The sequence below is a fragment of the Amblyraja radiata genome, chromosome 2 (assembly GCF_010909765.2).
Source record: "Amblyraja radiata isolate CabotCenter1 chromosome 2, sAmbRad1.1.pri, whole genome shotgun sequence".
Taxonomy (NCBI): domain Eukaryota; kingdom Metazoa; phylum Chordata; class Chondrichthyes; order Rajiformes; family Rajidae; genus Amblyraja; species Amblyraja radiata.
This window is the reverse complement of record NC_045957.1, coordinates 99479303-99591582: the sequence shown is the minus strand read 5'-3', so window position 1 is coordinate 99591582 and position 112280 is coordinate 99479303. Positions and strand designations below refer to the sequence as shown.

At 42.2% G+C, this 112280-nt stretch overlaps 1 protein-coding gene across 4 annotated transcripts; it reads right to left on the bottom strand.

Annotated features, from left to right (window-relative positions):
- Window positions 1–17152: 17152 nt before the first annotated feature.
- Window positions 17153–97726, bottom strand: kat2b (lysine acetyltransferase 2B). 4 transcript variants are annotated; one of them, XM_033012146.1, is made up of 18 exons: window positions 97296–97726; window positions 96121–96247; window positions 80157–80302; window positions 61911–62000; window positions 59957–60138; window positions 49798–49989; window positions 46327–46430; window positions 44376–44537; window positions 42197–42333; window positions 39517–39725; window positions 38341–38467; window positions 35457–35567; window positions 31335–31478; window positions 28132–28264; window positions 27977–28013; window positions 23241–23304; window positions 23052–23136; window positions 17153–20226 (listed from the first exon to the last, which is right to left on the bottom strand). In XM_033012146.1, exons 1-18 carry the CDS (start codon window positions 97614–97616, stop codon window positions 20033–20035), a joined length of 2565 nt encoding a protein of 854 aa, XP_032868037.1. In that variant the 5' UTR covers window positions 97617–97726; the 3' UTR covers window positions 17153–20032. The 4 variants fall into 4 exon arrangements, with proteins under 4 accessions (XP_032868037.1, XP_032868045.1, XP_032868052.1 ...); XM_033012154.1 differs by having other exon boundaries at window positions 28150–28264; XM_033012161.1 differs by having other exon boundaries at window positions 44376–44513.
- Window positions 97727–112280: the final 14554 nt, after the last annotated feature.

Here is a 112280-nt window from a genome sequence, read left to right as displayed (position 1 = left end):
CTGTCGGGTCTCCGATGTCATTGGGCCTAACATCGTGGAGCCGGCGGCGGCCTCTGGCCGGGACCAACCTGAGGGCTCCAGTCGCGGAGCCTGCGGACCTGACATCGTGGAGCTGCCCGTCTTTGGAGCGGAAAGAGCTGTGGTGGCGCACGGCTGCGTCCCGAATTCGGAACTTCGGAGGCTCCGGCTGCAGGCCCGGTGGACAGGAACATCGGGAGCTCGCAGGTCCCTGGTGGGAGACCGCTTTTCGGAGCTCCCGCAACGGCAACCTCTCCCGCTGGAATCACGGGGTTTAAAGAACTCTGAGCGGGGCCTAACATAGCCCAGCGCGGCTTAAACGGCAACAGTACTTACCATCGCCCGCCAGGGGCTTTAACATCGGTAGCCCCAGCTCGCCTGGACGCTGTAGTTGGACTGCTGGACCACGGGAGAAGAACAAAGGGAAGAGATAAGACTTTTACCTACCAACACAGTGAGGAGGTGTTGGAGATTCACTGTGATGGATGTTTGTGTAAACTGTTAAGTGTGGGTCTTGGGTTTTTTTGTAATGTAAGACTGTAGAAAATGCAATTTTGTTCAAACCAAGCTGTTTGAATGACAATAAAAGATATTCTATTCTAGTAAGGCAGATAAATGTTCTTCTTCTTCTTCGAGTCCGTTGCAATCTCAGATGTCGTTCTGCCAGTATCTGGCGCAGGTCACAGCTGGTCGGCATAAATGTTGGCATTGATGGAAATGTGATATTTTTGCTATTAGAGAGATATGTTTGAAAGATGGGTGGGACTGGCATCTGAACATGAAGTATATGATGGTGCGGAGGAGGTATTGGAATATTGATTAAGGCGTCTATTTCTATGGTAATGGAGAATATCCTCAAAAGCTGTTCAAATGAGGCCATATTGGGGATGAGCACTTTGCTGGGGCCATACCAGAGGTTTGTAATAGTCAGGAGGAAATAGGACCAGATATGTAGGCAAATCACAGACAGAGGTAAGAATAAGAGTGTAATAGCTGTGGAGGATTTCAAGTTCCCTGTATTAACCGGGACATAACACAGGGTGGCGCCACCGTTGTGGCAGCCTCGCCAACAGTCTGTGTGTCCTTTGCTGTTTCTTAAAATTATTTTAAGTGTGTTCTAAAAGTCTGTTTCAATGTTTCTTGGTTAGTTTATGTGGGGGGGGGGGAAATAGGGGGAAACTTTTTTTCAGTCACTTACCTCGACGGAGATACGATTTTCTTCGTGTCCCCACCCCCTTTGCGGCCTAACAATGTGGAGTGGCGTGCCCTTTCCTGGAGACCGGCCAGGAGCTTCAAGCCGCAGGCGTGGCGCGGACTCACAGAGCCAAGGATCCTTTGCCGAGGATCGCCAGAAGAAGAGCTCCGACCGTGGGACCTATGGACTTTAACTCGCGGTCTCCGTTAAGAAGTGGCCAACTTGGGAGCTCCATGTTCCAATCCGTCCCGACACCGGAGTTTTGATCATTCCGACGAGAGGGCTTGGCATTGGACCGTCAGCAATGGCAAGTGCGGAGGGTGCAAGGCCCCGACCACGGGTGAACAAAGAGGAAGTTGACTGAACTTTATTGCCTTCCATCACAGTGAGGAATGTTGATTCCACTGTGGTGGATGTTTATGTTAAATGTATTTTATGTGCCATGGTTGGTTAAGTGACAATAAACGTGAACTTGAGCTTGATCGCTTTAATGTGAATGGATTAGAGGGGGTGAGAATTTTAAATTGTGAACAAATACGTACAAATTGGGCCAGTATGTAGACAATCCTACTTTAGATGGGTACATTTTTGAGCTCATCTTAAGAATACTGCTGAGGGGTCAATGGGAAAATATTGTATAGTGATCATAGCCTGAGGGGGTGGAAGGGAGGGAGTACGAGGCTTTAAGGCTCCCCAGGTCCTAATGATGAGATGCGTGCTAGGAGACAATTGGAGGCAAGGGACATTACTGGGGCTGTGCCTCATGAATGACTGCTCGACAAGGAAGAGTAAACCTGGAAAGAGCACTTCATGTTGGGTTCTTTAGCAGCCTGGCTCGTTGCATTACTGCCTTAAAACTTTCCATAATTAAATCGATCCCAATGCACTGTAGCAACTGAGGCATCGCAGGATCTGAAGTTCAACTCTGGGTCAACAAAACCACATTCACTGCAGATCATGTTCTGGAGCAGCAGCCGCACCTTCTCCCCACAACAGTTGTACCACTTTGACAGTGCTTGCATTAGAAAATGAATGTTTCTCTTCCTTGTCCTCCTCCGCCTCATAAAAATGGCTGCTGGCGCTCAACACTCCACTCGAACCAGAAGCTGGAATACCCGGGCGGCTGGGGAGGCGGGGGCGCAGAGGGAGGATGCGGTGGAAGCGGCACCACCCCACCTCGGGCTGGTCCAACGCCGGATCAGGGAGCAACGGTGAAGAAGAGGCGGCAGCAAAAACAACAACTGGTTCAGCCTCCGCCCCTGCCAGCGCAACTACCCAAGAAGGCAGCGTCCAGCCAGCAAGCAGAGGCGCGGCATCTCGTTGTCCGCGCTGTCGGTTGTTTACACTCGTGATCGCATGGCTGACTAGGAGCTGCAGTTCGCTGCCTTTGCCCAGCTTCATGAGAGAGTATCGTACCGCATATCGCTAGCCTGGGAAAATATAAAAATTCCAAGTACGGTTTCTACTGAATGTGTATCACTAGTGCACCATCATAAAGTCGAAATATTGGAAGTTGAAGCATCTGTAAAATAATTATGGGCCTGTCCCACTTAGGCGACTGCAGGAGACATTTTAGTCGCCACATTTTCGCGGGTGGTTGCCGGGGAGTCGCCTTCATGGTCGTGAGGAGTTCCCTCATTCTGGGAACTAGTCGCGGCCTCACTATGGTTGCTGAGAATTTTTAAATGTTGAAAAATTAGCGGCGACTTGAATGAAGCCGCCATGGAGAGTAGCGAGAATTCTCAAGCCGTAGGTGGGTCGCAAGGAGGTCCTAGTGGGCTGCCAGGAGGTTGGAGGTTCTCGTAGGTTGTAGCTGGTGCTGACCGGTGAATTTCATTGGGCCATTGGGGGAAAAAAACGCAAGCAGTAGTTTTCAGAACCAAGGATAACCGACCGGTAATGTTAAATGTCCGCCGAACTTCACAGTGTATCTCTGGCTTCTTAAATGTTGTCAGGCTTCTTAACAGTTGTCTCCACTCCTTCTTCCCCCCCCCCCCCCTCTTTTAAAGGACTTAACGTGCACTGTGCACGCCAACCTTCCTGTTCATCGCGGTGTGTGTCTATCACCTTGGCTTTGCACCGTGCGAATTTCAGACAGCACTCTCCCCGCTTGCCCTGGCCCCCGCCTTTGCGATGTGCTTGTGTGTGTGTTCCACTCTGACAGTCGCCGTTCCAGTTGCTGGTTTTCCAGGCTACTGCCGGCAACTTGACAGTCGCCGGCAGACGCCCAAAAAATCGCCTAAGTGGAACAGGCCCATTAGTGATTGTGTGTACGACCCTCCACATTTAGAATTCTCTTGAGCATCGTTAATCGCTTGTGCAAATCTTAATAAATTATTTCCTGTTGTTAAACAAACTTTCCTGTCACGCATTGTTTTTGCCCTATCATTTTGTCTGTTTCTTTTGAATGGACTGACTATATTCTGCAGATATCAATTAGTGGTTTAGGTGGATGAGGTGGTGAAGGTGTTTGGCCTTCGTTGGAAAGGGTAATAAGTACAAAAGTTGGGACTTTCTGGTACATCTGCTCAGAGCACACTTGCAGTACTGTGTGCCCAGTTATAAGAAGGATGTCATTGAGTTGGAGGGTGTGGAAGAGATTAGCCAGGATGTCGCTTAGATTAAGTGGTTGAGTTGTAGGGAGAAGCCGGATAGGGGAGTTGCACATAAGGTCATCGGGTCAATAGGCATGACGCACGGAGCAGCTCAATCCTTATGGAGTACATGGCAGTTTCCGGCATACACTGGTAACACACGGAACACTTATTTTCTTACCTGGTAAAAAAACGGTAAAATGGTCAATTTTTTGCATTGTGGGAAAAGGGGTAACCGTGAGAGACATTCCATAAGTGAGGAGAAATTATGGTAGAGAGAAGCAAGAGCTGAAGGGACCACAACAGCTAAAGTGGTTGGCGAACATTGTTCGTGCGGATATCAAGATTGAAAATATTGGGAATTATCGCATTTGCTCACTGCATTTCATCAACAGTAAGGCATTCTTGTATTGTATTGTATTGTATTCAAATTTATTGTCATTGTCTCAGTTAGAGGCAACGAAATGAATTTCCCTTACAGGCAGTATCATAAAAATAAAAATAAATAAATAATAATAAATAATAAAACATATTAAAAATAAAAAAAGCACAAACACTGAAAGTCCACGACACAACATAACACAGTGGCACCAAGGTGAGGAAGGCACCATAGTCCAGCCAGCCTCCCCTCCGTTCTTCCCAGATGTTCACTCGTGGTCGAGGCCTTCCTAGCACCCGCAGTCGCCGACCCGGGTGGCCCGATGTTCAGGCCCTCACGCCGGGCTGGTGGAACGCCGACGCCGAACCCCGACGGTGAACATCCTCCTCAGCGGCCCGGACCTCCCGATCAGCCGCCTCCCACAGCCGGAGTCCGCAGCTCCCGAGTCCGCAGCTCCCGTGTCCGCAGCTCCCGAGTCCGCAGCGGCCGAGCCGGGCAGAGTCGCAGGACCCCGCGCTGTCCATCAGCGCCGCCCGCGTTGGGAGCTCCACAAACCGCAGCTCCATGATGTTGGTGCCGCAGGTCCAGCACTCCGTGCTCCAGACGGCGATCCCCGGTAAGGCATCGCCAACCCCGCGATGTTACAGCGCTGTCCCGCCGCTGCTGGAGCTCTGGTCGATCCCGGCAGGAAAGGCCACGCCAATCCAGTAGGTAGGCCGCTGGGGGGGGGGGGGGGGGGGGGGGGGCGAGGACGCGACTCGAATAATAATCGCGTCTTCACCAGGAAGCGGCTGAAGGACGGTATCCCCCGCACCGTACCCTCTTCCCCCACATCAAAATACAAAAAAACCACAAAAAAAACACACTTTTACATAACTAAATAAACAAAAAAACAAAAAGATACCGGGCTGTAGGTGGAGGCTGCTGGCACCAGCGCCACCGGAAGTACAACATTCTTTATCTGCAGCATGGGGGGGGGGGGGGGGGGGGGCAGAGGCACAGATAAAACAATTACACTTTCATCTAACTTTTTTGACAACCTGCTCCCTGGAGATGTCATTTTAGCTGCGCAGTTTTGACATAGAAGATGATGCCGGATTTTACAGTTGTGAAGCAGAAATCAAAGGTTCAAGTTCAAGTCCAAGTGAGTTTATTGTCATGTGTCCCTGTATAGGACAATGAAATTCTTGCTTTGCTTCAGCACACAGAACATAGTAAGCATTTACTACAAAACATAAGTGTGTCCATATACCATAATATAAATGTATACACACATGAATAAATAAACTGATGAAGTGCAAATAACAGAAAATGGGTTATTAATAATCAGAGTTTTGTCCGAGCCAGGTTTAATAGCCTGATGGCTGTGGGGAAGTAGCTATTCCTGAACCTGGTTGTTGCAGTCTTCAGGCTCCTGTACCTTCTACCTGAAGGTAGCAGGGAGATGAGTGTGTGGCCAGGATGGTGTGGGTCTTTGATGATACTGCCAGCCTTTTTGAGGCAGCGACTGCGATAAATCCCCTCGATGGAAGGAAGGTCAGAGCCGATGATGGACTGGGCAGTGTTTACTACTTTTTGTAGTCTTTTCCTCTCCAGGGCGCTCAAATTGCCAAACCAAGCCACGATGCAACCAGTCAGCATGCTCTCTACTGTGCACCTGTAGAAGTAAGAGAGAGTCTTCCTTGACAAACCGACTCTCTGTAATCTTCTCAGGAAGTAGAGGCGCTGATGAGCTTTCTTGATAATTGCATTAGTGTTCTCGGACCAGGAAAGATCTTCAGAGATGTGCACGCCCAGGAATTTGAAGCTCTGGACCCATTCAACCATCGACCCGTTGATATAAATGGGGCTGTGGGTCCCCTTCCTACTCCTTCCAAAGTCCCCAATCAGTTCCTTGGTTTTGCTGGTGTTGAGGGCCAGGTTATTGCGCTGGCACCATATGGACAGTTGCTCGATCTCTCTTCTATACTCTTGACTCATCCCCATCAGTGATACGCCCCACAACTTGATGATGGAGTTCGCACTGTGACTGGCTACGCAGTCATGAGTATAGAGTGAGTCCAGCAGGGGGCTGAGCACGCAGCCTTGAGGTGATTGTTACCAAGGCTGACACATTTCCACCAATACGAACAGACTGTGGTCTGCGAATGAGGAAGGCGAGGATCCAATTGCAGAGGGATGTGCAGAGACCCAGTTCTGCGAGTTTGGTAACCAGCTTGGAGGGGATGATTGTGTTAAATGCCGAGCTGTAATCGATGAATAACAGCCTGACATATGAGTTTTTGTTGTCTAAGTGGTCCAGAACGGAGTGGAGGGCCAGCAAGATCGCATCTACCGTTGATCTGTTGTGGCGGTAAGCGAACTGCAGTGGATCCAGATTTTTGTCGAGGTAGGAGTTGATTTGCTCCATGATCAACCTCTCTAAGCACTTCATCACCACCGGCGTTAGTGCCACTGGTCGATAGGCACGTCACCTTACTCTTCTTGGGCACTGGTATAATTGATGCCCTTTTAAAGCAGGTGGGGACCTCAGACCTCAGAAGTGAGAGGTTGAAAATGTCCGTAAAAACTCCAGCCAGTTGGTCCGCACAGGTTTTTTGAACACGATCGGGTATACACTCAGGTCCAGGCGCTTTTCGGGGGTTCAGCCCTCTGAAGGATTTCCTGACGTCGGCCTCTGTGACTGAGACTGAAATGCCATCACAGCGAATGGGGGATCGGGAAGGCACATCAGTATTCTCCCTATCAAAGCGTGCGTAAAACGCATTGAACTCGTCAGGGAGTGATGTTTCGCCGACATTCGAGCTCCCTCCTGGTTTCGCCTTGTAGGAGGTGATTGCATTCAGGCCACGCCACAGCTGCCGAACATCTATCTCATCCTCCAGTTTGGAGCAGAAGTCCCTTTTGGCCTTTTTGATGGCCTTACCAAGGTCGTATCTGGAGTTCATGTAGGCCACTGTATCATCGGAAGTGAATGCCCTGTGTCTGGACTTCAGAAGCATGCGCTCAAAGGTTAATTTGTCACATACACCAATTGGTGTTGTGAAATTCGAGTTACCATTGCAGCACATTAATAAGAATACAACATAACATTATATAGGAATTTAACATTAAACATAAAAACATCCCCCCACAATGGTTCCCATTGTGAGGGAAGGCACAAAGTCCAGTCCCCATCCCCTTGTCCACCCGTACGGCGGCCCGATGTTTCAGACCCTTCTCGCCGGGTGATGGTGCTCCGACGTCGGAAGAACCCTCTCAGCGACTTGGGATACCTGGAACGGCCGCTTCCTTATCGGAGACCGCAGCTTCTGAAGCCAACAGGCCGCGCTGGACGGTGCTCCACCACTGGCGATCTCGGCGAGAGATCCCAGGCTCCGCAGTGTTAAAGTCAGCACCGCTACACAGACCTGCAGCTCTGCGATGTTCTATCGGCGGACCCAGCATACCGGCTCCAGCGCGGCGACCCGGGCAAGGCATCAGCCGCTCCGCGATAGCGCTCCAGCGCTGAGCCGCCACCGAAGCCGTGGTTCTGGCCAGTCCCCTCAGAAAAAGCCACTCCAGACCCGATGGTAGGCCGCGAGGACGGGTCAAAGATGCTGCTCGGAGGAAAGCCGCCTCTCCGACCAGGTAGGGACTAGGAAAAGGAGTTTCCCCCTCCCCACCCCACCCCCCACATAAAAAGGCTAGACCTCCAAAACAAAACACTTTTAACATACTAAAAATTTAAAAAAGTGAAAAGATGGACAGCTGCAGGCAGTGCAGCCATACCCAACTGGACGGCGCCCCGGATTTTCGTGGATTCCAGCATTTACAAGAGAAAGCACAACTATCTGCACTGGATGTGGAAAAAAAACTCTTGATTTAGCACATTTACGCATTCATGTAGAGTGTGATTGGTGGTGTCAGGCAAAAATACCTAATTCAGACTATACCACTGGAGTACATGATGACCAACTTTGAAAGTCAAGTACCCAAAATTGATTAAATTGCAAGGATCTGTTGTGCACTTTTCAATTTAAATGAATCCATAATCTCACAGTAATGCAGATAGTTGTGCTTTCGTAATAAAAACGTTCAAAAAAGTTACTTGGCTCATTAGCATTTATTATGGATGAAATTGCAAGTAATTGGCAAATCTTTGAATAACAAACACAGAAGTTAAAGTGCACTTCAAAATCATGAAAAAGACGTGTTAAAATGACCACAATGTCCTATTATGTGGTTTTATGCAGTACAAGGCTAACGTGGTAATACAAAAGCTAGACTTGGTATTTATGAGAAACATGTTCAGCACAACACTTGCAGTTCATTTCTTTTTGGGAACTTTTCTTTTTCATTTTGGAAGGAGCCTACAATCTGGGCAAAACCATTTTTTTCGCTAGATTGTAAGCATACCTCAACAATGGGACAGAAGACAGGTCCGCTGCACTGGAACCCATAGTAAGTGTTTACCCCTTGTACTCCAGAAGGCTTTGCTTGGCAACAGTACCGGTCACTGGTCATGATCTCGACTGCCATGCTACCTCCCTATAGGCTTAGACTCTTTTTTCTTTGGAGCTGAAGGGTGACCTTATTGAAATGTTAAAAAAATCAGTTGGTGTGTATAAAGTGAATGCCCAGTCTTTGTCCCAGGGGTAGAGAATTCTAAAGCTAGAACGTATGGCCTTGTGAGAGGTAAAAGTTCACTTGGAGGGTAATCTGTATCAGAAATGAGCTGCCAGCGGAAGTTATAGAAGCACATACAATTATGACTTACAAAAGACATTTTGACAAATATATGGAGTGAAAGGGTTTAGAGGGATATGGGCCAAATGCAGGCAAATAGGACTAGCCCAGAATGCCATTTTGGTTGGCAAGATGTTGGACCTAAGGGTCTGTTTCTTTGCACTGACACTATCTCAATGTCTCCCCAAACAACAGGAAGTGGCAAGATATTTCTCAGAAAATGTTTAACCTGTGGGTAACAAGAGAGCCAAACAATATTGTTTACTTTAAAACACCACCTTCACGCCTAGGCTGAGGATTACTATTCTGGTTCTAAGGGAAACCCTAAAATTCTCCTCTCTCTCCTCCGCCTAGCAAAGCTGGTCCTTACCCTCAACAACTTCTCCTTTGACTCCTCCCATTTCCTCCAAATCCAGGACATAGCTATGGGCCCTAGCTATGCCTGCCGCTTTGTAGGGTACATCAAGCAATCCCTGTTCCAGGCATACACTGGCCCAATCCCCGAACTCTACCTCCACTACATTGATGATTGCATTGGTGCTACCTCCTGCACCCATGCAGAACTCACCGACTTCATCCACTTCACCACTAATTTCCATCCGGCACTAAAATTCACCTGGACAATTTCCGACATCTCCCTACTATTTCTAGATCTCACCGTCTCCATTGCAGGTTACTGACTATTGACCAACATCTACTACAAACTTACTGACTCCCATAGCTATCTTGACTTCACTTCTTCCCACCCTGCTTCCTGTAAAGACCCTATCCCTTACTCCCAATTCCTCCGTCTACACCACATCTGCGCCCAGGATGAGGTGTTCCATACTAGGGCATCGGAGATGTCCTCATTTATTAGGAAACGGGGGTTTCCCTCTTCCATTATAGATGAGGCTCTTCTCTATATCCCGCAGCTCCGTTCTTACTCCCCCTCCCCCTATTCGTAACAAGGACAGAATCCCGCTTGTCCTCACCTTCCACCCCATCAGCCGTCGCATACGGCATATAATCCTCTGACATTTTCGGCACCTCCAACGGGATCCCACTACTGGCCACATCTTCCCATCTCCACCCTTTTCTGCTTTCCGCAGAGACCGTTCCCTCCGTAACTCCCTGGTTAATTCATCCTTTCCCACCCAAACCACCCCTTCCCCGGGTACTTTCCCCTGCAACCGCATGAGATGCTGTACATGTCCCTTTACCTCCTCCCTCGACTCCATCCAAGGACCCAATCAGTCTTTCCAGGTGAGGCAGAGGATCACTTGCACTTCCTCCAACCTTAGCTATTGCAACCGCTGTTCCAGGTGTCAACTTCTCTACCTCGGCGAGACCAAGAGCAGGCTCGGCGATTGTTTTGCTGAACACCTCCGTTCAGTCCGTCGTAACAATCAAGAGAGAGAATTATGTTATAAAAAACAATTGTCAATAAGGAAAAAGAGGATTAGAGCATAGAGTTTCTGATGCAGTAATAGTCACTCCCACCCCCCCCCCCCCCCCCCCCCAAGCATTTTCAAAAACATAACATTTTTTAATACCTATGTTTACTTTTGTTACTGCACCTAAAGGCTTTGTTACATTGTTAAGAGAGTATTATTGCACTAGTTGTCAATGGAAGCATTAAAACCAATCGGAAATGAGGTATCTTAATAATAATAATATTTTATTGTCATTGCACATAAGTGCAACGAGATTTGGGTTTGCAGCTTCCATCCGATGTCATACTTAAATAACTAATACAATTTAGATTTAGATACCCCGAGAAACATGGTTTGTAAAAATAACATTACAACAGTAAAACAGATCAAACAGACTAAAGTGCAGATGTGTCTGTGCGACATGACCATCCGAGGGAGACAGTCCATGGGGGTTTGAGGGGGACCTCAGCAGGGCCGGTTCAGAGCCGCTATAGCTCTGGGAATGAAGCTGTTCCTGAGTCTGGAGGTTCGGGCGTAGAAGGCCTTGTAACGTCTGCCGGAGGGACGTAGTTCGAACAGTCCATTACAAGGGTGTGAGGAGTCTATGGATGCTGACGGCCTTCCTGAGGCACCGTGTGTGGTAGATGCCCTCCAAGGCTGGTAGCGGTGTCCCAATTATCTTCTGCGCTCTGTGGACGACGCGCTGAAGAGCTCTCCTCTCCGCCTCCGTGCAGCTGAGATACCACACAGAGATGCCATACGTTAATATGCTCTCTGTGGTGCAGCGGTAGAAGGTTGTCAGCAGCTGTTGGGGCAGACCAGTCTTTTTTAATGTTCTATGCTCTCTGTGGTGCAGCGGTAGAAGGTTGTCAGCAGCTGTTGGGACAGACCAGTCTTTTTTAATGTTCTCAGGAAGAACAGTCGTTACTGTGCCTTTTTGACCAGCGCAGCGGTGTTGGTGGACCATGTGAGGTCCTCTGAAATGTGAGTGCCCAGAAACTTAAAGCTGGACACTCTCTCCACACTGTCCCCGTAGATGGAGATTGGGGCGTATTCTCCATTATGTGATCTCCTGAAGTCAATAATCAGTTTCTTGGTCTTGGAGGTGTTTAGTGACAAGTTGTTACGTGCACACCAGTCCGCCAGGTTCTGCACCTCCGCTCTATTTAGTTTCATCACCGTTGGTGAAGCTGCTTCATATGGGCACAAGTATTAACAATTCCCATAATGCATGTATTGGATCAAACCAGGAGTTCTGCCATACCTAGTTGTGAATGGTGGTAGCTAATTAAAACAATTAACAAAAGGGCTCTGAGAACATTTCATTCTCTGATGGCACAGGAGTATAAGGGTAAAGAGCCTGTCCCACTTGGGGGACCTAATCGGTGAGTTAAAAAATGTCTTTGACATTCCAGTCCGAGGGCACTCGCCTGGAAAGCCTCGAGCTGGATCGACTGTCCGCATTGAAACCACGAGCTGCATCGACCGACCGCACACACACACACACAAACATTGTGAAGGTGGGGGCCAGGGAAAGCGGAGGAGCGCTGTCTGTATGATTAAGGTAAAACGGCTGCACAGTAATGGTAAGTCCTTTAGAGAGCGCGGAGGGGTGGGGGGGGTGGGGGGAAGAGAACGAGTGGAGACACTTTTAAAAAGTTTAATAAAGTTTAGCAGGCATTTAGGTCTTCCTTGGTCCTGAAACTCCAATGAGCCAATCAAAATGCCCGGTCAGCGAAGGAGGCTGCCCTCGAGTGCCTGTAAGTAAATAGCCACCCCACTCCATTGCACTCCACTGTACTGAGTTAAAAAGACCCATCCTGACCAAATTTTACTTGCGGAAAATGTTTCAAGATGCTGAAAATATTTCCGTGACCTAGCTGAGGCCGCAAGTATTCGGGAACTTCCCTCAAGCATGAAGGAGATTTCCAGTGACCTCATAGGACCTCGTGTCGACCATGCTGCGAGTTTGAGTCAAGGGCAAACTCTTCGAAACTCGCAGATTAGGTCGCCCAAGTGGGACAGGCCCTTAAAACATTTTGCAGTCCTGTTCACTCAGTCAACAGTGCAAACAAGATATTGATGCAAAAACAAAGTCCATGGTAGTTCAAGAGTCCATGTTGCCAAGGTAGGATTAGGGTGATGCCAATTGATTTAAGAACCTGAGTCATAGGAAAGTAGTTTTTGCTGAATCTGGTGGAATGGAACTTCATACTTCTGTACTTGCTACCTAACAGCAACAGTGAGAAGAAGGCCTTACCCAGATGGTGAGATCCACGTTTCAGCCTTGAGCCAGTGCCTCATGTAAATGATTTTGATGGTGGGAATGGCTGTGCCCATGACAGACCATGCCTTGTCCACTCTCTTCTGTTCCTGTGCATTTGAATTGTAGTGCCAGGCCATGATGCAACCTGTCGGAATACTTTTTACATGCATCTGTAAAAGTTTGTTAAAGTATTCAGTGTTATACAAAATCTCTTTAAACATCTAAGAAAATAGAGAGGAGAGTTAGTCTGAAAAATGGTCTTGACCCGAAACATCGCCTATTCCTTTGCTCCATAGATGTTGCCTCACCCGCTGAGTTTCTCCAGCATTTTTGTCTACCTAAGAAAATAGAGATGCTTGTGTGCATTCTTCATGATTACGTCTATGTGCTGGGCCTGGGACAGGTCCCCGAGATATTGATGCCGCCAAAACTCTCCACCACTGATCCACCAATGCTCAATGTCCCAACATTATCCTGATTGAAAACAACAATTAGTTCCTTGGTTGTGTTGACATAAAGGGGGAGGTTTTTGTTGCAGTATAACTCAACTTAGTGTTGTCTTTCTCTCTTCTGTACACTGGCTCATCATCACCTGTGAATTGGCCAACAACAATGGTGTCAGTAAATTTATAGATGGGATTGCAGTTATGCTTAGCCACACAATCATTAATGTATAGTGAGTAGAGCAGAGGGCTAAGCTCTGAGCTTTGAGGTGTACTTCTTTGGATATTCGGTGAAAATGAGATGTAGGTCTGCTGAATCATAGTACAACAAGATTTAGTTGCAAAGGGAGGTACAGATGCCCAGCTCTTGGAGCTTGGTGATGAGCTTAGAGGCGAGGGTAGTGGTAAACTTAATGAACTGCAGTTTAGCGTAAATGATCTTGTAAACCAGATGGTATAGAGTGGCGAGCCAGTGAGAAATCTGGTGTTGACCTATTGTACCAAAAGACCAATTGAAGCAAATCCGGGTAATTTCTAAGGCAGTAGATAATTCATGTCATAACCTGCATCTCAAAGTACATAACTACATTGGATGGAAGTGCTACCAGACAATAGGAATTTGAAGCTGATCATCAAAGAACATCAGAGGAAGATGACTGAACTTTGGTGACTTCCCTCACAGTGGGAAACTTTGATTCTGCTGTGTGGGGATGTTTTATGTTGGAGTCTATCGTGTGTTGTGTTCTTTTTTTATTCGTATGTCTGCATGGTGACCACACATTTCACTGTACCAATTGGTACATGTGACAAATAAATGTATATTGTAAGCTATTCTTGGCACCATTGTCATAGATGCTCTTTTCAAGCAGGTGGGAGCTTCAGACCAAGAAGCGAGGGATTGAATATGTCCTTGCATACTCCAGCCAGGGTTTAAGACCTGGACAGGGTTGGTTGTCTGGGTTGCACAATTTGCATGGATTCACCCTCTTGAAAGTTTATCTTAGGGTTTTCAGGGGCAGTCAGGGCTCGTGTTGTTCTCACTATCAAAGAGTGCATAAAAGGCATTGAGCTCATGCGGAAGTAATGCGCCATTGCCACATCAGCAACATTGTTTCGCCCTGGAGGAGGTTTAGTTTAGAGAGGAGATGCAGCATGGAAACAGGCCCTTCGGCCCACCGAGTCCGCACCGACCAGCGATCCCTGCACATGAACACTACCCAACACACACTGGCGACAATTTTACATTTATACCAAGCCAATTAACCTACAAACCTGTATGTCTTTGGAGTGGGCGGGAACCGAGGATCGCAGTGAAAACCCATGCGGGTCAGGGGAGAACCTATAAACTCCGTATAGACAAGCACCTGTAATCAGGATCAAACCTGGACAATTTCCAGCTACCTTGCTGCTTACAAAACATCACAAGGGTTTTCTTTAACACTCATTCAGCAATATTTGAATGTCTTTAATTCAAATACATTTCCTATAAATTATTTTGTATTTTACAATCTTTGGATAGTTGCATGGAATACTGTAGATGCAATCTATATATATTCATTTCTAATTATCTCAATTTTTTCAAGTTTCAAGAAATTTCATCCCATTATGAACATAACAAATCTTACCCACAGTGTCATCAGTGTAACCTTCTGTAAAAATTTAAGATATAGGAGCAGTATTCGGTCCTTATTCTGTTGTTCATCAAGATCTTAGCTGATTTTCTACCTCAATTGAATTTCCTGGCCTAATCCCACATACTTTGACTCTCTTAATATCAATGTATATTAATCTGTTTTTAATCAACTCCATGTGTGATGCATTGCAGCCCTGTGGAATAGAGAATTGATGGTATAATATTCTACAATGTCAGTGTACTGGAAAAAAAAAACAAAATAATATTCACTATCATATCAAATTCTACCAGTTGCATTGGAGAGGTGAGTGAGAAGAGAAACTAGATACAAGTATGCTACAATCAAGTAGTTCCTTCAAAAATTACACTATTTATTTTTTAGTACAATATATTAATTTTACAAAAGGACATTTACTATATAAGCAGTAAATATAAAAAATTTCAAAACCTCAAAAGCGAAGTTTAAAGTATTGCACAAAATCTACTATTCCTCTAAAAATGAAAAAAAAGATAAATTTTAGAAAAATTCATAATAAGTTAGTCATTTGTTTGTTTACATCCTAATTTTGCATTACTGAACAAACATTTATTTTAAATAGAAAAAACAGTGGAACATTTTAAATTACTTTGCTTCTGCTACTGAATAAAAAGCTTGCTGTTTAATCATCTAAGTTGCGTTGAGTATGGTCCAACCATTAATAATGGTATTCATATTACTGGAGGAGAATAGAAGGCTTGGATCACAGCATCTTAAGTCTTAGTTTGCTTTGGAATCTTGACTAGATTACATTCAATTGATGTGAGCATTAAACACCAATTTTAAGAATATGATACACACGACTACAATCCACTGGCCCGATGGGTGGTTGTAGAATGTAACAAAACATTTGACAAATTTAACACATCTTCAAATAATTATTCTGGAATATTCATCCTCTTGTATAACAACAGGATGCCACAGCCATTTTTGTAACAAAGTGCTTTCAGAAATTCTATCCATAACATAGTATTGAAAGAAAATAAGGTTATTTGTAGGTGTTCCACAAGCACAATCAGCAGTTGAGGCGTATCTTTTTTAACTTTTTGATGGTCACTAATTTCATATTCATGGGACAGGCCCACAACAAAAAGAAAATTGGATTCTGCATTTAACCACACATAAACAATTCACATTTGTACATTTTACCCAGAGATGTTTTACCTCTAAAGAACAAACCAAAATGGTTTGGAGTAAAAAGATATATTGACAATGCATAGCAAAATATGAAGAAACATGATACATCTACAATGAACAGGTATTCAACATTTAGCAAAACAGGTTATATTTTGTTTCATTTTCCAAACTAAACTAATGGAAAAATTGTGATCTACAGCAAAAGCTCAAATTTGAGTTTGTGTTTGACCAGAATTATATATATACACACACACACACATATAGAACACAGTATTTTAAGCACAGTATATCAGTAGTTACTGCTGGAGTGCAATATTCTATAGTTTTAATGAAAATAGGATCCAATGAAATTTGAGGGCTCTTTTTAGTATAATTGCAATATCTTTACCTAAAATAAATCAATCTAAATGAAGATGTGCATGTCTTTCAATTAAGAAACTACATTGTTGCTGACAAAAAGAGGTATTAAATACACTGAAGATCTTGTTAGTCACTGTTTCTGTTCAATGAAATATGTGTAGACAGCTAGTCGTGTTCCATATCATCTTGATAAATGTGTGAATCGTCAACTAAATGGTTCATGTGCTTATCTGTGAAAGCCCTTGTGTGAGCTCCTTAAAATATTCTTCAAAATGGTCATTTAACCAGGGTCTTCTTATTTTGTTACGTACATTTTTTACTACTTCAGTGATGAAAGACAACTAATAACTGTATATTTTTTTTTATGGATTTTGGTCTTTTCTAGCTTTTCCTTGTACTTGTGTTAACAATTTGGCGGTTGCTTGACTCATGCATAAATCTGGAAAATAATCATGACCACTGAATACTTTAGAAATTATGTTCTGACCTAAGTAATGTGTAGAGGATGTAACCCTGTTGCACGTTTACAACCTTTACCTTCTCCTCCCCACTAATGCATCAACCTCCTCTGCAGGCCAGCCTTCTGGTAAGTTTGAGGAGGTCAATTCGGCCAGAGGTGTGCAATTTATTGATTCTCTATATTCCATGTATTTTTTATGTAAACATCATTGATTCTTTTCTGGATTTTGTAGAGATTTAAAATGAGCTACTTGACACTCATGGCTCATTGATGTATTCATTTTCCAATCAGAACACATCAGCAAAAACACCAATAAATATAATCTGGAATATCGTTATATTTTACTCGCAACACACACAACTTTGTGTTTTATGCCTGGATGCCTCAATACTTCAGAATATGGCTATTCTGTTCCATTGAACAAAAGTATACAGTTCTGTGTATTTTATTTTCCTTTCAACAATGTTAAAAGGCATTTATAAATAATCAGAATATGGCTATTCTGTTCCATTGAACAAAAGTATACAGTTCTGTATATTTTATTTTCCTTTCAACAATGTTAAAAGGCATTTATAAATAATGTAAGTAATTAAAATAATTTGGAAAGATATTTATTTACTGTAATGATTTAAAAGGCAGGTATTGCATCCATAGTTTTCCTCTTCCTCTTAAAAATCACAGAATTGCAGTTTCAGGGCAATTCCAAAAGATTTGAATGTGGGGAAAATCTATTGTTGATAACAAGTGCAGTTACATGCCGTAGGTTCTAAATCTCTCCATATCTGATAGAATAATGCTCCAGTTCTGATGAAAAATGAAGTCCTTAACAAAATTCAATCCTCACTAAACAATGATATTATAGCCTAGATAATGAAATAAACCCTCTCTCTGATGACACATTTAAACAATAAAAAGAAACAACTATGTCATATGGCATGGAAACAGTCCAACTTCGGTCCAACTTGCCCACGTAATCCAACATGCCCCACCTGCCCGCATTTGCCCCATATCCCTCTAAACCTATCCCATCCATGTGCTTGTCCAAATTCTCTTACATTTTACAATGGTACCTGCTTCAACTACCTCCTCTGGCAGCGTGTTCCAAACTAACCACAAGCTTATATGGCAAACAGGCCTGCCGTTTGATTTGTAGAGTGGGGATAGGTCATGGAACAATAAAAACCAAGGCCAGTGATATGAATTTTGGGAGAATATTCAGCTCATCATTGAGCACAACACCCACATTGCACACAAAAATTAAATACCACCTCTGAACTCCTCTTCTGCTACACTACCAGATAATGCTAGAGTAGACTTTGTGCACTAATATCCTAAAATGACAAACAGTCCTATTCATTTCCTAAGACCCTGATTTCCATTTTACATTGGCCGACAACTTGTTTCAGGTGGCTCTAAGGCCCACTTAGTTGTTGGCTCAGTGATAAATTTGAGTAGTGACAGCTGTGCTAGAAACATTCCAGTAAGTTTTTCTGTATCATTTCTGGATAACTTGCAGCCATTTCCACTGGGCCTCAAAATCTCTCAAACTATACATGGAATATCAGAATCAGAATCACACTTTATTCGCCAAGTATGTTTTGCAACATACGAGGAATTTCCTACCGTAATTGCCCGATTTAAAAATATTCAGGATAAGGAAAGGCAAGGTAAAATAGAACAGGGGCACAATTTTTGGGAATTAACTATAGATGTTAACGTTGCATTTCCAATTATTTGTTTTAGATGCATATATCTGGCCAATTATCACCATTGCTTCAGAAGGCTGCCAACATTGCCAAATGTTTTTTACATCTGCAGTAAGATGCATGGATCCCTAAACAGAGCCATTTGTATAAATTAAAAAATAATTATGTTAAATATTCCAGATAGTTTCATTGGTATCCTGCTGTTTATTGAACTGAAAACTCTGGGATAAAGACAAAGACAAGGAAACACAACTCCACAGACAAATTCTGAAATATATCCATCTCTTTGCTTAAAGGTCGCTGTGCTAGGCAAACAGATATGCAAAATTGATTTCCTTGACTTCTCGAGTTTGAGAACTCCATATTGTGGAAATTTAATCTTCCAATATAAATTTAAAACATCTTAACAACTTAAAATGTACACTCTCCAACTTACACCGTGTACCTTTTCTGTGAACACAAAACGTTCTCAATTACATTATCCAAGTTGAGAATATACTTGGTCTTAAATCACAGATTTTTTTTGATACTCATAGAAATCATAAACTACACTTCTGCAAACCAAATTATTCAGAAATTGGTTCAAGAATTTTTGTTTGCTGATAGAGGAAACCTCCCCTAGAAGAGCATGTCCAAGAGCCATGGTTGAGCAGTCTGCGGTTTTATTTGGAGTTTAAGTAGCTAAAGCTGTTTTGGATAGAAATGTATCCACAGTTATGTGTGCTGAACTTGTTATGTTTTCGTACTTGAAACTTAAGATCTGAAATTTAATTCCATTACCTTAAATTAAGGTAACTTCATTTTTGAAAGGAAATTGCAAAGCATATGCGTTACTAGATCACAGAATTTAGCATGTGGAATGAAGGTCAAAATTCCACTCCACAGCTTTACAGCACAGAGTAATAGAAAAACTCTCAGCAACCTGTCAAGCCAGAACTATTCCATTTGTCAGGGTCTTTATGGCAGAGTTACAGTGTTCAGTAAGTTCAATGGGAGGAAATTCCTACCTCCTTCCCAAAGGGGATCTGATGATCTTGCCTATCCAGATCACTTCAGTGAGGTAGGTCAATAATCATACGCTTAAAGAGCATTGCAGACCTGTTTGGTAAAATAATGATTTACTGAAATGAATTTGCTTCTAATATTACTTTGCAATTTTTTGTTACTACCTCATCTCAATGACAGGAATGTAAATTAAATATTAACTAACTGACAAGTGTGGATTAGAGTATTACTAAATAAAACAGCAAATATGGTAAGGGAGCACGTTCAAATTTATGAGCACTCTACCAGCAGCCTTTTAGCCCAGCATGGTAACATGCTAAACCCTACCCAACAGTGGTTTCTCTAAAGGGACACATGGAGTTTTAGTGATCAAATTAAATATTGAACACTCAATATATGAACATATATTCACATACCTCTGCTCCAAACTCTGTCTATCATTAGGTGTTTCCCAGACCTCAATGCAATAATGTGAAATTCTTCTGAGGAGACCTCTTAACTTACAGTAGATTCAATATGTTTTCAATAACAACGAGCTGAATTAGGAATTTCCCAAACAGCCAGTTTCTAGAGTTATAGGTAAGCATTGTAATAGGTATTCCATACATTATATAAGTGAACTATTTTAGGCTTATAAGATCATCAAAAACTTAAATTTATTTGTCTATCAGTCCAGCTTCTTTAATTTTACTGTAGAAATTTTTTTCCAAGATATTGGCACACTTGAAGTATTCACTTTCTGGAGAATTGTATTCTCGGCAATTTGTGAAGATTCGCTGCATATCTGCCATAAATAATTTTTTTGTCACGTAATAGCGGTTCTTGACACGTTCACTCATTGTTTTCAGATCTGCAAAGTAATCATACCAGAAAAATGCTCAAGGAAGACATTATCACAATGCATAATCTAGTGAGACTCAATTATGTAAGCAGTATGTTAGCAAAACTCTATATACCTTTAACAAGATTTCCTGGTGGATGAATTAATTTTTGTTTGCACAACACAAGAGCAATTGGATGCCAAGTGCACTCAGTGCACATATTTAATTTAATTGACATCAATGTGCAGAGATAAATATAGCCAGCAGGCAAAATGCTTGCAATTATTACTAGCAACCAAAAATCAATGTCAACCCCCTTCATCCTTCAATCATGTTCCAAATCTTACTGTAAAGGCCAACATAATATTTGATGTCCTAATCGCTTGCTCTACTCGCATGTAATTTAATGTAAGTCAAGGACAAGAACATTCAACTTCTTTGACCTCTTCTCTCACCTTCCTAAAAAGGTTCCAATATTCCTTCCAAAGGGACTTTCACAATTTGCACATTGGACTCTATCTGTCACTATCTTGCCAAATCATTCAATATCCCTTTTTGGCCTCTCAGCTATTTATGTTCTTAACTAGCTTTGCAACATCTGCAAATTACTTTATTTTCTCAAAGATATGCGTGTTGCTGGAAAGGCTAACTTTAATGACCAACCAAAAATGCCCTCAAAAGGGGAATGAAAAGCAACTTTTTAAATAGTCCAAATAGTGAAGATACTCTCACAACCTGCTGGACATGACTTTCAAAGATTTAGACTCTGTGACAATGAAAGGGCACTGATGGTCTTCTAAATTAGAGTGGAGTGAGACTTGGAATGGAACCTTCAGGTGGTGGTCAGCAGACATGTTTGAAGTTCTTGGCCTTCTATGTGCTGGAAGCTGCAATCAAAGGCAAGATATGCCAATGCATTTTGAAGATGCTGCACACTGCAGCCACAGTGCATTGCTGATGGAACTGATAATAATCAGGCTTGTGCATATGGTGCTAATCAAAGCAGTTACTTTGTCCATAATAGTGTCAATACTTGTTGGAGCTCGTCAGAAATGGACAACTGGGGAGTATTTCATCACACCTCCGATGTGTTGTTGATGGTAGAAAGGGTTTACAGAGCTGTAAGGTGAATTACTTGCTACAGAATATCCAGCCTTCTCTTCCAGCTATTTAGACACATGGAGTCATATAGTATGAAAATTATCTAATTAAATTTCTGGTCAATGGTAATGCCCAGTTTGTAATAGTGGGGGAATTGAATTATACTATTGATTGCCAAGAATAGATGGTTAAAAATTTATTTGTTGGGGATGGTCATTGCCTTGCACAGCACAAATGTTGCCCGTCACTTATTAGCAAATGTTGCCCTGATCTTGGTAGGTGATCTGTGAAGCAAATTAAACACTGCAATAATCAGCAAAGCACCCTGGTTCCAACCATATGATATTGGTGAAGTAGCTGAGAATGTTTGGTCCAGACCTCTAGTCTGTAAAGGTCATGCAGGGTGAAATGATTGGCTTCCAATAACTACAATTGCATTTCCTCTGTAGCAAGCTTTCACCTCAGTTCCCATTTATTTCAATTTTAGTAGGATTCCTTATTATTATAGAAACATAGAAAATAGGTGCAGGAGTAGGCCATTCGGCCCTTCAAGCCTGCACCGCCATTCAATATGATCATCCAACTCAGTATCCTGTACCTGCCTTCTCTCCATACCCCCCGATCCCTTTAGCCACAAGGGCCACATCTATCTCCCTCTTAAATATAGCCAATGAACTGGCCTCAACTACCTTCTGTGGCAGAGAATTCCAGAGATTCACCACTCTCTGTGTGAAAAATGTTTTTCTCATCTCGTTCCTAAAAGATTTCCCCCTTATCCTTAAACTGTGATCCCTTGTTCTGGACTTCCCCAACATCGGGAACAATCTTCCTGCATCTAGCCTGCCCAACACCTTAAGAATTTTGTAAGTGTCTATAAGATCCCCCCTCAATCTTCTAAATTCTAGCGAGTACAAGCCGAATCTATCTAGTTTTTCTTCATATGAAAGTCCTGACATCACAGGAATCAGTCTGGTGAACTATACTCAATAAAAGATAGGTATTACCCTCACCATGCTTCTGAAATTCATCTCTCTTCAATTTGTACGCTGTTTAGATTGTTGGGTTGTAAGCTGAATTGGGTATGCCTGGTTTTTTGTGGGCACCTTGGAAATGTTCTAGATGTCAGTTGGCCGCCCGTGTACCAACTCTGCTTGAACTGGGTAGCATAAGGCAGAGTTAATTCAGGAGGACAAGTCCACAACAATGCAGCAGGCGCATTGTCAGGGCACACAGCCTTTTCTGTAAGGACTGAGCTTCCATTGCAGTTATTAGTTAACCCGACAGGTTATGCAACAGCATTACTGCTGGAAAATACTGGAGGGAAAACTGTGTCTAACCAGGCTGGATCTACCCAGTGAATGGTTGGGCTCTGGGGAGTGTTGTAGAGCAGAGGGATGTAGGAGTGCATGTACAAAGTGGTATCACATGTAGATAGGGTGGTCAAGAAGGCTTTCAGCACCATTGGCTTTCATCAGAGTACTGAGTATAGAATTTGGAAGGTCATGTTACAGTTGCAGTGGAGGGGAGAGTGATGAGTTTGTGCTGCATGTTGTGTCAGAATGGACAGGATAGATAAGCCCACTGATCTCCTATACTTTGTTGTATTTTTATAAGCCTTTTCACCTTTTCTTTGTTTTCTGCAGAAGCTGGTAATATTCTAACAAGAGTAATGTGAATATCACTTTTAGATTGGATTCCAAAGAAATTAATGAGCAGCCAAGTTGTTTGTAATTTAAAAAAAAATCTTACACACCCATTGGAAAGCGAATAACTTCATAGTAACCGGGGGCGTCAGTTTTCTTAACTGGTTCCATGAACGGCCAAGCACTTTGGTGACTCTGTTAATTATAATATGACATTGAACAATTCAGATTTTTAATTTCATATGGAAAAAAAAGGTAAAGCATGAAGGTAGGGTTTTAAGATGAAACTTGGTCTTTACCTTTACTTGCTGCAGAATGTTCCTTAACGTATTGTGAAGCTGTTCAGGGTCTTTTGAATCTTTTCTGAAACAAAGTTTTACATTCATTGCGTTTTGAGTGAGGACACAAAGAAAGAAAACTTATCCTTTAATATTTAATTGCCTTCAGCATAGAAATGGAAAGATGCTATTGACTAAGAAATCACCTCTTTGAGGTGACCAAGGAATCACCTCAAGGGATAATTTTCCAACTATGTGCTGGCAGTGGGTACCGCAGTCTACATTGAAAAGATTATGATTGGAGGTTCCTTACCACTAGCAGATATTTTAAACCTCCTGAACAAAATACAAGATAGACACAAAATGCTGGACAGGCAGCATCTTTGGAGGGTGACGTTTCGAGTCAAGACCCTTCTTCAGAGACTCGACTCGAAACGGTCTGAAGAAGGGTCTCGACCCGAAACGTCACCCATTCCCTCTCTCCAGAGATGCTGCCTGTTCCTCTGAGTTACTCCAGCATTTTGTGTCTATCTTCGGTTTAAACCAGCATCTGCAGTTCCTTCCTGCAAAAAAGACTATATGCTCCAATTCCCAAACTCAACACCTCACCTGGCCAATTGAAGAAAATAAAATCATCAACATGTATTACTTTCTTTCCATTCAGATGATCCACTTTTCCAAATCTCTTGTGTTCTATTTTTACTATCTACAATACTACCTACTTTAAGGGCCTGCCCCACTTTGGTGATTTTTTTGGGGGACTACAGGCGACTGCCACAAAATTTTCAACAAGTTGAAAAATTTTCGGCGACAGTGGCGACAATTTTTGCTGTCGTAGGTTGTCGTAGGTGTTGTAGTAGGTTGTCGCCAGGTGTCGTAGGTGAATTCCATTAAAAACTAGTCCCTGGCAGTCGCCTAAATGGAACAGGCCCTTAAAGTATTGTAGATAGTAAAAATGGTTGTCAAATATTGCACCAGGATCTTGGGTTGTTGGGCAGGTGGGGCTGAGGAATGGTTGATGGAGTTTAATACAGAGAAGTGTAAGGTGTATTTTGCGAAGTCTAACCTGGGAAGGAAATATCCAGTAAATGGTAGGCCGGTAAAGGTAAATGGCTCTGGGGAGTATTGTAGAGCAGAGGGATCCAGGAGTGCAGGTACATAGTTCCCACAGGTAGATGAGGCAGTCAAGAAGGCTTTCAACACATTGGCCTTCATCGGTCAGAGTACCGAGTCAAGAATTTGGAAGGTTTACAGTTGCACAAGACCTTAGTGAGTCCACATATAGAGTATAGTGTTCAGTTTTGGTCACCCTGTTATAGGAAAGATGTTGTTACTTGGTACGGGTAAAGGGAAGATTTATAAGGATGTTGCAATGACTGGAGGGCTTGCGCTACAGTGAGAGGTTGAGAAGGCTAGGACTTTATTCCTTGGAGCCCTGGGGGATGATGGGTGATATTATAGAGGTGTATAAGATCATGAGAGGAATAGAGGTAAATGCACAGAATCAAAAACCAGAGGACATAAGTTTAAGGAGAGGAGGGAAAGATTTAATAGGGACCTGAAGCACAACTTTTTTTGTTTACACACAAAGGGTGGTAGGTATATAGAACGAGCTGCTGGAGGAGGTAGTTGAGGCAGGTGCTATCTCACAATGTTTAATAAACATTTGGATCAGTACACAGAAGGGATAGATTTAGGGGGATATGGGCCAAATCCAGGCAGGCAGGACTAGTGTAGTTGGGGCATGTTGGTCGGCACGGTCTAGTTAGGCCGAAGGGCCTGTTTCCACGCTGTAATTTTGTGATATCCAAAACCAATGATTTTTTGTGAATTCATGGATGGCTGGTGTGTCTGTAGGAAGCCGTCAGCTAGCCATATTGTGGTTGCATAGTGTCTTATACTCCTTACTACTGCAGAGTCAGGAATGTGCTTGTAGGTCAGCTGCAAGCATATCTGACCTCTTGCTCAGTTCCTGGATTCATCATCGAGTTCAGGTTGCTGAGCCAAAGGGTAGGATCTAATTTGTATTTGGCCTGTCATCTTCATAGTTACTGGACATAGTTGGCAGATCTATGTCTATTTATTTGAATAAGGTCATCAATTTCCTTTTAAAAAGATAAGTTCAGGTGATGGTTTTGTTCACTATTTACTATTTCAAAGTATTATCAGCTGTTTCATGTGTTTTGGTCAAAGACAGACACAAAATGCTGAAGTAACTCAGCGAGACAGGCAGCATCTCTGGTGAGAAGGAATGGGTGATGTTTCGGGGCAAGACCCTTCTTCAAGCTTCGACCCAAAACTTCACACATTCCTCTCCAGAGCTGCTGCCTGTCCTGCTGAGTTAACTCCAGCGTTTTGTGTCTATCTTCGATTCAAAGTAGCGTCTGCAGTTCTTTTCTACACATCATGTGTTTTGATTGCAGGTTTCACTGATGGAAACCTGCAGCCAAGTCACTGGCCCATTACATCTTCAGGAACAGATGCAGCACAGGGACCAGAGGACATTAGGAGTCATGCAGTCACAAATATTTAATTAACTGTGGAGCTAATATGGATGATGACTGGATGATGCGGGCTGGGATCAGCACAATCCAACCAATAGACAATAGGTGCAGGAGTAGGCCATTCGGCCCTTCTAGCCAGCACCGCCATTGAATGAATGAATGAATGAAAACTTTATTGTCATTCAGATATACACCTAGACACAGTGCACCTTGAACGAAATTTCGTTGCATTTGACTCTCCAATCAGGTAAATAGTAAAAGTAAAAGTGCTAGGTGCGTCCATAAAAATGCCTCATGTGCATGGTTCTGTAAAATAAATATATATAAAAAGTTTTTTTTTTAAAGTGTCGATATTTAAAAAGTTCTAGCCTCGGTTTCGTTGATTGTTCAGTAATCTTATGGCCTGGGGGATGAAGCTGTTGCAGAACCTGGTTGTCCCGCTCTTCATGCTGCGGTACCTCCTCCCAGAGTTAAGCAGTATAAACAGTCCGAATTGTGGGTGTGTGGGGGCTCTGGTAATGCCCTTAGCTCTAATCAGACAGCGCTTGTACCCCATGTCCATGATTGAAGGAAGAGAAGACCCAATGATTTTTTCCGCTGTCCTCACCACTCTCTGAAGGCACTTCCAGTCCGCAGCTGTACAGCTGCCGCACCACGTAGAGATGCAGCTGGTCATGACCGACTCAATTGTGCTTCTGTAGAAAGCCAGCCAGCCAGCACCGCCATTCTGTAGAAATCCAGCTAGCCAGCACCGCCATTCAATGTGATCATCCCCAATCAGTACCCCGTTCCTGCCTTCTCCCCATATCCCCTGACTCCGCTATTTTTAAGAGCCCTATCTAGCTCTCTCTTGAAAGCATCCAGAGAACCTGCCTCCACCGCCCTCTGAGGCAGAGAATTCCACAGACTCACCACTCTCTGTGAGAAGAAGTGTTTCCTCGTCTCCGTTCTAAATGGCTTACTCCTTATTCTTAAACCGTGGCCCCTGGTTCTGGACTCCCCCAACATCGGGAACATGTTTCCTGCCTCTAGTGTGTCAAAGCCCTTAACAATCTTATATGTTTCAATGAGATTCCCTCTCATCCTTCTAAACTCCAGAGTGTACAAGTCCAGCTGCTCCATTCTGTCAGCATATGACAGTCCCGCCATCCCGGGAATTAACCTTGTGAACTTACGCTGCACTCCCACATTCGGTGGAACACCATTGGTGTTGGAATACTGTGTAGAACACGATTGATGATTGCATATATGTATGGTATATCTAATCTGTTTGAATAGCATGAAATACAAAGCTTTTCACTGTATCTCAGTACATATAACAATAATAACCCAAACCTAAAAATGATGCACACTTTAATAGAGCTGCTGCCGCACTGCTCCAACAGCCCATGTTCAATACTGACTCCTGGCGCTGTCTGTGTGGAGTTTATACGTTCTCTCCAGTATATCCTCATATGAACCTCCTACATCTCAAAGACATGTGGGATGGTAGGTACATTGCTTCTAGTGTGAGAATATTTTATTAATGGGCTTGGGTTGGATTGGTGTAAAATGGGTGACTGATGATCGGTGCAAACTTGGTGGGGCTGAAAGACCCGTCTCCCTGTTGCATCTCTCTATAACTGTTTGTGTTTTCATCCTGTTAACATGGACGAGGCTGTGGGGAAGTTTAGAAGCTACTTCAAGAAACCATGACAGCTTGCTGCAGTTCAAGGTAATGAAAAGATACATCACATATGTGGTGTGGTGGATGGGTACTGTTTAAGCAAACTGCTTTATCCTATTTGCTATCAGTTTAAAATCTATTGCTGCAGTTACAGCCAACAGAGCAAATAGAAAGTCTTCTATTACACTCCTACCTTGTGACTTTCTAAGTAATAGGAAGGCTTTAAACAGAGCCAGGCAGTGAAGCATTCACTGGCAGTACAGTGCAGTATACAGACAGTACTGAATACCCATCCTCCGACTTGTTCTTGGAGTCTTGTGTCAGTGGCTATAGATAATATATTAAGTTTAAAGTCAACGTTTGGGTGAACAGAACACCAGGTTTTTACAAAGTGTCTCATAGTTCAGATAAGTGACTGACTGGACAGGAGAAGAGTGGATGCCATAAAAAACAATACTTATATAGACACAAAAATAATTGGCTTTGCATTTACTGGTGGTCAACAAAGGACATTTTATTTCATCCTTTACCCAATCTATTTTAAAGCTCTCTTGCTTTTTAATTTTTTTTCTTTAAAACAGACTTACCCTCTTTCTTTTCCGCAAGGTTTCCAACCAGATTCCTCTGTTGATAAATCAAATCACATTCAGCTCTGGTCCACTATACTCATGTTCAATTTTAAAATTGGTATTGGATAACATATTCAGGTTTCATTATAAAGAATGGCCAAAATATTGCAAACCTGTGCAAGGTTGCTTACTTATTCCAGGTATACTTTCAATGGGAATTTGTCGCACCCCTTCTTTAAAGCAGGAGAGTCCTGGGTACACCTTTCGGATCTGTGCTTGTTTTCTTTCTATCAACTTTTTAATGATCTTAAGGAAAAGGTGTGCAATAATTAGGGATATAAAAAAATAACATGTAACAGATTCTTCAATCACTGTGCTATACAGAACAGATTAAAGAAAACATTCAAGTCATAAAATATAAATAAACTGTTGAATATGCAGCAGGTCCATGGGATTCTGTAAGTATGAAAGTCAAGCCAACGCTATGGGTGCTGTATTTTTTTGGAATACAAGCTAAATTGGAGGGTGGCATAGGAAAATTCGAAAAGGAAAGGAAAAGAGGCAATAAGAATATATTTGAGAAAGAACTGCAGATGCTGGAAAATCGAAGGTAGACAAAAATGCTGGAGAAACTCAGCGGGGGAGGCAGCATCTATGGAGCGAAGGGATAGGTGACGTTTCAGGTTGAGACCCTTCTTCAGACTGATGTGGAGGAGGGGGGGGGGGGCGGGAAGAAGAAAGGAAGAGGCGGAGACAGTAGGCTGAGGGAGAGCTGGGAAGGGGAGGGGAAGAAGGGAGAAAGCAAGGACTACCTGAAATTGGAGAAGTCAATGTTCATACCGCTGGGGTGTAAACTGCCCAAGCAAAATATGAGGTGCTGCTCCTCCCAATTTGCGGTTGGACGCACTCTGGCCATGGAGGAGGCCCAGGACAGAAAGGTCGGATTCGGAATGGGAGAGGGAGTTGAAGTGCTGAGCCACCGGGAGATCAGGTTGGTTATTGCGAACTTAGCGGAGGTGTTGAGCGAAGCGATCGCCAAGCCTCGCTTGGTCTCACCGATGTAGAGCAGCTGACACCTGGAGCAGCGGATGCAATAGATGAAGTTGGAGGAGGTGCAGGTGAACCTCTGCCTCACCTGGAAAGACTGCTTGGGACCTTGGATGGAGTCGAGGAGGGAGGTAAAGTGACAAATGTAGCATTTCCTGCGGTTGCAAGGGAATGTACTGGGGTTTGTGTTTTGTTTTTTGTGTTTTGTGTGTTTGTGTGGGAAGGGACGAGTTGACCAGGGAGGGAGCGGTCTCTGCGGAAAGCCGAAATGGAAAGCCGAAGATGTGGCCAGTGGTGGGATCCCGTTGGAGGTGGCGAAAATGTTGGAGGATTATCTGTTGTATGTGGCGGCTGGTGGAGTGGAAGGTGAGGACAAGGGGGACTCTGTCCTTGTTACGAGTGGGGGGGATGAGGAGTGAGAGCGGAGCTACGGGACATAGAGGAGACCCTGGTGAGAGCCTCATCTATAGTCGAAGAGGGGAACCCCCGCTCCCTAAAGAATGAGCACATCTCCGATGCCCCGGTTTGGAACACCTCATCCTGGGTGCAGATGCAGTGTAGACGGAGGAATTGGGAGTAGGGGATAGAGGAAGCAGGGTGAGAAGAAGTGTATCCCAGATAGCCATGGGAGTCAGTGGGTTTGTAGTAGATTTCGGTCAGTAGTCTGATACCTGCGATGGAAATAGTGAGGTCTAGAAACAGTGGGAGATGTCGGAAATGGTCCAGGTGAATTTGAGTGCCGGATGGAAGTTAGTGGTGAAATGGATGAAGTCAGTGAGTTCTGCATGGGTGCAGGAGGTAGCATCAATGCAGTCGTCAATGTAATGGAGGTAGAGTTCGGGGATAGGGCCACGGTACGCCTCGAACAAGGATTGTTCGACGTACCCATGAAGAGGCAAGCATAGCTGGGGACCATGCGCGTGTCCATAGCTATGCCTTGGATTTGGTGGAAATGGGAGGAGTCAAAAGAAAAGTTGTTGAGGGTCAGGACCAGCTCCGCTAGGCGGAGGAGAGTATTTGTAGACGGGGATTGGTTGGTTCTGCGGTCAAGGAAGGCTTTAAGACCCTCCTGATGGGGGATGGAGGTGTAGAATGACTGGACATCCATGGTGAAGATGAGGGAGTGGGTGCCTGGAAAACGAAGGTCATGGAGGAGTCGAAGAGCGTGTGAGGCGTCTTGGGCATAGGTAGGGAGGGATTTGACCAGGGGGGGGGGGATAGGATGGAGTCGAGGTATGTGGAAATAGGTTTGGTGGGACAAGAACAAGCATAAACAATGGGTCTGCTAGGACAGTCAGGTTTGTGGATTTTGGGGAGAAGGTAAAATCGGGCCGTGAGGGGCTGGGGAACGATGAGGTTGGAGGCTTGGGAGGGCAGGGAGCCGGAAGTGATGAAGCCCGTGATGGTGTTTGAGATAATGGCCTGGTGCTCATCTGTGAGGTCATGGTCCAAGGATAAGTATGAGGGTGTGTCTGAGAGTTGGCGCCAGGCCTCAGACTGGTAGAGATTTGGAAGAAATATTAATGTTATACGGTTATATGGTTATGGTTAATCACCAAGAGGAAAGTAAATGATTGTCAAGACACAGGAGCTGCAGATGCTGGATTCTAGAATAAAACTAAATTTTGGAGAAACTCAGCAGATCAGGCAGCATATGTGGAGGGAATGCACAGGCAGTTTTTTGGGGTCAGGACACTTTTTCAGACCAAGTAATTGAATTGTTTGGCCACGATTCTAACTGCAGGAAGATGCCAAAGATATCTGACAATGTCCCGGTGCTGATGGAATGTAGTCAGGATATTTACTGGGATTGGAGGTTGGGAATGTCATTGGTGTGAAAGTGAAGGATTTAGAAACAAGAAGTCAGACATAGACGATTAAGATCTCTGAGGGGAACACCTTAGTTGAGAACAAAGGATATTTCAGAAACTTCACCGCAGGAGACGGTGTCTACGGGAAGATGGGCTAGAAACTGGACAAAAAGGAATCAGTGCCTTTACAGAAAAAAATTAGTATTTTATTGGTTACACAGAACGGTGATTCATACAACATTATTGGGAAATAAAGTCTGTCAGTCACCTGCATTTAATCATTTTTGGTCAAAGAATCCAATATGAAAAAAAGCAATATTTGTTATTAAGACTTGAATTTAATCCAATGAATATTATACTTCCCCGAGTACAGCAATACTAATTAGAACTAATTTCATTTTTAGCATAAATACAGTTTTATATCCTGGAAGTAAACTTGATAGCTTGACTTCCAACCTAAGGCACAGTTGAGGAAATGGTAGAAAATAAAACATCAGCACGGTAATGCAAGCATTCACCTCTTTCTGCTTCTTTATGATCACAGAGAATTCAGTGTATGGGATCCGTGGATTGAGCTCACACCCCATCAGAGTCGCGCCTTCATAGTCCTTAATGTACCCAACATATCTCACCTTTGGAACTTTTATATCCTTTGAGAATCCCTGAAAAAAATACAGAATCTCTTTTTTGATTCTTTTTTGGATTCTACGCTTGAAGTTAAATATAAAATAAATTGCCAAAAGCCCTTTTGCATTCAATGCACCGTTAAATAGAAAATGAATTCTCAAAAACAAAATCACATTTAATGGGTTAACCTTTCTTGAGCTTTTACCCATGAACACACTCTGTAAATTATTTACAGGAAAGACCAGTTGCTCAGATACAACATAATTAAATTGGTTGGACTTTAGTTGCAGTTATTTAATTGAAAAGTATAATTTACAAAATGTAACCAGACCGTAAGATTTACCTACCCTGAGCAATTAAGAGGATATCTGATCATTACAGACACATTTAGTTCAGTTATTTCTAGGTCTAAGTGAATGCAAATTGTATCGAATCCTAATTGGATTAGTTACGGATCAATTTTGCATGCTGACATATGCCTCATTCATAAGTGGTGATTAACAGTGAAGCACTTGCAGCCTGCAACAGTTAATTAGCAAGTCCATTTATTTTTTTAAATAAAATAGCCCATTGAATATAATGCAGCCCATGAATATTATACAGCATTTTTAGTTTTGAGAATCACACTGAAAGTAGAAAGTAAATTTCTCTTCAGTCTAATAGTACAAAGTTTACAACATTCAGATGCCGTACGATTTCAACATCAATACCACGTGATTAATAATGGAAAAACAAATTCCTGCAGATTTTATCAATCTGGATAGAAACAGATACACCTGGAAAAAACTCAGACAGCATCTGTGAGAGAAAAAGGTGCTAACATTTCAAGTTCTGACTATACTTAATGTTCATTCTGATGCTGCCTGACCCGCTGGATATTTCAGCCATTTTCTGTTTTTCTAACAGAATCACAATCAATTGTTATACAAAACAGTGAAGCTTTAATCGGTATAGACTTTTGGTACTAAATACATTAATGTACAATCTCAGTACAGACTGGTGTCAAGCAAGGCTGCTTCATTGTCCCAATACTTTGCTCAATCTTGCTAAATGCACTGCTGCACCTCACCTCCAACAAGCTTCCTGATTAAATGGAGCTACTCTACAGAACCCGGAGAAGTTCCAATCCAGAACCAAGGTCACCCCAACTCCAGTCATCAGGTTACTTACTGTATGTAGACAATCTTTGCACATGCATGTTTGCAGGCTGAGATCTAAGTTATCAAAGCATACAAGAAGATGGGCCTCAAGGTTTACATCCACACAACACAGATTCTCTACTGACCCGACTCTGCTACCCTCCAGCACAAGAGGTTCATGACAAGAATCTGGAAAATGTGAACCATTTCTCATAGCTTAGGAATCAGTTCTCAATAAATGCAGGTGTCGATAGTCAAATTCATCACTTTGCTAGCCTTTGTATTTTTTAATTAATCTCAGCAACATTAAATAATAAGACCTCAAACTCAACAAAAAAAAACGAATTATTTATCAAACAGCAGTGATTCCTCCCTCCTGCATGTTTCTGGAATATGCAATAACTAAAGTAGGAACCTCAAATTACTGGAGAGACACCACTTCGACAGGCAGATGTGAACTAATGTCAATATCCTCTCCCACATCAACATTACCAGCACCAAGGCCCTAATTGCACATTGTGAGCTACACCAGGCGGACCACATTATTCATATGCCTGGCACCTTGCTCTCGAAATGGACATTCATTTCTGAGCTCCATCACAGCAAGAGTTTACCAAGTAGAGGAATTGGGTTACGGATTTTTTTCAAAGCCGTCTTGAACAAAATTGTAGCGAAGCCAGCACATTTTGGGAATCCCTGACTGTGACCGCACAAAATGAGAACATATTTGAGATTGGTTGGAGCAATCAAAAGTCCAGTGAAAATGGCTGATGGAGTGAACCAGCTCCCAAGCTACGCACGTGCCCTAAACGTCAGCAATTTCTGGCCATGTGTGGCAGAGTCTACGATTCCAAAATGGTCTTGTCAGCCATCTCAGATCCCACACAATTGGAGAGGAAGCAAGTTATCCTGCACGCTGGCACAGTGGTAGAGTTGCTGCCTTACAGCGCTAGAGACCCAGGCTCGATCCTGACTATGGTAATGTCTGTACGGAGTTTGTAAATTCTCCCTGTGACCACATAGGTTTTTCTGGTTGCTCCGGTTTCCTCCCACACTCTAAAGACGTTCAGGTTTGTAAGTCGACACAAAATGCTGGAGTAACTCAGCGGGACAGACAGCATCTCTGGAGAGAAGGAATGGGTGATGTTTCAGATCGAGACCCTTCTTCAGATTTGTAGATTAATTGGCTTTGGTTAAGATTGTAAATTGTCCCTAGTATGTAGGATAGTGTTAGTGTAAGGGGATGGTAAAGTGGTATTGAGATCAGCCATGATTGCTCTGAATGGCAAAGCTGGTTCAAAGGGCCAGATGAACTAATTGTGCTCCAAGTTGCTGCGTTTCATCTTCCCCACTGTCAGTCTCTTAAGTTGTCAGGCAACTTGTCTGTCTTAACAAACAGAAATGTACTAAGTTTGGGAAGACCAGTACTGTTGGTTTTCGTGCCAATGACAAACTCTGCTCCCGGAATACCGAGTCCATCCCTCTCTCTGGCAAATGTCGGTATTGATCGCACTCTTCATCATTCATGTCATTTCGGAGGTTAACCTTGGAATACATTTCCACATCACTTGACTGGCATTACTTGCTAACTCTATCACCTTGAAGCCAAACAAACTGCTGGTGTCCTCGCCTACATTATTCCATTCACCAATCACAGTTAAGCAAGATTCTATTTTATGGTCATAATAACCTTATGGTCACCTACCCTCATATTTGCTTTTCCACTTCATTATCTATCTATGTCTATTTTAAAGTTATTTTTCTTGATTTCAATTCCCTCTATGTTCTCAAGGCCTCCTCTCTCTAATAACCTCCAACCACCAAAATATTAGCGTTGCTCTAATACTGGCGTCATGATCATCTCTAACTGTAATGGTTTCACTGTTACACAGTGTACCTTCAGCTGACAAGGCCCATGAACTGGAATTCCCTTCCTTCATCTCTCAGAGGACGGTGACTTCATCACACGGAACCTTCTGTCTTACCTTATGGTTATTTACCCTCATAATTTCCTTTCTACTTCAGTGCCAGCCTTTGCTTCATAATGCTCCTCTAAAACATGTAGAGGCATTTTGCTATGTTATATGAATGGCACCTTGTGATTGCAGTTTCTGTTCATAGAAATAGCTGCCCTGATGCAACATTACTTTATATTTCTGAATGGTAATCATACAAGAAGCTGGATGTTAACTCCTGGCATGGCCTAAGTGGGCCAAAGGCAGAACACTAACACCTGTTAGTGGAAGACCGGGGTCATTTTGACAGCCCAACCACCTGACCATGCTACAGACAAGTTAAATATTCCCACATGGGAACTTCATTCCACCTCAGTACCTCTAAACTACCAAAATATTGTGAGATATGAATCTTAATCAGTAATTTGGCTGGTACAGCCACATTAATTAAAAATGTGAGAAGTTGGCATGTTAGTGGATCGGTGTCTGAGGGGGCATGGGAAAGATTCCTTATCTACAATATTTCAGTGGGATTTGGGAATAGCATGTCTGCTCTCCTGGCCCTACAGTAATGATTCCATATGCATTAGCAGGATCCCACTTGCTTTTCAGGTTAAGACCCGAGAAAGAATCCAAGCAGGAAACAGATGTTAAGTTCACCTCGGTTACACAGTTTCATTAAATTTGCTGGGAATGGTTCACTTCATAACTTACATGAGACATTGATATGCAATTGTCATTTTAATTAATGATATTGCAAAATACATATGAGAAAGTCTGGGAACTTCAGTAACATTGCATGAAAATCTAGTTAAAAAAACCCTGCAATTTAGGTTTTGCATCAGTGATCACTGAAGATTTGTCGTACACATGTACTTCCATGATCCCCAAAGAATATAAAGACCATAAAGGTACCTACCTGTTTTTTGAAATAGCCAATTGCATATTCATCTGCGTAAGTGAGAAAGTTTAAAATGCTATGTTTGATGTGATATTCCTTGAGGTGATTCATTAGATGGGTCCCATAACCCTGCAGAAACAAACATTTGACCATTTGGTAAGGAACTACATTCTATGCTTGAGGTGACATTAATAATTTATTTATTTGAACATTTATTAACATTTCCATTAAACTTCCTGTACACTGAAACACCTCATTGTTACATAGAAAAATAGGTGCAGGAATCGGCCATTTGGCCCTTCAAGCCAGCACCGCCATTCAACATGATCATGGTTGGTCATCTAAAGTCAGTACCCCGTTCCTGCATTTTCCCCATATCCCTTGATTCCTTTGGCCCCAAGAGCTAAATCTAACTCTCTCTTGAAAACATCCAGTGAACTGGCCTGCACTGCCTTCTGTGGCAGAGAATTCCACAAATTCACAAATCTCTGGTTGAAAAAGTTTTTCCTCATCTCAGTCCTAAAGGCCTGCCTCGTATTCTTAAACTGTGACCCCAGGTTCTGGACACACCCAACATCGGGAAAATATTTCTGCATCTAGCCTGTTCAATCCTTTAAGAATTTTATATGTTTCCATTAAATACCCTCTCATCCTTCTAAATTCCAGTGAATACAAGCCCAGTCGAACCATTCTTTCATCATACATCAGTCCCGCCATCCTGGGAATTAACCTGGTGAACCTATGCTGCACTCCCTCAATAGCAATAATGTCCTTCCTCAAATTAGGAGACCAAAATTGCACACAATACTCCAGGTGCGGTCTCACCAGGGCCCTGTACAACTGCAGTAGGACCTCCTTGCTCGTAAACTCAAATCCTCTTGCAATGAAGGCCAAGCTTTCTTCATTGCCTGCTGTACGTGCATGCTTACTTTCAATGGCTGATGTACAAGCACACCCAGGTCTCGTTGCACCTCCCTTTCTCCTAATCTGACACCATTCAGATAATGTGTAGGAAAGAACTGTAGATGCTGGTTTAAATCGAAGGTGGACACAAAATGCTGGACCCTTAAAAAGGGTCTCGACCCAAAACATCACCCATTCCTTCTCTCCAGAGATGCTGCCTGACACGCTGAGTTACTCCAGCGTTTTGTGTCTACCATTCAGATAAGAATCTTCCTTCCTGATCTTGCCACCAAAATGGATAACTTCCCAATTAACCACATTATACTGCATCTGCCCACTCACCCAACCTATCCACCTTGTAGCCTAATAGCATCCACATAGCAGCTCACACTGCCACCCAGCTTTGTGTCATCCGCAAACTTGGAGATCTAAGTTCCCTCGTCTAAATCGTTAATAAATATCGTAAATAACTGGGGTCCCAGCACCGAGCCTTGCAGGACCTCACTAGTCACTGCCTGCCATTCTGAAAAGGGCCCATTAATTCCTACTCTTTACCACTGAAAGCATTTAATATTTCCATATTTCAATTTTAATGATGCCTATCAAGGTTCGTCAGTGAAGAATGTGGCTCATGAATTTGATGTTGCATAATTACAGTGGTCTGCACCCCTGTTTGCAGCACCACTGGTTGCTCAGTTTGTAATGTCAGATCTTGACCCAACCATTCAAGCAAGGTCCATTTTCTGGTCTCTGCAAAATTAGCTGATTGCATCTTCAGTAGCATGAGAGATTAAGCTTGTCTCACCAATCTGTCCTGGATGGGAGTGGGTGAGCTGGGGCAGATTATCCTTGCTTCTTGCTTTCAAATACCAACTAATGGCCCCTTCTGTAAAGTTTATATGTTGATTGAAGGCAAATTATTGATCTAATTCCTCCTATTCCTTATGACCTTATGATTGGGAAAATGGTTCCACGGCGGGAAGCAGGGAAGGTAAAGAGGGCAGGTATTCTAATTGTCAAAATATGACCACTCTGGTTGTGCAAGGATCTGTGTTGGGACCACATCTGTCTATTGTACTATGAAGAGATTTTACGAACTTAAATTAATAGCCAAACCCATGGCAATTGGATTTCAATACATGCATTCGAGTGGACATCATTTTAGATTTAAAAGTATATTACCAAGAGGAAGGTGGCATGGGCTCAAAGAGTCAACTGACCTTTTATACTGCAACAAATCTGTGGGCATTGATTTAAAAAAAGCATGAATTATATGGTCAAAACACAAAGTGCTGGAGGAACTCAGTGGGTAAAGCAGTATCTGTGGAGGGAATGGACAAACAAGGTTTCACGTCAGAAGCCTTCTTCAGACATGGAATAGGTGGGAGGGGGGGGGGGGGGGGGGAGCTGGAAAAGTGAGAGAGGGCAGACAAAGTCTGACAATCGATAGGTGGATACACGTGAGGAGGGATTGATTGGCAAATGAGTGAAATAAGAGACAAAGGCTAGAGGTGAAAAAGAGGGGGGGGAAAGGGTGTTAGCTAAGGAGAGGAGCAAAGTGTATAGCTGGAGGGAGGGGTTTGGGTGGAAAGGGACAGAGGGGAGGGGAAAGGAGGGGGTAAAAGGGAAACCGGGTATGGGAGATGAGTTTACAATGGAGGGGAAGGGAACATGGGTGACTGGGGGTTGGGGGATGGTGGAAAAAATATGTGGGGGCAGCATGGGAAAGGTAGGGGGTAGTGGGGTTATTACTTGAAATTGGAGGATTCAATGTTCATGCTGTTGGGTTGCAAGCTAGCTAAGTAGAATATGAGGTACTGTTTCTCCAGTTTGCACGTGACCTCACTATGTCCATTGCCAGAATGAAGCCACAATCAAACTGGAATTACATAGTCCCAGATCTGCTACTATCTTAAAATATTTTAGACATTAGAGACCATTTATTTGAATTTATTGCACGGTGATGAACAAAATAGTTATTTTTAATATTCACACCTACCTTAACTTGTTCATTTGAGGTTACAGCACAGAACACAATCTCCGTAAAACCTTGTGTTGCAAACATCCGGAAACAGATACCGCCTATCACCCGACCATCCTTGATCAAAGCAAGGGTCTTGTGTTTCCTGCAAACATATAACCAAATAAAGCGGATTCTGAATTAAACATCAGTCAACTCAATCCTTTTACAGCCTTTATGATTTGCCAATATTCCTCACAGCAAGTGGTCAAGTTGTACGACACTTTTTTCTCTGCTCTGATACTTATTTCTGAAGACCCAGATGCTGATCAGACAAAAGTAGTGTTAAGGGCCTGTCCCACGAGCATGCGACTCCTAACGTGGTCGCTTGAGCCGTACGGCCTCGCGGGGCCGGTCCCACTTCGATCGCTGGAGCCGTATGGAGTTGTGCGGAGTCGGTCCCGACATCGCGCTGGGCTCCGAAAAACTGACTGTGTTCAAAAATTCTGCACGGAAACGGCCTACCGGCCCGCAGCCGCCTCGACGCTGGACGCACGCCTCGACGGGCATGCGCACAGCGTCTTAACGTCGTACGTCACGCACGGACTTCGCTCGAACTTCACGTCACTCACTCGACCTCCGCGCGGCCCACGTTTCCGGTTTGGTCGCACTCGCCGCATGCTCGTGGGACAGGCCCTTTAGTTTCAGGGATAGTCATGAACACCCCAGTACCTCAGTACCACTCACCCTGGCCAACTCCCTCCCTCACCCCAGCATCAATAGATCAACACAGCCTCCTACCTACAAATCATCTGGTCGTTTCTGCCACCCTACAATCTTCTTCCTAGATCACCAAATTCTTCCACACCCTCTGAGTATCCCCTCTGATCATCTCCTTCCCCAATCCCATCTTTCATTCACCTTTTTGACTTCTTCCCTTCAACATTCTGGCCTCTCCTGCAATGTTCTCATCACACAAACTTCACTGCACAATGGTGAGTAGAACTAGTGTAAAAGCTTAAGGCGAGGTTTGTGTGCGATTGTGGGGGCATTGCTGGGAATTGCCAGTCCTAACACACACACTTTGGGCATTTGTGCACAGGATAAAAACTAAACCTTGCTTCAATGTTCCAAATGGGCATTGGACTATAACTCACTCACTGCATTCACAACAGTTAGCATCAGTTGTAAGCCATGGAGAAAACTGGAACTCACGGGTCAAAGACAAGCCGGGTGATGTATTCCTTCGGCATCCTTGGTAACTGATGGGAAAACACATTCTGTAGTCCTACTAGCCACATCATCATTTTTTTGTTTGGTTTTTGGGCTAGAGAGTTTCCTACAACATGGAACTCGATAACACCTCTTCTTTCTTCAAGTCTTGCCGCCTCATCTCTGGCTGCATGTGCAGATAGCAAGCTGGTCTTGTGAATCACAGAACACAAGTTACGACAATTTGCCTTTAGATCTTTTTGGCTTTAAACTGATTACAATTTAATAAAAGTCTCAGTAAAATAGAGCATCACATCACGAGATCATATAGAACAAAAGCAAAGTCATAACTAAATTAGAAATTATATTTTTATGATGGCATATACAGGCCATCTCAAGCTTAAAACTACATAGTTACTTCGTTATTTAAAATAATATAGAGAAAAACACCTCCCTTCCCCCAACTGCCCTCACCACCTGTCTTCAAGCTATCAGCAACTGGATGTCACTCAACCTTCTAAAACTCAATGGAAATAAAACAGATATCATGCTAATTGGCTCAAAGTCCACACTCTCCAAAACCCACCCGTTCACCATTTCAGTTGATGGCTCACCCATACCCACCTCCTCCCATGTCAAAAGTCTCGGCGTCATTCTGGACAGTACACTTTCCTTTGGCCCCCACATCAGCAATATCACACGCTCTGCATACTTTCATCTCCGCAACATCTCCAGACTCCATCCCCTCCCTCTCCAAAGACAATACAAAAGTCCTCATCCACGCTCTGGTCACATCCCGCATCGATTACTGCAACGCCCTCCTCACTTGCACCTCCAATAAACTTCTTCATCGCCTCCAATGCATTCAGAACTCTGCAGCCCGGATCATCACCCGCACCAGATCATCGGACCACATCACACCCATCCTCACTCAGCTCCACTGGCTCCCTGTGCACCACCGGATTAACTACAAAATTTTACTGCTGACCTTCAAAGCCCTACACCACCTTGCTCCCCAATACCTCTCTGACCTGCTGCTACCATACACTCCTTCCCGGTCACTTCGTTCCTCCTCAGCTGCAATTTTAACTGTCCCCACATTTAGACTCAGCACCATGGGTGCCAGAGCCTTCAGCTGCTCTGCCCCACGTCTCTGGAACACTCTCCCACCTCCCATCCGTCACCTGGACACTATCGATCAATTCAAATCACAACTCAAAACACAACTGTTTAGATTAGCATACTAACTTCCACCATGTTCACCCTGATTTTAATGACTTAAAATGTTTTGTGTATTTTTGTTTTTAATCAACTTGATTTTAATATTGATAAATGTATTGTGATTTTATGTCCTGTAAGGTGTCCTTGGGTGTCCAGAAAGGCGCCAGCAAATAAAATGCATTATTATTATTATTATTAAAAAGAGCCTGCAACAACTGAGCTACATTGAAACAAAGACACGGCAGGCTCAAGGCAGACTGACGGTCATTGGCAATAGTCAGGCAGAGAAATGGAACCAGCATGCAGGGATAGGGTGTATGAATGGGGACCAAAGACAATATATCTGGTGGAAATGTCTGCTCATCCAGCACTGGTCATGTGATAAACTGTCTAATACTTTGGAAGAAATGGAGTGATTGAGGAGATGGCAGCATGATGGAACTGGATGCTGTTTGCATACTGATAATGTATTTTTAGATGACATTGTTGTTGAAGACTTGTAATCGAGTACCTTTCTTTATTAACCTAATTTTCCAGCAGTTGGCCGGTAGTTTTCTATGTCATAAGGTTTCAAGTATTCATCTAAAATTTTAAATGCTATGAGAGTACCTGATTCCAGCATCCATTTGGCAGCGCATTTCAAGTTTCATTCATCCTCTGGACCAAAGAATTCTCCTTCAAATCTCCCCTAAATGTTCTATCCCTTACCCTAAACTTTGATGCTCTGGTCATAGACACCTCTGCTAAGGGGAAAGGTTTCTCACTATCTATGACCATCTTAATTTTATATAGCTCAATCTTATCTCCTCTCAGCCTTCTCGGCTACATGGAAAACTAATTCAGCCCATCCAATTTATCCTCATAGCTGAAGCATTCCATCCCAGGCAACATCCTGGTGAAACATCCCTGCATTCGCTCCAGTGTATTCACGTGCTTCCTATAATGTAATAACTAGAACTGCACATAGTACTCCAGATGGGGTCTAACTATTATTGTATTTAGTTGTACCATGATCACCCTATACTATTCCCTGGCTAGATAGCAAGTATCCTATATGCCTTCTTCAGCAGCTTATCTACCTGTTCTGCTATCTTCAGAATCCTTGGACATGTAAATGAAGGACCCTATGTACTCCTCAGTACTCCCTAGGGTCAACCATTCTTTGTTTATATCCTAACCTAATTAGTCCTCTCAAAACACATCATCTCACATTGTTTTCAGGATTAGATTCCTTCAGCCATGTCTCTGGCCATCCTACAATTCATGATGTAGTCACTTTTTTGAAAATAATTCAATCGATTAATAATTTTATGAATACTGACAGAGAAGGTTAAAAGGGAAAGTGACATAAATATTTTCTTTTAAATAAACAGACTTAACAAAATAACAACATAGTGAAGATGAACTACAGGTCATGCAGCTCCCAGCAAGAATTCATACAAATAGGATGAGATGCACGTACCTCTGGACCTAACATAGCAGCTGGATCTGTGATAGTTGACATTACTTCATTCACCAGCTCCAGAGGAATGTCCCCCAAAACTCTTAGTCTCTTTGCATCATCCATATTATAAGATTCTGTCATTTTTCTCTTTTCTCCTTTGAAAAAAAATCAATTTGGTCAGAAAATCTATTGATCTTAATAGAAAGCACAGAAATATTTTTCAATAAAATAACTATCATATGATAAATATAAACAAGGTAACAAATTTCCAGAAGATTAATTCCGAAATTTGGAGATTGGGCAAATATTTCACCCTCTTTTACAATGGTATGAATATTAATTTTCTACCCACTGATGATGGACTGTAGAGAGATAAAATTGGAGCTGGTGCTCCGTCTCTAGACCTCTGCAAACACCACTTTAAGTCAAGTCAAGAGCTTTACTGTCATAAGTCCCAGATAGGACAATGAAATTCTTGCTTTGCATCAGCACAACGGAATATAGTAGGCACGAATACAGAACATATCATATCAGTGTGTCCATACACCATTGTATAAATATATACACACATCAATAAATAAGCAGATAAAGTGCAAATAAACAGATAATGGTCTATTAGTGTTCAGAGATTTGTTTGTTGAGTTTAATAGCCTGATGGCTGGGGGGAAGTAGCTATTTCTGAACCTGGACGTTGCAGTCTTCAGGCTCCTGTACCTTCTACCTGAAGATAGCGGGGAGATGAGTGTGTGGCCAGGATGGTGTGGGTCCTTGATGATGCTGCCAGCCTTTTTGAGGCAGCGACTGCGATAGATCCCCTCGATGGTAGGGAGGTCAGAGCTGATGATGGACTGGGCAGTGTTTACTACTTTTTGTAGTCTTTTCCGCTCTTGGACGCTCAAGTTGCCGAACCAAGCCAGTAGAAGTTAGAGAGAGTCCTCCTTGACATACCGACTCTCCGTAATCTTCTCAGGAAGTAGAGTCGCTGATGTGCTTTCTTAATAACGGCATCAGTGTTCTCGGACCAGGAGAGATCTTCCGAAATATGCACGCTCAGGAATTTGATGTTCTTGACCCTCTCCACCATCGACCCATTGATATAAACGGGACTGTGGGTCCCCATTCTACCCCTTCCAATGTCCACAATCAGTTCCTTGGTTTTGCTGGTATTGAGGGCCAGGTTATTGTGCTGGCACCATTTGGTCAGTCAGTCAGTCAACCAGTAGAAAGCACAAAATGACAATTCAAAAGAAAAGATTTTGCCCAGGAATTCCTCTTGCAGAAACAGCCAATATTGTAAAATTAAATGCTAAATATAAATCAGATCTAAACATGTTTTTTATCCAACCTTACAATAGTACAATGAATTCAAAGCCCAGATATGCAAGTGACTATAAAATAAAGGAAGACACTAATTATGCAATCTCTTCCAATACTTCTTTCTTGACAGCTGAATATATAACTCAAGTAGGTAACACATTCCCATGTTCAGAGTTGGGCAATGTAACTGAGTTGATCCTCCCTTTGCTTATCTACCCTCTTCTGCAATGCAACTACGGTCAGATACACTGTAATGCTAGATCTCCTTGATGGTCTAAAGAAGCATCTCTATCCGAAACATTGCCTATCTATGTTCTCCAGAGATGCTGCCTGACCTGCGGAGTTACTTCAGCATATTGTCTTTCTTTGTAAACCAGCATCTGCAGTTCCTTGTGTCTCAATGACAAAACACTATCAGTCAGGATTAATGGTACTGTTTGTGATGTATATGTAATATAAATGCCAGCACCCCTTGAGGCCAAAAGCAGAAGCTGGCAAATGTGCCTGTTCCTCGTGACTGAGGTCAGGTGACCGTCTAGAAGTTTCCGCTGGTTGTTCAGATTAAATCTTCCTTACAAGATGGTGGACGTGTATTCATTGTGCTAGTCACAACAGGGCCTTACAGCAGACATTACACTGTTGTCAAAGGCTAAATCCGTATTTAATACATGAATATCTTACCCAAGTGGAAGCCAGAGAATAGTTATACTGTTAGCTGCTTGTAATAAAGATGGGTTTGATGAGTTATACACAAAGCAACAAATTATTGGTTGAATAATCTTTACTGGCAGACTCCTCGCATTGTGAATACAAACTGCTCAAACAGTACTCCATGGTAATTTGTACAAAATATTGAAGCCTGCTTTCAAAAGACTCTTACCAAACATTTGCTCAGAGCCAGAAGTCATTTTCTTCCTCCAGATAGGACTTAAATTTCCACAGTTGGTTTGATCAGTGCTGCCAGATGCTGGGTTTGATCCGTACACAAATGTCTTGGTGGTTGCAACCATGGGAGCAGCTACAATTTCAAACACATGAAAAGCTAAAATAATTAAATAATGGACGTTTTGATGATTCTCACTCATGTTTAGTACAATATTCTCCTCAGAACTTGTAGAACTTATCTGTGTTTGTCATAAAACCAGAAAAGTAGGGAGGGGGGGGGGGGGGTAAAGAGGACATATGGCATATTTACCTTCATTAGTTGGGGCATTGAATACAAATGTCAAGAAGTCATGTTGCAGCCCAATTAAACTTTGGTTAGGCCACATTTGGAGTATCGTATGCGGTCTGGTCACGGCATTATAGGAAGGATATGGAAACTATGGAGAGGGTTCATGAGGTTCACCAGGATGTTGCCTGGATTATAAAGTATTAGCTAAAAGTCAAGTCAAGTGAGTTTATTGTCATGTGTCCCAGATAGGACAATGAAATTCTTGCTTGCTGCAGCACAACAGAGTATTGTAAGTATAAATACAGAAAAGGAAAGGTTGGACAGGCTTGGAGGGGCAGTGCGGCAGCTCGCGGGGGCCCGATCTGAGGTGAAAAGCAGCGGGGGGAACCAGCCGATCGAAGGGAGACAGAGAGAGAGAGAGAGAGAGAGGGGGGAGTGAGGGAGAGAGGGGGGGGGAGAGAGGGGAGGGAGAGAGAGAGAGAGGGGGGGAGAGAGAGAGAGAGGGGGGGAGAGAGAGAGGGTGAGAGAGAGGGGGAAGGTGAGAGGGAGGGAGAGGGAGAGAGAGAGGGGGGAAAGGGAGGGGGGGGGAAGAGAGAGAGGGGCGGTGTGGCAGCACAACAGACAGAAGCGGCTTCTGACTCTCTGGAAACCACAGCTGGAATGAGCGCGCAGGGGATAGGAGGTGCGGGGCTTCACGAGCTGCGCCGACAGTGAGAAGGTTCAGCGCGTGAGGCGCCGCTGACCCCGAGATCTGCAGAACAAAGATCCTATAGCTGAGCTGAGCTGTAGAATCTTTGTTCTGTAGAACTTTCTTGATCTTTCTGCGCCTTTTGAAGAATGGGGGGCTGGGTGGGCGAACGTACCTCGTGGAAAACTGCGCATGCGCGTTGACAGCAGCTGCATTAATCCACAGCGGTGGGGGGGGCGGAGCCAGGTGGGCCTCGATTGGTGGGCATGTGGGCATTGTGACGTCAGCAGCTGGCAAGCGACGATTATTTTTTTTTAAGTGAGTTTTGTGAACAACTTTATTCAAAATCTGGGGAAATAATTGACCGAATTTAGAGAGGAGTTGATTTCTGAAATCATGTTAAATCCCTACCGAAATATGTAAAGATCTCCGCGTTTTTGCATCTGGTTTTCGAGGAAATACGTTTCAAAGGCAAAATGACACACACCCACAGAGAGTTTTAAAAGTATATAGATAAAATTATGGGAGGCATAGATAAGGTAGATAAGGTATTTTTCCCATGATGGAAAGATTAAAAGTAGATTTACAATGCCAATGCTTTTTTTTTTAAATCACGTACAATGAAAATGGTAGGTGCCTGAAATATGCTGCCTGGGGAGGTGGTGGAATCAGATAGCAACATTTAATTGGCACTTACACAGTCACCTGAACATGCAAGGAGTGGAGGGATATGGACGATGTGCACAGATGGGATTTGTTTAAATTGGCAACATGATAATCACATAGTTGGTCATAGGACCTGTTCTTGTACTGCACTGTTCTATGTTCTAAAGCAAACAAGATGTACCCGATCTAAAAACAAAAACCCAAAATATTTTACAAAACAATGTAACTTTCCTTTCCTGTAAATGCTTTCACATTTTCTAACTTCTGAATTAGTTTAAGAACTTTTGATCATCAGTTAGTTACCTGGTTGCATTCCTATTTGGATGTTACCAGTTGATATCATGAAGTCTGTATCCCATATAGGAGAGTTGTGGCTATATACTTCTTCCTCCAACATGGAAAGGAATCTGTAACATTAAATAATGCAGAGGTACTTTGTTATAGTATGTTAACATGTATAGATAAATAAATTCCCATTTGACAGTTTGCAATCAATATCCATAACATTTGTTAATCTGACCCTTTCTATATATTTTTTCAGTTATTGTCTTTGGTGAAAAGGAACGTTGACAGATTGTAGACTGCAGACATCTCTACAGATGAGGATATTTTCTTTCTTGATAAATTTTATGAAATAATGATAGTGATAATTTAGACATTTAATTTCATAGTTTTGAAACGAAAATGGTCTTCCTGGATCTGGTCATTATCACAAACTAAATCACGCACCATAGGGGCCTTTGGAACAGATGACACATGAATTAGAAATGAAATTAGATGGAATAGGCTATACAATTTTTTTAATTAAAAAAAAAAAATTTCAACTTTAACTTTAAGAGTCCTTAGAATCTGCAATTAGTTCTGTAAGTTTTCCAACATCCATGATTATTCAACAGGAGATGTCACATGTCACAGCACCTGGAAAGGCTCTAAAAAAGACCAGCTTTATCTAAATAACTTAATAAAATAACACTTAAAAAAGTGTTCTAGTGGGATTATTTAAATTCCACTTTTACTATATGGCTAACTTTCCACACAAACCTAAATGGTGTCATACCCTGTCCATTTATTCAGCTTAGAGCCAATTTAGAATCAATGTCAAGCTTCTGCATTTTAAATGATCTTTCAATAAATATGATCAATAGAAACTCAGACTAATGGAGGCACTACTTCCTACACATACTGATCTGCAATATAGTATTTTGGCCCTTTGGAAACGATCTAGTGTACTATTTAACAAATTCATTATCCTGATTTTTACATCCTATACAGTGGATTAAAAAAAAAACTTGATCTTGTTTATAGAAGCTTTTTTTGCCATGACCATCAGTGTGTTGAGGAAGGGAATGACCCCATAAAGTGCAAATACAAACTAAAATATTAGTCAAGAATGACATGATGCTCAGTCCTACAGTTATGCAACTACACATGTAGGGAGCAGGTTTCCTGAACAATAAGACTCTTGACACCAGACATATCTCACCTCACTTTAGTGCCTTCTAGGCCTGTTCTCACGCACTACTCTTCACATCATTAATGTCAGTGCATCCAAACTCCTGCTATCATAACATTCCTTACAACGTCTTTAAACCCTTATCTTTCTGTTTACATTTATTATGGCCTCACTCCTGTTGTTATTTCATGTCATCTCCACTCACTCACCATTGTCAACTGACTTCAGAAAGGCTTTGGACTATACAAATTTTCTGTAACTATACATGTTAATTTGCACTATAGTACCTCTGGAAGTGGCGGCGCTGCCCTAGCAGCTGCGGTTCACCTGCAGTCCGTCTGTTTTTTCTTTTCTTTTTTTGTCCTGTTTTAGTTAATTTTAGTTTATTTAGGTTGTGTATGTGTTGGGGGGGGGGGGGGGGATGGGAGAAACATGTTTTTGGTCTCTTCCTTCAGAGGGGATGCAACCTTTTCTTGTCGTATCCCCCCCGTCTCCATCTGCTCTGAGGCCTAATGGCGGAGCTGGTGGCCTCCAACTGGAACTGACCTCGAGGCTCCTGTGGCAGAGCCAGCCAGGAATTACCAACGTGAGGCTGGCCGGCTTCGGGGCTGTGGTGGCGGTGACCCGACTTCGGGGCTGTGGCGGCCCGACTTCGGTGCCTCGGCAGCGGGCCCAGTGGACGACATCGTCGGGAGCTCGCTGGTCACAGGTTGGTGACCTGTTTTTCCAGAGCTTCCGCAACAACAGCTATAGACTGGAGGGCCGCAGCTTCGGCAGCTTTGAGCTCCCCGGGCCGCGGAGTTTGAACCGGCCCGTTCGCGGAGCTCGGATTCAGCCGCGGGACTTGCTTACCATCACCCGGTGGGGTCACAATATCGGAGGCCTGGATCGCCTCAGCGCAGAGGGAGAACAAGGAGGGAAGAGACAAGGACTTTAAGACTTTTGCCTTCCATCACAGTGAGGAGGTGCCTGGTGAACTCACTGTGGTGGATGTTAAATCTGTGTTTATTGTGTGTTTTGTTATTTTATTCTATGTTATGACTGCAAGGCACGAAATTTCGTTCAGACTGAAAAGTATGAAGACAATAAAGGATACTTGATTGATAGTTGATAAATTGTAATGTGGTCATTGCACGCAAGGCCAGTATTTATCGCCCACCCTCAATTGCTCTTGACACCGTGGTAGTGAGCCACATTCTTGAACCACAGCAGACCTGCCAATGGCACTCCCAAAGCAGTAGCCTAGCTACTTAATGCCCACTGCTGTAAACAACCTAAACCACAAACACAATGTGCTGGTTAAGGTGCGCTTGCTTACACTGATTGAAAGACACAAAATGGAAGCAGGCCCTTTGCCCACCCAGTCCACTCCAACCATCGATCACCTATTTATATTAGTTTTACATTATCGTACTTTTGCATCCACTCCCTACATACTAGGGGCAATTTACACACATCAATTTACTTACAAACCCGCAAGTTTTATGGGATGGAGGTATACTTTTTCTTAGCGAAACTAGTGTAATTTCTTCTTGATAGTTATCCTTGTAATCTTGCAATTTTGAATGGCATAAAGTAGCATCGGCCACTCCAAATCCAATTTCTCTGTCAGATTTAAGTTTCTTTAAAGGGCCTGTCCCACTGTACGAGGTAATTCAAGAGTTCTCCTGAGTTTTCCCCTGATTCAACTCGGAGAATGTCCGTAGCAGGTCCGTAGGAGTCCGTGGATGTCTCGTAGCGGCTCGTACGAGTAAAAAGTAACCATTTTTTTCATCATGAGTATTTTTTTTACTCGTGGACATTTTTCCAGTGTTGAAAAAACGTCACGAGTTTACCGGATTTCCCAAGTACCTACCGTTACTCGTACGAGCCATCCACGAACTCCTAAGGACCCGCTACGGACATTCTCCGAGTTCAAATCAGGGGAAAACTCGGGAGAACTCTTAAATTACCTCGTACAGTGGGACAAGCCCTTACAACTTTCCAAATCCATGACTTTTGGACGTGTTTAATTTTCAGCCTCCACCTTACAGCAAAGACTATATTTCAAAGGTACTTCAATGCTAATTCCACAATCTAAATCCACAAATGTCAGCACAAGATGACTTTGGTATTTATAAATCTAGATCAGTGTTGCAAATGCTATCCTTCATCATTGTATACAAACGAGTATTAAGAAGTTTCTTAGCTGAATCATTTAAATGGAACAATTTGCTAAAAGCGTGCTTACCATTGATTCTAATTCAAACAGATACAGAAAATTAAACAATAGATAAGGGGAACTTGCAGAAAAGAAGACCAAATAATCTTAAAATACTTACTTTGGAAAATGTGTTAGAATTAATGTTTGTTTCTCTAAAGGTAGCTTATCTTTCTCTTGCCTGGATTTTTCCAGTAACTGCCGCCTCATGACAGTAAAAACAGAGCGAAGCAATATTCTTCCAAAAACCTGGGTGGTTTCATGTCGTGGAAGACTATCACAGAACTGTGGGACATTACAGTAACACAGCCATCTGAAAAAAATTAACAGACTCAGTCAAGTTCAGAGTATGTACTAGATAAAATTTTCATTTTTCCACTCACAAATAATGAACGCATAAACTGATTTAAAAATGGTTAAATAGTTATATATCTTTCCCCATATTATTATTTAATACAGATGATTTATAAATTGCTTATATCTGGATGTCGTACTGCTTTCTGCATTTCTGGTGTAGAAATGGAAGGTAGACACTGGGTCTCAACAATCTCTGCTTTGTACTCTATGCTAGTAATTTACTGAGGGCCGAAGATTTCCGCTGAAGAAATCTTGTGATAACATCTGAACTGTTTTATATTTTATGCCCATTGTCATGGAGATTTTTGCGGTAATATACAAGAGTTGCTAGTTGTTGGGTGTGTAAGATTATTTCAGCCTCATATATAACCATATAACAATTACAGCACGGAAACAGGCCATCTCGACCCTTCTAGTCCGTGCCGAACACGTATTCTCCCCTAGTCCCATATACCTGCGCTCAGACCATAACCCTCCATTCCTTTCCCGTCCATATAACTATCCAATTTATTGTTAATTTAAGACAAATGGATTCCCTTTTTACTTTTTAATCTTTTTTTTTTTTTAAATCAGGATTATTGCCTCCACCCCATTATTTACCACAATTTAGTCATCCTGTTAGTAATTGTCAATTTAACTTTTTAACAGATTGAGTCGAATCCCTCGCCCTATGATCAACAATTTAAAGTTTTGTTTCCATTCTCATGGCTACATTTTATATTTTTAACATTTGATCTGATACGTTTTGACTCTGCATTGTCCAAATTCCTCTTTTGCTGCAGTTGTTGCAGCAATAATGCTACAACTACTTCCCTCTTGGAAAACCCCTTTTATCCCAACAGACCACACAAATATTGTAGCTCTAAGTGCAGGTCAGCGGTAGAGTAGCCTGAAGCAAGTGTCATACTTTCATATGAAGAAAGACTGGATAGACTTGGTTTGTACTCGCTAGAATTTAGAAGATTGAGGGGGGATCTTATAGAAACTTACAAAATTCTTAAGGGGTTGGACAGGCTAGATGCAGGAAGATTGTTCCCGATGTTGGGGAAGTCCAGAACAAGGGGTCACAGTTTAAGGATAAGGGGGAAATCTTTTAGGACCGAGATGAGGAAAACATTTTTCACACAAAGAGTGGTGAATCTCTGGAATTCTCTGCCACAGAAGGTAGTTGAGGCCAGTTCATTGGCTATATTTAAGAGGGAGTTAGACGTGGCCCTTGTGGCTAAAGGGATCAGGGAGAGAAGGCAGGTACAGGATACTGAGTTGGATGATCAGCCATGATCATATTGAATGGCGGTGCAGGCTCGAAGGGCTGAATGGCCTACTCCTGCACCTATTTTCTATGTTTCTATGCTATGTAGATTGATTCTTGATTAGTACGGGTCTCAGGGGTTATGGAGCAAAGGCAAAAAGTATGAGGTTATGTGGGAGTGATCGAACAGCCATGATTCAATGGCAGAGTAGACTTGATCGGCCAAATGGCGTAATTCTACGCCTATCACTTATGATCTTATGATTTCCTTTACCAGGCACAAGTCAGGGGCATGATGGAATACTCTCCACTTGGCTGGATTATCCAACCAATCCCAGTCACATTCCTCTTGGCCTTCAATTTTTACAGTGAAATATCGTTTCAAGATTACAAATGCAAACATTGAGAATCAACTGCCCAAGATATGCAACAGTATGGACAAAATAAGCAAGTGTTTTATTTTAGTCCCATTGAGGAATTTCCTTTCCCACAGCATGATACAATCAAAATGTCATCATTATTTTCAAGAGACATTTAGACAAGCACTTGAATGCGCAGGACACAGAAGGGTACACACCTATTGCGGGCAAAAAGTTCAGCATGGGTGTAATAGGCCTAAGGGCCCATTTCTATGCTGTATAATTCATATGACTATGTCATTTGATAAACTAGCAGGATTGGTAAAGAGCAAAAGGTTGCATTCATACCATTTATACTTCCTCATTTCTCAACCAAAAATACTGCAGTAAAAAAATGAGGAAGATTTGACTCGCTCAATGTTCTGTTCATCACAACATTAGATTATGCTACTATTACTGGCAGGCAGTTGTCAACATTTTAACAAAGTCTTTTACTTTTCTGATACTTAACGCACAAAGAAGACATAACACTTCAAATTAGACCCAAGCTGATGGCATCTTCAAATTATTACAGGTATCATCTGTGCATGGGGTATATTGAAGTGCTGGCATGAAGCACAGTAATTATCTAGCATACTCCTGGTATGTTGGAGCAGCACACATGAGAGATGGATGAATGCAGTTGAACATATTGTGTGAGTCTCCGTTTTCTTTCTTTGGTGAAATCGGGCGGCGGCGCTGAACTTTACACCGGGAGCCTGGGATCTCGCGACGAGATCGCCAGTTGTGGAGCTCCAACCGGCGCGGCCTTGTTGGCTTCGGAAGCCGCGGCCTCCAGTGCGGAAGCGGCCATTCCAGGGTTCCCAAGCCGCTGGGAGGACTCTCCCGACGCCGGAGCAACATCACCCGGCGAGAACGGCCTGGAACATCGGGCCTCCGTAGAGGCAACTGTGGAGGCCTCAATGGGCCCGACTATGGGTGAACTGGGGTTGGGGACTGGACTTTGTGCCTTCCCTCATAATGGGAACCATTGTGGGGGGATGTTCTTTATGTTTAAAACTCTTATTAATGTTATGTCTGTATTCCTTCTTTATGTGCTGCAAAATGGCAAGAAGCATTTCACTTCACTACACCTAGGTGTATGTGAATGTGACCAATAAAATACCTTTGATACCTTTGAAGTGTGTGATTCATCCCTCTCCCTCACTCAATTAATTTGTAAGCCATTCTCTCTCACATGCCCATTAACTCCAACCCCAACAAGGCATTGCAGGAGGCAAGTGAATACAAGGAAGTAAGCACAAAGATGGCACCAAATGGTCTGCTTTCTATTCCTGTCACCATACTGTGGCCTCCCTTCATAAGATAACAAGTTTCTTCCTTGAGAGGGGTTTGGCATCCAAAGAATTGTGTATCTCAATGAAGTGCACAAAATTCTTAAAAGGATTGAGAGGATAGATGTGAAGCTGATCCTTTGCCAGTTTACTGAATGAGCAGGAACGAGGAGACAACTAGCCTACTCCTGCTTCTACAGTAGGGCCCCTTCAACTGCAATTATTAAGCAAAGCCCTGTTGTTAAGAAGACATGAAATAATATCATACTTAGAAACAGCCAACACAGGTGTGATGGAACAAATGACTACAATAAATGTAAATACTTTGAGCCAAATCTATGTTCAATGTATGTGCAAAAAAGAAGCTTCCAGAAGAAGGCAAGTTCCAGCAGAACTATCCCTGCAGATAGATTGGGTATGGATTGAAAATATCTGCAGATCATTTGAATTTCCATCGATACTATTCTCAGTCTGTAGTACACTTTACTTTTAGAAACATAGAAAAAAAAAAAAGAAAACAGGTGCAGGAGTCTGTACTATTCGGACCCTTCGAGTCTGTACTAGTCAGAAGAAGGGTCTCGACCCAAAATGTCATCTATTCCTTTTCTCCTGAGATGCTGCCTGACTCGCTGAGTTACTCCAGTGCTTTGTGTCTATCTATACTATTAGAAAACTGTTTAAACCAAAGATTTTGCAAACCGTTGATTATCAATTGCTCTGCTTCCATTGCTGTTGCTATAAGTGGCATTAATGCTGGTATCAAGTGATTGCCTGACTGAACTATGCTCTTTGTATACTTGCTATAACAACTATGCCACTGATCACCAGAGGGCAATATGATTAATCCAAGTTAAGAAATTTAAATAGTAAAGAGAGACCTAATATAAACAAATATATTTGATGACATAGACCAGGGGTGGGGAACCTGCGGCCTGCTGACCATTAAGTGCGGCCTTTTGAATGAATCCTAATTTTGTAGAACAAATCCTTTTATTTTAATTTTATTAATATGTTTTTGTTTGCCTTTTATTATTTTTATTTTTATCTTAAAATGAACGTATTTAAAATACCAAAGAGTAAAAGAAGATTCAACAAAATAATCCTCCCCGACTGACGGCCACAATTAAAACATTAGTAAGTCATGAGGACTATTTTAACACCTGTTATGCTCATGATTTAGTTCTAATGCGACTCTAGAATGTACGTTAGCCTCCCACAAAAAGCAGTCACAACAAAGTCATTAAAGGTTAGTTAATTTTAGAATTAACAATTTTTTTCATTTTCTTGAAGTTAGTACATAGTAGTTAGATTTTTACAAAATAATGTACATTTTGAAGTATATCTAATTGAAGTTTCTTGGATGCGGCCTTATTAGATTACAGCTAACTTAATGCGGCATTCCAACATGAAAATGTTCCCCACCCCTGGCATAGACAAATCTAGTTTACATGGATATATGAAAATTGCCATTAGGAAACTAACTGCTACATGGCTGTGTATAATTGTGACAAATACCAGGAGTTCAAAACTGTAGAAGCAGGTCAGGAGTAGAGAGAGTGCAAGATTGAAATTAAATAGGAACACAGGACAGCATTGATCATGCAGGAATAAATATTTCAAGTTAAATCAAAGAAAAACAATGTTTTAAAAACAATATTTGGAAGGAAAAGGGATAAAAAGTAAAGAATCTTATTAGAGACCAAAACAATACTCGAGTGAGGGGGAAGATACAAGTATAATTCTAAGTATAGTATCGGTAGTAAGGAAGGCAAATGCAATGCTAGCATTTATTTCAAGAGGACTAAAATCCAAAACCAGGAATGTAATGTCCGTTGGAAACCTGCACCACTGCGTCGCTAATGTTTTCAACGATTTAATAAAAATGTATAAGGCGCTGGTCAGGCCACAATTGGAGTATTGTGAGCAATTTTGGACCCCATATCTGAGGAAGGATATGCTGGATCTGGAGAGGGTCCAGAGGAAGTTTACAAGAATGATCTCAGGAATGTAAAGCATATGTCTCAGCATATGTGATGAGCATTTGACGACACTGGGCCTGTACTCGCTGGGGTTTAAAGGGATGAGGGGGGGGGACCCTCATTGGAACTTACAGAATACTGAAAGACTTGGATAGAGTGGATGTGGAGAGGATGTTTCCACTAGTGGGAAAGTCTAGGTACAGAGGTCATTGCCTCAGAATTAAAGGATGTTCTTTTGGGAAGATGAGGAGGAATTTCTTTAGTCAGAGGGTGGTGAATCAGTGGAAATCTTTGCCACAGAAGGCTGTGGAGGCCGTCAAAGGATATTTTAAAGGCAGAGATAGATAGACTCTTGATTAGTATACGGGTGTCAGGGGTTAGACAATAGACATTGGGTGCAGGAGTAGGCCATTTGGCCCTTCGAGCCATTCAATGTGATCATCGCTGATCATCCCCAATCAGTACCCCGTTTCTGCCTTCTCCCCATATCCCCCGACTCCGCTATTTTTAAGAGCCCTATCTAGTTCTCTCTTGAAAGCATCCAGAGAACCTGCCTCCACTGCCCTCTGAGGCAGAGAATTCCACAGACTCACCACTCTCGGTGAGGAAAAGTGTTTTGTCTCCGTTCTAAAAGGCTTACTCCTTATTCTTAAACTGTGGCCCCTGGTTCTGGACTCCCCCAACATCGGGAACATGTTTCCTGCCTCTAGTGTATCCAAGTCCTTAACAATCTTATATGTTTCAATGAGATCGCCTCACATCCTCCTAAACTCCAGAGTGTACAAGCCCAGCTGCTCCATTCTCTCAGCATATGACAGTCCCGCTATCCTGGGAATTAACCTTGTAAACCTACGCTGCACTCCCTCAATAGCAAGAATGTCCTTCCTCAAATTAGGGGACCAAAACTGCACACAATACTCCAGGTGTGGTCTCACTAGGGCTCTGTACAACTGCAGAAGGACCTCTTTGCTCCTACATTCGATTCCTCTTGTTATAAAGGCCAATATGCCATTCGCTTTCTTCACTGCCTGCTGTACCTGCATACTTACTTTCATAGACTGATGTACAAGGACCCCCAGATCCCGTTGTACTTCCCCTTTTCCCAACTTGACGCCATTTAGATAGTAATCTGACTTCCTGTTTTTGCTACCAAAGTGGATAACCTCACATTTATCCGCATTAAACTTCATCTGCCATGCATCTGCCCACTCCCCCAACCTGTCCAAATCACCCTGCATTCTCATAGCATCCTCCTCACAGTTCACACTGCCACCCAGCTTTGTGTCATCTGCAAATTTGCTAATGTTACTTTGAATCCCTTCATCCAAATATTGTAAATATCATGCTATGCTAAAATGTCATAAAACTACATATCATGCATAATAATGCTAAAACGTCATAAAACCACAATTAGACCACAACAAGGGTACTCTGCACACATCAAGCTTCCACATCACAGGAAGGAAAAGATAGAACTGAAAAGTGTGCAGAAGAAGCTTACTTGGCAGGGCGTGAAAGTTAAAGTTATGATGTTATGAAGAAAGACTGAGCATGATAGGGTTCTTTTGAAACAAAGGAGATTAAGACTGTGGTGTACAAAATGATGAGCAATCGATACATAGGGAACTGAAAGAACCTACCACCTTTGGGATATCTAACAAGTCTTAAGTTGTGAGCGTTAACTCTGTAGTTTATAGATTTAGACCCAATTATAAGCTATCTGTTCTTTATATAAATTAACCAACTTAAGTCCATGTGGAACTCCAACAGCAGGGATCAATGTCAGTAGAGGGAGTCAGAGGGAGTTACAGTGCATTCAGAAAGTATTCAGACCCCTTCACTTTTTCCACATTTTGTTACGTTACAGCCTTATTCTAAAATTGATTAAATTCATTTTTTTAAATCAGCAATCTACACACAATAGCCCACAATAAAAAAAGTGAAAACAGGTGTTTAGAAATTTTTGCAAAATAATTAAAAATAAATAACTGAAATATCACATTTACATAAGTATTCAGACACTTTACTCAGTACTTTATTGAGGCACCTTTGGCAGTGATTACAACCTCAAGTCTTCTTGGGTATCATGCTACAAGCTTGGCACACCTGTATTTGGGTAATTTATCCCATTCTTCTCTGCAGATCCTCTCAAGCTCTGTCAGGTTGGATGGGGAGTGTCGATGCACAGCTATTTTCAGATCCCTCCAGAGATGTTCGATCGGGTTCAAGTCCGGGCTCTGGCCGGGCCACTTACGGACATTCACAGACTTGTCACAAAGCCACTCTTGCGTTGTCTTGGACGTGAGCTTTAGGTCGTTGTCCTGTTGGAAGGTGAACGTTTGCCCCAGTCCGAGGTCCTGAACGCTCTGGAGCAGGTTTTCATCAAGGATCTCTCTATACTTTGCTCCGTTCATCTTTACCTCGATCCTGACTGGTCTCCCAGTTCCTACCGCTGAAAAACATCCCTACAGCATGATGCTACCACCACAATGCTTCACCGTAGATATGGTATTGGCCAGGTGATGAGCGGTGCCTGGTTTCCTCCAGACGTGACACTTGGCATTCAGGCCAAAGAGTTCAATCTTGGTTTCATCAGGCCAGGGAATCTTGTTTAGGTGCCTTTTGGCAAACTCCAAGCGGGCTGTCATGTGCCTTTAACTGAGGAGTGGCTTCTGTCTGGCCACTCTACAATAAAGGCCTGATTGGTGGAGTGCTGCAGATATAGTTGTCCTTCTGGAAGTTTCTCCCATCTCCACAGAGGAACTCTGGAGCTCTGTCAGAGTGACCATCGGGTTCTTGGTCACCTCCCTGAATATGTTAGTAAGTCTCTATCCTAAGGCCCTTCTCCCCCGATTGCTCAGTTTGGCCAGGCTCTATGAAGAGTCCTGGTGGTTTCAAAGTTCTATTTAAGAATGACGGAGGCCACTGTGCTCTTCGGGACCTGCAATGCTCCAAAAAATGTTTTCCCCAGATCTGTGTCTCAACACAATCCTGTCTCGGAGGTCTACAGACAATTCCTTCATCTTCATGGCTTGTTTTTTGCTCTGACATGCACTGTCAACGGTGGGACCTTATATAGACAGGTGTGTGCCTTTCCAAATCATGTACAATCAATTTAATTTACCACTTGTAGACTCCTATCAAGTTGTAGAAACATCTCAAGGATAATCAATGGAAACACGATGCACCAAAGCTCAATTTTGAGAGTCACAGCAGAGGGTCTGAATATTTATGTAAATGTGATATTTCAGTTATTTATTTTTAATTATTTTTCAATAATTACTAAACACCCGTTTTCGCTTTTATATTATGAGGTATTGTGCGTAAATAGATGATAAAAAAAATGACTGTAACCAATTTTAGAATAAGGCTGTAATGTAACAAAATGTGGAAAAAGTGAAGGGGTCTGAATACTTTCTCAATGCACTGTAGATGTGGAACTTGTGGCTAAAGGGATCAGGGGGTATGGAGAGAAGGCAGGTACGGGATACTGAGTTGGATGATCAGCCATGATCATATTGAATGGCGGTGCAGGCTCGAAGGGCCGAATGGCCTACATCTGCACCTATTTTCTATGTTTCTATGTTACATTGTTTGTTTAATTTGTTTGCTATGCTTTGCTTTGCTTTGCTTTGCTTTGCTTTGCTGGTGGGATTTGAATCTTTTTGGAAACCAGGTTTCAGGGTTCAGTTTTGGAACTTTGACTATTTTTTCAATTTAGATTTGGAGAAGTCATCAGATGTGTCAGATAAATCAGCAATATGAAAAATGAATTGTTTCCACAGGTATTGCCTGACAAGGTGAGTATTTCAATGAACGGGTATTATTTCACTATAAAAACAGAAAATGCTGGATGTACTCTGCAGGGTCCAGCAGCATCTGTTGAGAGAGGAAAAGTGTTCATGTTTTAGGTCAGAAAAGGTGTTAATCAGAGAAATGCCAGGAAATGTAAGTCAACTGAGAATGACAGAGAATTGCCAAGAAATGCAAGTCAACTGAGAATGAATATTGCATAGTCATCATTTTCTTCAAAAGCAAAATAATTACTGTTCAGCATCCCTGTGGTCAACCATTCATAGAAACAGCTATATCATAGACTTTAATTATTAAAAACCTTTAGTAACACCAAGTAGTAACACCAACACCAACGTCTACAAATGCACCATAGAAAACATTTCATCCGAATGCATCACAGCTTGGTTCGTGTGTAGCTCCATCGAAGACAACAAGAAATTGCAGCGAATTGTGGACGCAGCCCAGACCATCACACAAACCAACCTCCCTTCCATTTACTCCATTTATATCTCACGCACCCTCAGCAAGCCCAGCACATAATCAAGGACGAGTTGCACCCTGGTCATTCCCTCTTCTCCCCTTTCCCATCAGGCAAAAGGTTTAGATGTTTGAAAATGCCGATTCAGGGACAGTTTCTTCCCAGCTGTTATCAGGCAACTGAATCATCCTACCACAACCAGAGAGCAGTCCTGAACTATTATCTACCTCATGAGTGACCCTCGAACTCTCCTTGATCGGACTTTGCTGGCTTTATCTTGCACTAAACATTATTCCCTTATGATGTATCTATACACTGTAAATGGCTCGATTGTAATCATGTATTGTCTTTCCGCTGACTGGATATCACACAACAAAAGCTTTTCACTATACGTCGGTACGCGTGACAATAAACTAAAGTGAAATAGTCACCGATATAAATTCAAACATCACTCCACATTTGTACCCTCAAGTAGTTCACTTCACATAGCATTAAAATAGTGGAAATTTCCATCTCAATGACTGGGTTCAAGTGAAATTTGTAATTATTCAGCCCTTGCTCCTCTCCCTCTCATAACCTTTGACTACAGGTACAATCCGTAAAGCTACCATTAACTGATTCCATTAAGTACATCTATTGCATCACATTATAAAATAAAACAGTTTTGCAACTAAAGGCTCCCAACTACAGAAAGAACCTACATGCTTTCCCTTACTGTAGTTGTACCTTGTATAATTAACCTTGTATCCAGCACCATCATCATTTGGTGCGTGAAGTCTTCTTTGTGAAGGTGTTTCCATCTGCCAGTAGTTGATTCGGTTCAAAAACATTTTGGACAGTTCACAAATTGTTTGTCTTTCCTTTGGTGGAAGGTGACTAAATTTATACTGCACAAAATTAGTAACTCCCTGGGTAAAAATGAGAAAACATAGCAAGTTAAAAGAAAAAGCTCATTATTACATGTTGAGTGCTAAAGATGTGTTTCATAAATATCTCTGTATACTCAATAACAATAAACTAACCAACCAATAATAGAGGAGAGACATTGGTCTTTGAATGCTGGCACTGCACACTTCTAGGTGTGTCACCTAAGTTGTTCTCACACTTGCACGCTAAAATAGCACCAAAAATACTTCAAACAAATTATTATCCCTTTTTAAGTGCTCCTCTAGAATGTTTCCACTCCAATTATATGGGTTCTGGGGTGACTGGCGAGGCCACTGTGGTAATTGTAGATTTTCCCACTGGCAAGGCAGGAGGTGCTTGACTGGGCAGGTGAGTGGATAGCTGGGGAGGTGCGGAACACTTTCTGCTGCTTACGCTAGGCTTCTGGCATGGAATGGTGCACTAATGCTCATAACCGAGTGTCCAACGGTATAATTTAAAGCTTTGAGAGAAAGTGATAAGTAATTCCTGAACCTTGAGACCAGCCATCACTGTATCCAAATATGATTTTTATGCAATTTCTGACTTAAGGAACACGGAAGTGAGAAAATACAAAACAATTTAATTAAAAATGAAACTCAACGTGCTTCACTTCTGTTTAGACAATGATCTCATCTGAAATAAATACCATAGCTCCGTATTTATAAAATATATATATATAGCTTACTGTCTTGGGTTATTTATATTTGATGATCTATCCCCATTAGGACATGGGTTCTTTGCCAGGTCACAAAATTAATAATTCTATTAACGTTTTAAAGTATCTTTGCATTAATCTCCACTGTTCAGCCATAATGGACTTTCCTTCACATGTACATCATAAATTCAAACAGGGGTAGGCCACATGGCCTTCTTAAGCCCGTTCTGCCATTCAGTACGATCATGGCTCATCCTCTACCTCAAACCACCTTCCTATCCAAGCCTACGTCTAACCTTGATTCGCTTAAGTATCTCCAAATCTAATGTGCATCTATCCTTTCTTACATATTGCAACACACTTGGATGGATGCATGCTGTCTCCCAAGGAGGCAATTCCATCTGTCCCACTCCTTCTCTCCATATTAGCCTATATAACCTAGTCTCTCTCATATACCCATTTGATAATCAAACTCTCTTTTGATTAGTTTGACACTTATCTATATTAACATCTAATTAACAGTAGCTAATTTACCAGTACATCTTGGGGATGTTGGAGGAAAACAGGACATGCACAGACAGCACATGTGGTTGTGAGTTTAACACTAATTGTAGGCAGCGCAGGCAGGCTGGGAAACCAGCCTCATAATGCTATACCTACAAACCATCCCCAGGTCATTAATGCGCCTCTTTTAATCAGAGCCAGGTAATTGCATTTGTATTCTGGGGCTGAGAAAGAAGAGGGGAGATGGCTTCACTTCCTTAACAAGAATGTGAGGGTTGTACATACATCTTTGCATCAGTCCACACCGACCACATTTATGCTGTCACTAGCAGGAACAAGGCATGCATGCAGAATTTATCAACAAATGGTATTAAAGTTTAAATAACAATTAAAAGAAAATAAAGATCAAAAGAATCATCCATTGTGCTCTTCAGTACAATTTTCCTGCACTGAAATTCAATGGAAAATGTTTCTTCCATTTATTATTAAAAAAAAATATCAATACAGTCATGTTTTAAAACCAAGCTGCCTTTACAATATACAAAGGGCAGTTAGAGCCGCAGACTGCAGTTTACAAATAACTTCTTTCTTTACCTGTTCAATACTGGGTTTCTCAAAAGGTGGACTTCCTAATGGTCCTTCCACCAGAGGGTTTCCCATTTGTAAAATACATTTTCTCAAAAGCTGAAAATGTAATTGAGAAGAGGCATGAATCCAGAAAATAAAATATACACAAAAGAAGAAACCCTCAAACTTTGAGTCTCTTCAATATCAGAGGGAATGTGAAATATTCAAGAAAATATAATCAAGGCCAGACTACAGCAAGAATGGAAAAGAAGGACATTTGAACCCACAGAAGGCACAAATATCAAAAAATATTAATGCAGAGCCTTAAAAAATAAATAAAGCTTTTTTTTTTTAAAGTATCACTATTCAATCAGTAAATAAATCATGTGCTGAGGTACCAACCCCTACAGCTCTGGAAGATCGCAGGTTTAATTCTGCAGCATACAGAGTTAAGCAAAGTGTCACATTCATGCGCAAAACACAAAGTGCTGGAGGAACTCAGCTGATCAGGCCACATCTGAGGAGAGAACGGATACACAACATTGTGGGTTTGGAACCTTCCTCAGATTGATAATAGTAAAGGGCCTGTCCCACTTGGTCGTCATTTGCGCGCCATTTACGTGACCTGTTAGCCCGTGGGTAACGCGGGACGGGCGCATGGAGTGGTGTGGAGGAGTGTGGACTTCGTCCTGCACAAAATCTTCGCACGCCACCGGCCTGTCGCGGAACTGACGGCCAAAGTGGGACAGGCCGAAGACCCTGGCGCGGCGCAACGTCTCACCTCCAACAGCAGCAGAAGCAGGCAAACGATTGCAGAGCTCGGCCTGGGACTCACGGCCGTTGCGGATCAGGATCCACCCCCACTCCTACTCCCAGAGCGGGGCCAAGACGATTGGAGATAGACACAAAACGCTGGAGTAAGTCAGTGGGAAGGCAGCATCTCTGGAGAGAAGCAATGGGTGACGTTTCGGGTCGAGACCCTTCTTCAGACTGAAGAAGAGTCTCGACCCGAAATATCATCAATTCCTTCTCTCCAGAGATGCTGCCGGTCCCGCTGAGTTACTCCTGCATTTTGTGTCTATCTTCAAATTACATCACGCGCTCCAGATGGCTGTGCGGACGCATGATGACGCGCGCGTCACGTAAATGACGGCCAAGTGGGACAGGCCCTTAAGGGGGGGAGAAAACTGGGAAAAGTAGGTGCGGGGTGGCACAAATCCTGCTATAAATAACACTAATATGGATGTGCAGTGATGTGCCATTGACTCAACATTGCTATAAAATGACATTATGGAGTCGATTTATGCTTAATTATTTAAAATATTAAAAAAAAAGAAAACATTGAACTGAGATTATTGATTGTTTTTCGATACATAAATGTGCAAACTAATTCAAATCCACCAAATAATCAGTTTTACTCCTTTACAGACTTTGGCGCCTTTGGGAGGGGGGGTTAAAATGCAGGTTTGTGTCGCTTGTCGGAGAGGGATTTCCTTGGGCTGCTAGTCGATGAAGAAAAATCATCGGACTTCCATTCCCGTTTTTTAAATTATTTTTATGATATAAATAAATCGCTGGACAATTTAATAGTTGGATTAAAGTAAAAGGCGATTTCTAACGCCCTCAACGCCTACAACGTGACGGATCGCAATATCAGGCCAAAACAAAGGGGAAGTCGTTTATTTCACATATAATCTTGCTTCTTGGGGTGGCTTTAGTCTAATTTTACGACACGAACATTTTATTTAGTCCCCAAACGATTCGGCCATGTCTTTCCTGCCGATATGGGGTTAAAATGCACGGCAACGGCAATGTTCCAATCGATCGCATTCCAGAAACACCCACTTGCAAGATGATTAAAATCCTCTTTTTTTTTGGACAATCATGTCATAAGAGCATCTAAATCGTCTATATTTTGTGTAATTGTCTATCCAAAATCAATATTTTTATACTAAATATTCACAACAGTTTTAGTCACATGTATTGTGCAAAAAATAATAATTTTGATTATAATGAGAGTGGATGTTTCTAGATTAATTTATGGGAATTAAACATTAAATTCCTTCCATTTGGCATATAAGTTCATGACAGTGAGATTTTAAAATCATGTTATATTGTGAATTCTTGTGTGAATGGGATTAGTTTGTTATTTGGATACTAAAGGTTATTTTAAAATTGTAACCTTTTCTTAAGAAATAGACAGATGTTTAGATCTAGTAATTGAATTTAGATGAATTTAATTGATTAGATGAAACTGACGAATATGATTATTTTGTTGGGTATTTTTCTATCTTTTTTCTAAAACTGCAAATAATAACTTGTTTCTGTTAATGCTGTTCAGTGTTTTTTTCCCTTTACATTTTAAACAGATGTCTCCGAAGAAGAAATGCAAAATTGTCAATCCAAATGCCCAGCAAAAGAGACTGATTTAGACAGCATTCGCAGAGATTATCCTAATTTGGACTACTCCAAATGTGATGATCTATAGGACATTCTTAATGGGAAAGTAGTGGGCAGAAATGCATGTCATGCGTGGTTTGAAGAGCAAAAGCCTGTAGTTTACAATGCCAAAATGGAAAAGTTGAGGAAAAACAAGGTGTACAGAGTTGCTTATTGGTTACAATCTGAGGAGTATGATGATGCTACTGATTATGATATGCCAATGTACCAGCTAGCAACTGATCTTCGCTATAAAGACTTGGTCTATTGCTAGAAATTGTGATTTATTTACCTATCTGTTACGGACTTACAGCATATAATACAATAATATTAAAGTTCTGATCTTGTGAATATCACATTTTTGAATTTTCAAGGCAGTCTGGGTGTTTATTACTATTTCCGTCACAACGGTCAATTTTGTAATTAGCTACAATTAGGTAACTAACTAATTATATGCTTTAATTTCAGGTCATCCAAGTAAGATGTTTTATATTTGTTTCAGAATGCTTCAATCTAGAATAACTGAACATTTCATTCAGTTCTCTTAATTTTTAAGAAAGTTATGGGCTTTTGACTGTCCTCGATCACAGCTTTAGTGTTAAGTCAATGGAAAAGCAATAGGGAACAAGATGCTAATTTACGAGTATGAAAATGACCATAACTTTTTTAATACTGAAGATATGAAAGTGAATTAGGTATCAAATTAAACTTCATTTTATGCTTTATCTGATGGGATAAATTGCAGACTTGATTTTTAAAATCTCAAAATTTTGTAACATTGCTACTTCTTGTTCCACTGAAAATGTATTAATCTGGTACACTTCAGTTACTTTTCAATCCTTCATTTGGTCTCCATTTGGCTCTTTCTGCCTGAATTATTTCAGAAGGAACATGGAAAAATACTTTATTTTTATTTAAGCTCCAGCTATCAATCAAAAGGTGTTATTATCCTCTGGGGATACATGTGCAGACTGCATAAAAAGGAATAGTAGCTCTGTGTAATTGTCTAATGGTAGCCATGCAAGTACAATCCAGTGCTGCAGAAAACAGTCAAGATTAAATACAGATGTCAATAGAGGCAAGATATTTTCATGCATGAAAGAACATTTTCAAGGAAATATTCTAAAACACTCATGAATAATAAAAACTAAATATTGGCAACGAGCACTAACACACAGCAGCAATCCTGAACTCTAAAATTAAAACCAGTGAAATGAAAACCTTTTTTTTTTTTTAAACTAAAAGGTTCTAATTTTAAAAGCCCCCCTGACAGAAATGAACCATTTGCATCATTAACCTGCCATATATAATTTCTCTGGCCAGAGCTAAAAGTAAAAACTGAGCTTTGAAGTAGTTTAGGTACAGTGTTTTCATATACAAATAGAAAATGTTACTAAAAAATATTTTTTTTGCTAAGTGTTTTATTTAAGAATATATGCTTCTTCGCATTTATCACAAATGTTGGTTTGTATATTATTGATAAACTTGGCAGAGAGAAGAATTTTCAAAAAATAATTTCAGGCTCGATCAGAACTCCTTTTTAAAATGTAACAGTGGCTAATTATCAACTTTTGCTCTTTTAAACATCCATTTTTCCTTTGCAATCCCCTGAGATTTTCACTTTTGGTAACCATTTTCTGATTGAATACAAGTTATAATTTGTAGATAAATTACAATGCAAATGCCTACCCTAATCTTAACCCATCTGCCTTTTGCCCTTCTAATTTTTTTTCACCCTATTTATCATTTTCTTTTCATTCCCACTCACAACGCAAAGTGTTTTGAGGCTGTCATACTTTTCCCTCAGGCCTAGTCTTGGCATGGTAACCCTTTCAAAACAGCTCAGCAATCATTTTGATTTTGAAACCACTCATTTTGCTTTGATACCGAGTAGATTGTCTTCGGTCAAAAACAAAATGATCAGTTTATAGCTCAGCAGTAGAAAACAATTAAAGATCAGTTTTTGCACATGTTATTGTGGTAGAGGACATGATAAATGAAGAAGAAACAATCAGAACCAATTATCTGACTGAAGTAATAATATAAATAAAAAGTATAGAGAACTGAATGGGACTAAAACTGACAAATTTCACTTGACACCTTTATCTTAGAGTTCTGGCCTGGTGATAGTGAATGCATTACTGGCTTTCTTCCAAAATTATGTAGATTCTGGAACAGATTAAGTGGATTGGAATGTAGCAACTGCAATGTCTGCATTCAAAGAGGGAGGGAAGAAGGAAAGACCAATTAACCTGCCATATAAACATGGGGAGAAATTGCTGGAATCCATAATTAATGCTGTCATGACAGGCACCCGGCAACATAGTAAATGATTAGCAGAGTGAAAAAGTGTTTGATTAAATCCAATTGTCTTTGTGAAGATGTAACTAGCAATGTTTGAACAATGGGAAATCAGTGGATATGGTATATCTGATTCTTAAAAGTATTTGATAAAATGATACACCATAGAATATTTTGCAGAGCAAGTGCTAACAGGTTTGGGAGTAATATATTAGCAAAGAAAATGGATCTGTTAAGCAGAAAAGGTGACATTGATAAATTTTGGGGCACAAAGGAAATAAGGTGTTATGGGGATTTCCAGCCTTGCTGCAATCCCCCTCCCCCCCCCCCCCCACAATACCCGAAATCCATATATTTTACATTCCACACCCAAACAATTTGGTGCCTCCTGTCTATCTTCCATTAATCCATTAGACAAACTTGTGCTGCCAGTTTAATAATACTGACACCTATTCACTCCTCTCTATATTCAGCCACACATATTGATTTTTTAAGACATCAAATTCACATTCTTACACATAAATTCCTTCATAACCTTGCCCTCTTTAGTTCTGTACCATTCTGTGATTTCTGAATTCTCCCAACTTTGATCTTTTAAGTTTCCTCCACTAGTGTTTGTTACAGAATTAAAATTGGGTGGATCAAAAGGCAAGTTTAATAACAACACTACAATTGACAGTACGTACTATCTCAGCCATGCAAAAAAATATTTGTCTACTTAAATAATCTCGAATGTAATGGTTAAATAACAGGCATAATATTTAAGAAAAATGTACACAAGTGCACAAACAAACAATCCATCACACGTACCACTCAAACAACATTCAATTTTCCATGGTATGCGTTGGGGACTCCAGATAAATAATAGGGTTCAAAGGCAGGGGATTATTGTGGATATTCAGATAATCTGGTTCCCATTGTAATGATAAATTCCTGCATTCACAGTGCAATGGTAAATTTCCGACTTTTCCAGTACCTCTTTTCCAGTTGCCATTACTACACAGTTCAAGTAGGAGTGATCTTACGCCGACCTAATAGATCTTCCCGTTGTTATTTCCAGTTTAATTGGTTGTTTATTTAAGTAGTTGTACAAACAACGAGATGAACGTACCAGGCTTTCCTTATTCTGCATGCAAGTTGTAGCTGGCTGCTCTGTCCCTGGTCTGGTGAGAACTGTATACTATCCCTCCATGTGCCTGCCACTTCCTGTCACCTATGCTCTTATATATATATACTAGACTAAGTGGGACCCGTTGAGTCCCATGTTCACACGGGAGGGCTGGTCCCCCGACGCAATATTCCACCTCTCCACCAATTCCAATATTGATGGCCAGTGGGGGGGCTTTCTGGAGTGCTGATATGGGTTCTTGGGGTGGCAGCTCAGTCCCTCAAGCCTGATCTGCTGGCAGCTCACTCACGGCTGGTGGGCTGGCAGTTGACTCATGACTATTCCTTGAAATTCCATTTCAAGCAGGGTGCAAGGCCACCAAATTCAAATCCATGTTCCTACCATTTCAAACAGGGTGCAAGGCCACCAAATTCAAGTGCCGTTTCTTACCACTTTGAGCAGGGTGCAAGGCCACCAAATTCAAGTGCAGTTTCCTACCACTTCAAGCAGGGTGCAAGGCCACCGAATTCAAGTGCAGTTTCCAACCACTTCAAGCAGGGTGCAAGGCCACCGAATTCAAGTGCAGTTTCTAACCACTTCAAGCAGGGTGCAAGGCCACCGAATTCAAGTGCAGTTTCATACCACTTCAAGGTCGATCCAAGGCCACCAAATTCAAGTGCAGTTCCATACCACTTTCAGCAGGGTGCAATGCCACCAAATTCAGTGCAATTTCATACCACTTCAAGCAGGATGCAAGACCGCCAAATTCAAGTGCAGTTTCATTCCATTTCATCCAGGGTGCAAGGCCACCAAATTCAAGTGCAGTTTCATTCCATTTCATGCAGGGTGCAAGGCCACCAAATTCAAATGCAGCTTCAGACAGGGTGAAACCACCATAAAACCACACAAACACCAAACTCGCAGTTCAGTAAACATTCAGTGTGTTCAGTTGATTCACAGCTCAGACAAGCAAGTATGCAGATGATACAACGGTGATTGGCCTCATCAGCAACAACGATGAGTCGGCCTACAGGGAGGAGGTCCAGCACTTAGCAGCATGGTGCGCTGACAACAACCTGGCCCTTAACTCCAAGAAGACCAAGGAGCTCATTGTAGACTTCAGGAAGTCCAGGGGCGGCACGCACACCCCCATCCACATTAACGGGACGGAGGTGGAACGTGTTTCTAGCTTCAGGTTCCTGGGAGTCAACATCTCCGATGACCTCTCTTGGACCCACAATACCTCAACTCTGATCAAGAAGGCTCACCAGCGTCTCTTCTTCCTGAGGAGACTGAAGAAGGTCCATCTGTCTCCTCAGATCCTGGTGAACTTCTACCGCTGCACCATCGAGAGCATCCTTACCAACTGCATCACAGTATGGTATGGCAACTGCTCTGTCTCCGACCGGAAGGCATTGCAGAGGGTGGTGAAAATTGCCCAACGCATCACCGGTTCCTCGCTCCCCTCCATTGAGTCTGTCCAAAGCAAGCGTTGTCTGCGGAGGGCGCTCAGCATCGCCAAGGACTGCTCTCACCCCAACCATGGACTGTTTACCCTCCTACCATCCGGGAGGCGCTACAGGTCTCTCCGTTGCCGAACCAGCAGGTCCAGGAACAGCTTCTTCCCGGCGGCTGTCACTCTACTCAACAACGTACCTCGGTGACTGCCAATCACCCCCCCACCCCCCGGACACTTATTATCACTTATTATTATTTATTCAAATCATTTGCTATGTCGCTCTTCCAGGGAGATGCTAAATGCATTTCGTTGTCTCTGTACTATACACTGACAATGACAATTAAAATTGAATCTGAATCTGAATCTGAGACAGAGTCGTGACCTCTCCCTCCCTCATCATGCAGAGACTGAGCCACACCCACACTTTCGGGTTTTATAACCCCTCCCCGTCCCACCGGAAAAGGTGTGGCTTTCATGGCATGATTGACAGGAGAGAGATTCTCAATCTTTTTTTTAAACACTAATAACACTTATTTTTCATTGATGGGAAGAATTCTCTGCACCTGCTCAGAGGAGGGGGACTGAGTAAGATGGCCAAAAATCACCGCCGTAAGTGGTAGCGTTTTATCTAAAATCAATATACAGTGCAAACAGGAAGTGCATTTACAGTAGTGCCTTTTAACTTCAAGCCAAAGCACCCAAGCCACCATTTGCAGTAAGTAGTGCCTTTCAACTTCAAGCCAAAGCACCCAAGCCACCAGTTGCAGTAAGTAGTGCCTTTCAACTTCAAGGCAAAGCATCCAAGCCACCATTTGCAGTAAGTAGTGCCTTTCAACTTCAAGCCGAAGCAACCAAGCCACTATTTGCAGTAAGTAGTACCTTTCAACTTCAAGCCAAAACACCCAAGCCACCATTTGCAGTAAGTAGTGCCTTTCAACTTCAAGCCAAAGCACCCAAGCCACCATTTGCAGGCAGTGCCTTTTTACTTCAAACAAACCATATTTTCATTTTCAAACCACATTAAGGGGACTCACAGTTGAGTAGACATTTGTTCAGTGTTATTCAGAGCTCAGAGAGACGTGACCCTTTGGCTTCATCCATCTTGCAGAGACTGAGTGAGGCACACCACATCCTGGTTTTATAGTCCCTCCCCCTCCCTCCAGCAGGGGCAGAAGAGAGAATGGTGATTTAAAAAAAAACATTAATATCTCTCATCGGTGGGAAAAATCCTCCGCACCCGGAAGGCGGAGGGGGGCTCTTAGCGAGGTGGCCAAAATTGACGGCCGTAGGTGGCGCCGTTCTGTCGGAAATCGCAGCACAGCGGGCCAAAAGCGGTCAAGATCAGAGTTTTAGTAATATAGTAGATATATATACACCAACCTGTGCATCTAATGACCGCCCCCAAGTGTCCAAAATAATACTGTAAGATATATCTAGACAAAATAATATAATATGCCAACAGTTGCTAGCCTAAACATAAATGGCTCCTACCCTTGAGGTGCAGTGGAATCAGCCACCACAACAATGTCACCTGGAGCAAAGCTTCTCCATACCCTTGACCACCGTTGTCATTCTTGGATTAGAGGCAAGTATTCTTGTGTCCATCATTTCCAAAAGAGATCTGCCACAATGATTTCTGGATCATTAGCAGAGATTGCAGATTCAAGTTCAAGTTCACATTTATTGTCACATGCACCAATTAAAGTACAGTGATATTTGAGTTACCATACAGCCATACAAGTAAAAAGAACACAATACACAATAGAGTTTAACATAAACATCCATCACAGTGGAATCATCATTCCTCACTGTGATGGAAGGTGATAAAGTTCAGTCAATCTTCCTCCTTTTGTTCACCCGTGGTCGGGGCCTTGAACCCTCCACAGTCGCCACTACAGACGGCCCGATGTACAAGCCCTCTTGTCGGGATGATTGAAACTCCGACGTCGGGACAGATCAGAATACACTTCGTGGCTTGTAGTTCCCGAATCGGCCGCTTCTTACCAGAGACCGCAGCTTCACGATGTTAAAGATCACGGGCCAGCGGTTGGAACACTTCTTCTGGCGATCCCCGGCAAGGGATCCCAGGCTCCGCGAGGATAAGGCCGCGCCGTGTCCGCAGCTAGAAGCTCCGAAGACCGCTGCAGTCAGCAGGCCCCCTGCGGATGGAGCTCCAACACTGGCGATCCTCGGCTAAGTATCCCAGGCTCCACGATGGCAAGTCCACGCCGCGCCTGCTGCTGAAGCTCTGGGCCGGTCTCCGGTCCGGAGAGGCCACACCAAACCAGTTGTTTGGCCGCGAGGGGAGCGAAGATGCGACAAGGAGAAAAGTCGCATCTCCGTTGAGGTCAGTGACTGAAAACGGTTTCCCCATATTCCCCCCCACCACCCCCACATAAGACATACCAAGAAACATTAAATCATACAATTAGATGTACTAAAAATAACAAAAAAAAGTCGAAAGGACAGAAAGGCGGTTTGCGAGGCTGCCACTCGCGGCGCCACCTGATTGTAAGGGATGTCCAAGTGAAGTTTTGGCCATTCTCTGTCTGGCTTACAGAGAAACTCTGGTCTCTTGATCCATCTCTTACAGATTAAGAAGAGGTCTGCTGTTAGTCCTCTTGAGGCTTCATCTGCAGGATTTTCCTATGTGCCAAAATATCTCCATTGTGATACATCTGTAGCACCCCTTACAAAAGAGATCCTGTTTGCTACAAATGTTTGGAAGCATTTGGTTTCGTTGTTGATGTACTTAAGCACTCCATAAGATGGATTTGTCCAGTTAAAGCTGTAATTATTTTTGCAGCATTGTGTCAATGACAGCTAGGACTGCAGCTGTAAGCGCATTCTGGGAATCGTAATTTGTTTTAATGGTGCCACTCTGGATTTTCCCATTATAAAAACATAGAAAATAGGTGCAGGAGTAGGCCATTCGGCCCTTCGAGCCTGCACCGCCATTCAATATGATCATGGCTGATCATCCAACTCAGTATCCTGTACCTGCCTTCTCTCCATACCCCCTGATCCCTTTAGCCACAAGGGCCACATCTAACTCACTCTTAAATATAGCCAATGAACTGGCCTCAACTACCTTCTGTGGCAGCGTTCCAGAGATTCACCACTGTCTGTATGAAAAATGTTTTTCTCATCTCGGTCCTAAAAGATTTCCCCTTTATCCTTAAACTGTGACCCCTTGTCCTGGACTTCCCCAACATCGGGAACAATCTTCCTGCATCTAGCCTGTCCAACCCCTTAAGAATTTTGTAAGTTTCTATAAAATCCCCCCTCAATCTTCTAAATTCTAGCGAGTACAAGCCGAATCTATCCAGTCTTTCTTCATATGAAAGTCCTGACATCCCAGGAATCAGTCTGGTGAACCTTCTCTATACTCCCTCTATGGCAAGAATGTCTTTCCTCAGATTTGGAGACCAAAACTGTACGCAATACTCCAGGCGTGGTCTCACCAAGATCCTGTGCAACTGCAGTAGAACCTCCCTGTTCCTATACTCAAATCCTTTTGCTATGAATGCTAACATACCATTCGCTTTCTTCACTGCCTGCTGCACTTGCATGCCTACTTTCAATGACTGGTGTACCATGACACCCAGGTCTCGTTGCATCTCCCCTTTTCCTAATCGGCCACCATTCAGATAAAAGTCTACTTTCCTGTTTTTGCCACCAAAGTGGATAACCTCACATTTATCCACATTATACTGCATCTGCCATGCATTTTGCCCACTCACCCAGCCTATTATGAATGCAACGTGCACTTCTTTGTTATCATCTTCCAGTCTTAGATATGAAACAGTACCGTAGCCACTATGGCTGGCGTCTGAAAAGTGGTGCAGATGTGTATATCTGATTTGACCAAAACTTTAAATTCCGCCATTTTGTTGAGATCTGCTAACCATCCTGTCCATCGCTGAGAGAAGGTTTGCGGTATGTTTTCATCCCATCCAAATATTTTCTTACAGTGCTCCTGCATAATCAGCTTGGCTGGCAGAGTAAATAGTGCTAGAAATCCCAGAGTCGTATAGAGCCGACCACGGACAAGATGCCCCGTCTTGCATATGGTCGTTCCTGTGCAGCAATTCTGGACTTGAACACATCCGTTTCAATGCATCAGTGCAATCCCAGTGCTCTTTCCATTGGCAGATTGTCTTTCTCCAAGTTCAACTCTCTGATCTCCTTGGTTCTGTTTTCTTGTGGAATGGATGCCAATACAGCATGGCTGTTGCTGATCCACTTTTACAGCATGAATCCTCCCATTTGGCAGAGGGAAGTCAGGTCTCTTGACATTTAAACAATCATCTACATAGAAGTTGTTCTTTACTGTGTTTGTCACCTCTGCTGGAAAGTGAACTTTGCACAACTTGGTGACGACGCAACTCCAAAAAGATGTACCTTCATCCGGTATTCAAAAAGATTTTGCTGCACATCACCCTCAGGCCACCACAGGAATTGCAGATAGTCAATATGCTTTTCTGATACCTTGACCTGATGAAACATTGCTTTGATATCAGCCATCAAAGCAACCGGTTCTTGCCTGAATCTGATGAGAACTCCAATGATTGAGTTGGTAAGGTCTGCACTCTGCAGCAGTTAGCAGTTAAGTGATGTCCCTTTGAAGACTGCTCCACAGTCAAAGACCACCCTTAAGGTTCCTTTCCTTGAGTGATACACCCGTGGTGAGGGATGTACCAGAGTTCTCCATCACTTCGATTCAGCTGGTCCACTGGTAAAGTTTCAGCATAACTATTGTCAATCATTTCTGTGAGGAAAGATGTATATTCATCATGAAATCTCTTATTCTTGCCAAACTTGCGTTTCAGGCTCTGGATGAGCTGCTCTGCAATATAAAGATTATTTGGCATGCTGACGCTTTCTTGTTTAAAAGGCAAGTCTAGACAATAGTGTCCATCTATCATCTCTGCTGAGCGATTCATAATATCCAAGAATTTTACCTCTTCTCTGGACATTTCCTCTGTTTCCTTGCTGGTTCTTTCACTGGAGTCATGATTGTATTGCTTGACCAGTAGCTCCTCTAGGTTTACAATGGATATTCGATTGACAGCAGCAGCAGGGCAGCCATTTTCATCCCTGCTGTCGTTGTCTCTTCTCAGGGGACCATAGATGACCCACCTCAGTAGGGTCCTCATAGTGCATGGTCCATCCCCATGGCTGTTGACCAGCTCCCAAGGTTCCAATACCTTTGAAGCATTTGTCCCGATGAGTAGGTCAATGCCAGAGTCTATTTCAGGAATCTTGATATCCTTCAAGTAAGCCCATTGTATCAGGTCTTCCTGTCTGGGAATGCTGAGCTGAGAAACAGGCATGGCCGTACGTGTGAACTCATCAGATAGTTGAATAAAATAGTCTTTGGCCAGACTACATATTTCCAAACCGGAGATATGATGACTGATCACAGGCTTCACTTGGTTCATGGTATGCAAGAGAATATTGGTCTTTTGTCCTGTAATGTTCAGCCTTCTCATCAAGCATTTTGTGCAAAAGGTAAATGAACTTCCATGATCCAATGTGCCCCCCTTGTGGCTCTTTACCTGTACTGGTACAATGGAGAAGATGCAGGTTTCATCAGCAGCCCCGATATGACCACACATATGAGGTGAGAGAACAGAATTACTCACAGTGGGCTTCTCATTCTGTTCTGTATGTTCCGGCTTCTTCCCTTTGTTCTTTTGTTCAATTTCAGGATGATTTTGGTTGCACACATGACAAGTCAAACGACACTTGCAGTCCTTGCTCATGTGTCCTATTTTCAAACATCCAAAGCTGATTCCCTTCTCCTTCAAGAAGTCTATCCTTTCTCTGTGCCCCTTCTTCCTGATCTGTGGACACCACCCTAATGTGTGACCACTTTTATTACAAAACAACCAAGAACCTTGAGAATTGGTGGTAGATACGTTTCTTTTCATTCCATTTGTTGTCAGATATTCTTGCACTGCTGTTTCTACAGGTAAAACAGTTATTGCAAAACTGCTTCCTCCTGGTCTTGACCTTTCTCTTGCTTTAGCAAAAGTAGAGCTTTTGACAGTTGCAATTGGACTAGCATCCTGGGTGTTTCCAAAAAATGGATCTGACAGTATCTTCACTTGTCTCTCCATGAAGTCTACCAGGTCAGAAATTCTAGCTCGATGTCCATGTTTTTGCTGTAGCTGATATGCCCTATCCCTCTACTTGTCTCTGAGCTCGTAAGACAGTTTTAGAAGGATGGTCTTCATATTGGAAGCAACATTCAATTCCTCCATATAGGTAAGATGTTCCATTGCATTGCAACAACCTCTAAGGAACAGCGAGAACGCTTGCATTGCTTTCACATCCTCTGATCTGATCTGATCACTGACCAGGCAAATGCCTTGACCATATATGCAGTGGCAATCTTATGGTCATTACAAAAATGTTCTTTAAGCAGATCTTTTGTTCTTTGATAGCCCTAGGCTGGAGGCAAATGCAGGCAGCTGCGGACTAGGTCTTTTGGATGCCCTCTTGTGTATTGCTTTAGAAAATGCAAGCAATCACTGTCATCATTAGTCTTTCTATCCACTCCTCTCTTAAAGGCCGTGATGGAAGCTTCATAATGCAAAGGATCACTATCATAAACAGGAATGTCTCTTGTTGATGAAGTAGGAGAGAGTTTTTGTTGAGCCAGAAGAGCAGTGATGTAATTTTGCTTCTGAATTAGGTTACAGATATCACCTTGGTTTCCATCATTCAGTACAGGGGTAGTGCGAACATGCCCCTGCACACCCTTTTGCATATGAGTCTGTACATTTTGCCTTTGAAAAGAGTATTGAGTTAGATAGGTCATATCATGAGCTCTAACAGATGGTCCATGATGTTTTGGTCTGACAACCTGTTGCTGGGAGGAAGATTCAGTTCCCATCAACACATTCTGTCTTTGGTGCACTGGATCAGGCAAATATTCATCTGCATGTGGATCTAATTTAGCTGATGTTTCCTCTTGAGCAGTTGCTTTCCTCAAATAAGAGTTCATCCCATCAGATACTCTGGACCTGCTTATTTATCCCTTGGCCTCAAATACATTGATCTTTGCATTGGTTGCTGCCAGCTTTGTCTCTAGTTCCAGCTGTTACTTTTCTCTTTTCAATTGTTCTTTCTCTCTTTCCAATTGTTCTTCTTGTGCCTCAAGCTCATGCCTGTTGTTCAGGGCGGCAACCCGTTCCAAGAGAGCAGCCCTTTCTGCCCGAGCTTTAATGTGAGTAGAGGATGTTGAAGATGCACATGATGAAGAACTAGAATTGTGGATTAATTTAAGTTTTGAGACATTTGAAACATTGTCATCAGGTCCAATGTCATCTGAGTTTACAACATTCTGTTGTATGGCACTTTCAGCTATGGAGTGTGTAGTTTGCTGTCCAACATCAGATAACCACACCTTTACATCTTGTATAAAACCATTAAAAGCTTCCATTCTTTGTTGAAACCACTGATTTTGCCTTTCAAGCTAATTTTCAGGCAGTGGTAACTTCACCAATGACTCGTGGTTTTCTCTGACTTCATCACGGAACTTGATTATTTGAACCAGGTTAGATTGTACTTCATTTGCATTTTCATTTGATTTCATGAGCTCTTTCAGCATTTCAATTAACTTGTTAGCTTGTTTACATATCAAGCTTCTTGTCTTCTGTCACCTTTCAATGAACAATTCCAAGCCTTTGACAGTGTATTTAATAACCCTTCAATCCTTTCCAACATCGCCATCGTGTGACGGAGCATCAGATCTGACCACAGACATACTTGTTCACTATCTCTTTAAGACTCGTTGACGTGAAAGCCATGTGCCAACGGCACAATATTTCAAACAACTGATACCATTGTGATTCTCAATGTCACTTCTCAATTCTCTATTATAGTAGCCGTTTTCCAATATTTCTTCTCCAATAAATCTTAATGCTGTACGTATCCACACTCCATGTGCGTTGCCTTTCACGGTTTCCAATCTCCGTCAGTCAGATTAGCGCAGATAGCGACCTTGTCCAGTTGATTAGAAATGGCAGCGCAGGTTTGTGAACTAAAACAATTCCTGTTCCGTTTGAATGATTCACAAGCTCCAGTTTCACTCATAGAGCCAATTCTCACTTAAATGTAATGGCAAATTTCCGACCTTTCCACTACCTCTTTTCCCGTTGTCATTACTACGCAAGTAAGTAGGAGTGATCTTACGCAGACCTAATAGAACAGATCTTCCAGTTGTTATTTCCAGTTTGGTTGTTTATTGAAGTAGTTGTACAAACAAAGAGATGAACGTTCCAGGCTTTCCTTATTCTGCATGCAAGTTGTAGCTGGCGGCTCTGTCCCTGGTCTGGTGAGAACTGTATGCGCTCCCTCCCCGTGCCTGCCACTTCCTGTCCCCTATACTCATATAAACACCACCCTGTGCAAGGTTAATTCCCGGGATGGCGGGACTGTCATTTGCTGAGAGAATGGAGCGGCTGGGCTTGTACACTCTGGAGTTTAGAAGGATAAGAGGGGATCTCATTGAAACATATAAGATTGTTAAGGGTTTGGACACGCTAGAGTCAGGAAACATGGTCCCGATGTTGGGGGAGTCCAGAACTAGGGGCCACAGTTTAAGAATAAGGAGTAAGCCATTTAGAACGGAGACTAGGAAACACTTTTTCTCACAGAGAGTGGCGAGTCTGTGGAAATTTCTGCCTCGGAGGGCGGTGGAGGCAGGTTCTCGGGATGCTTTCAAGAGAGAGCTAGATAGGGCTCTTAAAAATAGCAGTCAGGGGGATATGGGGAGAAAGCATGAACGGGGTACTGATTGGGGATGATCAGCCATGATCACATTAAATGACGGTGCTGGCTCGAAGGGCCGAATGGCCTACTCCTGCACCTATTGTCTATTGACCACCCCCAAATGTCCAAAATAATACTGCAAGATATATCTAGACAAAATAATATAATATGCCAACAGTAACTATCCTAAACATAAAAGGCTCCTACACACAGTAAAAATTGAAGATTTTTTTTTGGGGGGGGGGGGGGGGCAAATAAATGTACACAATTTGCTGTCATTATAAACATGACCACAGAATTCTAAAATAAAAGTTTGTTGGAGAATCATGGTCCTCAATAAGGCCAAGAAATAAACCCACAACATACACACTAGTGCATTATTCTGATTGACTGGAAAACCAAATGGAAATCCTTAAAATATAATTATCAGTTGTGAATTTGTGTTGCCAATTTTTGTAACGGTTTATGCTGTTGTATCGTCATCTAATGTAAAGTAAATGAATAATGAAAGTAGGTGACAGGGTGAGGAGCTGTAAGGTTTCCCAGATTAAGCCATAAACATTTAACTTTAGTTGTAATCCGATTCTCAATTTAAAAATATTAAAAGAAAGAGCTTGTGGTTTGCTTCTGAACAAAATTCTCAAATGAATATTGTATAGAACTGGATTCCTAAATCTAAAATGTCATCTGTAAATATTCCAATTTGTCTCAGATCTTCCACCAATTGTACAGAAAAAGAAAATTAGAGTTCACAATTTGATCCTTATTCAAAGATCTGTGCTGATAATCCAAGTGTAAGAGTGTTTGCCGAGAGAATCCATGTTTTTCACTAGTTAAACATACGTGATAAAACAACCTGCCACTTTGTATAAACCAGCCATAGAACAGCACTCAAGCGTTAGAAATGACGCTTCAAAAGACACTTTGTGATTCATCAAGCATGATATTCTCTTACTATAGATTTATAAAATCATCTAAATCTCATTCAGGTCAAAAGATGCTGGAGCTTCCTCTATATTGTTTGTCTTGAGAAAATATACAGTACAAATTATTTATTTAGTTTAGTTCAGTCTAGAGATACAGCATGGAAACAGGCCCTTCGACCGATCGAGTCCACACTGACCATCGATCCCATTTGCATGAGTTCTGTTATCCCACTTTCTCATCCTACTCAAGAGGGGCCATTTTTACAGAGACCAGTTAATCGAGAAACCTTCACATCTTTGGGATGTGGGAGGAAACCGGAGCATTCAGAGGAAACCCACACCATCACAGGGAGAACATGCAAACTGCACTCAGATAGCACCCGAGGTCAGGATCAAACCCGGGTCTCAGGCGTGTGAGGCAGCAGCTCTACCAGCTGCTCCACCCATTTTTAGTATGGGTTTAAAGCAATTTAAATCAATTTCCTGATGATTTCCCAATCTTTCAACTGAACGTTAGCTAGTCCTACCCATAAAGGCCACAGCCCCATATCAAACCAGTCATCGTGGCAAGTTTTCAATACTCACACCCATCAGTGAAGATTATTAAAATTAATCTTGTTTTGATGATAAAATCAATTTACAACTCCATTAATACAATTGCACTGGGATTGATATATATGTTATTTAGGAATCTATTTTGATGCAAAATTGTTAAAAATTATGTGATGTGAAGCTACCCTTATTGGGCTGATTTGTGGATGAATTCATGTTCTGCAATTTTCAAAATTGGGTTTGACCACAATTAAATTTGGGAATGTATAATTTTGAAAACAATTTTCAACTCAATTGGCATAACTTCTTAAATTGATATCCCTTCCCATGTGCACTCATATTAAATGTTGGTTTTGGCAGATCATAATTATATTAAATTGTTCTGTATTCAAACTGTTCTTTTTCTATGTATACCAAAACCATTTATCATAATGATCATAAAAATTTCTTACGTAATTACCTGTATGACAGAACCAAACCTGACAATGATTTTTAAGTACATTTAAATTTAAATGCATATCATTTAAACAGGAATCAAACTTTTTATTGCCATGCATGTGGCTAGAACATGTGGTCTTGTGATTTCAATCGGGTGGAATTCATTTAACAGCTTATGCAGTAAATACTTCAAATAAAAAACAGCTGCTTACTTGTCAAAGACTCAAAATAAATAGGATGATTACGTTATCTATCCTTATACCTACTTTGAACAAGTAAAAGTAAACTTGTTTAGTGTCTGCATCTTCTTCTTTGTGGACACAGGTAAATAAGTATTCCACATCCAGTACTATTCCAAGAAGCCTATTCATTTCTTCTTCCGATACATTTTCCAAGTGGGAAACATGATCAGCTAAAAAAAGTTAAAAACATTGCTTTTGATTTCAGCTTAAACAGAATAAATTAAAAGTTAAAATACTGGTTGTGCAAATCCCCATACCTTCATGAAAATCACTACTCAATTCAAGAAAATTATGCAAACCAAGTTAAATATTCTTTAAAAGTTTTTTTTAGCATAAATCGCATATTCACAACAGAGGATTAGTTTTGTCTTTGTGTGGGACCGTTTTGTTCTTAGTGAGACCATTCAGATTCTCAAGTGTTGATGATACAAACTATTCTTGACTGACATTTATTTACATGATGACTCCTAATCCTTGACCACCCAGGCCACACATTGTGAAAGGATATTTTGCAAAAAACTTTAGAATCTTCAAATTTCCTGCCAAAGTAGATTATTTTCTGCAAATCAAACATGGAAATAAAAATGTACAATCAAGCCCCGAAATATTTAGGGGGGAACTCCAGATACTGGTTTAAACCGAAGAGAGACATAAAATGCTGGAGTAAAGGGCCTGTCCCACTTGGGAGACCTCCACCGGGAGTTCTGGCGAGTTTGCTCGCGACCCATAGTCGCGGCAAGGTCGCCACGAGGTTGTAGGAGGTCTTCGTCACTCTCCTTCATGCTCGAGAGTGGTCTCCGCGTAGTCGAGGCTTCAGCTAAATCGCGGCGTATTTTTCAAGATGTTAAAAATTGACCGTGACTTAACATAGGTCGCCGTGGGAAAAATCGATACTTTTTTAGTAGGTCGTGATGCTAGTCGTAGGTACTCGAAGGCGGTCGAAGGTAATAGCTCAGGGGTGAAATAAAGGTCAGTAGGAAAAAAAGGTAATTTAAACAGCAGCACGTGACCTCTGTCGCTCCAGGGCATGTTCATTCATAGCTGGAGAGTTTTTTGGAGAGGAGACGTGTTTTAGAGATGGCACCAAAAGGGCAGCAGCGCAGGGGGAGGGCACATCCTTAAAAAAAACCTGCCATGCAGGTGTTGCCCACCCAGGAGGTGATGCCACAAGATAGTGATAGTGCAGGAGGAGGTAGCCCTGCATGAGAGGCCCCTGGAGGAGGAGACCAGGGTGTTAGTATATGTGCCCCACCACCACCCCATCCTTCACTGCCTCATTTGAAGGCAGCAAAGCAGCCCTTTCTCCTGTGTCTGACACAGCATCAGTGGCAGATGCCCCATTGGTGGTGAGGGAGGGCTGGAGGAAGGTTATGCCCTACACCTTCACCAGGCAGCAGGAGGGGGACCTTGAGGAATGGTTCCAGCAGAATGCCATCCTGTACGATAAGGAAAATGAAGGGTACAGGGACAGATACAAGAATGGCATGCTTGCCATCCACTGCCCCACACGTGTACTTAAAGTTCCATCTTTTGTCAAAGCCCAGCGTCACTCTCTTGCAGTCATCTGGTGTACTGGGACAGTCCATCACATCCTCTCCATTCACCCATTGAGAACTCTTCTTGTGCTTCCTCTTCACCCTTGCTCTTCCCCTTCTGCCTTTCTTAAAAGGCTGCTGAAGCAATAGGGCTACTGCAAACAGCAGTAGTTGTATTTTTACTAACATCCTCCAAACTAGTTCCTTTATTGCCTGCATGGTTCAGAATGATTAAAAAAAAGCCTGGGAGGCATTTTTTTGTGAGAAATAAAATGCAGACATGACATCATTTTATCAAGTGATCATTTGAGCTGTAGACACTCGTCACTGGTCGTTGTTGGTTTTCGGTGTGGTCGTCTGAGGTCGAAGGGGGTCGTGCTCATTCACGGACCAATTTGCCAGAGACCATCCTCGAGTAAAACGTACATGGTCGAAGCCAGTCTTCAACATAGTCGAAGGAGGTCTTCTTCATAGTCAAAGGAGGTCTTCAACATATACATAGGAGGTCGTACACATAGTCGAGGAAGGTCGTAGATCACCGCGACATTGTTTTTTTATTTTTTGGCTCTTAAGGTCGCCAGAACTCGTGGTGGAGGTCTCCCAAGTGGGACAGGCGAAGAAGGCTCTCAACCCAAAATGTCACCCATTCCTTCTATCCAGAGATGCTGTCTGACCCGCTGAGTTACTCCAGCATTTTGTGTGTAACTCTAGAAATATTTAGTTGTCCCATCTGCAAAATTACCAAGAGGACAAGAGAGAGATAGCAGTCAAAATAGGCCTTAAACACAGGTAACATTTAGGTTCAAAACATGAACTCCATTCCCTACCACCCTGATTCTGCCTGCCAGAGTAGTCCCATGAAGTGTGCTGTTGGATATCAAGCTTAGTGATAATGGAGTAAGAATCAACTGACTTTAATGTGGTCCCAGCATGTGGGAACTTAGTTACTGTTTCAAAACAGGGCACGGAAAAAGTTTCAAGAATAATAATCAGGAAATTACTTGTGGTAAACTGATTTATTGGACCATGGTTCAACAGAGGGCTAAAGGTCAACGATTACCCACTGCCAAATGATACCAGGAACTGTCTTGCAAGATAGGAATGGTTCAAGGACAGATTAAATGGTAGTCAGCTAGTTGCAGGCATACTGCAGTGTTGGTCATTGGGATAGCAATTTAGTTTCTTTTCTTTTTACACTTCTCAGCTAGTGATGTCCAGTTTAGAGATTCTGTCTAATTCCACAGTAAGCAAAACATCTAAAAATGCAGATTTTTTTGCAAATAAAGGCTAGGCAAGATGATTTTACGCCGTCAACATTTGAATTGCTGGAGTCTTAATGTTATGCAAGCTAGAACTAAACCATTTCACATTGAATGACAAAAAATAATGTCCTTTAAAGTTAAAAGTGAAACTAAGTTTTAGGGGATATTTAATTTGGCTAAATTCTAGACCAGTTTTGTTTGAAATCCTATCCCACTATCATTTTCCATGTAAACCTGCTGTTTTATTAACCTGGGCTCTTTGACCAACTAGTGAACATGTGAGAGTCTGATTCATCAATTCTCTACAGAAGGTTTCAGTGGTGCTTTGTTTCTTATCTGTGGATTGAAGGTCCAATAGATAATGTTAACTACAATATCACTTTTCTCTTCCCATGCCCCAATGAACCGTTATGTTACCATATGAACAGCACAATAAGAATAGAGAAAACAGCGAAATTCATTGAAATATCAGAAGAAGCTAACAATGTAATGACAGTGATGTAATGCTGAGGATTTATAAGGCACTGGTCACAAATGAAATGACGAGGTAGTTAGAAAGAGCGGGGGGTGGGGAGGGGGGAGGGGGGGGGGAGGAAGGGGGAAAATGCAGGAATCAGGGAAGGCGACATGATAGGATTTACAAATATTTCAAACTCTAGTGAAATGAACAGGACCAATGCAATTATACTTTGTACTTCCCCAGCAACTATTTCTGCTATTATTATTACTGATGTCTCAAGGCAATCTGTTACTGGAACTCACATACCAGATATAATTTGACATTAAAAGCTTACAGCAATTATTGTAAGGAAAGAACATTGAGCAGCAAGGGCAGTTGTGGTGTTCATTCAGTGCCAGAGACTGCCATTGGTAATATGAAGTGTTTGAATCAAGTGAGTGCAGCCATCATGACCACTTTACAAATCATTTGTTGTGTTCTGTCAAGAAACGCCCAATGACAAATTTACAGTAGCATAGAAACAGAAGATATGAAAAAGATATTTTGGTAATGCAGAAATAAACTCAGTTTGCTATTCAAATTGCTGGGGTAACTCAGGGCATGAGGCAGCATATCTGGAGGGAATGCACAGGGGACGTTTCGGGTCAGGGTACTTTTTCAGACTCCCCTGGTTAGGCCTGTATTGGGATGGCTGGAAACAGAGCTGGAAGACACGAGGCTGTAATAGTGAGTCTGGGTCAGAAAATGGTCAAAAGTTCAAGTTACATTTATTGTCATGTGCACCAATTGGTACAGTGAGATTTGAGTTACCATACAGCCATACGAATAAAAAGAACACAATACACGATAGGATTTAACATAAGCATCCCCACACAGCGGGATCAACGTTTCCCACTGTGAGGAAAGGCAATAAAGTTTAGTCATCTTCCTCTTGTAGGAGTGCATTAGTAATCACAGACGGGGAGCGATGAGAGAGGGATTTACAGAACCCCCATCAGAGAAAAGAGAACCTCTTCAAAGAAGGCATACTTTGAGGAGCAGTAACATGGACACAGAGAACTTCAATCTTGAGTAAACCAGTATGCTGGCGTAACTCAGCGGGTCAGGCAGCATGTCTGGGGGGGAACGAACAGGCGATATTTTGTGTTGGGACCCCTCTTCAGATGTGGAATGATAACTCTGTTTCCCTCCCAGCCAGGTACTCAATGGCTATCTGCTATATTTATCCTAGTATCTGCTGTATTTATGATATATTTATAATATAATATTTCACTACCTTCTTTTGTTATTTTACATTGCTACCCCAAAATATAACTTTTGTGGGGACACCCATTATGTAGCAGACATTTACAGAACCAATTTAGGGTAAATGAACAGATGAAACTTCAATATCCTTGTTGATCCTTTCATTAATGGAAACCATCTGTTCAAGCACGGTTAGACTGACAATGTGAGCGTGTAATTTGTAAACCAACATAAATTTTCTCAATAAAAATGCAAAAATCACACAAAACAAAAAATGCCTGGAAGCACTCAGCAATATAAAATTCAGATCTATGGTGAGAAGAAAAAAGGGAATTTGTTAAATTGATGACCAGGTCTTGATGATGATAATGTACACAGACAAAAGACATATGCCAGACAAAAGAAACAGTGCACCATCATTCATCTGGGTATGTTAATGCCCTCGGGACATTATAATTAAATTTAACAAATGCAGGTAATCCCTTTTATTTCTTCTCTCTCCACAGACATGGCTTTCTGTACCAAATTAAATCCTTTTTCTGTTTCAGGTCTCCCACTCCCAGTCTTTAAAGTAATTGTTCCCTTGACAACTTTGGTCTGTTCTCTATCACAGATGTCCCCATTGCCCTCTCTGCTTCCCTTTTTCCATTACTGCTTGTTTTCTCGAGCAAAACACTAAGTGTTGGAGGAACTCAGCAGGACAGGCAGCATCTGTGGAGGGAATGGCCAGGCGATGTTTCGTGTTGTGACCCTTCTTCAGACTAAGAGTCGCTTATCCATTCCCTCCACAGATGCTGCTGGGTCCGCTAAGTTCCTCCAGTACTGTATTTTGATCAAGATTCAGCATCTGCCGTTCCTTGTGTCTTTGCATGATTTCTCACTTTTCAACTTTTAAAGTAGGGTCTTTTGACTGAAGCATTTTCTCTGCTCTTCTCCCCACTGATACTACTTGGCCTGATGAGTGCTTTCAGCAATTTGCACTTCTGTTTCAGATTTTCAGCAACTGCAGTATTTTGTTCCAAGTGTACTGAATGTACATTTAATTTAGAGAACTCGTTCATGGCATTAATAATTTTGGTCTCCACTGCAATAGAGAAACTAAATGCAGAATTGGTGATTGTTCTGTGGAGAACCACGGTTTAGTTCATAGGAGCCATTCGAAGCTCCCTGTTACCTTCTACTTTAATTCTCCATTCAACTCTAACTCTGATCTACCTGTCTACAGCCCTCTGCACTGCTATTATAATGCCCAATGTAAGCTTGAGAATCAGCATCTCATCTTCTATGTGGCACTAAAGCAAAGCCGAAGAGACAGACGTCAGGCAGAGCCGTGGTAGTAGGGACTCCATAGTGAGAGGTACAGACAGGAGTTTCTGCGGCAACAGGCGGGATTCAAGGATGGTGTGTTGCCTCCCTGGTGCCAGGATCCAGGACGTCATAGACCGATTGCAGGGCATCCTCAAGGGTGATGGTGAGCAGCCGGAAGTGGTAGTGCATATCGGCACAAATTACGCCGGGAAGAAGAGGAAAGAGATTCTGCAGCGTGACTGTAGAGACCTTGGAAGACTGAAAAGCAGAACCTCCAGGGTGGTTATTTCCGGTTTGCTTCCAGTTCCTCGTGCTAGTGAACAGGGAGATAGGGGATCTGAATGTGTGTCTGAGGAGCTGGTGCAGGGGGCAGGAATTTCGATTCTTAGACCACCGGGATCTGTTTTGGGGTAATGGTGATTTATACAAAAGGGACGGGTTGCACCTTAACAGGCGGGGGACCAGCATTCTGGCAGGCAGGTTTTCCACTGCAACACGGGTAGGTTTAAACTAAATAATGGGGGGGGAGAGGAGACAAATTGGAAATACAAGGTTGAAGTTAAAGGGAAAGAGAGTATAGGAAAAATTAAGAAAGACACCAGAATTAACGGGGCAGAAAGCTCACGAAGGGATAGGAGAGTATGGCCAAGTGAAATAGGAATCAATGTGAAAAGTGAGGTGAATAATGGATTTAAATTATTATATATGAATGCACGAAGTACAAGAAGCAAAGTGGATGAGTTTGAGGCTCAGTTAGAGATTGGTAGATATGACATTGTGGGGATTACAGAGACTTGGCTGCAGGAGGATCGGGACTGGGAACTGAATATTCAGGGTTATATGTCCTATAGAACCAACTTAGTATTCCAAACATACTAAATCTTATAGAAGAATTTGGCTCCTTTTCAGGGTATAGAATAAATTGGAACAAAAGTGAAATTATGTCGATAAAACCTCAAGACTCGAATTCTAAAATTTCCCTTTAGAATTGCTACGGATTACAAGTTTGAAATCTTCACAAAATTATTTAAAATAAAACTTGTACCAAAAGCAGAATGGATCATTTTTGGAATATCGGAAGGTAACCCCAAATTAAACGTGTTTCAAAAGAACTTACTTAATTACGGGCTAATAATGGGAAAAAAGCTTATACTCAAATTTTGGTAAAATGCTCCAATACCAACAATAAAAATGTGGATTTCAAACATGTTCGAAACACTATACTTGGAAGAGATGAGACTCCTCCTAGCAGGCAAAGCAGACCACTTCCAAAAGACGTGGTCTGCATTTATGGAACTATTACAAGTATAAGGTGCAATAGTAATTTAAAATATAAATGGTACCAGGATCTGGTAACGGGGGGTATAAAATAAAGTTATAAAAAAAAAAAAATACGGTTGGTATATCCTTGTTTGTGGAGTTTTGTGTTACAATAGAGCGATTGTTTTTCCTTTTTTTTCTTTTCTTTCTAGGGTCTAATTTCCTTTCTTTACTTCCTTCTCTAACTTCTTCCCTAAGGGGCTTTCTTTTCCCAACACTTTCCTGCACCTTCACGATTCTTGCTCACTTTCCTTACTTCTTTTATTTCTATCTTTTTTAAAGCTCGAAAAACGAAGTGGTACAACAAATGTATTAAGATATATGTGATGTGTATTATTGTAATTTACTGTACTTCTAATAAAAAATAAATAAAAAAAATAAAAAAGAATTGCTACGGAAAAATTTAAATATCTTGGAGTTTACGTGACTAGCAAATACTCTTCTTTATTTCAAGCAGATTTTCCACCATTAATCACCAAATTAAATGCCCTTATTCAATTTTGGAAAACACTTCCAATCTCCCTTATAGGTAGAATAAATGCCATAAAGATGATCTTCCTTTCACAAATCCCGTACCTATTTCAATCAATACCGATTTTTCTCCCTAAATTTAAAAAAAACAACTCGATTCTGAGATTACAAACTTTATCTGGGATTACAAAACTCACAGAATTCATAAACAACATTTATGTAAACCTAAAGAAATCGGTGGACTGGCTTTCCCTCATTTTTTTATTATTACTGGGCAACGAACATTAAAAATTTAATCTATTGGATGGACGATACATGCCAACAAATAAACTGGCTAAAAATGGAGAGGGAAAATTGTTTGCCTTTTAACATAGGCATGATTCTTCTCTCTCGAATAAATCTGAAGAAATCAGCGTATGAGAAAAATCCGATAATCCATTGCACCTTACGAATCTGGAAACAGGTGAAATCAACCCTTAAATTGAGAAATTTATCTCTCCTCTTACCAATCGCCAATAATCCCTTGTTTAAACCGTCTACTTTAGACAAGGCGTTTATACAATGGGAAAGCTTAGGAATTAAAAAGCTGGGAGACCTTTATGAGATGGGGACCCTCCTCTCATTTCAAGAATTACAGTCGAAATATCATCTGAAAGGTAGCCAATACTTTAGATATCTTCAAATACGAGACTATGTGAAATCACACACCCAAGATTGTCAATATATGGTTCCAGACATATTAGACGAATGCATGATTAGAAAGTCGGATTCGAATAAGTTAATATCGTACCTTTATAATACCCTTTTAAATTTACAAACTCCATCGTCGGAAATAATTAGGCGAGCTTGGGAAGATGAACTGGGCCTAACAATTTTAAAAGATAGTTGGGAGGAAAGCCTTCTATATATACACAACTGTTCTCTCAATGTTAGGCACTCGCTAATACAATTTAAAATACTGCATAGACTTTATTACTCAAAGTCTAAATTGACTAAGATCTTCCCAAATGTCTCCCCTATTTGTGATGAATGTCTACTCCAAGATGCAACCATAACCCATTCCTTTGCTTCCTGTACAAAATTACACAACTTCTGGAGGGGAATTTTTGATATTCTTTCTAAAATACTTAAAATAAAATTGGACCCCGACATAGAATTGATCACACTAGGTATGTCAGAAGCCTGTTCTGAGCTAACACTATTTCAAAGACGTTTCCTTAACTATGGCCTGATAACTGCGAAAAAACTAATACTTAAATTTTGGAAACAGACAACAGTCCCTACAGTGAAGATGTGGATTCAAACATGTCCGAGACACTACATTTGGAAAATATTAGGCTTGTCTTGGCAGAAAAACCAGATCAATTTCTCAAGACATGGACACCCTTTGCCGAATTCTTACAAGAATAGTATGGGGCAACACAAATCTAAATTTAAATCCGATTCTGGGCTGGGTGAGGTGGGCAGGGGGAGACGAGGGGCAGGTATATCACCACTTTTCTTTTTCTTTTTTTATTAATATCTTTTTTTTTCAGCCACACTATTTTGGATGTTTAGGGGTCTTTTCTTTGTGCTTTTTCGAGCTGTACAATAATTGTATAATCTTAGATGCCGAATGATTTATCTTTGTACAATTGCTTCTAATAAAAATTTAAAAATTTAAAAAAAAAAAAAAAATTTAAATAAAAAAAAAGAAACAACAGGCAGGTGGGCAGAGGAAGTGTGGTAGCTCTGTTGGTGAGGGATGAAATTCAGTCCCTTGCGAGGGTTTCATACGGACTGACGATGTAGTCACTGTGGATAGAATTGAGGAATTGTAAAGGTAAGAAGACACTAATGGGAATGATAAACAGGCCCCGAATAGTAGCCTGTACCCAGGGTGCAAATTGCAGCAGGAGTTAAAATTGACATGTAACAAAGGTAATGCCACTGTGGTGATGGGGGATTTCAATATGCAGGTAGACTGGGAAAATCAGGTTGGTTCTGGACCCAAAAAAAGGGAGTTTGTAGAATGCCTCCGAGATGGATTCAGAGCAGCTTGTACTGGAGCCTACCAGAGAGAAGGCAATTCTGGATTTGGGGTTTATCTATGAACCAGATTTATTAAGGGAACTCAAGGTAAAGGAACCGCTAGGAGGTAATGTCCATAATATGATATGTTTCAATCTGTAATTTGAGAGGGAGAAGGTTAAATCAGAAGTGTCAGTGTTGCAGTTGAACAAAGAGGACTATAAAGGCATGAGAGAGGAGCTGGCCAAGGTCGACTGGAAAATGATCCTAGCAGCAATGACGGTGGAGCAGGAATGACGGTGGAACAGCAATGGCAGGAATTTCAGGGCATAATCCAGAAGATACAGGATCATTTCATTCCAAAGTTAGCATGGATTTATGAAGGGGAAATCCTGCTTGACTAATCTTGTGGAATTTTAGACAATAGGTGCAGGAGTAGGCCATTCGGCCCTTCAAGCCAGCACCACCATTCAATGGCTGATCATCCCCAATCAGTACCCCGTTCCTGCCTTTCCCCCATATCCCCTGACTCTGCTATCTTTAAGAGCCCTAAGTAGCTTTTTTGAGGATGTGACTAGTAAAATGGCTGAAGGAGAGCCAGTGGATGTAGTATCTGGATTTTCAGTATGCCTTTGATAAGGTCCCATACAGGAGATTAGTGGGCAAAATTAGAGCACATGGTATTGGCGGTAGGGTATTGGCATGGATAAGGAATTGGTTGGCAGACAGGAAATAAAGTCTGTCAACAAAATAGAGAGAGTACAGAGGAGATTTACTAGAATGTTGCCTGGGTTTCAACAACTAAGTTACAGAGATAGGTTGAATAAGTTAGGTCTTTATTCTCTGGAGCGCAGAAGGTTAAGGGGGGACTTGATAGAGGTCTTTAAAATGATGAGAGGGATAGACAGAGTTGATGTGATCAAGCTTTTCCCTTTGAGAATAGGGAAGATTCAAACAAGAGGACATGACTTCAGAATTAAGGGACAGAAGTTTAGGGGTAACATGAGGGGGAACTTCTTTACTCAGAGAGTGGTAGCAGTGTGGAATGAGCTTCCAGTGGAAGTGGTGGCGGCAGGTTCGTTGGTATCATTTAAGAATAAATTGGATAGGCATATGGATGAGAAGGGAATGGAGGGTTATGGTATGAGTGCAGGCAGGTGGGAATAAGGGAAAAAAATTGTTCGGCGCGGACTTGTAGGGCCGAGATGGCCTGTTTCCGTGCTGTAATTGTTATATGGTTATATGGTTAAAGTGTAGGAATAAATGAGTCCCTGTCAGAATGGCAGGCAGTGGAATGCTGCAAGGCTCGGTGCTGGGGCCGCAGCTATTTACAATATATATTAATGATTTAGATGATGGGATTAAACGTAACACTAGCAAATTTGCAGATGACACGCAAACTGGAGGACCAACACCTCATGTTCCGCTCGGGCAGCTTGCAACCCAACGGGTGAAAATTGAATTGTTCCATTTTAGAGTTGATCATGGGGAACAAGGATATGGCGGACCAATTGAATAACTACTTTGGTTCCGTCTTCACTAAGGAAGACATAAATAATCTGCCGGAAATAGCAGGGGACCGCGGGTCAAAGGAGTTGGAGGAATTGAGTGAAATCCAGGTTAGCCGGGAAGTGGTGTTGGGTAAATTAAATGGATTAAAGGCCGATAAATCCCCAGGGCCAGATAGGCTGCATCCCAGAGTACTTAAGGAAGTAGCTCCAGAAATAGTGGATGCATTAGTAATAATCTTTCAAAACTCTTTAGATTCTGGAGTAGTTCCTGAGGATTGGCGGGTAGCAAACGTAACCCCACTTTTTAAGAAGGGAGGGAGAGAGAAAACGGGGAATTACAGACCAGTTAGTCTAACATCAGTAGTGGGGAAACTGCTAGAGTCAGTTATTAAAGATGGGATAGCAGCACATTTGGAAAGTGGTGAAATCATTGGACAAAGTCAGCATGGATTTACAAAAGGTAAATCATGTCTGACGAATCTTATAGAATTTTTCGAGGATGTAACTAGTAGCGTGGATAGGGGAGAACCAGTGGATGTGGTGTATCTGGACTTCCAGAAGGCTTTCGACAAGGTCCCACATAAGAGATTAGTTTACAAACTTAAAGCACACGGCATTGGGGGTTCAGTATTGATGTGGATAGAGAACTGGCTGGCAAACAGGAAGCAAAGAGTAGGAGTAAACGGGTCCTTTTCACAATGGCAGGCAGTGACTAGTGGGGTACCGCAAGGCTCAGTGCTGGGACCCCAGCTATTTACAATATATATTAATGATCTGGATGAGGGAATTGAAGGCAATATCTCCAAGTTTGCGGATGACACTAAGCTGGGGGGCAGTGTTAGCTGTGAGGAGGATGCTAGGATACTGCAAGGTGACTTGGATAGGCTGGGTGAGTGGGCAAATGTTTGGCAGATGCAGTATAATGTGGATAAATGTGAGGTTATCCATTTTGGTGGCAAAAACAGGAAAGCAGACTATTATCTAAATGGTGGCCGACTAGGAAAAGGGGAGATGCAGCGAGACCTGGGTGTCATGGTACACCAGTCATTGAAAGTGGGCATGCAGGTGCAGCAGGCAGTGAAGAAAGCGAATGGTATGTTAGCTTTCATAGCAAAAGGATTTGAGTATAGGAGCAGGGAGGTTCTACTGCAGTTGGACAGGGTCTTGGTGAGACCACACCTGGAGTATTGCGTACAGTTTTGGTCTCCAAATCTGAGGAAGGACATTATTGCCATAGAGGGAGTGCAGAGAAGGTTCACCAGACTGATTCCTGGGATGTCAGGACTGTCTTATGAAGAAAGACTGGATAGACTTGGTTTATACTCTCTAGAATTTAGGAGATTGAGAGGGGATCTTATAGAAACTTACAAAATTCTTAAGGGGTTGGACAGGCTAGATGCAGGAAGATTGCTCCCGATGTTGGGGAAGTCCAGGACAAGGGGTCACAGCTTAAGGATAAGGGGGAAATCCTTTAAAACCGAGATGAGAAGAACTTTTTTCACACAGAGAGTGGTGAATCTCTGGAACTCCCTGCCACAGAGGGTAGTCGAGGCCAGTTCATTGGCTATATTTAAGAGTGAGTTAGATGCGGCCCTTGTGGCTAAGGGGATCAGAGGGTATGGAGAGAAGGCAGGTACGGGATACTGAGTTGGATGATCAGCCATGATCATATTGAATGGCGGTGCAGGCTCGAAGGGCCGAATGGCCTACTCCTGCACCTAATTTCTATGTTTCTATGTTTCTAATAGGCTTGGTATAATTGTAAATTGTCCCTCGTGTGTGCAGGATAGTGTTAATGTATGGGGATCGCTGGGCGGCGCAGACTCAGTGGACTGAAGGGCCTGTTTCCATGTTGTCTCTGTAAACTAAACTAACCATATCCTAGAACTTTGCATTTCACACCTTTTTGCAGTCGTTTTCTGTATTCGTACTCTGTAACAGCCCTCATCTCCCAACCATTGCTGCATTGATTCTCTTTCTAACTGCTCCCATAAACCAAAAAGCAGATGGCCTCTACAACTTAACCTCATAGCAACTCTGACCTCATACTATCAGAGATATTCACTTTGCCCTTTCCATCCCTTCTCTAACTTCTCAACAAGTTAAATTATTTGCTTTAACTTCTAACTTGTTATCATTTCTCTCTTTCCTGGTCCTGACGAATTCAAATTCAAAACATTAATTTTGTTTCTTTTCCACAGATGCTGCATGACCTGTTGGACATTTTCTATTTTTTTAAATTTCAGATTTGCAGCTTTCTTCATTTTAATTTAATTGACTTGTTCTTGATTTTCTCCAGTACATTTGGTAACATTAATCACTGCTAACTGAATATACAAGATAAATATACCAAAATTACTTTCAGCTGGAACTCTATTTTTTCCTGCAAGATGTTCTTTAATTGACTCCTGATTACTTCAGTTTATTCATGGGATGTGAATGCCACTAGCTTTCCCCAGAATGTGTTGCCCTTCCCCAATCGTCCTCAATGCTGATGGCTTGCTGGATTACTTTAAAGGACTGGTACATGTGAATAACAGTGCAGGCTCTGGAGTTATATATCGCGGAGTTATGACGACAACATGATAGCAATTTATTCAACTGTGTCCAAGGTGACTTGTGCAGGGTGGACAATATTGAGAGTAATGACTCGATGGCGATTATGTCACATGAGGTGTATCATGCCATGAACAAGCTGTCCAACAACAAAGCAAGTGGCTTGAATCATATTTCTGCTGAACACCTTAAGCATGCGAGTATGAGGATAGCTCCTCTCCTTGCTATTTGTTTTACTGGCTTTATGATTCATGGCTTGTTACCAGACTCAATGTTGTCTGTCCTGTTAGTGCCGGTCATTAAGGACAAAGCTGGTAAAGTAGGCAGCCTAAATAATTACAGGCCCATAGCTTTGGCCAGCATATTGTCAAAAGTTTTAGAAAGAGTTCTGCTGGATAGAATAAATGAGTTTGTTAACTCCACAGATAACCAGTTTGGCTTTAAAGCTAAACATGGCACTGACTTATGCATATATGCCCTAAAGGAGATTGTAAACAAATATAGAGGCAAAAACTCTTCAATCCTTATGTGCTTTATTGATGCTTCCAAAGCCTTTGACCGTGTTAATCACAGAAAGCTGTTTGGTAAAATGAGTCAAAGAGGGGTGCCTAAATACATTGTTAGAATTCTGGCCTACTGGTATGCCCACCAGACTATGCAAATAAAATGGGGCAATAGGGTCTCAGCCCCATTTGGGGTTAGCAATGGTGTTAGACATGGGGGAATTTTGTCCCCAGTCCTTTTTAATCTATATATTGATGATCTGTCTAAACAATTGAAAGCCTGTAATACTGGGTGCGTGATTGGTAATATTTTAGTGAACCATATTATGTATGCAGATGATCTTGTGGTCTTTAGTCCATCTAGCGCTGGTCTCCAGCAGCTCTTTACTATATGTTCTGTGTATGGTGTGGAACATGACATTAAATATAATGCTAGTAAGAGTGCTGTTATGATCTGTAGAACCAGAGGATAAATGTCTAAAATTTCCTGATTTTAAATTGTCTGACAATAATCTTAGTGTCTGTAATAAGGTAAAATATCTAGGGCATATTATTACAGAACAAATGACAGATGATGAGGATATTTATAGGCAACGACGCATGCTGTATGTACAGGCGAATATTCTCTTGCGTAAATTTGGTGCGTGTGCAGATGTGGTGAAGATGTCGCTATTTAGTGCATACTGCACACCACTCTACACTGCGCACCTGTGGTCGAACTATGGAAAGACGAGTTTGCAGAGACTAAAGATGGCATATAACGATGCCATGAGAACACTGCTAAGGAAACCTAGATAGTGCAGTGCCAGTAATATGTTTGTGGCTGCAGGTGTCAGTACTTTAGAAGCTATCCTAAGAAATCACATGTATAAATTCATTTTCAGGATAAATGACTTTAAAAATGTAATTATTGTGGCCTTGTCAACCATAAGGGTTAGCACTACACGCTACAAATCCCAACTATGGAGACACTGGTATCGTTGTAGGACATTGATCATTCTTTTAATCTGGATTTTTAACTTATGTATTGTGTTTTTAAAATATATATAATTTATGATGCTTTTATAAGTGATATACTAAGATTTTATATGTACTTTATGATATTTTTTAATATGCAATGCATTTTTTTAAATGTAACGTTGCCCCTTGTCTGGACCTCGAGTCCGTAATAAAGTTTATTATTATTATACGCCAAACCGAGTAACAACCACAAATTTCCTTACCAAAGGCCATTAGTGCATCAGTACACTCGACCAATTAGTGACATTTTGTGTATAATTTAACTAAAGTCAATTTCCTGCCCAACATGGTAAGATTTTCACTCATATCTCCAGTCTATTAGCGTAACCATTAATTTGGCCCTTACTTGCAGAGTTTGTTTATATCCTGGTGTTTTAGATGAAGTGTTTTGAATTATCAGCTTCAGTATTAGTTTCCTGAGGAATAACTGAGATCAAAAACATAGAGAAATTCACCCATAATTAATCTATTTTAGGAAACACTTAAAAAAAATCAAATCATTCGAATTTGGAGTACAGAAAACACGCCTATACGTCAGCAATACGATACAAAAGTGTCCACAATTATTATGCTTTTTAAAATACACTACATCAATTTAATCTCTCATAAGCTTTCTGCTGCAAATCAGTGTTCTGGCTTGAAGTTATGGTGATTTTTCTAATAATAGTGATAAACTAAAGATTTGTTAAACTGAAATTCCTAAATCATTGTAGATAAACTTGTGTGACTTCAGACTGCACGATACATTATTAACCTGAGAGTGTACAAGAGGGAGTACCGTACCTACCTAGTGTATGGCCACAACTCCGGCAAGGTTCTGCAAGACTAACAGCTGTCTGCTGGACGTTTACTCTTGGAGGTGTGGGAGGGGGATTCCGATTCTTCCAGCCATTGCATTTGCAGGATTCTTCAGCCTAGAAAGATTAGCAACATGTGGCATTCAATACCAATACGACTAAACCATGACAATGTCAACAAACTAGCGGCTGGTTATTATCCTGCTGGTGATGAAAAATCAGAGGACCTTCAGAATGAAACTGTTCATAATTCTATTTAATTTAACTCACACCAAGGTACGATGACCATAGCATCAGTAATCCCCCCCCCCCCCCCCCCCCCCATATTCTGTTTACAGACCACCAAAAAAAAGCTCCTGTGATCTCTGGTAAAGTGATTACAATTTTGTACACATTTCTTTTATTTTGTTTCTGACCCCGACAAAAGGAGAAGGAAAGTGTGTTCTTCACTCAGTATCTTTTCCAATCTCTGTCACTTCACACTTTACAATCGAGCACCTGTTACTCATATTTGTGTGTACATTCAATTCATAAAATAAATCAAATGTCTACTCTGAAGTTAATCATCTCAACCTACCTTAAGCGACATGTATTGGGGGGGGGGGAAATAAAGTCCTCAAGACTTTTGTAAATTAATTACAGGCGTAGCACAAATGTCGCTAGAGGATAAATGTTTTCATCCAATTGACCATATATTTTAAAAAAACGTAATCATTTCAAAGATCGGTTGTTCCACATTTCTGCGGGAATTGAAATTGCTACTTATTTGGCAAAGTATCAAAAGTCAAACTGAAATAAAAAGTTCCTCCCTCACATTATCTACACTACATAACCCATCACAGTATTTCCTGCTGCTTTTGGAGATAATTGCGCGATCATCGTAACATTATGCTCCTAAAATAAAACTGTCATCAGTTTCAGAAAATGACACAGCATGTAACGATCCTTACACTGTTTACAACACATACGCGCCAGACAGAAAAACAAACCCGCCCCCTGTTGGAAAACAATCCGACCTGACACATATTCGGTCAAAACAAAATTAATTCTGACATGTCACTTCATTCGAGAGCTTTTTTTAAAGAAACCAACGAGTTAGTTTGTTTGATTGGTGCGGATGCGCGGAGCCTGTATTATTTCGCTTCTTCGTGGAGCTAGAGGCTACCTTGCAAGCGGAGTAAACGCCGAGTTTCTCCAGTTTCTTTGTCCGGGGACAGCCGCGGAGCTGCGCCTTCCTCAGCGCGATTCTCTCCCGCTGCTGCTGCTGACTACCCGAGCCGGCGGAGCGGCCGCTGTCCGTCACCGCGGGGCAGACCAGCAGCGGCGCGGACACCACGGGAGCAGCCAGGGAGACCGACACTGGCGGCACTGCATCCGAGCAGCCGCTGCCCGCTCCAAAACACACCGCCGGGAATCCCTGCTGAAGCCCGCCCGCTGCCGCTGCCGCTGCCGCTCCCGCTGCCCCGCCAACGCCACTCTCCGCCATGGCTCCCAGCCGCTCCGTACGTGCAGAGCAGTGTTGTGCTCTTTTTTTAAGGAAGTGATCCGCGCTGGAATGGTGACCACAGCCGCGGTGGCAGCTCACTCCTACATTATCCTGAGCTGATAGCACCCCGCCAGGGGCGGTGCAGAGCACAAGCTGTCACACAGGCGCACATCGGCTCATTTCCTATTTATTTTCGTCCATTTATTATAATTAAAGGAAATATATTTCCCGAACACATAAAAATCTACATAATGACAAGCCAAGTATAGTGAAAATCGAGGGATAGTTTGTAATTAATAAAAACATTTACGTGGTTGCAAGCAGCGATTTCAGGAAGCAGCAGGCCAAACCTAGATCTGTTTACACTGTCGTCCTATGTTTTGCTGCAAATGAACTCAGTTCTTCACTAATTTATCTTTGTTTATCTTCCACCAGCTCAAAATTACACCTCTCCATCCCCAGGCGGTTTATGTTCACGTCTTACAAAATAAAAGTATTGCAATTGTACAGTCTGTCATGGTCTTGTCTATTGGAAGTTGAGAATGTGGCAAGTAGGAAAGATGAGGGGGGGGGGGGGGGGGGGGGGGGGGGGGGGGGGGGGGAGATCAGTAGAACTCGATAAGTTCCCACACAGGTTTCTGAATAAAGTCAGAGTAAATCGATTTGAGGGACAATGTACAAGCATAGATGACATGCCAACATGGATAATGTACTAATTAACAAAAAGCAAAGTATGGGGATACGTTTTCTCTGGTTGACAGGCTTTGATGAATAGGGTACCAGCTTTGACCCCAGGTATTCAAGATCTGTATCAATAGTTTGTTTGGGGGACCATATGTGATGGTTACAAGATTGCTGATGGTGCAGGATTGGGAGTACTGTAGCAGACATAAAGAATATTTATGGAATAGAAGCAACCTAAGTGAGTGGGTGTGAACATGGCAGATAAAATAATATGTGAAAACATGTGAGGTCATCCACTTCATTGCACAAAACAGAGAAGCAGGGTTTTTTTTTTTTTTAATAAAGGTTAGCAGATTGGGAAATCATCATATTGAAAAAGATCTGAAAGCTAACATGCAGATGAAGAATGCAATTCTAGAGGGTAACTAGCATCTATGTCTTTATTGTACTAAGATTTGAGTACAGGAGTAAAGATGTCTTACGCCAATCATATAGAATCATGGGACCTATACAGTTTTGATCTGTTGACCTGAAAGACAGACTTGCCATCGAGGAAGTGTATCTAAGATTCAATAGACTGGTTCCTGTAATGGCAGGCTTGCTCGTTATTTGAGGTGAGATGGAGTAGGTTAGGCCTGTCTGCTCTAAAGTTTGAAAGAATAGCAATTAATGTAGCTGAAACTTACAAAGCATGACCCAGGAGAGGCGGAAAGGTTGATTCTGGCTGAGAATAACTCTGGTAATGCTCAGCTCTAGGTATAATAGTTGAGTTTATCTATAAATGGTGTCCTCTGCAAGGTTGGAGTTTCATTTAAACAAGATTGGATCCCAGTGAATAATTGGAACTAGACAAAAATGAGGCAACTCACAAAAATAAACATATATTTTCTTCTGTAGGGTCTAATGAAGCAAAGACAGTGTGATTTTGGCACCTCACAGTTCATTGCAATAGGGCGCTCAAACAAAACTTTGCTACTGGCTATCTTGATCTGATGAGCACACCCGAAGTGAAATGCCCAACAATTCATCTGCCAAATCTAAGTATTATAGGTAGTAATATGTGCATGTCAATGAAGTCACCTTATAGGCTACTAATCCCAATTCTGCCATACTTAAAATATATAGTGACAGGGAGCCTTTTATTTCCAATCACACATTTATTCTTGTATGTACAATACCTAATTTCCTTTCAATTCCTCAATGTTTATACCCCTTTTAGTTAATATCTTTCCTTCCTTCATCAGCTTCTAACAAGCCGCATCCCGTGATTTCAATATTAATTCCCCCTTTTCCTTTGTACTCCCTGGATCTGTCACTCCACACAATTTTCTTTCCTTATCACAATACTCAACCCTGTCATCTCCAGCCGTTTCTACAGACTCTCGGTACAGTACAGGCATGGCCATATCTCTCTTTTTATTATTTTCATTATTAATAATTATCCTTCACTATGCATCAAGTTATAAATTCACCTGGAATTTGCACCAAACATGCAATGTTGCAATAGCTGCACGGTGCCTCCTTTCACACTTTGGGAATGGAATACAATGCTCAGCCACTGACATTCTGTGCGTTTGGTGTAGACTCGTAGAACCCAGAAACATATGGACGTGCCATCGTCTATCCAAGAGACAGAACAAGTGCATTCAGTTGATCCAAATGTGCGGTGGTGAATTCAACAGGCAATGAATATCCACCGCGTAGTTGTTAGACACCCCACTCCGAGACTGATTTTTTTGTTGTCTAACTGAATATATGGTCATTCAGGTTTCAACTGTGTCAAATTGACCTAGCGCTATTTTTTTTAATTGGATACAGGTACTGTTAAATATTAACGGATGAACCTGTCTTGTTATTGGTTTTGGTCTTTAATAATTCTAATAGAGTATTCCGCTAAACTTTTGAGTATTGCTGTATGTTAGTTCATTCAGCTATGTTTTTCTTTTCATAGATTGGAAAGTAAACCTCCTCCCCTCCCCCTCTGCCGACGCTAATTTCATTTACTTCTTACTTGTCTTTGCACATTATTTCTGCACTTCGTTCACATCCTGTCGTCTTTAGTCTTCCACCTATGCCGATGATAGCGTGACTCCATTGCATTACTACTCGCTCACTGCTTGCAGCTCCACTCTAAAGTAAGTCTGCCACCGCACCTTCGTGACGCGCTCATCAATCGAAATTAACCGCTAGCGCCCAGTGCGCGTCAACACAAGGCGCTGCCGCTCACTCTACACCCACCGCGGCGCCGCCCCTTCTCAGAGAGATGCACCGCAAGCAAGTTGGAAAATCATGGCGAATGTCAATGGGGGAAATTTCCTTCCAGAAAACGGGGCATTCCATCTGGATGCAAAGCATCCTTTTGCATTTTGTCAGAATAGATATGTTCCGAGGCGAGGAATGCTTTAGCAGGGTGTGTGGGGTGGGGCTGCAAATGCTACTGGAGCAAAGTAATGGGGGAAAAGACACAAAGTGTCGGAGTAACTCGGCGGTCCGGCAGCATCTCCGGAGAAAATGTATAGGTTTCCTCCAGAGATGTTGCCTGGTCCGCCGAGTTGCTCCAGCACTTTGTAAAGCAGCATCTACAGTTCCCTGTCTACAAGGTGGTGGGGTCCGTTGTAGAAGGTCTGCAGAGCAGTTCACTTCCAAAGCTCGGCAGTTCGGCTTCTAGAATAGCTGACAATGGTCCGGCACTCCAATAATTGTCCGACGAGGCACCTCCGTGTGTCTCCCCCTTCCATCGGCTGCTTATAACAGCGGAACACTCGCCCGAGGAACTCAACGAGTCTTTGCATGGAAAAGGACGGACGGCGTTTCGGATCCGGATTCTCCTTCTGACTCGTGAGCTTCGATCTTGTGGGTGTTGCAGCTCTCATCGCAGCCTCAGGTGCACAACAGAAGCAAGTGAGCATAGTCTGGAGGGTAACTGATGCAAGAAAAAAATTGTGTGCAACGGCGCCTTTTTTTAAATCGGGCTGGTTTGATCGCAAACTTGCCAATGAATAGCGGCCGTATTATCTTTGACGCTGCTGACGCAGTGTAGCACCGCCCCGCCAGCAGGAAGTGTGCTGAGTGAGCAGTTAGTTGGTGGAGTTGTGCGACCTTCTACTCAAAGATCTTAGAGCTTAGATCTTTGCTTCTACTTCTAGGGCAGTCCGCCGGATGCTTCCACTCTAGTTTTGTTGAGTTTAAAGTGACCGATGAAGCCAGAGTGGGAACCGCAGACAGTTGGAGCAGGGAAGCCTGACCAGGCATTAGTGCGATTAGTTCTGTTACGTGAACAAATGCCCCTTCGACCCATGACGCAGCGTTCGGTGCCTACTGATGCATGAGCTGGTTGAGATCCCGAATGCTCTTTCACTTTGCGCGATCATAAGCTAAAGAATCCCAAGTGTGAGAGGGCTAAGTTTAAAGAAGATGTGCGGGGTTTTTTGGGGGAGTTTTTGCGTGGTGGGTGCTTGGGATTCGCTGCCAAGCCTGCCAGCAGTGGTTGTTGAGGCAAATATGATTTGTGGTGTTTAAGAGGCTTATAGATAGGTAGATGGATAGGCAGGGAATGGAGGGATATGGATCATGTGCGGGCAGATTAGTTTAGTTTAACCTGACATTGTGAGCCGAATGGCCTGTTCCTGTGCTGCATATTGTGGGTATGTTCCATATTTTGAGAAGGATTTAAATCTTGAATCTATTCATGTAATATATTTGTGCGACGCAATAGACTGCTGGTTTCTTGGGTTTGATGTTGGATGTGGGATTGCTGTAGTTTGCCCAAATTGATCTGACTGACAATAACTAGGGCCTCAAGGCTGGGAATGTTGGCCTGGGAGAGGATGCTGATCTTGGTTTGCTTATCCTTCCAGTTGATTTGGGGTCTGGGACTACAGTTGCCTGCAGACAAGTTTTCTATTAGGTCACGAACCCTTGATCTTCGAAAGCCCTTTACCCCCTTCAATAGACCAAAGGAGTAAATGAGTCCTTTTCAGAATGGCAGGCAGTGACTAGTGGGGTACAGCAAGGCTCAGTGCTGGGACCCCAGCTATTTACAATATATATTAATGATTTGGACGAGGAAATTGAATGCAACATCTCCAAGTTTGCGGATGACACGAAGCTGGGGGGCAGTGTTAGCTGTGAGGAGGATGTTAGGAGGCTGCAAGGTGACTTGGATAGGTTGGGTGAGCGGGCAAATGCATGGCAGATGCAGTATAATGTGGATAAATGTGAGGTTATCCACTTTGCTGGCAAAAACAGGAAAGTAGACTATTATCTGAATGGTGGCCGATTAGTAAAAGGGGAGATGCAACAAGACCTGGATGTCATGGTACATCAGTCATTGAAAGTAGGCATGCAGGTGCAGCAGGCAGTGAAGAAAGCAAATGGTATGTTAGCATTCATAGCAAAAGGATTTGAGTATAGGAGCAGGGAGGTTCTACTGCAGTTGTACAGGGTATTGGTGAGACCACACCTGGAGTATTGTGTACAGTTTTGGTCTCCAAATCTGAGGAAAGACATTCTTGCCATAGAGAGAGTACAGAGAAGGTTCACCAGACTGATTCCTGGGATGTCAGAACTTTCACATGAAGAAAGACTGGATAGACTTGGCTTGTACTCGCTAGAATTTAGAAGATTGAGGGGGGATCTTATAGAAACTTACAAAATTCCTAAGGGGTTGGATAGGCTAGATGCAGGAAGATTGTTCCCGATGTTGGGGAAGTCCAGGACAAGGGGTCACAGTTTTAGGATAATGGGGAAATCCTTTAGGATCGAGATGAGAAAAACATTTTTCACACGTCATTTCATATCCTTTAGCAAATGACCGAGTGATGGCTTGAAGCCTGTCCACTGAAAACATGCAAATGCAAACTCCATATGCACACTGCTGGCTGCCTGATGCCTGAGGTTGAAGTAAGCTTGGTTGTGTAGTATGGTTGCTATGTAATGAAAGATTTCCCATTAGTTCTGAAGATTAGCATCCCCCCTCGTCCTCCCCCCCCCCCCCCCCCAAACCATCTGGAATAGTGAAACAGTCAGTGCTCGCAAGAAGAAAACCATTGGAGATCTCCTCAACTACAACTCGTTTGATGCGAGTGTCCTTGACTGCATCCTGTAACAGATTATTTGGTCCAGCCTCGGACACCTGCCTGACCAACAAGGCCATTTCCCAACTAAAAAAATACCAAGTTAATACGAGAAAAACTGCAGATGCTGGAAATCTGACAGAAAAATACAAAATGCTGGAACACTCAGTAAGCCAGGCAGCAACAGGAAAGAGAAATAGAGTTCATACTAAAGGCTGATGACACTTTGTCAGAATTATCTGAAAATTGTCATGGTTTGGGAGCAGAGAATATCTCTGATGATGTTCTATAACTTTGCAGTGAAGGTTTTCACTCATGAAATCATAATCTCAATAACCACATCCTGGAAGATGATATACCTCTGGACCTCAGAGGAGCCATAATTGAAATGTTCTCCAAGTAGGGAAACAATTCAGATTATGGTAGAAGCAATGGGATCAGCTGAGTCCTCCTCAACCACCTTCTATCCCTAAATTGCCTCTAAAGGGCACCGGACATGTTCTCCAAGTGATGACTCCAAGAAAAATGCAGGACACCTTGCATGGCCTTTTTCAACTGCACCAAAGCTTCTCATTTCACAATCCAGAGGGACAGTGGAGCACTCTACTAAAATTGGTTATCCACAGAAACTCAGATTTATTTTGTTTTCTCCACAATGACACCCATAGTCAATGATCCTAATCAATGCTTGGCAACACAGCCAATGGAGATGATAACCACAGTGAAGAATGCTGTCAAGCAAGGCTGTTTCATTGTCCAGCCGTGCTGCAAATTTCCGATTCAGAGACAGCTGTCAACATGAGATGTTCATTCTGTGAACTCTGCAAAGGAAAGCTGACCTTAGTTACAGGATATGTCCCTTCCTTTCTACTCATCAAACTTGCACTATTTAAAGAGATACTTGATAACTATTAACAGTTTAGATGGCAGCAGCTTTGTAACGGTTTGAAGATAAAGTCCCAATGACTGATGGTTCTGCTGGTGATTGCTTTGCAGTATGCAAGGCACACCTGTGACCGATATGGAAAGTTATTTGTTTTAAATAGTGCAGCTTAGTTGGGGGATTACCATTTTCTGCTGCTAAATCTAGTTTTATCTTGCATGAGTCAAACATTGCACTGTTGAGTATGACGTATGGGAGACCTTTCTGTGAAAGAAATTGGGCTTTAGTGCGCATCTAGAAACATAGAAAATATAGAAAATAGGTGCAGGAGTAGGCCATTCGGCCCTTCGAGCCTGCACCACATCTAATATGAATGAATGAAGAAGAGTTCAAAAGTGCATTTGTAAATTGTACAGGAGGAGTTCAAGAGTTCAAGAGAGTTTATTGTCATGTGTCCCTGATAGGACAATGAAATTCTTGCTTTGCTTCAGCACAACAGAATATAGTAGGCATGAATACAGAACAGATCAGTGTGTCCATATACCACTATATAAATATATACACACATGAATAAATAAACTGATAAAGTGCAAATAAACAGATAATGGGCTATTAATGTTCAGAGCTTTGTCCGAGCTGAGTTTAATAGCCTGATGGTTGTGGGGGAAGTAGCTATTCCTGAACCTGGTCGTTGCAGTCTTCAGGCTCCTGTACCTTCTACCCGAAGGTAGCAGGTAGATGAGTGTGTGGCCAGGATGGTGTGGGTCCTTGATGATGCTGCCAGCCTTTTAGAGGCAGCGACTGCGATAGATCCCCTCGAAGGAAGGTAGGTCAGAGCCGATGATGGACTGGACAGTGTTTACTACTTTTTGTAGTCTTTTCCGCTCCTGGGCACTCAAGTTGCTGAACCAAGCCATGATGCAACCGGTCAGCATGCTCTCTACTGTGCACCTGTAGAAGTTAGAGAGAGAATCCTCCTTGACATACCTACTCTTCGTAATCTTCTCAGGAAGTAGAGGCGCTGATGTGCTTTTTTTATAATTGCATCATCGCAGTGTTCTCGGACCAGGAAAGATCTTCAGAAATATGCACGCCCAGGAATTTGAAGCTCTTGACCCTTTCCACCATCGACCCGTTGAGACAAGGAAGATGGGTTCAGCTCATAATGACCTATCCATTAAAAGCCTGAGCCATATTTGCAGAAACAGACCCTTCTGCCCACCTACTTCTGCACTCGGTCCGTAGCCTATTATGCCTTGCTGATTCAAGTGCTTGTACAGAACTTTTTAAATGTTGTGCCTGCCTCCACCATATTTTCATGTAGTGCGTTCCAGATTCCAACTACCTTCTGGGTGAAGAAATTATTTCTCAGATCTCATCCAAATGTCTTACTTTTCATCTTCAATTTCTGCTCTCTGGTCAGACACCTCTACCATGGGGAAAAGTCTCTGCCTATCCACCCCATCGATGTGTCTCAAAATTTGATATATCTCAATCAGGTACCCCCTTAACCTCTTCTGCTGCAAGGAAAACAAACCCTGCCTACCTGTCTGGTATTACAAAATTCCATCCCAGGAAACATCCTGATAAATCTTCATTGCGGCCACTTTAGTGTAATCATGCCCCTCCTATCGAGTGGCAACCAGAACTGTACACAATATTAAAACTGGAGCCTAACTAACATTTAATAAAGTTGTACCAAGACTTCCCTGCTCATATAATCTATGATCCAGTTAATGAAAGCAAATATCCCATGCTTACCACACTATCTACCTGTGCTGCACCTTGAAATGATTTGGACTTACACACCGTGGCCCCTTTATTCATCCATACTCTCCAGGGCCATCCCATTCATATACAGTGCCCTCCATGAAGTTTGGGACAAAGACCCATCATTTATTTATTTGCTTCTATACTCCACAATTTGTGATTTGTAAGAAAAAAATCACATGTGGTTAAAGTGCACATTATCAGATGTTAATAAAGGCCATTTTTATACATTTTGGTTTCACCATGTAGAAATTACAGCAGTGTTTATACATTGTCCCCCCATTTCAGGGCACCATAATGTTTGGAACACAGCAATGTCATGTAAATGAAAGTATTCATGTTTAGTATTTTGTTGCATATCCTTTGCATGCAATGGCTGCTTGAAGTCTGCGATTCATGGACATCACCAGTTGCTGGGTGTCTTCTCAGGTGATGCTCTGCCAGGCATGTATCGCAGCCATCTTTAGCTTATGCTTGTTTTGGGGGCTAGTCCCCTTTAGTTTTCTCTTCAGCATATAAAAGGCATGCTCAAATGGGTTCAGATCAGGTGATTGACTTGGCCACTCAAGAATTGACCATTTTTTAGCTTTGAAAAACTCCTTTGTTGCTTTAGCAGTATGTTTGGGATAATTGTCTTGCTGTAGAATAAACTGCCGACCAATGAGTTTTGAGGTATTTGTTTGAATTTGATCAGATAGGATGTGTCTATACACTTCAGAATTCATTATGCTAACACCACCAGCAGTTGTATCATCAATGAAGATAAGTGAGCCAGTACCTTCAGCAGCCATACATGCCCAGGCCATAGCGCCTCCATCACCGTGTTTCACAGATGAGGTGGTATGTTTTGGATCTTGGGCAGTTCCTTCTCTCCTTCATACTTTGCTCTTGCCATCACTCTGATATGTTAATCTTCGTCTCATCTGTCCACAAGACCTTTTTCCAGAACGGTGGTTGCCCTTTTAAGTACTTCTTGGCAAACTGTAACCCGGCCATCCTATTTATGCGGCTAACCAGTGGTTTGCATCTTGCAGTGTAGCCTCTGTATTTCTGTTCATTAAATCTTCTGCGGACAGTGGTCATTGATAAATTCACATCTGACTCCTGAAGAGTGTTTCTGATCTGTCGGACAGGTGTTTAAGGGTTTTTTTTATTATAGAGAGAATATTCTGTTATCAGCTGTGGAGGTCTTCCTTGGCCTACCAGTCCCTTTGCAATTAGTAAGCTCACCAGTGCTCTCTTTCTTCTTAATGATGTTCCAAACAGTTGATTTTGGTAAGTCTAAGGTTTGGCTGATGTCTCTAACAGTTTTATTCTTGTTTCTCAGTCTCATAATGGCTTATTTGACTTTCATTGGCACAACTTTAGTCCTCATGTTGATAAACAGCAATAAAAGTTTCCAAAGGTGATGGAAAGACTAGGTGCTGAGAGCTCTCGTATACCTGCATTAAGGAGGCAATTAAACACACCTGAGCAATTACAAACGCCTGTGAAGCCCTGTGTCCCAAAGATTATCGTGCCCTGAAATGGGGGGATTATGTATAGACACAGCTGTAATTTCTACATGGTGAAAAATACCCTTTAATAAAATCAGACAATGTGCAATTTAACCACATATGATTTTTTTTAAATTACAAATATCAAATTGTGGAGTATAGAGGGAAATAAATAAATGATGGGTCTTTGTCCCAAACATTATGGAGGGCACTGTATGTCTAATGCTTTTAGAGCGTGTTCAGGGATCATGCTCTTGACCGAAGGGCAATATGATGGGTTCTTCTTTGAAGCCTGAAATCTTTCACCTAGTGCAGCAGAGACCTGTTCCTGGACTGCTCTGGATACAATGCCATTAAATTTCCATCCCATTTACCGGTTTCAGGCGGCTGCAGATATATCAGCCACAACTCCACTGCTGGTACTGGAGATGATAGAAACTCTTTACTCAGGCAAGTATAGGGGTGGTGGGGAGTAGGCAGCAGATGCATGCCGTTTAGTTGAAAGTTGCAGTGAATTATACACAGGCACACTAAGGACAATACACCAGACCCCCAATTTGTACCAGAACAGAAAATAATTAAGGACACCTACTATATCATATTGCTGAATGTTATGCTTCCAGGAAACTCCTATGATTCATTCATCCAGACCAGTCATGTAACCACAGACCAACTGATGGGTCCTTGGAGGTGACACATACAGACTCAAGCCAGAAATCCAACAACATTGGGTCAATGCAGACTATAGTGGAACTAAACTGAGGTTCTGAAGCAGAGATATTGATACCTCGACTGATTTGGCAGTGCGCTTCAATACACCCCAGAGATGATTCCTCGGTGTGCCTTGCCCTCCAAAGTATGGCTATTATGCAGACATAGAGATGGAAGAAAATGAGGGAGATCAAGGGAGAGGGCAAAGATTAGATAACCTCCCTGGAAATGCTTTAAAGAATCTGCCTGTCAATTCCACCAAGGAGCCTGAGCATCATCAACATGAATAACAACATCTGTGTGGTAATATCTGGACAATATTCAGGATTGGGCTGATAAGGCCAAATCTAATTTGTGCCTCTGAAGATTCAAGTAACAATCATCTCCATAGAGTATTTGTCTAATTACTACTGTCTCCCACAGGAGACGGGGTTGGGCTTTAGTGAGTATCTGTGTTAGTAATTAGAATTGTGTGGAAACTGTGAGAATTGGGTGTGAGCCTTCGAGCAGTGGTTTGTGAGGATGTGGTGGAGCACTTGAATGTTATGTCGAAGCCCTTATAGAAAGAGATTGTTGGTAGAAGACTGATAAAGTGTAGTGCATTTAGAGATGTCTAAAACCTATTAATCAGTAATGATTGCAATTTTTCCATATTTATTCTCTTATCATGACCACACATGTGAGACAATATAATGGACTGACTCTCGACGTTGACCTATTGTTCTTTTGCACTAGTGATTAACTATGTGCCAGGAGAACTTACTGGCATCTGTGGGTTGAGAGCTCTCCTTTCCCCTTCATTGACCTGGATTTCTTAAGCTGCTTTGGAAGATCAATATGTCCCCCTTCCCTGTTCTATCATCTGTTGAAGCCATCTAATTAGTACACAAATGACTTCCACCTCTGGCTGTAAGCACGTCTCACCTTCCTTTTAAGATCGCTAAAATGGCTGAAGTTGTAGCATGAAATGACTCAGACAAGTAGTATAATTAGATATGTGATTATTTTGTTAAGGCCTTTAAAAATGTTTAGAACTAGATGATTAATTAGGTTAAACCATTAATTGTGTGCACTTGCTCCAGATTAAATGAATACGAGCAAATCATGCCAGTTCATTGCCAGTTCGAGGCCAGTTCATTGGCTATATTTAAGAGGGAGTTAGATGTGGCCCTTGTGGCTAAGGGGATCAGAGGGTATGGAGAGAAGACAGGTACGGGATACTGAGTTGGATGATCAGCCATGATCATATTGAATGGCGGTGCAGGCTCGAAGGGCCGAATGGCCTACTCCTGCACCTAATTTCTATGTTCTATGTTATCTGTGAGCCTTTTTTAGTTACCTGATCAAAATCCCTTTTCAGCTCACTGAAATGTTCTTTCTTCTCGAGTTATATTTACTTTTCATCATCTCTTGTCATTGCCCACAACAATTCAAGTAAAAACAAATTTCCAAAGATTATCTTTTAATAGATGTATGGATAGAATTCTTGTTTGGAATTCTGATTTTAGCAGGTCTCAGAATGACTTCTTGCAAACAATATTCTTGCGATATGACCACTCACTGTGTTTTCATGCCTTTAGGTCACAACACAACATTTGTTTCTCCCTTAATCAACCATCTTACTTAAGCTGAATCTGAAATGTAGAACCCCAACATTCCCCTTAACACCAGCTGTTCGGAGTCATCACCTATGATTCCCACATAATCATTCTCACCTGAGCCTACCAGAGATGTCCAATCTCACTGCTCCTTCACATTGTCTGATGACAATGTCTGAATGGTGTTTAAGCAATAGAGCAGAGGGACTATCCTGAAATACCCTGGTCATCTTTTGGCAAATTTATCAAGCATTATAACTGTGTCTTACACTCAGAGGTACTTAAGATATTAAACCTGAAGTAAATTATGGAAATATTAAAAAACAATAAAATGCTAACGACTAAAATGCATTAATTAAAACGTGTAAGCAGAACTAGAATGTTAAAAAAACTAAAGATAAATATGCACATTTTAAATTATCTGCCTTCCACTGAAATATAATCCCCACTTAAATCAAAATGGTCCCTGATGCTACACCAGGTCTGACTTAGTATGAGAATGGAATGGTGATTCCTGGAATAGAGGTTGAGGAATCCCAGTAAGACTGGGGTTGTCATGCGATTCCCTGTAAATTCCAACGGTGAAGGAGGTTGCACATAAGGTCAAAGGGTGTGATGCATGGAGTAGCTCAATCCTTCTGGAGTACAAGGCAGCTTCTGGCTTACACTAGTAACACGCGAAACACGTACATTCATACCTGTTAAAAACCGCCAAAATGGTCAATTTTTGCGCCGCACCCCACACATGGGGTGATTCACCCCCCCGGACACCCACACTGGGTGATTCACCCCCCAACCTACACATAGGGTGTTTCACCCCCCCGACACCCACACTGGGTGATTCACCACCCCCCGACCCCCACCCGGGGTGATTTCCCCCCCCCCCCCCCCAGGTGCCGGGCTGTCTGTAGCCCCGCCGCGGCGTTTCAGCCGCCAAACGCCAGCCGCAGGGATGGACAGACAGCCCAGGGTCTGCGAGTGTGGAACCAATCAGCGCGGAGTCCAGATGCTGGGACAGACGACAGGCCCGCTCTACTTGCCCTACCTATATCCAAGACACCTCACACGCTCTTCTTCTCCTCCATGACTTCCGTTTTCCAGGCCCCCACTCCCTCATCTTCACCATGGATGTCCAGTCACTCTACACCTCCATCCCGCACCAGAAGGGTCTTAAAACCCTCCGTTTCTTCCTCGACCGCAGAACCAGCCAATCACTGTCTACTGATGCTCTCCTCCTCCTAGCGGTGCTGGTCCTGACCCTCAATAACTCCTCCCATTTCCTTCAAATCCAAGGCGTAGCTATGGGCATGCGCATGGGCCCCAGCTATGCCTGCCTCTTTGTAGGGTACGTCGAACAATCCTTGGCCCTATCCCTGAACTCTACTGAAAAGGTTACTTTTATAACACAACTAAACAGGTTCGCTTCTTAATAAACAGACACCACACAAACTGTTTGGTAGACCAGTTCAAAACTTTACTTATTATCGGCCGATGGAAGAGAGGAAGAACTCTAAGTCAAGTGAGCAATTACAGACACTTCACCGTCCTCATCCACTTCCCTAAACAACAGAATTACATTGCATTATATAGGGTTTTTTTGTCACCTTAGCACATTCCACAGACATTAGTCATGGTCAGAGGTACAGGAAAAGGCATCACATCAAAGGTATTTTGTCACAATCCCTTAGATCAGTCTAGCTTCTCCTCTCTTGTCACCTCCTCCCTCATAAACATAGGACACTTGGTTTACGACATCTTACTTCAAAGAGATGACTAGCTCTTTCTCTCTTCCTCTCTGTCACCTCGTCACTTGGGAGACAATGTTATAGTATTTATTATCTCACACACCGCAACCTGAGGCAAGCCTAATTTGAGACTAAATATAAGCTGTAAGCTAGCCCAGAAGCCAATTTAATATCTTCTTATTTTTGTAACTTTATTCAGCTTCATCATTCCATCCTTTTATCAACATTTTGATAACAACTACAGTCCTTGCTGAGTACATACGAAAGACCATAAGCATCTCATCAGACAAATTAATAGTACACTAGTAACACAATCAATTCATAGTGGACAATCGTTCCACAAGTCCCTCCAAACATTTTAAATGGCCACCAACCTCCCCCCAACGTGACACTAATATACTACCATAGGACAGGAAAAGGTTAATAAAAATTGCTCAGCCTTTATTCGGCTTCGCTTGGAACTCCCCGTGTGCTGGTGTAACTGGTTCATGCTTCTCTTGTGTGGCACTGCATTTGCAACATAACAATGCCCTGTCACAAATATACTGTTTCCTAAAAATACACCAGTGCCTTGGTTGTGGCAAAAACAGGTAGATTTAACTGGCCTTTGCAGACCTCTTACTGTCTGTAGTCAGGTATCTTTGCTGCGCTTGTCATGTTTAACTCCAATCTTGTTTAATAGGAGGTGTGTACCATCCTTTA

Coding starts and splice junctions, on each gene's coding strand:
- kat2b (XM_033012146.1), bottom strand. CDS start 97,616: ATGGCGGAGAGTGGCGTTGGCGGGGCAGCGGGAGCGGCAGCGGCAGCG. Junction 42,334..44,375: donor TGGCTCTGAGCAAATGTTTG/GTAAGAGTCTTT, acceptor TTTTTTTCAAAG/GAGAAAAGAGAAAAATGACA. Junction 28,265..31,334: donor TCATAAAGAAGCAGAAAGAG/GTGAATGCTTGC, acceptor CTTTTCCTTAAG/ATCATTAAAAAGTTGATAGA.